Source organism: Hypanus sabinus, chromosome 22 (genome assembly GCF_030144855.1).
Source record: "Hypanus sabinus isolate sHypSab1 chromosome 22, sHypSab1.hap1, whole genome shotgun sequence".
Taxonomy (NCBI): domain Eukaryota; kingdom Metazoa; phylum Chordata; class Chondrichthyes; order Myliobatiformes; family Dasyatidae; genus Hypanus; species Hypanus sabinus.
Window position 1 is genome coordinate 35,681,669 of NC_082727.1, and position 144,179 is coordinate 35,825,847.

Sequence of the window (144,179 nt, forward strand, 5' to 3'; positions counted from 1 at the left end):
AGCCTGCGACAAGGGATGTGCGACTCAACAGTTTTATGTGACCCAGTTCATGATTCTTCATTTTTTTCCTGATTTTCGGTAGTCTGAACCAGCTCAGAAACATACGAGATCGGATTAGACTGTAAGTTTCAACCTGTATTTCCCAATGAAATGAGTTTCAGTAAGCAAGTAGAGGCAGGTTTGATATTGTCATTTAAAAAATAGTTGGATCGGTATATGGACAGGAAGGAATAGAGCGGTATGGGCTGAGTGCAGGTATGTGGGAGTAAGTGAGAGTAAGCCTTCGGCACGGACTGGAAGGGCTGAGATGGCCTGTTTCCGTGCTATAATTGTTATACAGTTATATGGTTATAAGCAACTAAACAGATAATTTTCAGAACACTATTCCCAGTTGGTTGTTGAGTGCATGTCATCCACACGCGCTCATAGCCACAAGAGTCACATAAATTGGTTGTTGTTCACTAGCCTTTGTTGATACCACTACTTAGCTTTTGTAACAAACTATTTGTTTTTAGATGCATATTTCATTAATTTTTTCCCCATTGCAGATAGGAATGAGCAATACAGCCAGAGATATTGGACGTCATTATGCTTCTGGAAGTGCAAAACATAAAGCAAAGGAAGAAAAAGAAAGAAGAGACCAACTTGTGATATCGAAAACATGTACGTTGGCAGAATATTTTAAAAATGAACTAAGGATCAGCATGGGCCAAAACAGATTGAACAATCTCACTCTAATGAGCATTGAACATGAACTTCTGCATGAAATAGATATTTCCAGTATCATCAACAGATTTGATCATGCTAAATCTAGAAAATGTAACTTTTAAGTTGTAGTTTTGTTACTTTTGACATTTGAAATTGATACCTACATGTAAGTAATACTATTACTGAAGTGTCAGACATTTGTCGTATTATCTGGCTGTATAGCAAATGAAAAAATTGAATTATTTTACTATGCAAGTAAATAATTTGTTTTAATACTTACGTGCATTCTTTTAAATTTAGGGCCCCCTTATAACATATGCTACAGGCCCCGCACTAGCTTAATCCAGCCCTGGGTGGGGGTACGAGTGGGGAGGAGAGAGAGAAAGACAAGGTGATAGGTGGGACCGGGAGGGGGAGGGGGGAAGTAAAGAGCTGGGAAGTTGATTGGTGAAAGAGATACAGGGTTGGAGAAGGGGGAATCTATTAGGAGAAGACAGAGGGCCTTGGAAGAAAGAAAAGGGGGGAGGAGAACCAGAGGAAGGTGATATGTAGATAGGGAGATGAGGCAAGAGAGGGAAATGGGGATGGGGAACAGTGAAGGAGAGGATAAAGAGAGGCCAATACTGGATCTCCTGTTAGGGAACAAGAGACAACAGAGAAGGAGTGTGTAGGGGAAAACTTTGGATTTTGTGATCATAATTCCATTTGTTTTAATATTAATTATGGAGAGGATGGGACTGCTCCTTTAAGAAAGGAGGGAGTAAAAAGACAGGAAATATGACTTCAGGGGTTGGCAAGATATTAGAGTCCATTATTAAGGATGAGGTTTTGGGATTCTTGGAGGCACTGTATAAAACAGCCTTGAGTCAGCGTGGAGAAATTTTGCTCGACAAGTCTGTGGGAATTCGCTGTGGAAATAAAAGGAGAGTCAGTGGATGTTGTTTACTTGAATTTTCAGAAGGTTTTTGGAAAGGTGCCACACATGAGGCTGCTAAGCAAGATAAGTACCCATGGTATAACAGGAAAGATACTTGCATGGGGTGGCTGAGTGGCAGAAGGTAAAGAATGGGAATACTGGGGGCCTTTTTTGGCTGGTTGCTGCTGACAAATGGAGGCCAGTGCTTCTTGTCACGTTATATTTCAATGATTTGCATGATGGAAATGATAGCCTTGTGGCTAAAATTGTGGATGATACAAAGAAAGGTGGAGGTCCAAGTAGTTTTGAGGATGCAGGGAGTCTACAGAAGGTTTTGGACAGATTAGAAGAATGGGTAAAGAAATGACCAATGAACTGCAGTGTAGGGAAGTGCGTGGCCATGCTCATTTAAAGGTGTAGGTTCCTTTCTAAATGGAGAGGAAATTCAGAAATCAGAAGTGCAAAAGATCTTGAGATTCCTCGTGCAGGATTCCCCATTGGTCAACTTGCAGGTTATATCGGTGGTGAGGAAGGCTAATTTCAAGAGGAAAAGAATAAAAAAGTGTCAAAGAATTTACCCTGATTTATCGTATTTTACTGTAAAAGAATGTTGTTGCCAATTTACTGTGAGAGACTGTACTCTGTTAGGAAACAGAAATAAAGACATGGGTCTTGGTATAAGGTTAACGCTTTAATGTGTGATCACGGGGAGCCATTGTTTTACGACTCCGCCAATATCAGGTTACATCTTAAATTTATACAGTGAATTTTGGGCAATAGCCAATAGCTAAACAAACTTGGCAGTGATTTCAAGAAGCACTTGTTAGGTATCAGCAGGTCTACCAATGTTCCCATGCAAAACACAAAATTGGAAACGAAAGTCAACAGTTAGTTCTTTTATTTGCTAGACAATCTCAGGAAAAGGTTAACAATACCTCTTTGCTAGCATGATCTATATCTAGCTATTGTTAGCTAGCACAAGCAAGGGATTGTCTGCCTCTTATTCTGGCACCCTCATGGCCCAAGTCTTGAGCAATACTTAGCCAGTTAAGCTTGACAACAAAACTTAATTCAACATTTAATTTTCTTCCACAAAAAGCAAGGTTATGCATTGCACAAACTTTGTAAATAATCAGTCAGACTGCATTCGGTGTATTGTGAACGGTTTTGGGTGTGTTATCTAAGAAAGGATGTGTTAGCATTGGAGAGGCTTGAGGGGAGGTTCACTAGAATGATCCCACAAGTGAAAGGGTTAATATATGAGGAAAATTTGTTGACTCTGGGCCTATGCTCGCAGGACTTTAGAAGAATGGGGGTGGGGCAGAATCTCTTGGCAATCTAGAGTGGACCAGGAGAGAATGTTTCCAGAAATGAGGGAATCTAGGACCAGAAGGCACAGCCCCAGAATACAAGGATATCCCTTCAAAACAGATGAGGAAGAATTTCTTTCACTAGAAGGTGGAGAATCTATGGAATTTATTGCTACAGACAGTTATGGAGGCCAGGTCATTGGGTATATTTAAATTGGAGGTTGATAGGCTTTTGATTAATAAGGTGATGCACCATCAATAACTCTCAGAGATTGGAAGTGAACGATAGGCTTTTATTAACAGCAAAAGGGAGCACAACATCTCGAAGACTGAGGAAGGAGCAGTGCCCCAATCACCTTTATACAGGGGTCTGTGGGAGGAGCCACAGGAGCAGTCAGCAGGGGGGCTTGTCCAGATAGGTACACATAGTTTACCACATAAGGGCACCAAAGGGTATGGGGACAAGGAAAGAAAATGGGGTTGAGAGGGATTATAAACCAGCCATAATTGTATGCCAGAGCAGACAAGATGGGCTGACAGGACAAATTCTGCTCCAGTGGCTTATGGTCTTATGGTCTTCTAGTCGGTATCTGAGATGATTGCCTTTGTTGATGTTGCCTCTAATTTTGATATAATTTTAACCTGCACAGAATTTTAGTGTAACCGTGACACAGAGTAACGGTGGGAGCTTCAAGAGCAGATATATCTCCGGAGAGTACTGTCAATACAAAATGTGTGTCTGATGGGAAATTCTGTTCCCATGACAATGTGAATCATTCAGCAAAAGTGTTTTAGTTCAGCACTGCAGGGTGTTTCAGCTGGACAAAGACCATTTATTTTTGCAAGCTGAGGCTCTATGCACTAAAAAGCAGTCAAGCAGCACCCTGGAGGGATGGAAATACTCAGAGTGGAAACCACAGAAGGCAGCTTTACAGGACATGGTGGCAGATGAGCAATGTAAGCAGCATGTTTTAAATTGTATGTGCACTATGGGAAGTGATTAAAATGATTTCAGACTTACAAATTTGTAATGAAAATGCCAATATAAATATTGAAATTACTATTGACTGTTTCTGGGTAGTCATCTTCCAAAATTATTCATAGACTGACTTCAGACTTCATGATGGTGGCAAATGTAAATCCACTATTTAATAAAAAGGTAGGGTAAGATAGGGAATTACAGGCGAATGGGGCTGTCATTAGTGATGAAGAAACTGCTAGACTATGTTATACAAGATTATACATAATCTAATAGAAAAGACAAAAAGGATAAAGGATAATTTAAGAAGTATTAATGGTTGAAAAAAGTCAGCATGAGAGGGAAACTATGCATAACAAGGCCACTGGAGTTTTTATTTTGAGGATTTAACGATTAGAATGGTTAAGGAAGAGTCTGTTGAGATGTACATTTGGTCTTTCAGAAGTCTCTTGATAAGGTCTCACATACAAAGTCAGTAGGTAAAATTAAAACACAAGAGAATGGTGATAATATGCCAGTATGTATTGAGAAGTGTTTGATTGACAGGGAATAGTTTGGATAAATATGGCTTTTTTCCAGCTGGCAGACGTGAGTGGTGGGGTGCCCTAGGGACAAGTGCTTGGGCCCTAGTCATTCACAAAATATGAGAAGATAGGTGATAGATGAGGGAACTAAATGTAAAATGTGTGAGTTTCCAGATGACACAAAGCTTGCGGATAATCTGGCTGTGAGGAGACCCCAGTATGATTTAGACAAGTTGGCCGAGTGAGTAAACACAAGTGCAGATTCACACAGATAATTGTGAGATTATCTGCTTTGGTTCAATGAACAGAAAGATAATTTTATGGATAGTGATACAATGGTAAAAGAGAAAGTGCAAGAAGATCCGAGGATGAAATTTCTTGTCATGAGAGAAGTGCAACAGAAATTTAATTATACTAATCTCTGAGATGAAAAGACTTGTGTTAGAGGAAAGATTGTGTTAGTTATGCCTTTTTCAGTGAGAATATAGAGTGAGAGGGCATCTCCAACATTAATGAGAGGTGAATAAATTTGAGAACAAGTTCTGCTGAGACTCTAAAAATGTTAGGCCAAATGGAATATGACACAGGAATATGAAACAGTCACAGTTCGCACGGTAAGCAGCAGGGTCATCGATAGGTATGAGGGGTCGGGCCTGAGGTATCACCAAACACTTATTTGTCTAGTAACATATTAGGAAATTGGTTTTTAGGAAAAAAAAGTGGAGGATACGTTAGTTTTCATATTTTTATTTGGACATGTGTCCTTGGATGTCAGCTATGAATGCGCTGGATTAAAAGGTAGAGTGTGTAGTCTATGTATGCTGACGTAATGTTCGATGGGAGACTAACCCATTAGGAGGACACAGAGTATCTTCAGAGTGATACAGAGAAATTAAGTGAGAAGGAAGAATGGGGCAATGGAGTATAATGTCAAAAATTGTGAGATTGTAACCTTTGGTTAAAAGAATATAAATTTGAATACTTTTTAAATGGAGATAAACTAGTTTGTTCTTGTTTGGAGGGACGTGCATTTGCTGGTTTATGAGAGGTAGAAAGAAAAGCAAAACGTTCAGCAAGTAATTACGAAAGGAAGTTTTATGTTGACAGTTACTAAAAAGGTGTTAAAATGTAAAGTTGAGGAAGCTTGCTAAGAGAATTAATGGTTTAGTGAGAACTACAGCACAGTACATGCACCTTGGCCCAGGATGTTGTTCCAACCTTTTATCCTAGTCTAAGATCAATCAAACATTTCCCTCCCACATAGCCTTCCATTCTTCTATCAGCCAAGTGCCTTTCTAAGAGTCTCTGCAATGTCCCTAATGTATCTGCCTCCACCACTACCCCAGCAGTGTGTTCCACACACCCAACACAAAACTTAACCTCTGACTTCCTGCCTATACTTTCCTCCAATCACTTTGAAATTATGCCCCTCATATTAGCTACTTTGGCTTTTGTTAAAAGGTACTGGGTGTCCACTTGATCTTTGTCTTTTATTTCTCCCTGCAGCCCCCTCTGAGGCTTTGATCTCCATCCCTAGGGAGATCTATATTCGTCTCAGATCTGGTGCAGAGAGGATCCATTAGTTTGATCCATGAGATGAATGGCTGTTTCTATCAGAAAGATTGGCCTATTCCCACTGGAGCTTAAAAGAATAAGAGAATATCTTATTGGGGTACATAGAACATAAGACAGTACAGCATAGCATGGGCACTTTGGCCCATGATGTTGTGCTAATCTTTTCAAGATTCTGCATGTGATTAGTAAGTGAAAAACTGAGAGACTGTTTCCTCTGAAAAGTGAAACTTCATCTGGTGGAGCAGGGCCTTAAAATAGGTGTCAGCCATTAGGATTGTTGTGAGGATAACTTTCATCATAAAGAAGATTGGAATTCTTTAATTCTGTAGGTTAAAAAGGTTGTGGGTGTTCAGGTATTGAAATAGGTTGAAATAGATAGATTTTTGGGCACTCGTGAAAACAGGACTTGGAAATAAGGTGGGAAGTTACAAGATTGCCCCACATCATTCTGCAGGTGGCAATTTTGTGCAATCACTTGGATGTTAACTTATCTGTACTGACTCTCTGTGTTAAAATTCTCTCCAGAATTTCTGAGTGTTGGATTGAAATGACCCTTCAAGGTCTTTAGACATCTGCATGTATTGTTTCATTATTTCATTATTGTTTCATTGTTTCATATAGTTTTGAACCCATTGTCAGCAACAACCTTGCCTCCCAGTCCTTCATTATTGTACTCCGTCCCTGGGAAATCACGGACATTGTTACCTTTAAGAAACAACTCCACATGATCTATACACTATGTGCTATTTGACATAAATGTTTCCTTCTATGCTCTCTACGTGTCCTCCTTTGCAAACTAAAATGGCTTTTTAGCTTCATTATGCTGAATCTCTGACTCTGCTTTGTACACATTCAATAACGTTCTAGACTTGACACCAATATGGAGACATTATCGTTGGTACAAGCACTAGCACTCACACCAGACAGAGCTATCAACAGTTATTTTGTGGACAATCATTACTAATCAGCTATGTGTGGTATAAGAGTGCATCAAAGTCACACTATGGGACATAGCTCCTAAAGGTGTACTTACAGTACATTTTTCAATCCTACTTCTACTAAAATATAATAATATTATTATACTATTTATTTCTACTATGCAGAAGTGAAATGTGGTGTATTTAGCATACTCCTGAATATCATGAACTTCAGTGGTAACATCTCATCACTGCTCCAGGCATGAGGGCACACTATTCATTGTCTGGACAGGGATTGGAAGGGGAGAGTTGCCAATCCAAAAGCTCCAGTGATGGGAGAAAAGCTCACAATCCCTTCGGGATGTTAACTAAAATCGTCAGTGAAAATGTCACTTTGAAACCAGCAAGTTCTTAATGAAAGTGACCTTGCCGAAGGGTTGATTCTCAAAGTTCAAGATAACTTACTTTTGCTCCTGCTGCTGGCTTCTTGCTTCTACCAATAGTTACTTAAACCAGTGAAGCATAAAGGAGCTCTGAATTTCAGTACCTGCTGAGTTCCTCCAGCATTTTATCTTTTTATTTTACTTAAAGATACAGCACAGAACTGGCTCTCCCAGTATTTTGAGCTGCAGTGCCTAGCAAACCCCAACAAGCTTGATTTAGCCCTAAACTAATCATGGGACAATTTACAACGACTGATTAACCTACCCAGTAGGTCTTTGGACTGTGGGAGGAAACTGGAGCACCTGGAGAAAACTCAGATGTTCCATAGGGATGATGTACAGAGACTCCTTACAGAGGATGCTGGGATTGAACTCTGAACTCTGACACCCTGAGTTGTAATGGTGTCGCACTGACAACTATGCTAATGTGTGTGTTGAACTAGGCTTCAGTTTACACTTGAAATCAATGGATAGTAAATGCCTGGTGTTAGTTATACTGTATTACAAAGGAACAAACTGACTCAGAACCATGAAGACAAGACAGGAAATCTATACTCACCTATGCAAATTTTTAAAATTAATAATGCATGGCTTGTCCTGCAGTAGTACAATCACCAGTCAAAGTGCCATCAATAACATTTACTTGTAAACGGCTTGATGCAGAAGGAAAATTGAGATGGACTAAATAGATTGATCACACTACATTACACACAAGGTCCGAATCATCTTAATATTATAACATTAGATGCTTGCAACATGCAGCATTTGCACAAGTTATTTGTCTTTCTGAAGGCAGCTGTGTTGAAATTCTCTAAAGTTGCCCGGTTAAATATAGAAGTGCTTTGTCACTTAGAGAGTCCATCTGTTGCGGGGGACTGAAGTTATCTACTTTGGGTCTAGACTCTGATGGTTGAGGGGTAATAACTGTTCCTGAACCTGGTGGTGTGGGTCCTGAGGCTCCTGTACCTTCTTCCTGATGGCAGTAGCAAGGAGAGAGCACGATCTGGACAACGGTAGTCCTTGATAATGGATGCTGCTTTTCTGTGACAGGTATCCATGTAGATGTGCTCAATGGAGGGGAGGGGGGCTTTACATGTGATGGACAGGGCTGTATCATTACTTATTGAACTATGTTCAAAGGCATTAGTATTTCTATTTCTATACCAGGCCGTGATGCACCAGTCAATATAGTCTCCACCATACATTCATAGAAGTTCGTCAACGTTTTAGATGACATGCTGAATCTTTGCAAACTCTTAAGGAAATAGAGGCATTGCTGTGCTTTCTTCATAATTGCAATTATGTGCTGGGCCCAGGACAGGTCCTTTGCAATGATAACACCAAGGAGTTTAATGTTGCTAACCCTCTCCACCTCGGATCCTCAGAAGAGAACTGCTTATGGACCTCTGGTTTTCTCCTCCTGCAGTTAATAATCATCTCCTTGGTCTTACTGACATTGAGTGAGAGGTTGTTGTGACACCGCTCACACAGATTTTCAATCTCCTTTCTGTTTGCAGATTCGTCACCACCTTTGATTCGGTTGATAACAGTGTGGTCAATACATTTATTTAAGGTATTAGAGCTGTCGTTAGCCTCACAGTCATAAGTGAAAGTGACTAGGGCAGGTGACAAAGCACACAGCCTTGTGCTGTATCTGAGCTGATTGGAATTTATGGAGGAGATGTTGTTGCCAATCCGATCCAACGGGAGTCTGCAAGTGAGGAAATCAAGGAACCAGTTGCATAAGGAAGTATTGAGGCCGAGGACTTGAAGCTTATTGATTAGTTTTGAAAGGATGATAATATTGAATGCCAAGCTGTAGTCATTAAAGAGCATCCTGATGTATGCATCTTCACTGTCCAGATGGTCTTGTGTTGAGTGAAGAGCCAGTGAAATGTTATCTGCTGTTGAGCTGTTGTGACAAATGGCAAATTGAAGCAGATCAAAGTTGCTTCTCAAGCAAGAGTTGATCTATTTCATCACCAACCTCTCAGAACATTTAATCGCTGTGGATGTAGGTGCCACTGGACAGTAGTCATTAATGCAGGTTACCATGTTTTTCTTAGGCACTGGTATAATTGAAGCCTGGGTGAAGCAGGTGGGTACCTCAGACTGCACAAGTGAGAGGTTAATGATATCCGTGAGCTCTTCAGCCAATTGATTGACATTGATTAGCCAATTAGCCAATCTGGCCCTGTCTGGGCCAGATAATTTCTTGACTTCATCCTCCTGAAGGATGCTCTCACATTGATCTTGGAAATCACAGGGTAATCGGGAGCTGTGGGAGTTCATGAATGTTCCTCCATGTTTTGGTAGTCAAAGTGAGCGTAAGAGACTCAAATCTCATCTGGACATGAATTCTTGCTGTCACCTATGTTGCTTGGTTTCACTTTCTAAGAGGTAATAACATTCAACCCCTGACGCAGCTGTTGAGCATCCTTTAGTAGTTCATGTCAGAATCAGAATCAAGTTTATTATCGCTGACATGTGATGTGAAATTTGTTAACTTAGCAGCAGCAGTTCAGTGCAATACATAATAGAGAATAAAAAAATAAATAATAATAAATAAATAAATCTTATTCCGTATAGTTTATACAGTATATGTATATTAAATAGGTTAAAAATCCTGCAAAAAACAGAAATACTATATATTTTAAAAAGTGAAGTAGTGCCCAAGGGTTCAAATGTCCATTTATGAATTGGATGGCAGAGGGGAAGAATCTGTTTCTGAATTACTGAGTGTGTGCCTTCAGGCTTCTGTACCTCCTGTCTGATGGTAACAGTGAGAAAAGGGTGCTGGAGGTCCTTAATGGACACTGCCTTTCTGAGACACCACTCCTTGAAGATGTCCTGAATACTTTGTAGGCTATTACCCAAGATGGAGCTGACTAAATTTACAACCCTCTGTAGCTTCTTTCGGTCCTGTGCAGTAGCCTCCCCCCCAATACCAGACAGTGATGCAGTCTGTTAGGATGCTCTCCACGCTACATCTACAGAAGTATTTGTTGACATACCAAATCTCTTCAAACTCCTAATAAAGAATAGCCACTGTCTTGGCTTCTTTATAACCGCAACAATATGTTGCAATGAGGTTAGATCCTCAGAGATCTTGAGACCCAGGAACTTGAAATTACTCACTCTCGCCACTTCTGATCCCTCTATGAGGATTTGTATGTGTGCCTTTGTCTTACTCTTCTGGAAGTCCACAGTTAGCTCTTTCGTTTTGCTGATGTTGAATGCCAGGTTGTTGCTACAGCACCACTCTACTAGTTGGCATAGCTCATTCCTGTAAGCCCTCTTGTCAGCACCTGAGTTTCTGTGGTTGTATTGTCAGCAAATTTATAGATGGTATCAAATTACCAGTTTGCACACTAGTTGGCTTTCCAGAGATCGTATCTAGTACTCTTGTGTTTTACTTGGTTGCCAGACCTGTTTGGCAGTGTTCTGGCCCTCAGTAGATTGTAGATCTCAGGTTCATCCAGGGTTTCTGGTTGGAGAAGACTCTGAATGATATTGTGGGGACATACTCATCCATAACTGTTCCTATAAATGTCCAGGACAACCATTGTGTATCGGTTCACATCCTCTGATGAGTCCTTGAACATGGCCCACTGACTCAAAGCAATCTCTTAGCTGCTCCTCTGCAACCACCTCTTTGTTGTCCTTACACCTGCAACGTTGCTCTTCAGCCCCTGCCTGTATGCAGAGAGGAGGAGGACAGCCAAGCAGTCAGCTTCTGCACAGTGCATGGAATGGCAGCCATCCCTCATTACTGTGTAGCAGTGCTGGAGTGCGTTGGGACCACTGGTGCTGTAGGTGATATGTTGGTGATAACTGGGCAGAGATTTCTTCAAACAAGCTTGACTGAAATCCCCAAAATGATTTAAAAGGCAGCTGGGCAGGCTGTTCCCTGTTTGCTGATGGCAACACTCAATACATCTAGTACCTGCTTAACATCAGCCTTTGGCAGTGTGTAAACTGCAGTCAGGATCACGGAGGAGAACCCTTTCAGTAAGAAGATTGGTTGCTACTTAACCTTTTGATCAGGGTTGGGGAACAAAAGTGTGACAAGACTGCTGCGTCAGCGCACCACAAAGAACTTATCAAGAAAAACAGATCCCCACCTTTTACCTTCTTCAAATCAGCAGTTTGTTCTATCCTGTGTGTATCACAAAGCCCTCAGGTCTTACTGCCATATCTGGCGTGTCAAGAGCAAGCCATGTCTCTGTTAAACAATGAATGCAGCAATTCCTCATTTCCATCTGATATAGTAATCTTGCCCCTAGGTCCTCAGTCTTGTTTTCCAGCGACTGTAAATTTGCTAACAAGAGTAAGTTTCATGCTTCTTCATTTTAACCTGGGTTGGAGTCCTCTCCTCCTCCCTTCCTTTTGGCCATGGCATTGTACATACCTTTGTCTGCCCTGAGTATGCCTGACCGTCAAATCTGCTGTGTCCTTCAGAGGATTGTGAAATTGCTAGCTTGTTGAGATGGTTCAAATATAAATTACTTAAAGGGAAATCCCAGACTGCAGTTTGCAGTGAGTGTAGTTCAAAAGAAGTATTTTTAGAAATTTTGTAAGTTCCTGCAACATGTCACTGTGGTTCACCAGCACCATCTTGTTAAACAGACTAATCCTGTTGGGATTAGGCCTACTTAATGCTAGTCTGCATTAAGATTGGTCTGATTTTGGACCTATTGTTTAAGATGTAATCTTGCAAGATGAAGATGAATTTCTGTAGGAAGGCAAATTTAAGGAGATGCTCCATATTCCCTCTGAATTGAAAAAGATGAAGCCTTTAGTGAGTTCAAAAAAGCCATCTCATATTTGGTACTGTTCAGTTGGTACTGCATTTCCTTTGCAGTTGAAATATAGCGAGTATCATAACTACACTTTTGTAGATTTGTACATGCTGCTGAAGAGATTTACCGGGATGCTGCATGGATTGGAGAACATGTTTTATGAGGAAAGTTTGTGGGAGATTGGTCTTTTTTTCTTTGGACCAAAGGAGGATGAGAGGCAAGTTGATAGAGATGTATAATATCATAAGAGGCATAGACTGAGGGACTGGCCAGTGCTGGTTCCCAGGTGGCAATGGGCAATACCAAAGGACAACCTTTTAAGATGAGGGGAGGGAAGTTTAGGGGAGATGTCAGAGGTTGGATTTTTATACAGAAAGCGGTAGATGCCTGGAACGCACTACTGATTGTAGTGGTGGTGGAGGCTGATACATTAGGGATATGCATGTGAATATATGAAAAATGGAGGGTTATTGTCTGTGTGGGAGAGAAGGATTAGACTGATTATGGAATCAGTTAAAAGTTGGTACAAAGCCATGATGCAAATGGCCTGTGCTATGCTGTATTGTTCTATGTTCTATGTGCTTTGCATATGTAATCCCCATTGTGATTCAGAAAGCAATCATGTTGCCAATGGAAGGAAATAACTTGTTGGGATTCCTGACAAAGTTGTTCTCAGTGGCAGAGAGCAGGGAGACCCTCTGTACTTAATGCAGATCAGAATTACCTCCAGTCTTGAAGATCATTGTGATTATAGCATATCCAGACATGGGAATAGGTTGTGAATCTGTGAATGAAGCTGATTGTCACCAACTTTTAGAACTTCAGGAAATACATAGTTGGTTTTTCCAGTTAAGTATGGCCTTAATAAATTTTTGTCAGTCAGGAATGGTGATGAGGCTGCAGTTCATGTTTTTCTGCGTGATGGAGACAAGGACAGAATCACAGCTGGCGAATTCTTTGACATCTTTCTTCCAGTGAACTTGGGCCACTTATCCTTAATAGGATCACCTGTTTCCCCATGCTCTTACTGAGGTGAGGCCTTGGATGTTTAAAAATTGTAGATTACCTTGAACAGCCCTAAAAAGCCCATTGCTTGTCACATTACCAATGTTTTAGTTGACTTCTTAAACTCTTTTTTGCATGCACCTGTTCTTGACCCAACACTGCTTCCACATTTGCATAATGTATGATGTCACTGCGTCAGTACTCAATAGAATTCAATAGGATGGAGGGTGGGTATCTCATTGAAATCCACTAAATACTGAAAGACCTGGATCGAATCAACACGGAGAGGACATTTCCTTTAGTAAGAGAGTCTATAACCCGAGGGCACAGCCCCCGAGTAAAAGGACATCCCTTTAAAAGTGAGGAGGAGGAATTTCTTCATCCACAGGGTGGTAAATCGTTGCCACAGAGGACTGTGACGGCCAAGACATTGCGTCCAATTAAGGCAGAGATTGATATGTTCTTCATTGATAAGTAGATTTAGGGTTTATGGGTAAAATAGCATAGGATTGAAAAAAATAATCAGCTAGGATTGAACGACAGAGCAGACTTAACGGGCTGAATGGCCTAATTCTGCTCCAATATCTTATGACCCTCAGTGTTATTAATCCCATTTCCTATTGTTCACAAATTACTACTTCCTCTCCCAGATTCTACCTCTCAACATCAGGGAAAACTTTTAGTGGTCAATTAATCCTATCAATCTACGTCTTTAGGAACATGCAAACACCATACAGGCACACCGAAGGTCAGAAATAAACCCTTGTGCTGTGAAGGTTAGGCTCTTGGGACAGCTTTTCCAACCCTCTTATGCCACAGACCACTAACGGACCCCAGGCTGGGAATACTTGCTCCATGGTGCATTTTTTATTTAGCTTTCAATGGGTTTAGTTATGATTTTTGTAGGCATCACGCAGCATTGTCGTATATTCCCCAGTGAATCTGGTAAGGCTTCAATGTTATTGACTATCTGTCCTCTCCATTCCTGTCATAATTTATATAACCCTCTATCAGTGTATCCCCCTCAGCCTCCTCCATTCCAGGGACAACAAGCCGATCCACTCTCTCCCTCAAACTGAAACTACCTCATTAAGGCAAATCTCCCTTTCACTCTGTCCAGAGTAACACGTCCTTCCTGGGGTGTAACGACTAGAACTGCACACGTTTCTCCGGGGCTGGCTTAGACAACTTTTAAAATGACACCACCTGTTATCCCACTCCTACCGAGAGAAAGCCGGAACCTTGTAATCATTCATCCCGAAGGAACGCTTGTCGGGTTAAAGGAAACAGTTCTCCCTCTGTCTGAACACGGAAGCAACAGTTGTGCTTCTGTGCTTTGATCTTTGAAGCTGAACTTGAACCGAGACCTGCCATCTGTGACCCATAAACCCAGTTTGGGCGCGGTGAGGGGGGTATGTAGCAAGTGTTATGTACTGGTGAGGGAAAGGCTGGCGTCTTGCGTGCGCGCCGACGGGTCTTTCCTGGAGTCATTTTCAGAGCTGGATGCGATACGGTAGCTCGTTTCACTTTTTGTTCTGTCGTTTTTGCTCTGGAGGCGCAGGGACTTCAGTCCGTTCGACTGCTTTGGGAAAATGAAGCCGCTGTATCTGACCGTCCTGTTGCTGGTACTGCAGGTAAGCGCACAAAAACTGCGGCTGGTAAGGCTCAGAGAGCTTTCAGTGAACCCCCCCCCAGATCTCCAGCAGTCGGGAGAAATAGCTGAGTCACTCCCAACGATGGCTGGCCGTAGCCGTAGTCGGGCTGACTTGTTTCCGCCAGTTAGGTCGTATGGTGAACATTGCCAATTTAAGTGGCTCATTGCGTCAGCCACTTAGTCCCGGGTGCGTTGTTCGGACTTGTTTCTCCGCCACGGGAAGTACTGTACTCCCGGAGCTGACCGGCCGGGACTTATCTTGGGATGGTGATCCACACTTGTGTTGCCGCGTCGCGGAGAAGTCTCGCTGTGTTTTCCTTCCTTCCTGACTGCAGCCTTTATTGCAATCGGCATTAAAATCCAGAATTCATGACAAATGAACACGTCGCTGCGGGGTTTACAATCGTTCACCCAAGTTTAGAATGGGGTAATGAAGTGCCGGGAGGCCCAAATTATTGGTGACAGTAATCGAAATATAAAAAAAAACTTTTAACCCATTCTTGGGAAGTCGACATCTGTTTATAAGAGTAACGTTAGCCATATCCTTCTGAGGGGTGAATGAGAATCAGAATTCAAATTCAGGTTTATTATCTCTGTCTTATAGGACCTGAAATTTATTGTTTTGCGGCAGCAATACAGTGTAAACATAAAATTGCTGTGAATTACAAAATAAACAGTGCAAAAAAATATAATGTGGTAGTAGTGTTAATGGGTTCATGGACTGTTCAGAAATTAAATTGTGGCGGGGAAGAAGCTGTTCCTGAGTCGTTGGGTGTGGCTATTTCAATGTTTCATGGCGCCTCCAGGGACTGTCTCTTGAAGATGCCAGCTGCCTATGTTGTAACGGGGTGGCGTGCTCCTCGATTTCACAGGCAGGAGACATGACACCAGATTTTCTACCGTAAAAAATTAATAATGAAGGGAGTCGTGAAGTGGAAAGTTATGGGTGACCTCAGTCCAGAGGAAGGATCTCGCCCAGAAGCACTTTTCCGTGGATGCTGCCTGCCGTGCTGTCTTCCAGCATTTACTGTGCGTTGTTCTGGGTGTTCAGCAGCTGAAGAGTGTTTGTGGTGAACTAGGTTGACCGTGGCAGTGTGGTGAATTCAGTGAATTCCCCCCATCATTGCTTTTAAGGGATTTCCCCACCTCCCTGAGAATTTGAACATACACAGCCAAATTGCGAGTAAAGGGCTCTTGTTTAGCAGAAGGCATATCCAATATAAATTTGTTTAGCTGCTACTTGGGCATTTCTATGACTTAGTGCCAGGGCAAAATATGTTGCTAAAGGTTTCTTCATTTTTGGGATGAAATTTAGCAATAGTTTTGGATTAATTAAAAAATCTGCATTCAAACTTATTTAAATATCTACTACTTCCTGTGCTAAATGCACACAAGAACTTTTCCAAGAAAGAGATTTTAATAAATTTAAGAATTTGTGAAGGCATTAATGAAATGAGAATATTTCAGTTTCTAGTTAATTTTGTTTTTTAAAATAGAAGTACAGTGGATTTTAGTTAATTGGGAAACAACAGGACCAGTACATTTTGGCCCAGTTAAGCCACTGCCCCAGTTAACTGAAGTTTCATGGAAATAAAAGATTATAAAAAAGACAAACTACTTTTTAACTGAGTAACAAATTATATATTTAAATGAAAAACTAAACAAATTGGAACACTCAATACTGCTGCTGAACTATAAAACTATGTATTAGTTCCCAATAGTTAACGGAGTAATTTGTTCCCTGTACACTGCGGTTTTCTTTTGATTAACTGTAAATTAACAAGATCAGTGCAGGTAATGGAACTGGCTTCATACAATGCTTTTGATATTTGCATCCTCAAATCTTCATTTCCATTGTAACATTCAAGATGATTGTTGATATCTTCAAATTGAAGTAGTGAAATTGTTTTATTTTCATTTTCGGCAATTTCTGGCATTTCCTAACCCGAGTGTTTGAAACTGCAATGGGCAAAACAGTTCCAAATGGTCTTACTGCTTATTTTTCACCACTGCGCTTTCAACACAAAACTAATGCAAGTTAAAAACAGCTTGCTCAAGCAGCGTGGTTTCTAATGGTCACACAAGTGCACATGACTGGCACTAGCTGGAAGCTATTCGGCAGCAGTCTTCTTTCCAAATTAATTGGCATAGTGTCCCAAATAAATGAAGGGAATTCCAGCAATTTTTCTCAATTTAGCTTTTGTTCTGTAAGAGTTGTCCCAAATAAATATTGTAATTTGTGGATTTTTTAAAGTACTGTACTGCACTGCTGCAGAACAACAACAAAGCAACAAATTTAATGAGATTGCTAATGATATTTAACATGATTCTAGTTTTGATTTTTGATAAATTACACTCACTGAAATCTTAAGTACCAAAAATGTCAGTTGCTGCAACAAATACAGTCTATTAGTAGCTTTCAGGTTCAAGTTTAAGTTTAATCTCTTAGAGGCTCGGCTTCTGGTTTGGAAGGGGGGAAAGCAGAATGATGGTGAGGAGACGGTGAGGGCAGTGTAGGGGAAGCGGTTTGTGTGAGTATGTCTGGTTAAGCTTATATCAAGAGAGCAGTATTGCGAGTGGTGTGAAGGTCACCACATACCAGGCAAGATCTTGAAATTTCCTGCATTATTGCTTTGTTCTGTGGGACATCACGCTTCCCAAGGCTCTAGTAACTGTGTCACTGGTGGGGGCAGGGTGGGGTGGTAGGATAGGGGTCGCCTGTCCCTTCATCCTCTTCCTACTGCTGTATAAAATCTCCCTCCTGGAATATTTCCCACACTGGAACAACAATGATTCTTTTGCTGAAGTTACATTTTCTCCTTCTCCCTTGCATCGACAAAGGTTGTTGCTGCTGTGGTATGTGGCCTCTTTGAAGAAGGAATGGCAATATGGATGCCCCTGGTGATTATCCCTCTGCTGTGCTTAGCCGAGCATGGCCCTACTGGGGTCCATACAGATCTTATTTTAGCTCCTCCTTCTGGGTGTAAGTCACTTTAAATTGCGTTCAATGTCTTTTTGGGAGAGAAGTTTTAGTCAAGTACACTGTTGACATTGGAATACATACATAGGGTATGTACCACGAAAATGAGCCTTCTATAGTAGCTGCACAGAACATTTGAAGATGATCACAAACTAACATTAACATAAACTTAAATTATATATAATTTACATGTGCAAAATAAACAGCAAAATATATTTACAATACTGCGAGAGAGAGAGAGAGAGAGAGAGAGAGAGCGAGAAAGCGGAGAAAAGTGTATAATGCGGTAGTTTTAAGGTTGTCCAGGTTGGTTAAAGAACTTGGTGGCATTGGGGAAGAAGCTGTTGTTGAACCTTGAAGTGTGGGTCTTCAAGCTCCTTTACCTCTCTGGCAACATTGAGAAGAGAGGATGGCCTGGAGAGTAGTGTCCCATACGATGAATGCTATCTCCCTCAGATGTTACATGTCCTAGATGGTGAGAACGATGGCAATGACTGAGACCTCCATCCTGGTGATCCTGAGCATTGGAGTTTCCATGCCAGGCTATGATGCAACTTGTCAGAATGCTTTACAACTTAGATGTGTAGAAATTTGTCAGCATCCTCACTAAATTGCCAAATTTGTTTGAACTTCTAAGAAAGCAGAGATGCTGGTGTGCCTTCTTTGTGGTTGCCCTATGCTAAATAATTCTATAATGCTAAAAGCAATAGTGCACTATTGCTACAAAAACTTAAAAAATCTGATTTTTCTTTTTTAAAAAAAAGCTTTATTTGTCGCATGCACATAATTGAAGCAAACAGTGGAATGCATCGTTTTGCGTCAAATTAAATTGGTGAGGTTTGTGTTGGCTAGCTTGAAAGTATTGCCATACTTCTGGCACCAAAAGAGCATGCTCACAACTCACTAAACCTAACCTCTGCCTTGGGTATGTGAGAGGAAGCTGGAGCACCCTGAGGAAACCCAGGTGGTCATGGGGAGAACTCTTTACAAACAGCAGCAGGAATTGTACTGCTGTCAATCTTACAGCTAGCCACTGTAAAGCAATATGCTAGCCACTACACTGCCGTGCTGGCCATGTGAATGTTTCAACAATTAACTGGCTTACCGTGTATATTTTTGCACATGAATTGTTGATCTATAAGTACATAAGTATTTTTGAAAATACTGAAATAACCCTAAGAACTAGGTCAAAACTCTATTAAGAAGGTAATATTATTTTAAACAGCTTGGTGTTATTTCAAAATTTACTTTTTTTTAATATAAAATCCAATTTTGTCAAAGCATATTTTGTGGAAATTTTGCTCATCACTAATGTTTTACAGAGTACAAAAAGGGCCCACCTAACAACTTCAACAGCTTCTGAACGTGATTCCTCGATTGCCTACACCTACAGTTCATCTCATTTCATTTTGAGGCGGTTGAAAAGGCAGAGTGGCTGTCGGCCTGATCAGTATCCGTTAGATTCAGGGAAGTGTTGCAAAAAGTGTGAGCCAGGTGAGTGTGATTTCTGAACGAGTACAATGCAATGATTTGCAAGAACATGTTTGATTGATGTGCAGACTTTTCAGACGAGCTTGTTAAGAGTAGCCTGGGCCATCTTAGACCTGCAGTTGCCCTTCTCAACTGCACAGCCCCACCCCCAAGACAAATGCAGCCCTTCTCCATAGTAGAGGGATTCATAAGCGGCAAGTGAGCCGCAGTGGTGGACTTGATGGCTCCACCATTGGACTCCTTAATGGGCATCTTAATTAAATCCAAAATATTAGAGACGGGGATGGTGCCGGAGCATTGGCGTATTGCTCATGCAGTTCCATTGTTTAAAAAGGGTTCTAAGAGTAAACCTAGCAACTTTAGGCCTGTAAGTTTGACGTCAGTGGTGGGTAAATTAATGGAAAGTATTTTTAGAGATGGTATATATAATTATCTGGATAGATGGGGTCTGATGAGGAGCAGTCAACATGGATTTGTGCGTGGAAGGTCATGTTTGACAAATCTTATTGAATTTTTTGAAGAGGTTACTAGGAAAGTTGATGAGGGTAAAGCAGTTGTCTATATGGACTTCAGTAAGGCCTTTGACAAGGTTCCACATGGAAGGTTAGTTAGGAAGGCTCAATCTTCAGGTATTAATATTAAAGTAGTGAAATGGATTCAACAGTGGCTGGATGGGAGATGCCAGAGAGTAGTGGTGGATAACTGTTTGTCAGGTTGGAGGCCAGTGACTAATGGTGTGCCTCAGGGATCTGTACTAGGTCCAATGATGTTTGTTATATACGCTAATGATCTGGATGATGGGGTGGTAAATTGGATTAGTAAGTATACAGATGATACTAAGATAGGGGGCGTTGTGGATAATGATGTAGGTTTTCAAAGCTTGCAGAGAGGTTTAGGCCAGTTAGAAGAGTGGGCTGAAAGATGGCAGATTGGGTTTAATGTTGACAAGTGTGAGGTGCTACATTTTGGTAGGAATAATCAAAATAGGACTGACATGGTAAATGGTAGGACATTGAGGAATGCAGTAGAACAGAGTGATCCAGGAATAATGGTGCATAGTTCCCTGAAGGTGGAATCTCATGTGGATAGGGTGGTGAAAAAAGCTTTTGGTTTGCTGGCCTTTATAAGTCAGAGCATTGACTATAGTAGTTGGGATGTAATGTTAAAATTGTACAAGGCATTGGTGAGGCCCAATTTGGAGTATTGTGTACAGTTCTGGTCACCAAATTATAGGAGGGATGTCAACAAAATAGAGCGTACAGAGGAGATTTACTAGAATGTTACCTGGGTTTCAGCACCTAAGTTACAGAGAAGGTTTGAACAAGTTAGGTCTTTATTCTTTGGAGCGTAGAAGATTGAGGGGGGACGATAGAGGTATTTAAAATTATGTGGGGGATAGATAGAGTTGATGTGGATAGGCTTTTTCCATTGAGAGTAGGGGAGATTCAAACAAGAGGACATGAGTTGAGAGTTAAGGGGCAAAAGTTTAGGGGTAACATGAAGGGGAACTTCTTTACTCAGAGTGGTAGCTGTGTGGAACGAGCTTCCACTGGAAGTGGTAGAGGCAGGTTCGATTTTGTCATTCAAAAAAAATTTGATAGGTATAAGGACAGGAAAGGAATGGAGGGTTATGGGCTGAGTGCAGGTCGGTGGGACTAGGTGAAAGTAAGCATTCGGCACAGACTACAAGGGCTGAGCTGGACGGTTTCCGTGCTGTAATTGTTATATGGTTATATGTTATAAGACCAAAAATAGAAGAAACAAAGATCCTGCCTTCATTTACATGATACACCAAGTCCTCTTCTCATTACTACCATAGGGAAGAGGTACACGAGACTGAAGATGCATGTTTTAGGAATAGGTTCTTCTCCTTTGCCATCAGAAGATTCCTGAAGTCTATGAACCCATGAACATTACCTGTATTTTCTTCTTTTGCACTATTTTAAAAATTATTTTTCTTGCAATTTTACTAATTTTCAATATCTTGCACTGTATTGTCTCCACAAACTCCATTAGAAGTTTGAGGAGTATTGGAATGAAACCAAAGACACTCACAAACTTCTACAGATATACTGTGGAGAGCTTTCTAACTGGTTGCATCATGATCTGGTGTGGAGGGGCCACTGCACAGGATCAGAAAAATCTGCAGAAAGTTGTAAACTCAGTCAACTCCATTATGACCACCAACCTCCCTAGCGTCGAGGACACTTTCAAAAGGTGATGACTCACTAAGGTGGCATCCATCATTCAGGACCCCCGTCGCCCAGGACATGCTCTCTTCTCATTGCTACTGTAACACCCTGGTGAAGGTTTCACTGTTAACGTTGTAGGGTATTTCATGTAATCCTGTTTAAGCAATGTTTGGTTTATTGTTGGAGATGACGGGTGCTTAGGAATGTGGGCCATTCAATCAGGAGAGAAGGCTGGGGAGCGGTTTTTTTTTTGTGCCTGACACCGGTGTAAGCCTTGGTCTTTGTTCGGTGGGTGTTGAAGAGAGAAGACGCTGGAGAGAACTGTTTGTAGGATTCGATCCAGTGAGGACCATGATTTGATGGAGTAGGTACAGGAGTCAACTGAAGATTGGTGAATATGACTTTTAGAAAATTTGAGTTCCAACCTGTGTACGTTTGACTTTAATTATAATGGGGCCCTTCTTGTTTTCTTCTTTCTTTTCTTTACTAACTCTTAAGTTAATATTCAGAAATATTCTTCCTTTAATTATATGTAGTGTGCGGTCTGTTATTTCCTGCCGACGAGCTGTAACAGGGCAGCAAATCACACAAACCAGGGCTTCGGTGGGAGAGACGTGTATGCCCTAGACATACGAGGCCAGAGAACGGTAGATATCTCAGTGCTGAGTTGCGTGACTGCCAGTGAGGGCTAGCGAGCCATTTCCTGAGATGTCCGGGAAGAAAGCGGGTTTACTACCATCAATGAGCAGCCTGAAGACACATATTCAACATTTCAGGAACATCTTCCCCCTCCACCATCAGATTTCTGTATGGAGAATGAACCCATGAACACTTGCTCATTACTTTTTCCCCCTCTATTTTGCATGACTTATGTAACTTACTTTTTATATATACTTCTTATTGTAACTTATAGTTGCGTATTGTAATGTACTGCTGTCACAAAACAAATTTCACAACATGTGCCAGTGATTTTAAACCTGATTCTGATTCAAACAACAAATTTCATGACATACCCTCTGGCCACTTTATTAGGTACCTCTAGTATCTAATAAAGCGGCCACTGGGTGTATGTTTATGGTCTTCTGCGACTGTAGCCCATCTACTTCAAAGTCTAATTGAACTTTCAGAGCTGCTCTTCTGCACACAAGGTTATTTGACTTACTGACTCCTTCCTGTCGGCTTGAACTGGTCTGGCCATTCTCCTCTGACCTCACTCATTAACTAGGCATTTTCACTGACAGAACTGCAGCTCACTGGATTTCTTTTTATTGTTTCTTGCACCATTCTCTGTAAATTCACAGGAGATCAGTAGTGTCTGAGATACTCAAACCACCTTGTCTGGCATTAACAATCATTCTATTGTCAAAGAAACTCAGATCACATTTCTTCCTCATTTTGAAGTTTCACCTTGGGTATGCAAAGCAAGTCAATGTCATCACTCTTCTCGGATGATGAATTTTACTGATTTACCACTCTTTGGGTGAAGTAATTCCTTCTCGTTTCAGACCCGAATGGCCAGTCATTTATATAGAGGTTCTGATGTACCCAACTGCTTCAGACAGGCTTCTATAATACCAGTACCTAAGAAGAATGTGCTAACAGCTTCAATAACTATCGTCCAGTAGCACTTGCATCTGCTGTGATGAAGTGTTTTGAGAAGTTGGTGATGAAACATATCAACCACCTGAGAAGCAACTTGAATCCACGCCAATTTGCCTACCAGCCTCACAGGTCCACAGCAAAATGCAAACATAAGGATGTCCTGTATTGAATAAGCTCTACATTCAATACTATCATCCCCTCAAAGCAAATCAATGAGCTTCAAAACCGTGGCCTCAAACCCTCCGTGCGCAACTGGATCCTCGATTTCCTCACTTGCAGACCTCAGAGAGTTTACATCAGCAACAACATCACCTCCACAATCTTCATCAGCACCCCAAGACTGTGTGCATGGCCCCCGGTTGCACTTGCATTCCACTTGGAACTGTGAGGCCAAGAACAGCTCCAATGCCATACTTAATTTTGCTGATGACACCACCATTGCTGGCTGAACCAAAGGTGGCTATGAATGAGCATATAGGAGGGAGACTGAAGATCTCTGAGAGGTGCCATGCCAACAGCTTCTCACTCAATGTCAGCAAGACCAAGGAGCTGATTATTGACTGCAGGAGGATGAAACCAGACGTCCATGAGTAGAGAGATTGGGAGATCGGATATGGAGAGGGTCAGCAACTTAAAATTCCTCTGTGCTACCATTTTACAGGATCTGTCCTGGGCCCAGGATGTAAGTGCAATTACGAAGAAAGCATGGCAGCTCCTCTGCTTCCTCAGAAGTTTGAGAAGACTCAGGATGAGATCTAAAACTTTGACAAACTTCTGTAGATGTGTGGTGACAGTATATTGACTGGCTGCATCTTGGCCTGGTCTGGAAACAACAAAGCCCTTGAACAGAAAATCTTACAAAAAAACAGCCCACTCCATCATGGGTAAAGCTCTCCTCACCATTAAGCACATAGAAACATAGAAAGCCTACAGCACAATACAGACCTTTTGACTTACAAAGCTGTGCCAAACCTGTCATTACTTCTGAAATTATCTAGGCTAACCCATAGCCCTCTATTTTTCTAAGCTCCATGTACCTATCCAGGAGTCTCTTAAAAGATCCTATCATATCTGCCTCCACCATTCTCGCTGGCAGTCCATTCCATGCACTCACCACTCTCTGCATTTAATAAAAAAACTTACCCCTGATATCCCCTCTGTACCTACTTCCAAGCATCTTAAAACTATGCCCTCTTGTGATAGTCATTTCAGCACTGTGGAAAAAGCCTCTGACTATACACATGATCAATGCCTTTCATCATATACACCTCTATCGGGTCACCTCTCATCCTCCGTCAGTCCAACCAGAAAAGGCCAAGTTCACACAACCTATTCTCATAAGGCATGCTCCCCGATCCAGGTAACATCCTTGTAAATTTCCCCTGAACCCTTTCTATCTTTTTATGGTTTCTACATCCTTCCTGTAGTGAGGCGACCAGAACTGAGCACAATACTCCAAGTGGGGTCTGACCAGGGTCCTATATAGCTGCAACATTACTTTTCAGCTCCTAAGCTCAATCCCACGATTGATGAAGGCCAATGCACTATATGTCTTCTTAACCACAGAGTCAACCTACGTAGCAGCTTTGAGTGTCCTATGGACTCTGACCTCAAGATCCCTCTGATGCTCTGCACTGCCAGGAGTTTTACCATTAATACTATATTCTGCCATCATATTTGACCTACCAAAATGAACTACTTCACACTGCATTGAGTACAGAAGTTGGGATGTAATGTTAAAATTGTACAAGGCATTGGTAAGGCCAAATTTGGAATATTGTGTGCAGTTCTGGTCACCGAATTATAGGAAAGATATCAATAAATTAGAGAGAGTGCAGAGACGATTTACTAGGATGTTACCTGGGTTTCAGCACTTAAGTTACAGAGAAAGGTTGAACAAGTTAGGTCTCTATTCATTGGAGCATAGAAGGTTGAGGGGGGATTTGATCGAGGTATTTAAAATTTTGAGAGGGATAGATAGAGTTGACATGAATAGGCTGTTTCCATTGAGAGTAGGGGAGATTCAAACGAGAGGACATGATTTGAGAGTTAGGGGGCAGAAGTTTAAGGGAAACACGAGGGGGTATTTCTTTACTCAGAGAGTGATAGCTGTGTGGAATGAGCTTCCTGTAAAAGTAGTAGAGGCCAGTTCAGTTGTGTCATTTAAGGTAAAATTGGATAGGTATATGGACAGGAAAGGAGTGGAGGGTTATGGGCTGAATGCGGGTAGGTGGGACTAGGTGAGATTAAGAGTTCGGCACGGACTAGGAGGGCCGAGATGGCCTGTTTCCGTGCTGTGATTGTTATATGGTTATATGGTTATCTGGGTTGAACTCTTATCTGCCACTTCTCAGCCCAGTATTGCAACTGTAACCTCTGACAGTCCTCCACACTATCCACAACACCCCTAACCTTTGTGTCATCAGAAAGTTTACTAACCCATCCCTCCACTTTCTCACCTAGGTCATTTATAATCATCACAAAGAGTAATGGTCCCAGAACAGATCCCTGAGTCACCGACCTTCATGCAGAATATGACCTGTCTACAACCATTCTTTGCCTTCTGTGGGCAAGCCAGTTCTGGATCCACAAAGCAATGCTCCCTAAGATCCCATGCCTCCTTACTTTCTCAATAAGCCTTGCATTGGGTACCTTATCAAATGCCTTGTTGAAACCTATATACAGTACATCGACTGCTTTACCTTCAATGTGTTTAGTCACATTCTCAAAAAATTTGATCAGGCTCATAAGGCACGACCTGCCTTTGACAAAGCCATGCTGACTATTCCTAATCATATTATATTTCTCCAAATGTTCATAAATCCTGTCTCTCAGGATCTTTTCAATCAACTTACCAACCACTGAAGTAAGACTCTATAATTTCCTGGGCTATCTCTACTCTCTTTCTTGAATAAGGGAACAACATCTGTTACCCTCCAATCCTCCAGAATCTCTCCTGTCCCCATTGATGATTCAAAGAACATTGCCAGAGGCTCAGAAATCTCCTCCCTCGCCTCCCACAGTAGCCTGGGGTACTCATCCAGTCCCAGTAGACTTATCCAACTTGCTGCTTTCCAAAAGCTCCACCACATCGTCTTTCTTAATATCTACATGCTCAAGCTTTTCAGTCTGCTGCCAGTCATCACTACAATCACCAAGATCCTTTTCTGTAGTGAATACTGAAGCAAAGTATTCATTAAGTACCTCTGCTATCTCCTCTGGTTCCAGACACACTTTTCCACTGTCACACTTGATTAGTCCTATTCTCTCACGTCTTATCCTCTTGCTTTTCGCATACTTGTAGAATGCCTTGTGGTTTTCCTTAATCCTGTCCACCAAAGCTTTCTCATGGTCCCTTCTGGCACTCCTAATTTCTTTCTTAAGCTCCTTCCTACTAGCATAATCTTCTAGATCTCTATCATTACCTAGTTTTCTGAACCTTTCGTAAGCTCTTCTTTTCTTAACTAGAGTTACTACAATCTTTGTACACCATAGTTCCTGTAGCCTACCATCATTTCCCTGTCTCATTGGAACATACCTATGCAGAACTCCATGCAAATATCCCCTGAACATTTGCCACATTTCTGCCGTACATTTCCCTGAGAACATCTGTTCTCAATTTATGCTTCCAAGTTTCTGCCTGATAGCTTCATATTTCCCCTTACTCCAATTAAACATTTTCTTATCTTGTCTGTTCCTGCTCCAATGCTGTGGTAAAGGAGATAGAATTGTGATCACTATCTCCAAAATGCTCTCCCACTGAGAGATCTGACACCTGACCAGGTTCATTTCCCAATACCAAATCAAGTACAGCCTCTCCTCTTGTAGGCTTATCTACATATTGTGTCCGGAAACCTTTCTGAACACATTTAACAAACTCCACCCCATCTAAACCCCTGGCTCTAGGGAGATGCCAATCAATATTTGGGTAATTAAAATCTCCCAGCACAACAGCCCTGTTACTATTACACCTTTCCAGAATCTGACTACCTATCTGCTCCTTGATGTCCCTATTACTATTGGGTTGTCTATAATAAACACTTAGTAAAGTTATTGAACCCTTCCTGTTCCTAACTTCCACCCACAGAGACTGCAGACACTCCCTCCATGACTTCCCCCATTTCTGCAGCTGTGACACTATCTCTGATCAACAGTGCCCTGCCCCCACTTCTTTTGCCTCCCTCCCTGTCCTTCCTGAAACATCTAAAGCCTGGCACTCTAAGTAATCATTCCTACTGCTGAGCCATCCAAATCTCTGTAATGGCCACATCATAGCTCCAAGTACTGATCCACACTCTAAGCTCATTCACTTTGTTCATAATACTCCTTGCATTAAAATAGATACATCTCAAACCTTCAGTCTGAGCGCATCCCTTCTCTATCACCTGCCTATCCTCCCTCTTGCACTGTCTCCAAGCTTTCTCTATTTATGAGCCAACCGCCTCTTCCTCCGTCTCTTCATTTTGGTCCTCCCCACCCCCCAGCAATCCTAGTTGAAACTCGCCCTAACAGCTGTAGTAAACCTCCCCTCCAGGATATTGGTTCCTTTCGGATTCAAGTGCAGCCCTTTTTTTATGTACAGGTTACACCTGCCCCAAGAGAGCTGTCCCCTGCTCCAATCCCTCAGCCACGCATTTATCCTCCACCTCATTCTATTCCTATACTCACATCTACAAGGAATGCTGTTATAGGAAAGCAGCATCCATCATCAAAGAACCAGACCACCCAGGCCATGATCCTTTCTTGCTTCTGCCATCAGAAAGAAGATACAGGAGCCTCAGGATTCTCATCACCAGGGTCAGGAACAGTTATTAGCCCCCTGGAGCCTTTGGGGATATCTTCACTCAACTTTACTTGCCCTATCACTGAACTGTTCCCATAACCTATGGACTCAAAATCGAGAACTTTTCATTTCATGTTCTTGATATTTATTGCTTACTTATTTATTATTATTTTTCTTTTGTATTTGAACAGTTTGTCGTCTTTTGCAGCTTGTTGTTTTTGTCCTGTTGTGTGCAGTCTCTCAGATTCTATTGTGTTTATTGGATTTACTGTGTCCCTGAAAGAAAATGATATATGGTGACATACAGTGTATGTACTTTGATAATTAATTGACTTTGAACTTTGACCACTGGTTCTAGACAGGGACATATTAACCCTATGTTTATCTTGTCAATCCATGTAATAATTTTATACCTTTCAAAGAGAGCCACTTGTATTCTAAACTCAAGAAAGTACAGACCTAATCTGCTGATCTCTATTTATATGACATGGGTGTGATCCATCCAGTCAATCTGCCAAACCTTTGCTGCCTATATTGCAAATGCATCTTAGAATAGATTTATACAAAATACAGCAGCTATGGTCCTAATTGGTTTTAGACCATGCACTTAGAAACATAGAAACATAGAAAACCTACAGCACAATACAGGCCCTTCAGCCCACAAAGCTGTGCCGAACATGTCCTTAGCTTAGAACTAACTAGGCTTATCCATAACCCTCTATTTTTCTAAGTTCCATGTACCCATCCAGGAGTCTCTTAAAAGACCCTATTGTTTCCGCCTCCACCACCGGCAGCCCATTCCATGCACTCACCACTCTCTGTGCAAAAAAAAAGGAAAAAAAAATTACTCCGACATCTCCCCTGTACCTATTTTCAAACTATGCCCCCTTGTGCTAGCCATTTCAGCCCCAGGAAAAAAAAAACTCTGACTATGCACATGATCAATGCCTCTCATCATTTGATACACCTCAAAGAGGCCACCTCTCATCCTCTGTCACTCCAAGGAGAAAAGGCTGAGTTCACTCAACCTATTCTCATAAGGCATGTTCCCCAATCCAGGCAATATCCCTACCATGCTCTGTGAATGTTTAGTGCAACACACACTAAACACCAGAGGACCTCAGAAAGCCAGGATGCTTCTACAGAGGGAAATGAACAGTCAGCATTTCTGGCCGAAACTCTTTGTTAGGACCGGAAAGGAAGAGTAGATTGCAGAATAAATGGCTGGTGGGGAGGGGAGGAGGAGGAGCTGGCAAGTAATAGATGGATCCGGGTGGGTAAAAATATAAGAAGCTTGAAGAGGTTAGGTGATAGAGATAAAGGGGTGAAGAAGTAATCTCTGTTACTAGATCACCTACTAAATCTGCTTTAGCTATTCAGTCTTTTCTTTCTAATTTTGGTATCTCAGATATATGGTGTTTCCTTCATCCTACCGAGAGATTATTCTTTTTTTTCACAAGTTCACCATACCTTTACTAGAATTGACTATTTTTTACTTGATAATCAACTTATTCCATTTGTCCATTCTTGTGACTATCAGAGTATACTGATTTCGGATCATGCCCCAATTACTTTGTCTTTAAATTTTCCTGGTCTCCCTCAGAGGAATAAACACTGGCGTTTCAACTCGGCTTTATTATTGGATGATGATTTTCTAAAGTTTATTAAGGATCAGATAACTTTTTATTTTAACACCAATACATCATCTGAAATGTCACCCCAGATTGTCTGGGATGCCATGAAAGCATATTTGAGGGGTCAAATAATCTCATATACAGCAAATCTTAATAGAAGGTCCCGTATAGATCGATTAGACCTAATTAATCAGACTAAAGAATTAGATCAATTGTATGCTCAAACTAAGAATCCTGAAATATACAAGAAGCGCGTAGAACTTCAAAGTAAATTTATTCTTCTGTCTACTAACCTGTTGAACGCCAACTTCTTGAAAGTAAGAGTCGCTTTTATATTCATGGTGATAAATCTGGTAAGTTTCTAGTTAATCAACTGAGGCATTCCAAAGCCAAACAACATATTACAAAGATCCGGAAGGAGAATGGGGATTTTAGATCGAATCACCTAGAAATCAGTGACGTATTTAAAAATTTTTACTCTCGGCTTTATTCCTCTGAATCTCTGAATGAGAATATTTCTGTTGATCTTTTCTTAAATAATCTGAATATTCCTTGGCTTTCATCTGATTTTAAAGCCAAACTTAATGAGCCTATATCATCAGAAGAAATATCTTTCGCTATTTCTGCATTGTCTTCAGGAAAATCTCCTGGACCTGATGGGTTCCCCGTAGAATTTTATAAACCATTTTCTTCACTTTCTCCTCAGTTACTCTCAGTACTATCTGACTCGTTTAATTATGGTAAATTGCCACCCTCTTTTAATGAGGCATCTATTATTCTTTTATTAAAAAAGGGTAAAGATCCAACAGAATGTTCCTCGTACAGGCCAATTTCTTTGCTTAATGTTGATGTTAAAATCTTGGCTAAAGTTTTAGCTCATAGATTGGAAACTGTTATTCCCTCTATTATGATCAAACTAGTTTTATTAAAAACTGTCTTCCTTTTTTTTAATATTCGGAGTTTATTTAACATTTTATATTCACCTTCAACTGGGATTACTGAATGCGTTATTTCCCTCGATGCGGAGAAAGCATTTGATTGTATAGAATGGAATTACCTCTTTGCAGTTTTAGAAAAATTTGACTTTGGTCGAAGTTTTATCTCTTGGATCAGATTGCTGTATCTGTGTCCCACTGCCTCTGTTTTGACTAATTTTCAGCAATCCCAGTTATTTAACCTCAAATGTGGCACCCGTCAAGGAAAGTCCCTTTCTCTTTGATTTGGCTATAGAACCTCTGGCGATAGCATTTCGAAGCTGTCCTGAACTGACCGGGATCTGGAGGGGGGGTGTTGAGCATAAAGTTTCTCTTTATGCTGATGACTTACTACTTTTTCTTTCAAATCCGTCCACATCCTTGCCTCCAATGTTTTCACGTCTTGATCAGTTTAGCCAGTTTTCTGGCTATAAACAATTTACGTAAGAGTGAACTTTTCCCAATTAATAAAGAAACCCAAGAATTAGCATTTCGTGACCTCCCTTTTAAAGTAGTTCATAATCAATTTTATCTTGGGATTACAGTTGCAAGGAAGTTTAAAGATCTTCTTCGTGAAAATTTTGCCAATCTTTTATATACTACAAAACAGAGTCTGTCACAATGGTTAACTCTATCTTATGTCCTTGGTTCGCTGTATTAATGTTGTTAAAATGTATGTTCTCCCTAAATCCCAATTTTTGTTCCTAAAACCTTTTTTGATTCCTTAGACTCTATTATTTTGTCATATCTGTGGAAGAGTAAGCGTTCTAGAATTAATAAAGTTTATCTTCAAAAATCTAAAAAAGAGGATGGCATGGTCTTACCTAACTTTCGTTTATATTATTGGGCAGCTAACATACGTTGTACTACCTTTTGGTCTTTTTTTCATAGCCAACCTGAGTGCCCTAATTGGGTGACAATGGAGTTGAGTTCCACTAAAGATTTATCTATTTCTGCACCTCTTGGCTCTGTACTCCCTAGTAGTGTATATAGACTAATTGTTAATCCTCTTGTTAGACACACTTTGCGAATATGGGCTCAGTTTAGGAAATTTTATGGTTTTTATGGTTTTTCCCTTTCTAGTCCTATCTTACACAATCACCTTTTTTTTACCTACCATGTATGATTTATGATTCAACATTCTATGATTGGTATAGGAAGGGCAGTAGACGTTTTGAAGATCTTTTTATCGATAATTGCTTCGCATCTTTTCAACAGCTCTCTGCTAAATTCAATCTGCCTAATGCCAATTTTTTTGTTTTAGATATCTCCAAATTAGACATTTTATTAACCCTTTAATTCCTAACTTCCCTGAAATGCCTGAGAAAAATGTTATGGATTTCTTTCTTTCTGTTAATCCACTGGGTAAAGGTTTAATATCATTTATTTGTGATAAATTAGCATTCTTACGGTGTGCCCCTGTGGATAAAATTAGAATGGCTTGGGAGCATGATTTAAATATCTCTTTATCTGATGAGATTTGGGACTCGATTCTCAAATTGGTTAATTCAACCTCTCTTTGTGCTTGCCATTGCCTTTTACAGTTTATGATTGTTCATAGAGCCCAAATGTCTAAATCTAAATTATCTCGATTTTACCCTAATATTAGTCCTCTTTGTGATAAATGCAAAAAGGGTGAGGCTTCTCTTATTCATATGTATTGGTCCTGTCCTGGCTTAGAGAAATTTTGGAAAGACATTTTTATAACTTTATCCTGTATTCTGAATCACCACTTAAAACCTAACCCTTTAACTGCTCTGTTTGGTTTTTTGGGTGAGACATATACATTTGAGTTCGACTAAGTGTCGAATATTATCTTTTGCTTCTCTCCTGGCTAGACATTTAATCCTCCTTAGATGGAGAGATGTTGCCCCGCCCACGCATGCTCAATGGCTTAATGATATTATGTCCTGTTTAGACCTTGAAAAAATTCATTATTCAATTCTTAATTCGGATGTAAAGTTTCATAAGGTCTGGGGGCCTTTTATTGAGTACTTTCATAACCTTCCTCTTAATTAAGGTTTTTTTTTCAGTCCCATACTTTCAGCTCTTTTTTTTGGTAGTAGACATTATTATCTTCTGTTTTCAAGTGTATTTACAGTTTTGGGGGTTTGAATGTCCTGATCTATATTCTCTATATTGTGTTGTGGTTGGTCTGGAGTTTTTTTTTTTGCTGTGGGGCTTGGGGAGGATACTAACTTTACGTGACTTCAATTTGGGTGCTTTCTCAATTATCTTTTTTGTATTTTATTATTATTGTATGTCTATTTTTGCACTGTATTAATTTTTTTATTTTGGTTTGGGGTTTTTTCTTATCTGTCATGTTGTAGAAAATGCATAAAAAAACCAACAATAATAGTAATTAAAAAAAAGAAGTAATCTGATAGTAGATGACTCGGAATAAAGAAGGGAGATGGGGAACCGGGGATGACTTTTAGTGATTTATGTATGAGGACACACCTTGTTCCTTCTGATCTGTCACCATAGAACAATACAGCACAGTACAGGCCCTTTGGCCCACAATGTTGTGCCAACCCTTAAACCCTGCCTCCCATATAACCCTCCACCTTAAATTCCTCTCTGTACCAAATTTCACTAGTGTATCTGCCTCCACCACTGACTCAGGCAGTGTGTTCCACGCACCAGCCACTCTCTGAGTGAAAAACCTTCCACTAATATCCACCTTGAACTTCCCTCCCCTTACCTTAAAGCCATGTCCCCTTGTATTGAGCAATGGTGCCCTGGGGAAGAGGCTGTCCACTCTATTTATTCCTCTTAATATCTTGTATACCTCTATCATGTCCCCTCTCATCCTCCTCCCCAGAGAGTAAAGCCCTACCTCCCTTAATCTCTGATCATAGTGCATACTCTCTAAACCAGGCAGCATCCTGGTAAATATCCTCTGTACCCTTTCCAATGCTTCCACATCCTTCCTATAGTGAGGCGACCAGAATTGGACACAGTACTCCAAGTGTGAGTTTTATAGAGCTGCATCATTACCCTGTGACTCTTAAACTCTATCCCTCAACGTACGAAAGCTAACACTCCATAAGCTTTCTTAACTACCCTATCTAGCTGTGAGGCAACTTTCAGGGATCTGTGGACATGTACCTCCAGATCCCTCTGCTCCTCCACACTACCAAGTATCCTACCATTTACTTTGTACTCTGCCTTGGAGTTTGTCTTTCCAAAGTGTACCACCTCACACTTCTCTGGGTTGAACTCCATCTGCCACTTCTCAGCCCACTTCTGCATCCTATCAATGTCTCTCTGCAATCTTTGAAAATCCTATCCACAACACCACCAACCTTTGTGTCGTCTGCAAACTTGCCAACCCACCCTTCCACTTCCGCATTCAGGTCGTTAATAAAAATCATGAGAATTAGAAGTCCCAGAACAGATCCTTGTGGGACACCACTAGTCACAACCCTCCAATCTGAATGTACTCCCTCCACCACGACCCTCTGCCTTCTGCAGGCAGGCCAATTCTGAATCCACCTGGCCAAACTTCCCTGGATCCCATGCCTTCTGACTTTACGAATAAGCCTACCTTGTCAAATGCCTTACTAAACTCCATGTAGATCACATCCACTGCACTACCCTCATCTATATGCCTGGTCACCTCCTCAAAGAACTCTATCAGGCTTGTTAGACATGATCTGCCCTTCACAATGGACTGTCCCTGGTCAGACCATGATTCTCTAAATGCCCATAGATTATATCTCTAAGAATCTTTTTCAACAGCTTTCCCACCACAGACGTAAGGCTCACTGGCCTGTAATTACCTGGACTATCCCTACTACCTTTTTTGAACAAGGGGACAACATTCGCCTTACTCCAATCCTCTGGTACCATTCCCGTGGACAACATAAAGATCCTATCTCTTCCATCGCCTCGTGGAGCAGCCTGGGGAATATTCCGTCAGGCCCTGGGGACTTATCCATCCTAATGTATTTTAACAACTCCAGCACCTCTTCTCCCTTAATATCAACATACTCCAGTACGTCAACCTCACTCATATTGTCCTCACCGTCATCAAGTTCCCTCTCATTGGTGAATACCAAAGAGAAGTATTCATTGAGGACCTCGCTCACTTCCACAGCCTCCAGGCACATCTTCCCACCTTTATTTCTAATCAGTCCTTTCTTCACTCCTGTCAAACTTTTGTTGTTAACATAATTGAAGAATGCCTTGGGGTTTTCCTTTACCCTACTTGCCAAGGCCTTCTCATGCCCCCTTTTTGCTCTCCTTAGCCCCTTCTTATGCTCCTTTCTTGCTACCCTGTATTCCTCAATAGACTCATCTGATCCTTGCTTCCTAAACCTCACATATGCTGGCTTCTTCCATCTGACTAAATTCTCTTCCTCACTTGTCACCCATGGTTCCTTCACCCTACCATTCTTTATCTTCCTCACCGGGACAAATTTAACCCTAACATCCTGCAAGAGATCCCTAAACATTAACCACATGTCCATAGAACATTTCCCTACAAAAACATCATCCTAATTCACACCTGTAAGTTCTAGCCTTATAGCCTCACAATTTGCTCTTCCCCAATTAAAAGTTTTCCTCTCCTATAAAAGTCCACCAGTTTTCTATTTTGATTTTGAGAGACAGACCTATGCTAAATTTCTGAGGTCAGGCATGTTTGATGAATGAGAATTAGTGTGGGATGAGGTATAAAGCCTTGAATTTCCAGTGAGCTGAAGTTTATGGAAAGAAGGGGATGGGAATCTAGGGGCTACTGGAAAATTTGAGACTGAAAGTGAAACCAGCCCACTACTGGATTTGAGGCTGGGTGACATTTGTAACGGGGTAGCAGATAGAATAGATCAGCAGTGTCATTTAAAGGGCTTTAAACTGTTAAATGTTCATTTTCTTGTACAAGAATTGCAGCATGTAATTAAAAATGCAAATTCTTTAATGCTTAAGCAGGCTGGATTGTTAGCCAGAGGAGGTCTTGTTTGATAGTGGTATACAAGATGAAAACAGGCATAGATGGAGTGGACTGCCAGGGCAGAAACGGCTAATATAAGGAAGCATTATTTTAAGGTGACTAGAGAAAAATATGGAGGGGGGGGAGGATATGAGAGGTAAGTTCTTTACATAAGGAATGGGGGGTACATGGAACAAGCTGCCATGGATGGTGGTAGAAGCAGATAAGGTAGGGGCATCTAAGAATCTCAGGCAAATGGATGATAGAAAAACTGAGCGTTATTCAGGAGGGAAGGGTTAGTTTGATCTTCGAGTAGGTTAATAAGTCTGCACCACATCATCAACTAAAGGGCCTGTACTGTGTTATGTTTGATAACCACACTAAGCTTTGCTGAAACTGCATTGAGAAACTGTGGTGCATTGAGATTCTACTTGCTGCTTTGAATTTGTTATTTGGAGAATGACGCCCTGCAGTGAAGGTTTACTAGAATGAGATGGATTTGTCTTATGAAGAAAGATTGAACCAAATGGGCCTTTATGGAGTCTTGAAGAATGGGACAGAATGCATATTGGATCGTAAGGAACTTGACACTGTAGATGTCGTGAAGAAGTTTAACCTGATGGGGGTACTAAAACCGGTGGTCATGGTATAATGATAAGATGTCAACCATGTAGGCTGGATTGAGGAGGAATTTCTTCACTCAGAGTGTCGCAGATCTTAGAAATTCTTCAACGCAGAGATATGTTGAAGCTATGAAATCTATTGCAGCGTGAGGCAGATTTCTGGACCACAGAAGATTGAAGGGTAATACCAAAACAGTTGAGTCTGATGCATGCATCAACCATGACTATGGTGTTTGGGGGAGCAGGTCCAAGAGATTGATTGATATACCACTGCTTCTATTGTGATTATTCCTATGTTCTTATTAAATTAGAACATTTTAAGAAAGATTCCATTATTCGTAAAGGTTCAGAATTTGTAAATGTAGTGTTTCAAACATCTTATTCTGCACCTAGTTATTTGTAAGACAATTGGAGGTTTGTTTTGGTATTTCTGACTATCCATGCATTTCTTTTATTTGCAATTTAGGGACCCATTTGCGGGAACGCTGCAACAATACTTATGACACTCAATGCGTTCCATGTGAAGGTCAGGGATATATAGATTCTGTAAACTTGTTGGATTCCTGTTTCCGATGTCAGCCGTGCCAGGAAGGAAAAGGTGAGTAAACTTGAGCAAAAGTGTCCAATCAGATCACTTCTGAACAGATTGACAGTAAAATAGAATCGGGAGAATCCTACTCCACCATAGGTTCCTGAGCCCCTTTGGCCAGTGCCAACTCTTTAAAAGTGTCTTCAATTCTTGGGATGTGGCTGCCAGCATTCATTATCCTGCCCTAGGTACCCAGTGGTTGATAAAACTGGGCTGTTCCCTTTCCAGAGTCTTATGCCAATCTCAACGCTTCTTACATTTTACACAAGCACACAGGAATAACTCAGCAGATCTGGCACACACAAAACAATGGAATATAGAGTAAGTGCAATCTTTTTCCAGTGGCTCAGAAGGTTAGGGAAGGGAAGAGGAAGGAAGTAGTGATAGGGGACTCTATAGTCAGGGGGTCAGACAGGCGATTCTGTGGACGCAGGAAAGAAGCTCAGATGGTGGTTTGCCTCCCAGGTGGTAGGGTCCAGGATGTTTTGGATCGCATCCAAGATATCCTGTGTTGGGAGGGAGAACAGCCAGAGGTTGTGGTACATATTGGTACCAACGACATAGGCAGGAAAAGGGAGGAGGTTCTACAGGGAGTTAGGAAAGAAGTTGAGAAGCAGGATCATAAAGGTAGTAGTGTTGGGATTACTGCCTGTGCCATGCGACAGTGAGAATAGGAATAGGATGAGGTGGAGGATAAATGCGTGGCTGAGGTATTGGTGCGGGGGCAGGGTTTCAGATTTCTGGATCATTGGGACCTCTTTTGGGGCAGGTGTAACCTGTACAAAAAGGATGGGTTGCACTTGAGTCCCAGGGGGACCAATATCCTGGCGGGGAGGTTTGCTAAGGCTACTGGGGAGAATTTAAACTAGAATTGTTGGGGGGTGGGAACTGAACTGAAGAGACTGGGGAAGAGGAGGTTCCCCAGAGAAATAGAGAAAGCTTGTAGACAGTGTGAGAGGGAGAATAGGCAGGTGATAGAGAAGGGACGCGCTCAGATCGAAGACTTGAGATATATCTATTTTAATGCAAGGAGTGTTGTGAACAAAGCGGGTGAGCTTAAAGCGTGGATCAGAACTTGGAGATATGATGTAGTGGCCATTACAGAGACTTGGATGGCTCAGGGACAGGATTGGTTACTTCAAGTGCCGGCTTTTAGATGTTTCAGAAGAGACAGGGAGGGAAGCAAAAGAGTTGGGGGCATGGTACTGTTGATCAGAGATAGTGTCATGACTGCAGAAAAGGTGGACACCATGGAGGGATTGTCTACGGGATCACTGTGGAAGGGGTCAATAACTTTACTGGGTGTTTTTTTATAGGCCGCCTAATAGTAACGGGTATCGAGGAGCAGATAGGGAAACAGATCCTGGAAACACAGTTGTCGTGATGGGAGATTTTAATTTCCCAAATATCGATTGGCATCTTCCTAGAGCGAGGGGTTTAGATGGGGTGGAGTTTGTTAGGTATATTCAGGAAGGTTTCTTGACACAGTGTGTAGATAAGCCTACAAGAGGAGAGGCTGTACCTGATTTGGTATTGGGAAATTAACCTGGTCTGGAGTCAGATCACTCAGTGGGAGAGCATTTTGGAGATGGTGATCATAATTCTATCTCCTTTACAATAGCATTGGAGAGAGATAGGAACAGACAAGTTAGAAAAGCGTTTAATTGGAGTAAGGCGAACTACAAGGTTATCAGGCAGGAAATTGGAAGCTTAAATTGGAAACAGATGTTCTCAGGGAAAAGTACGGAAGAAATGTGGCAAATATTCACGAGATACTTGTGTAGAGTTCTGTATAGGTACGTTCCAATGAGACAGGGTAGTTATGGTAGAGTATAAGAACCATAGTGTACAAAGGCTGTAATAAATCTAGTCAAGAAGAAAAGAAAAGCTTACAAAAGGATCAGAGAGCTAGGTAATGTTAGAGATCTAGAAGATTGTAAAGCTACTAGGAAGGAGCTTAAGAAGGAAATTAGGAGAGCCAGAAGGGGCCATGAGAAAGCCTTGACGGGTAGAATTAAGGAAAACCCCAATGCATTCCACAAATATGTGAAGAGCAAGAGGATAAGACGTGAAAGAATAGGACCTGTCAAATATGACAGTGGGAAAGTGTGTATGGAACCGGAGGAAATAGCAGAGGTACTTAATGAATACTTCAGTATTCACTATGGAAAAGGATCTTAGTGATTCTAGTGATGACTTGCAGCAGACTGAAAAGTTTGAGCATGGGGATATTAACAAAGAGGATGTGCTGGAGCTTTTAGAAAGCATCAACTTGGATAAGTCGCCGGATGAAGTGGGAGGTGAGGGAGGAGATTGCTGAGCCTCTGGCAATGAGTTTTGCATCATCAATGGGGACGGGAGAGGTTCCGGAGGATTGGAGGTTTGCGGATGTTGTTCCTTTATTCAAGAAGGGGAGTAGAGATAGCCCAGGAAATTATAGACCAGTGAGTCTTACCTCAGTGGTTGGTAAGTTGATGGAGAAGATCCTGAGAGGCAGGATTTATGAACATTTGGAGAGGTATAATATGATTAGGAGTAGTCAGCATGGCTTTGTCAAGGGCAGGTCGTGCCTTATGAGCCTGATTGAATTTTTTGAGGATGTGACTACACACATTGATGAAGGAAGAGCAGTAGAAGTAGTGTATATGGATTTCAGCAAGGCATTTGATAAGATACCCCATGCAAGGCTTATTGAGAAAGTAAGGAGGCATGAGATCCAAGGGGGCGTTGCTTTGTGGATCCAGAATTGGCTTGCCCACAGAAGGCAAAGAATGGTTGTAGACGGGTCATATCCTACATGGAGATTGGTCACCAGTGGAGTACCTCAGCGATCTGTTCTGCGACCCTTACTCTTCATGATTTTTATAAATGATCTGGATGAGGAAGTGGAGGGATGGGTTAGTAAGTTTGCTAATGACACAAAGGTTGGAGGTGTTGTGGATAGCGTGGAGGGTTGTCAGTGGTTACAGCAGGGCATTGATAAGATGCAAAACTGGGCTGAGAAGTGGCAGATGGAATTCAACCCAGATAAGCATGAAGTGGTTCATTTTGATAGGTCAAATATGATGGCAGAATATAGAATTAATGGTAAGACTCTTGGCAGTATGGAGGATCAGAGGGATCTTGTGGTCTGAGTCCATAGGACGCTCAAAACAGCTGTGCAGGTTGACTCTGTGGTTAAGCAGGTGTATGGTGTGTTGGCCTTCATCAATCGTGGAATTGAATTTAGGAGCCGAGAGGTAATGTTGCAGCTACATAGGACCCTGGTCAGGCCCCACTTGGAGTACTGTGCTCAGTTCTGGTCACCTCACTACAGGAAGGATGTGGAAGCCATAGAAAGGGTGCAGAAGAGATTTACAAGGATGTTGCCTGGATTGGGGAACATGCCTTATGAGAATAGGTTGAGTGAACTTGACCTTTTCTCCTTGGAGCGAAGGAGGATGAGAGGTGACCTGATAGAGGTTTACAAGATGATGAGAGGCATTGATCGTGTGGATAGTCAGAGCCTTTTTCCCCAGGCTGAAATGGTTGCCACAAGAGGATACAGGTTTAAGGTGCTGGGGAGTAGGTACAGAGGAGATGTCAGGAGTAAGTTTTTTAGTCAGCGAGTGCTGAGGGCATGGAGTGGGCTGCTAGCAATGGTGCTGGAGGCGGATACAATAGGGTCTTTTAAGAGACTTTTAGTTAGGCACATGGAGCTTGGTAAAATAGAGGGCTATAGGTAAGCCTAGTAATTTCTAAGGTAAGGACGTGTTTGGCACAACTTTGCAGGCCGAAGGGCCTGTATTTGCTGTATGTTTCTGTGTTAAGTACCTAACAAGTAACGTGTAGACACAAGGGATTCTGCAGATGCTGGAAACTTTCCAGCATTTTGTTCAAGGTTTCCAACATCTACAGAATCTCTTGTGTCTACATTTTACTTGTTAGGTACTTAATTGGGTAAAGATTGCACTTGCTGTATATTCAGGACATACTCTGTTATAATTAAAACCAACAAGCACTTACATAGTTAAGGTTTCTCTTCAGGTTTCTGTCCACACCTCTTTTGACTATTACTGCTGCCTTTGCTTCCACCATATCTGAGATCCTAACAACTTTCCTTTCCTCTTTTATACTTCTTCTGTAATTATGTGATCTGTATCCTCTCTTTGCTAGATCTCCTACAGTGGGAGCAAATTCTCTTGTTTCCTCTATCCGAAACCCCAGGGCCCAGTGACACCATGTACAGCCTGTACTAGAAGCACCACTTGATTGTAGCAGGTGGACAGAGCATGCAAATGGCAAAGCTGGGTGAGGGCTGCATACCTGCATGAGGTGGAGATGTGAGGAGATTGTGCAGATGTGCATGTGTGCTTGCTTTGGTGTGTAAGATGTGCAGCTGGTTTTGAGATGGGAACCAGACACAGGTCTATGCAGTGTAAGTGGTGCAGTGGTAGATTTCTGGGTAAATGCATGCAGTCCAAAGTAGAGATGGCTGTTGCATGGAGCGTGAGAGCTGACAGCTTCTGTACCTTTGTACAACTGTACAGATATTCCCACCCAGAGGGGGCTCTGTAGCTGAACAAATGTGTACATGTTTGAAGATGGACTATGCGATGTGGGCAGTTTGGAGATATTTGTTCCTTGTGTGGGAAAACAGTGAATAGTGCTTGTCTGATTTGTATTGCTTTATCATTACTAAATCTGTGGAACCAGGAGCAGCAACAGAACATTATATAAGGGTTTTGTAAAATTTTTGGTGAGTATTTATGTTTGTAATTTAGCACTCATTCCTGTGTGTCTGCGTGTGTGTGTATCGCTGCGTTATTTGATTTGGTGAGGCTGTCTTAAGAGATTCTGATCCATCACTAATTGCTGGTGACTCGGTGATCTGTTTTCAATGACTGATGTTATCACTCACACAAAGAATACAGTTGCATCCCATTTACATTAAAAGAAATGTACAGTGGCATGCAAAATTTTGGGCATCCCTGGTCAAAATATCTGTTACTGTGAATAGATAAGCGAGTAAAAGATGACCTGATTTCCAAAAGACATAAAGTTAAAGATGACCCATTTCTTTATTATTTTAAGGAAGATTCCTTTTTTTATTTCTATCTTTAACAATTTCAAAATAACAAAAAAGGAAAAGGGCCCATAGGAAAAGTTTGGGCACCCTGCATGGTCAGTACTTAGTAACACCCCCTTTGGCAAGTGTCACAGCTTGTAAACGCTTTCTGTAGCCAGCTAAGAGTCTTTCAATACTTGTTTGGGGGATTTTCGCCGATACTTCCTTGCAAAAGGCTTCTAGTTCTGTGAGACTCTCGGGCCGTCTTGCATGCACTGCTGTTTTGAGGTCTATCCACAGATTTCTGATGATGTTTAGGTTGGGGGACTGTGAGACCCATGGCAAAACCATGGTTGAGGTAGTCCATTGTGGATTTTGAGGTGTGTTTAGGATCATTATCCTGTTGCAGAAGCCATCCTGTTTTCATCTTCAGCTTTTTTTTTACAGATGGTGTGATGTTTGCTTCAAGAGTTTGCTGGTATTTAATTGAATTCATTCTTCCCTCCACCAGTGAAATGTTCCCCGTGCCACTGGCTGCAGCACAAGCCCAAAGCATGATTGATCCACCCCCAGAGCTTAGCAGTTAGAGAGGTGTTCTTTTCATGAAATTCTGCACCCTTTTTTCTCCAAACATATCTTTGCTCACTGCGGCCAAAAAGTTCTATTTTAACTTCATCAGCCCACAGGACTTGTTTCCAAAATGCATCAGGCTTGTTTAGATGTTCCTTTGCAAACTTCTGACACTGAATTTTGTGGTGGGGATGCAGGAAAGGTAATCTTTTGATGACTCTTCCATGAAGGTCATATTTGTGCATGTGTCGCTGCACAGTAGAACAGTGCACCACCACTCCAGAGTCTGCTAAATCTTCCTGAAGGTCTTTTACAGTCAAACGGGGGTTTTGATTTGTCTTTCTAGCAATCCTACGAGCAGTTCTGTCGAAAAGTTTTCTTGGTCTTCTAGACCTCAACTTGGCCTCCACTGTTCCTGTTAACTGCCATCTCTTAATTACATTACGAACTGAGGAAACGGCTACCTGAAAACGCTTTGCTATCTTCTTATAGCCTTCTTTTGCTTTGTGGGCATCATTTTTTAATTTTCAGAGTGCTAGGCAGCTGCTTAGAGGAGCACATGGCTGCTGATTGTTGGGACAAGGTTTGAGGAGTCAGGGTATTTATAAAGCTTTGAAATTTGCATCACCTGGCCTTTTCTAATGATGACTGTGAACAAGCCATAGCCCTAACAAGCTAATTAAGGTCTGAGACCTTGGTAAAAGTTATCTGAGAGCTCAAATCTCTTGGGGTGCCCAAACTTTTGCATGGTGCTCCTTTCCTTTTTCTCACTCTGAAATTGTACAAAACAAAAATAATACATGAATCTTGCTTAAAATGTTGAAAAGAATGTTTCATCTTTAACTTTATGACTTTTGGAGATCAGGTCATCTTCTACTTACTTAACTATTCACAGTAACAGAAATTTTGACTGGGGTGCCCAAACTTTTGCATGCCACTGTAATTGTAAGTCTGAGATATTTATGGAATTCAGATTCAAGATTAAATCACTTTGCAGGGCATCTTTGATTTTTTTTATAAAAGAAAAGATTCATCAGTGGCATAAGATGACCATTAATATTGAAACTGAAAGATGTGACAAAGCATGTGTTTTTACCAGCACTGGATTAGCTATTACTGTAACTTGCATCCATTGAATTGGATTTTAGAGTTTGGTGGAAAATTATCAGATAATTCTTTCAAAGAGCTAATGTGGTTATAGTTTTAGACTAGTTCAGAAACTCACTTGGCCACCAACTTACTCTAAGATTTTGGCAATGGAACTTCAAAGTTCAAAGTAACCTTATGTATACGTCACTATATACTATCCTGAGATTCACTTTCTTGCAGGCGTTAACAGTAGAACAAAGGATTATCACAAAATCAATGAAAAATTACACAGTGGCAATCAAAGTACAAAAGAAGACAGACTGTGCAAATGCAAAAATAAATGAATAGTACTGAGATCATGAGTCACAGAGTCCTTGAAAGTGAGCTGGTAGGTTGTGGAGTTAGCTCAGTGTTGAGTGAAGTTATTCACGTTGGTTCAGGAGCATGATGGGTAATAAAGGGTACCAACTGTTCCTGAATCTGGTGGTGTGGGACCTAAGGCTCCTGTACCTCCTTCCTGATGGCAGCGTGAGAAGAGAGCATGGCTTGGCTGGTGGGGGTCCTTTTTAATGGATACTGCTTTCCTGTGTCAGTGCTCTGGGTAGACGTGCTCAGTGGTGGGGAGGGCTGTTTCTGTAACAGACTGAGCTTTATCCACTGCTTTATGTAGACTTTAGGAATTGCTGTTTTCATACCAGGTCATGATGTAGCCGCCAAGTTGCATCGTGAAGTTCCATCCATTAAGTTTGTCTTGATTTTAGGTGACATGCACAAACTTCTAAGAGAGTACAGGTGTTGCAATGATTTCTTTATAATGGCACTTATTTGTTGGTTCCAGGGCAGGACCTCTGAACTGATGACACCAGGGCATTTAGAGTTACTGATCTTTTCTACCTCCAGTCCATGGATAAAGACTGGCTCATGGACTTCTAGTTCCTTCCTCCTGTAGTCCACAATCAGCTCTTTGGTTTTGATGACGTCGAGTGAGAGGTTGTTGTTGTGCAACTTTCAACCAGATTTTCAGTCCATCTCCCACGTGGCCATTAGTCACCACATCAGATTTGGCCAGTATCGGTGTCACCAATGTAGTATTGGAGCTGTGCTTAGCCTCACAGTCATAAGTAGAGCAGGGGGTAAGCACACTGTCTTATGGTGCACTTGCGCTGGTGATTGTGAAGGAGGTTTTGCTAAACTGACTGAGGTCTACCACTGAGAAAATCAAGAACCCAGTTGCACAAGGAGTTGTCGAGGCCTAGGTCTTGGAGCTTATTCATTAGTTTCAAGGGAATGATAATATTAGATGCTGAGCTGTAGCGAATAAAGAGCATCTTGATATATGCACTTTCACTGTCCAGTTATTCCGAAGCTGAAGAGCCAATAGAAGGGTACCTGCTGTTGACCTTTTGTGACATTAGGCAAATTGGAGTGGAGCCAAATCACTGCAGCCAGGGGTTGATAGGTTTTGTGACCAATCTCTTAAAGCACTTGATCACAGTTGATGCAAGTGCTACTGGACAATAGTCATTGAGGCAGGTTGCCCCTGTCTTCTTGGACACTGGTAGAATTGAATCCTACTTGAAGCAGGTGGGTACCTCACACTGCTGATCTGAGAGTTAAAGATGTCAACAAACACTCAAGCCAGTTAATTATTATCTGTACCTGGCTGAGTACTGAACTTGCAGTGACAGAAAGCTGATGCATTGTGGGAGGGTTTTTTAGGGTTCTGGGCCCAGAGTCAACAGGGAATGTAAAGACGTGTCAGTTTAACCAAATTCAAAATTCCTTACTGAAATCTGCAGTTAATGCATATAATTCAGGACCTTGTTATGAACAGAAAGCCAAGTGGAGGAAGATCTTTTTAAAAAAAATATCCAGCAATATTTAGAGTTTGACAACAGCAGATTTGATATTAGTAAATTTTAATTATACTGTAGGTGTAGAGAGTTGCTTGTGAAAATGTTAAATATTCTTGCTGAATAACAAGTCCGAATCTTTCCTTATATTTTTAATTTCACCATATTTGCTTATAACTGATCAAATTTATCCTGGCTCTCAAAGCATCTATGTCAGCCCTATTTCGCCACCTACCTTTCTGTACCTTGTTTTCAGGGCCGTCAAATCTCCCTGCTTCTCCCGTCAGCAGGGAACATACCATTACTTTTCTAAGTTTCTGGTTTAGTCATCTTTTTTGAATTGCCTTTGATTGAGCTTAATGTTAAAAATGTGATATGATTGTGGATTTTTAAAAATAAAACCAGAAAATGCTACAAATACTCAACATCTGTGAAAAGGAAAACAGAGTTAGCATCTTGTATCACCTATAAAGAATCTTCAACTTGAAATGTTAACTCATTTTCTATTGCTGCAAATACTGCCTAACTTGCAAAGGGTTTCTTCCATTTCCCAGTTTTCTTAACTTTTTAAGTTTTCACTTAACTTATTTTCTGTTTTTGCTGTATTGCTTTAAAAAGTTATCTTTATCCCTGCAAAGAACTACCCTAATCAGAAGCCATGTGGTCAATGATATTTTCTGTCATCCTCCAATATTTAATCCAACTTTCTTGTGCAAGGTAGTCATGTAGAGAATTAGTCACATCTTTTCTGCATCTATCCATGCTCTTTGACTATTTCAAGACTATGATCTCTTTTACCTCCACAGGTCAAGAAGTAGAAACCAATTGTACGAAAACCAGCAACACAAAGTGTCGTTGCATGAGCAACCACTTCTGCAAGACTCCTGAAAAATGTGAGATGTGTCTTCCTTGCAAACAGTAAGTGAAATGCATCAAGACAATGATTTGTATATTTAGCTACCATGCCTTGCTTGGCTTCACGATGGCACCTTACCTCTTGAGTCAAAAGATTGCAAAATTAAGTATTTTTTCCAGGGCTGAAGCAGGATGAAGTTGAAGAGAATATGGACTGATGATTCAGAATTGGGAGGGGTGGGGGGGGGGCGGGGAAGAATGATGCGCTGTTGGTGACGGAATCTTTCAAATGAACTATTAATCCAAGGTTTCTTGAGCATTCATGCCTGCCTTTATTTCCTGTCTGGCATTGTCAGACACCCATCTGAATCATGACTAAGTGCTTGAACATTGGCTAACAAGAGTACAAGAACACACAAAAATAGGCTTTGGCTTATCTAAGCCTGCCTCACCATTCAATATGATCATGACTGATTTATGCACGCTTCTGTGCCATCTCCCCCAAAACCTGCAATTCAAAGTTCGAAGTGTGTATACTATACACAACCTTTGGATTTGTCTCCCTATAGGCAGCCACAAAACAAAGAAACCCAATAGAACTCACTAAAAAACGGCGGTCAAACACCCAAAGTGCAGAAAAGAATCCAAATCATGTGAACAAATCAGGCCCGAAATTCATAAAAATGAGTCCACAGCCACGAGGCCTGTCATCACTGCAGCCAATCCAGGGACCTGTTAGTTGCAGGCCAACAACCTCAGTTCAGCACAGAGACTGTAAGCCTAGCTGAGCAGTGAACTGAACACTGGCCCATCCTTCACCTCTGACCTTTTCAATCTTGCCTGGCACTTAAATCAGCCAATCAGTGGGTCGTTCCTCGCTCTGCCTCGTTTTGAATTGCCTCCAAGTTTGTTCCAGCAGCCAAACATCGGCTCATACCTCGCTCACAAGCCTGAGTCCAGCTGCATCGATTTGCCTCATATACGTCACACTGTAACTGTCCTGTGCCTTCGAGATTTCAGTGCACTCCGCAAGAATACCAGGTTGTACAACCGGTTCGAAAGCTCAGTTCTGAAAGGGAAGTTACAGGCTGTTGATCATTTTTGAGAAAAAGGCGTGATTATTAAAATAATTAACAGTTGTTTTTGGTGCACAGCAAGTCATTACTGTGCTTTAGCAGCACCTTAACCTGAAAGTTTTTCCTTAATCTTTCAAATGAGTGTCTATCTCCACCTTTAATATATACCTAGTCATTTGCCCTCCACAATTCTGAGCATTGGAGAAATTGAAAAGTTCACTACCTTGTAAGAGAGAGTATTTTAACAGTCATTCTTTCTTTCCAATTTGATAGTTTATGACCTTTGCTAAGTGTCTACTCAACAACATTGGTATCCCATTCATACTCTTTTCCCATTATTGGATACAGACTATCATTTTGATTAGTTTGCTTTTTGAATGTAATTTAAATGCAATGGAAAACGATTCTGCATTCTCATTCCATTTAATGAAGCTATAGCCCAATCCCTTACTCTTTGGCAAGATGTCCGATTGCATTTTGCTGGCAGTGCATAAACCCGAAAATACAGCTTCATTTTCCATCGAGCTTGGATGGCTTCAATTTGCTTTACCTGTGAGTGTTAGGTGCAGGTTGAGGCTAGCTGTAGTTTAACAAATGCAATCCAGAGCTAACTGCAGATGAAGGAAAAATGAAATAAAAACAAAATGTTAGAAATATTCAGCAGGTTGTGCATTATTTTGTGGGTAGAAAGAGATCCTTCAACAGAATCAAGAGTCTATGAGCCTCCACTTCAGATACTGTATACCCAATGACTTGGCTTCCACAGCTGTCTGTGGGAATTTATTGCCATGGAGGCCAAGTCATTGGGTATATTTAAAGTGGAGGTGGATAGGCTCTTGAAAGGTTATGGGGAGAAGGCAGGATAACAGGGCTGAAAGGGATAATAAATCAGTCATGATGGAATAGTGAGGCAGACTCAATGGGCTGAATAGCCTCATTCTACCCCTATGTCTCTTCATCTCTGACCTGAATTATGAATGTTTTTTCTCTTTCCACAGATGCCACATGGCCTGCTGAGTGTTTACTGCATTTTCTGTTTTTGTTGTATTTTAACAAAGCTTGGTGCAAAATTTCCAGTTTTCTGCTCGGGGGTTTAAAGAGTAGTGGAAATGCATATCCCTGAGTTGGGGGTCCTGTGGAATCAAGAAGGTGGGATATTGCTTTGGTTACCTCTGACCAAGGGGGCTTCAAAGTGTTGTAGAGTTTGCTGTCATCAGCTGGCTGCCCACAATTGGAAAATTATGAATGCAACAGCAGTGTTTAGCGGTGTCAGCTTGTGCCTGTTGATTTGCTTCTGCTCTGTGGTTGTCTGAAATTGTGGTGTAAGTACTCAATCTTAAATGTGCAGAGTTGTTAGTGAGTTGCGTAGCATTGTTAAAGAAAAATAAAAGCCGTCCATCTTTTAGGCACAGCTCTTCTATCAGAAGTAACTGACTGAAGATTTAATTTTTGTTTACTAAAACTGGTTATTTCCCTAAGCACTTTATTTCTCTCCCAAGATGCGACACTACAACTGAAGTGGTTGTACAGAGTTGTACAAAAACCAATGACACAGTCTGCAAAGCAAAAGGTATGTTTCTCTTTTTCTCTCCATTATCTGTAGTGCTAAATATGCCACTCAAGGCTACTGCAAACAGGTTGACAAATTACTCAGGTGGTACTACTATGGGATAATTTTCTGTGGAGAGAATTAAGCAATGGTTAAACATGCTGGTTAATATGCTGCTAAAATATTATAATCAGAATCAGGTTTATTATCACCGGTGTTACGGACTCAGCAACAATAAATATATAAGTGAGGCAGGGGTTTTTATAACAAACAAAACGTTTATTAAACACTGAAAACAAACCCCCAAAAGTAAACAAACAACTAATGTAACCGGAAGTCAGCTGCTGTGCGGCAGCTTAAACAGTTCTTAAAGCAATGAAGCTTAAACAGTTCTTCAAAGTAGTACTGCAAAAGTTCAAAATGCTTACATTTTTCAAAGCTTACGAAGTTCAAAAACCGCTCCATAAAAAAATTACATTCAACATCGAGATAGACAATCAGCAACCACATTATCTTTACCTTTAATATGAGTTATCACAATATTGTACTCTTGTAACTCAAACTCCAATTTAATAACCTTCTGTTTTTGTTTTTCATCTCACTCAGAAACACTAATGGGTTATGATCAGTGTAAACAATAAGTGATTTTTGAGTTGCACCAACATATACGTCAAAATATTCTAAAGCTAAAACAAGCGATAACAATTCCTTCTCTATTGTCAAATAGTTTCTTACATTTCTTAGAAAAGTAAGCTACTATGGATGATCAACCTCATCACCCTCATTCCTTTGCATCAATACTGCCCCTGCAGCCTCATCGCTAGCATCTACAGCCAATGAAAAAGGTTTTTCAAAGTCAGGTGCCTTAAGCACAGGTTGTTGACATATCATAGTTTTCAATTTTTCAAATGCTTCTTGACAAGGCACTGTCCACACAAATTTCACATTCTTCTGCAAAAGGTTAGTTAATGGAAGGGCAACATTAGCACAATTCTTACAAAATTTTCGATAATATCCTACCATTCCCAAGAATCTTTTGAGTGTTTTTTTTCCCATTTGGGTTGGAATCTCTAAAATTGCCCGAACTTTTGCCTGAACAGGAGCTACCTTACCTTGACCCACAACATAACCAAGGTAAGTCACAGTGGCATGTCCAAATTCACCCTTGGCTAAATTAGTAGTTAAGTTAGCTTTTGAAAGCCTTTCAAAGAATTTCTCCAATGCAATAATGTGTGCTTCCCGAGTATCATTTCCTGTCACTAGATCATCAATATAAGCATCTGTATCTTTCAATCCCTGAATCACAGAGTTAATCATCCTCTGGAAAGTACCTGGGGTATTCTTCATCCCAAATGGAAGAACATTATATTCATATAGCCCAGATGGAGTTACAAATGCAGAAATCTCTCTACCTCTGTCCATTAATGGAACACACCAATACCCTTTCAATAAATCAATCTTTGTAAGGAACTTTGCTTTTCCAACTTTATCTACACAATCATCTATTCTAGGAATTGGATATGCATCTGTTTTCGTTACAGCATTCACCTTCCTATAGTCCGTACAAAACCTAATACTATCATCTGGTTTTGGCACCATAACACAGAGTTATTCTAACTCCAATTCAAGTTAGAAGGTCTGATAATATTATTCTCTAACATATATTTAATTTCTTTCTCAGCAAGTTCACATTTTTCTATGTTCATCCCATATGGGTGTTGTTTAATAGGTTTGGCATCTCCAACATCTACATCAAGTGAAGCTATAGTAGTCCTTCTCGGAACATCTGGAAACAAATCCTTATATTTAAAAATTAATTTCTTCATCTGCTGTTTCTGCTCTGGCTGTAAATGTGCTAGTTTCTCATCAATATTTTCCAGAATGGTTGAGTTTGGTAACCGGACAGAAACAATGTTGGATTTAGAATGAAACTCAGATGAATCATCTATCATGTTCCTAGTTAAATCAAACTCATTATCATTAACCACAACAGTCACAGTATCAGATTGTTTCTCATAATATGGTTTTATCATATTTATATGACAAAGTTGTGTTGGCCTTCTACGATCTGGAGTTTTTATCACATAATCCACATCATTGATTTTAGACACAATTTCATAAGGACCATGACATTTAGTTTGTAGAGGATTCGCGTTTGCACTGGGAAAAGAACCAGCACCTTATCTCCAGGCTTAAACGCCCTCATTCTAGCTTCTTTATTGTACAAGGTTTTCACTTTCTCCTGAGCCAATTTTAAAATTCCCTAGCTAAGCTACAAGCTTTATGTAATCTGTCCTTAAATGAAAAAAAAACATAGTCCAACAAATTAGTGTGTACCTCTTTATTAATCCATTATTCTTTTAATAAAGCTGAAGGTCCTCTAACTCCATGTCCAAATACAAGTTCAAATGGACTGAAACCTAAAGATTCCTGGACCGACTCCCTTACCGCAAATAGAAGTAGATATATACCCTCATCCCAATCATTTTCATTTCCACACAATACATCCTAATCATAGTCTTGAGGGTAGAATGAAACCTCTCCAAGGCACCTTGTGATTCTGGATGGTATGCAAACGAAGTGATTTGCTTAGCTCCCAATTTATAAACTATCTGTTGAAACAATCCAGACATAAAATTACTGCCTTGATCAGTTTGTATTTCCTTAGGTAATCCAAAATAAGTAAAGAACTTTATAAGAGCCTTTGTCACAGTTCTAGCTGTTATATTCCTAAGTGGTACTGCCTCTGGAAACCTAGACGAAGTACACATGATAGTCAACAAGTACTGATAACCAGTTTTTGTCTTTGGTAATGGACCAACACAATCTATAATAACTTTAGAAAACGGTTCACCAAATGCTGGAATAGGTTGTAATGGAGCTACTGGTATAACTTGATTTGGTTTACCCACAATTTGACAAGTATGGCACATTTTATAAAACATCACCACATCTTTTCTTAGACCAGGCCAGTAAAAATGTTTTAAAATCTTGTCCACAGTTTTCCTTACCCCTTGATGTCCACCTAAAGGCACACTATGAGCTAAAGTCAAAATCTCATTTCGATAAACTTTAGGAACAACTACCTGGTAAACAATATTCCATTCATCACTTGCAGGAATTGTAGGTGATCTCCACTTCCTCATCAACACTCCTTTTTCCAAGTAATATCCTACTAGCACCTTCTCAATTTCACTATCTGGTAGAGCTTGTTCTCTTAATTTTATAATCTCAGGGTCTCTATTCTGCTCTGCTATCATCTCCTTCTGAGACAGAGACAAATCTTCATAGTCAGACTTACTCCAAGAATCTTGTTCAAACAATGAAAGTAAGAAAGTCTCTGACACATCCTCAAAACTCGAATCCTGAGTTGAACAATCATGAGTAACAACCTCATTCTGCGCATCAATCTTTTTAGCCATAGCTCTAGTCACAACACAGGAAAAATCTGTGTTAGAATTCATCTCTGGTTCCTCTGACTCCATTGTCAAATGCATTTCAGGAAAAACTTGTCCACCTGCCAAGTCATTACCTAACAATAAAGAAATATCCTTCACAGGTAAGCTAGGCTGTAATCCTACTTTAACAAATCCTGTAACTAACCCTGACTTTAAATTTACTTTATGCAAATATACAGGCATAAAATCACTCCCAACACCTCGTATATAATATACCTCACCAGTATCAGACTCTTCATTAAACTTACATACACTGTCTATCATCAGTGATTGAGAAGCTCCAGTATCCCTAAGGATTTTTATTGGCACTGGAGTAGATCCTTCTTTCAAGGATACAAACCCTTCAGTTATAAAATGATCATATCCTTTTTTAACTTGGTCAGACTCTTAACAAAACCTCATTTGTGTTTATCGAACCCTGTAATTTTACAGGTGCTTCAATATGTTGCACACAAGCATCTGGAACTGCTTCCTTCTCTTTCTTTTTCAATCGGAAACAGTTAGCTATTACATGGCCAGGTTTCTTACAATAGTTACAAATAGGACCAAACTGTCTTTCCTTCACAGGTTCTCCTTCCTCCTTACCTTTCTCATTAACTTCTGATTTAATTTCTGATTTACCTTGAGTCTCTGTGTTATTTTTCCTCTTAAAAATTCTGCCCTGAGTAAATTTATTCTTATGGATTAAAACATACTAATCAGCTAATCTTGCAGAGTCCTGCAATGTATCAGTATCCCTCTCATTTAAGTAGGTCCTTACTTCAACAGGGATGCTTCTTTTAAATTCCTCCATTAAAATCAGCTCTTTTAATGTATTATAGTCCCCATTTACATTTTTAGAGGAAACCCATCTCTCAAAACACACAGCTTTATCATAGGCAAATTCCACATAAGTTTTTTTCACAGACTTCTTCAAACTTCTGAATCTTTCTCTTTATGCTTCTGGGACCAGTTCGTATGCTTTTAAAATATGCTGTTTCACAATATCATAATCTAGTGCTTGCGCAGCAGTTAAAGCTGTATAAACTTGTTGTGCTTTGCCTTTAATTACACTTTGTAACAACACTGACCGTTTATCTTTTGGCCACTCTGAAATCTGAGAAATTGTTTCAAAATGTTGGAAGTATCTTTCCACTTCTGTTTCACTAAATGGAGGGACCAATTTAATTTCTTGACTAGCAACAAACGGTTTTCTAGAACCAGAAGACTGATTCCCAGACCTTAATTCCACCATTGCATATTCAAATGCCCGTTTTTTATTATCAGCTTCTAACCTACAATGCTCCAATTCTGCTTTACGTTGTTCCAACTTCATTTGTTCGATTTGCAACTGCATCTCTATGTTACTTATTGGAAACGACGCTAAAATTGATTCCTCAAAATCACCCGAATTCACATAGTGTGACGTAATTTTTCTCTGTATTAGAGCCTTTGATGTAGACTTCAAAATACCTTTAAGTTGCAATCTACTAGCTATCTCAGACACCTCAGTTTTTTTCGCCTACGCTAACAACTCTGCGTCTGGCAAAGCCAGAAACTCATCAATATTCATTGTTGCCGAATACCACTCACAAGCCAATCAAACAAAAGAATCGAGTATTCCCCCTTTCCAAAACACCGATTCAAAATTTAACAAGCATTTAAACTCAAAAATGATTCATCCCGGATGCAGCCCCCATATTTATGTTACGGATTCAGCAACAATAAATATATAAGTGAGGCAGGGGTTTTTATAACAAATGAAACGTTTATTAAACGCTGAAAACAAACCCCCAAAAGTAAACAAACAACTAACGTAACCGGAAGTCAGCTGCTTTGCCGCAGCTTAAACAGTTCTTAAAGCAATGTTGCAAAAACAGTTCTTAAAGCGATGTTGCAAGAACAGTTCTTAAAGAGATGTTGCAAGAACAGTTCTTAAAGCGATGTTGCAAAAACAGTTCTTAAAGCGATGTTGCAAAAACAGTTCTTAAAGCGATGTTGCAAAAACAGTTCTTAAAGCGATGTTGCAAAAACAGTTCTTAAAGCGATGTTGCAAAAACAGTTCTTAAAGCGATGTTGCAAAAACAGTTCTTCAAAGTAGTACTGCAAAAACAGTTCTTAAAGCGATGTTGCAGAAACAGTTCTTAAAGCGATGTTGCAGAAACAGTTCTTAAAGCAATGTTGCAGAAACAGTTCTTAAAGCAATGTTGCAGAAACAGTTCTTAAAGCAATGTTGCAGAAACAGTTCTTAAAGCAATGTTGCAGAAACAGTTCTTAAAGCAATGTTGCAGAAACAGTTCTTAAAGCAATGTTGCAGAAACAGTTCTTAAAGCAATGTTGCAGAAACAGTTCTTAAAGCAATGTTGCAGAAACAGTTCTTAAAGCAATGTTGCAGAAACAGTTCTTAAAGCAATGTTGCAGAAACAGTTCTTCAAAGTAGTGTTGCAAAAACAGTTCTTAAAGCAATGTTGCAAAAACAGTTCTTAAAGCAATGTTGCAAAAACAGTTCTTCAAAGTAGTACTGCAAAAGTTCAAAATGCTTACAGTCCATTAAAGGAGAGACATTTTAGACGATTTAAATTCCCTTTCACGTCGTGTCGCTGCGGTTCCCAGTCGAACTATACTTTTCTCACGAAGAATTTACAAAGATGGAAATGAAACAGCTTAAAGGCACTGACCTTTCCTTTACAACACTGTTCCCAATCCTTTCTGCTATTCGCAGGGGTTAACATGAGCACAGCCAATGAATTCCTTCTGAATGAGGATCAAACAAGGTCGAACCTGTTTCACCGTCGAAATCGACTTTCCTCGATCTTTTAGCTCCCGATCTCCAATCTTCACTCTCCACTGATTTTTAACTGGCAATATTATAAAGTAACTGCCAGCAATGACCTTTTAAACTTTAGGCATTAAATAAAACTCCATCTTTCAACCAAACTGCATCATAATATTGGATCACGCAGTGGCATGAAGTCAAAATGGCAAATCCAGCCACGAACTGCCCCTCCTCACAGGGAGGGGTCTTCCTTTTATACCCTGTGAAAAAAAAAACCTGTCACATGACCTCTACTGGCGGCAAAATGACATCACTCCACCATCACAAAACCACTACCTTAAGTCCAGTATAGCTTCAACACCACTGTCACGTGACAAGTACACCACTGTCACCTGTCACGGGTACGTAACACTGGCATGTGACGTGAAATTTGTTAACTTAGTAGCAGTTCAATGTAATACATCTAGCAAAGAAAAAAAAAACAAGTAAATCAATTACGTATATTGAATAGATTTTAAAAATCATGCAAAAACAGAAATACTGTATATTTTTTTTAAAAAGTGAGGTAGTGTCCAAAGATTCAATATTCATCTAGGAATCGGATAACAGAGGGGAAGAAACTGTTCCTGAATTGCTGAGTGTGTGCCTTTAGGCTTCTGTACCTCCTACCTGATGATAACAGAGAGAAAAGGGCATGCCCTGGGTGCTGGAGGTCCTTAATAATGGACGTTGTCATTTTGAGACACCGCTCCCTGAAGATGTCCTGGGTACTTTGTACACTAGTCCCCAAGATGGAGCTGACTAGATTTACAACTGTCTACAGCTTCTTTCTGTCCTGTGCAGTAGCCCCTCCATACCAGACAGTGATGCAGCCTGTCAGAATGCTGTCCATGGTACAACTGTAGAAAATTTTCAGTGTATTTGTTGATATGCCAAATCTCTTCAAACTCCTAACAAAGTATAGCTGCTGTCTTGCCTTCTTTGTAACTGCATCGATATGTTGGGACCAGGTTAGATACTCAGAGATATTGACATTCAGGGACTTGAAGTTGCTCACTCTCTCTACTTCTGATCCCTCTATGAGGATTGGTATGTGTTCCTTCATCTTACCCTTCCTGAAGTCCACAATCAGCTCTTTCGTCTTACTGACATTGAGTGCCAGGTTGTTGCTGTAGCACCACTTCAGTAGTTGGCATATCTCGGTCCTGTACACCCTCTCGTCACCACCTGCGATTCTACCTACAATGGGTGTACCATCAACAAATTTGCAGATGGTATTTGAGTTGTGCCTAGCCACACAGTCATGTGTACACAGAGAATAGAGCAGTGAGCTAAGCACACACCCCTGAGGTGCACCACTGTTGATTGTCAGTGAGGAGGATATGTTATCACCAGTCTGCACAGACTGTGGTCTTCTGGTTAGGAAGTTGAGGATCCAGTTGCAGAGGGAGGTACAGAGGCCCAGGTTCTGCAACTTCTCAATCAGGATTGTGGGAATGATGGTATTAAATGCTGAGCTATAGTCAATGAACAACATCCTGACATCGGTGTTTGTGTTGTCCAGGTGATCTAAAGCCATATGGAGAGCCATTGAGATTGCATCTGCCTTTGACCTATTGTGGCGATAGGCTCCAATAATAGCTTTCTTTGCAAACATTTTTCATGAGGGCAAATATAGATTTAAAATAATTGCCGAACAGTCATATTTTTTTTAAATATGCTGTTTTCTCCTCTCTTCTAAGAAAGACGATTTCTTGATCAATTTCCCTGTTACTTTATTCTTGATTCTCTTCTTGCTTGATTTACTCTGTCAATCACATGAGTTCAGACAGTGGCTGTCGCTGGGATATTAAATTGCCTAACTGGTTCCATTGTCTGTTTCACTCCAAATCCCTGTCCATGCACCTCCTCTAGCGATCAGCGGTTACTGATCAGAACTGGACAACCTTTACAGTTATTTTTGCTTCTCCTCCCAAACTTTGGAGTTGAAGGTTCGATGCAGTCCCCGTTTGTGTGAAGAGTGAGATTGGCTGTCACTACAGATAAACTCTGGAATCTGAGATCCCTTTCATTTTAACCATGTTAATGTTGTCACCCAAACAAGTGTCCAATAACTGTTTGTTGATATGTTTTTTTTAATATCCTAATTGCTCTGCTTCTTCCCCTTTGCTCAGGAGATCAGACAAAGCTGGGAGGGTATTGATGAATGAGGCATCAAGACTGTATGAGTCTGATCAGATGGAATGCGTTGTCTTTTGCTTTGCCGTTTCATACATTTCTAGTCTGTGAGGTTCAGCCTCTCTTTGGCCAGAATGGTGTTTCAACAACTTCACACAGCTATATGTTTGCTGCATTGTACCGAATGAAATTTGTGGCAGTCACAAATTTTGTATAGAAAATGATAACTATAAGAAAATTAAAAATTGTAGATATGGGTAATCTGAATCAACGAACATGCTTTGGGCCAGTTGCAGACAAGAGAAAATCTGTAGATGCTGGAAATCCAAGCAACACACACAAGATGCTGGAGGAACTCAGCAAGCCAGCCAGCATTATGGAAAAGAGTACAGTCGACATTTGAGGCTGAGACGGTTCGGGACTGATGAAGGGTCTCGGCCTGACATTACTCTTTGATGCCCGTATTGAAAGGGAGAATATAACTACAACTGTGAAGATCTTTGCTGCACCTGGTGACCCTGTGATCTCTGTCTCAGAGGCCGATGTTAGGCTGTCTTTAAAGAGGGTGAACCCTCGCAAGGTGGAAGGTCTGGATGAAGTACTGGTAAGGCTCTGAAAACCTGCGTCAGCTAATTAGCGGGGGTATTCAAGGATGTTTTCAACCTCTCAGTGCTACAGGTGGAAGTTCCCACTTGCTTCAAAAAGGCAACAATTATACCAGTGCCTCTGAAGAATAATGTGAGCTGCCTTAATGACTATCGCCTGGTAGCACTCACATTGACAGTGATGAAATGCTTTGAGAGGTTTGTCATGACTAGATTGAACTCCTGCCTCAGCAAGGACCTGGACCCATTGCAATTTGCCTATGACCACAATAGGTCAATGGCAAATGCAATCTCAATGGCTCTTCACACGGCTTTAGACCACTTGGACAACACAAACACCCATGTCAGGATGCTGTTCATCGACCATAACTCAGCATTTAACACAATCATTCCCACAATCCTGATTGAGAAGTTATAGAACTTGGGCCACTGTACCTCCCTCGGCAACTGGATCCTCTATCTCCTAAATGGAAGACCACAATCTGTGTGGATTGGTGATAATATCTCCTCCTCGCTGACGATCAACACTGGTGCACGTCAGGAGTGTGTGCTTAGCCCACTGCTCTATTCTCTCTATATCCATGACTGTATGGCTAAGCATAGCTCAAGTACCATCTATAAATTTGCTGATGATACAACCATTGTTGGTAGAATCTCAGATGGTGACAAGAAAGCATACAGGAATGAGATATGCCAACTAGCAACAACCTGGTACTGAATGTCAGTAAGATGAAAGAGCTGATTGTGGACTTCAGGAAGGGTAAGACAAAGGTACACATACCAATCCTCATAGAGGGATCATAAGTGGAGAGAGTGAGCAGTTTTGTGTTCCTGGTGTGAAGATCTCTGAGGACCTAACCTGGTCCCAACATATTGATGCAGTTATAAAGAAGGCAAGACAGTGACTATACTTCATTGAAGAGATTTGGTATGTCAACAAATACACTGAAAAACTTCCATAGTTGTACTGTGGTAGCATTCTGACAGGCTTAATCACTGTCTGGTATGGGGGGCTACTGCACAGAACCGAAAGAAGCTGCAGAGGGCTGTAAATTTAGTCGGCTCCATCTTGGGTACTAGCCTACAAAGTACCCAAGATGTTTTCAAGGAGCAGTGCCTCAGAAAGGTAGTGTACATAATTAAGGACCTCCAGCACCCCAGGGCATGAACTTTTCTCACTGTTGCCATCAGGTAGGAAGCCTGAAGCCACAAACTCAGTGATTCAGGAACAGCTTTTTCCCCTCTGCCATCTGATTCCTAAATGGACATTGATCCCTTGAACACTACCTCACTCTTTTAGTATATATTATTTCTGTTTTTTGCATGATTTTTAATCAATTCAATATATGTATATTGTAATTGATTTACTTATTTTTTTTCTATATTGTGCATTGCATTGAACTGCTGCTAAGTTAACAAAATTTCATGACACATGCCGGTGATAATAAAGCTGATTCTGATTCGAGATCATCAGGATAGTGACTGTAATTATAATGGATGTTATATATTATTTTCTTTTGCTTGTAGGAAAAGGAAGCCACCCAGGGCTGTTTGCTTTGGTACTAATACCAATAGTAGTGATTGCAGTTCTACTATACTGGAAAATAAAAGGCCTACCATGTAAGTCCAAGCACATCCAGGCTGTTCTGCCCTTGTAAGGAGTAACAATCTGACCTATCCTGCATAATACTGGTTTAAATACCGAACATTAAGCAAAGTTGGACAAAGTTTGGTGAAGGATGCATATTAGATGTTGTTTACATGGAATTTAAAAGGTGTGTGACTGGTTAGCAACATTATATCTTAAAGGGTTAAGGGGTCAGGAACAAGAAATCGGATTAAAGGCAAACATTAGAGAACAATCAGAAATGCTTGATTTCCAGGTTAGAGTGTGACAGATGGTGGTGATCTCTAAGGGCCAGTATTGTGATTGAAAAGATTAGGAGAAGCCATGGAATCACCAGTCCACACTGAGAGCTGCTCTTATTTGTGCCTTTGTTTAGGATCATGGCTTACAAGCCATCACAAAACAAATGTAAGAGGCAGATCAACTTTTGTGGGCAGCTAAGTTTGAGAAAGGTGCTTCCTGGTCTCTCCTGATGGATGGGGTCAGAGGTTTCGGTGAGGTCAGATCCTCACGGTGTTTGGTGCTACTCGCTGTGTTTCTGTTGTTCAACCTGCATCATCTGCGTTCCAGCAATAAGATCTTAAACTTTACCCAGTGAGCTTTGGAATGCAGGTGGCACTTGTGTTTGAACAGGTACTGAGGCTGTGCTCCAAGTTACTGTAGGCTTGTTCGTTATAGGAAGGAGGTGGAAACTTTAGAGAGGGTTTAGAGGAGATGTGCCCGAATGCTGCCTGGATTAGAGAGCATGTCTTGAGCAATCTAGGGCTTTTCTCACTGGAGTGAAGAAGGATGAGAAGTATCTTGCCAGAGATGCACAAAATGATAAGAGACATACTGTAGATCGTCAGAGCTTTTTTTCCCAGGGCAGAAATGCTTAATATGAGGAGGCATAATTTTAAAGTGATTGGAGGAAAGGACAGGAGATGTCAGAGTTACGTTTTTTTTTTAGAGTGGTGAGTGTGTGGAACAACCTTCCAGGTAGATTAGAGGTGTTTACGAAACTCTTAGATAGTCACATGAATGATAGAAAAATGGGGGGTTACTTAGAAGAGAAGGGTTACATTGATTTTAGAGTAGGTTAAAAGGTCAGCACAATGTTGTGGGCCGAAGGGCCTGTACTGCTTTAATGTTCTATCTTTGCGGATGTATAAGAGAAAATAGGCTGTACCCTCAATGTTCATGAAAAAGATCTTCTACAACAGGTCCTACTGTGCAACACTGTACTGGCAATAAAAATCCACAGGCTGTACAACTGCTGCAAATAACAAACCTTGCCTTGAGCGGTGTCTCTCGTCAAAGGCAGATAATTTTGATGGAATTCAGCGCTACTTCCAACATGGCTGCACTGCCTTTGGCATCTGAGAATCTAGGTCTGTAACTAGACACATTTGTGGTGTACCAGCCAGTAGTGATCATTGTTCTCTTTTAGTTTCTGACACTGGTATGTTGATACCAATGCTCTCTGCAAAATCCCGTAACTCTACTAGCACGATAAGCAACCCAACCACAGAATCCTTTCTTAAACCAACACCCCTGCTACCAAAGCACTAATTACATTCAGTTGGCTCCTTTGGGCAGTACATCATTCACATACCTGGCACTAGATTCCCCAAATGCTTTTGTGAGCTCTGCCACAATACAAGGTTATCATGTACAGAGTGGAAAAGATTTGATATTCTCTAAGCCTCCTTGCAGAAGTGCAGTATCTCTTGCATACTTGCGGGGATCCCTGGCCAATGGTGATTCAAAGTGGAGAAGTAGCATTCAGGTTAGTACAGAAAACCTTGTTTCAAGAGCACGTATAAACCCTATGAGACCACATGAAAGATCCCACAGCTTGATTTGAGAAAAAGAGTAGCATTTTCTTCAGTGTTCTATATTTATTATTCAGCCAGTGTCATCTACACATTGTCTGGTCATTAACTCAGTATAAGTGAGTCAATATATTGTGCAAGATAGAATTTAAAACATAGAAATCTACAGCACATTACAGGCCCTACAGCCCACAATGTTGTGCCACATGTAACCTACTCTAGAAACTGCCTAGAATTTCCCTACTGCATAGCCCTCTAGTCTGCATAGATGCTATTTGTTATCTTAAAGGCAATACTTCAAAAGTTCTTCATTGAAGCCAAGTAAATTTTGATAAGTTGATGTTGTGAAAGGTATAGAAATGACAATATTTTTGACATTCAATAAGTCAAATACAGCACTCTTACATATATAAGAGGTTTTGTATTAATTGAAATTGCACATAAATGTACTGTGACAAGATAGACCATTTTAGTTGCTACTCTACCAGCACTGTAAGAATAACTAAAAGTAGTTTTGTTTGTTTGCCTTGTTAATATCTTAATATATAAAAGATTGTTCTGCCTGCGGGAACTGTGGTCAGCCATTGAGTTGTAATTGAAACCTGACAGGCCTGTGATACAATTGCAAAAATGACTGCAGTATTGTTCAGTTTAGTTGCCTGTTGTATTGCTCCTTCTACTGCTGCTTACTCTGAAATGCAAGAAGTTATGTAATGTTAACGGGTAAACAGAGTGTATTCCTGCCGGAGTCTTGCGAAATACTCAACTAGCAGTAAATGGAGTTTTATAAATTTGAGCATCAATTGAAATATTTGTGGATCCGTAACTAACATATGTTCCCATTTATTTGATTACAGGTAAGAGAAAGAAAAAGAGTGTTGATAATAAGGTAAATATTACCTCCAAAGAAATTGTGGAAAATTTTAAGTAATGTAATATTTAACTGGAAAAATCCCTATTGTACATAAGTTGGATTTTGAATTTCTAATTCATTTTGTGAAACTTTTCAATGCTACAATATTCCAAAAATTAAGTGATTTGTAAAATTTAAAAATCCGGAAGGAAGAAGCTTCAGCAATTTAAGCGTGTGCTATGGACATAGTTTCTTTTACAATTATTATTATGATCGAGACTTCCTCTGATGCTGGATGGCCTGGTGCACTCCATTTGTTACAGAATAATGTAGCCATGTAAATATTTCATGTGGAAAGCTTAGTAATTATAGCTTTTAGACTGTTTTTTATGTGGTAGTTCTTTCAAGATGGTTATATCACTCTCGCTTATTTTTGCAAGGGTAAATACTTGAATTTCCAAAGCATGTGCTGCATACTATGCATGGTGAAACCACATACTATGAACCACACACTAGCCAAAGTCTGTGGGTTGAAGTCACACTCTAGCAACCTTAAATGCAAATTCTAGTCCAGGGATTCGCAATAATTTTTATACCGTGGACCAATACCATTAAGCAGGATGTCCATGGACCCCAGGTTGGGAGCCCTTGTTCTAGACAAACTTTTCATTGCAGTACTTGTCATCCACTCCTGATATATTTGAAATGCCCTGGTTCATATTTTTACTGTTATGCTGTATGTATTTCATTTTGGCAGTTCTGTAAGAGCGGCTTGTTTTCAGCTTGTTTGGGTTATTGTTGAAGATAAGAGATGAGGAGAACTGTGTGCCATCCAGTTAGGATGGTTGAGTTAAGGAGAGGTTTCTCTGGTGAGGGATACTAACTTTGACCGAGGGCCCAGCACATGAGTGACAGAGAAGTTCAAGATGAACTCGAACTTGTGCACATTTGACTCTTCAATTAGAATGGGTCCTTTTTGTTATTCTTTACTAACCCTTTAGTTAAGATTCATAAATATAATTCTTTTAATTGTATGTAGTAGTATTGTCTGTTATTTTGTGCCATTAATTTGTAACGGGGTAGCAAAAACTTACACCGCATCCACACAAACCAGGGTTTAGGGTGGGATTGAGCCATCTCAATCTCTCAAGTTTTAGACTTATGCAGCCAAGGAAACCAGGGTGTTTCATATTTCTGAAATATTTTGTCTCCTTTCTTTCACAGGAATTTCCACCATTCATTGGTAATTATTTATTTATTCATATTTACTTACCAGAAAGTTGGGTGTGTAAATATAATTGTTGTTAACGGTCATAGGCTATCATTGTATATGGAATATATTTATTGTATCCCCAATCTTTCCCCAGACTGTGTCTGTTTTATCAGAGACCTCCTCCTCAATTACGGATCTGCCGTTGATGATCCACATTCAAAACCCCACTGTTAATGTAATTGGCACTGTTGTGTTTCACATTCCATCTATTCGTGCATGTCACTATCGTAATGTCCTTGTGTAGCCAGTTCAGGATAAACCATTCCATCCTTTGCTTTTGTAAATTTATGTATGTTTATTTAAAATAATTTTTGTGGAAATCCACATGGTGACAAGGAGAATGTACAAACTCCTTACATACAGTGGCAGAATTGAACCTAGGTTGTAATAACGTTACGCTACCATGCCACCCTTTTGCATAGGGCCGAAACTGACATGAATTTATAATGGAATACCTTGCAAATATTTTAATTATTTTTAATAAGTGGTCATTAATATTGAAGACTTAACTGGTTTTATTTATGTTCCAGAGAGCAATAACCCTAAACCGGAGGTAGGTAATCATTCAATGTTTCATGAGGGATGGAAATTATATATAAACGGACATTGTGTCAAATATCTGATGATTAGCCAACTCCCAAATGGTAGTCAAGAAGCAGTAACCTGAGGTAAAACACAAAGTGCTGGGGAAACTCGGCAGGTCAGGCAGCATCTATGAGAAGTGACTGATATGTTTGTGGCCTAAGGTAGAAGGAGATGAGTTATACCGCTCTTGTTACATGCACATGCAGGTGAGCTCTTTGAGTGATTATGCAGAAAGTTCGAAGTTAATAACTCATCTTCTTCTACCTTTGACCACAGACTTATCAATCACCCCTGATGAGTTATTAACTTAAAACTTTCTGCATAATCACTCAAGGAGTTGAACTGCACATGCATGTAAACAGAGCTGTGTAACTTATCTCCTTCTACCCTAGGCCACAAACTTATCAATCACCCCTGCTGTGGGCACTTTCTGGAGGTCCGAGATCCATATGCTCCACGACCGCTGGACTAAATGTGAAAATGTAGGTGGGGACTAAGTTGAAAAATAAATGTGCTAGGTTTTCTAAAATTGACGCCTTCTACCTTAGGCCGCAAACTTATCAATCACCCCTCATGTATAAATGAAAGAACGGGCCAATATTTCGGGCTGAAACCCTTCACCAGAACTGGAAAAAAAATGCTGGATTTACAGCACCTGCAGACTTTCTCGTGTTAGTAATCTGAGGGATTCTGTCTGAATGCAGGTTGAGCAGGGGCAGGTTTGAAGGAATCATCTTGATCTGAATTAATATCACACTGCTGGATGACCAGCTTTCTCAGGGAAACTTGCTGTGGACAATAAAACCATCCCTGTCAGCGATGCTCAGAAAACATCCTGCAAAGGAAAAAGAAATCCCATAATAAATATTATGTAAGCCGTGCAGAGCAGATTTCACAGTTGAGCATTCCTTATGAGGAATCAGATTCTGGTTTAACTTCACTGACATGTTGTGAAATTTGTTGTTTTGCAGGAGTACAATACATAAAAAGAAACCAAGAAGCTACAATAAGAAATATGTATGAAATAAATAGTGCAAAAAGGGAGATAAAATAGTGAGGTTATTGGGAATACTCCTCATTGGGGCAATAAATGCAAGCCCAACTGGTGACATCCATATTCCTTGGGGGTGGGGAACAGTGGAAAAAAACTGGTTTGGTAATTCTTGAGGTGAATTCATTTGATTCTGCTCTTGCAGATCAATTGATGCGGGATAATAGCAGCAGAGTCAGCCACTGCCACTTGTATCTATCCTAGCTGTGAGGGTTGTATAAGGAAAATTGGTCTTCATGTGAATATAATTAATAAACATATTGAGTCATAAACCCAAGAAATTTTGCAGATGTTGGAAATCCTGAGCAATATCCACAAAATGCTGGAGGAAATCAGTAGCTCAGCCAGCACCTGAGAGGGGAAGTCACAGCAGTAGAGGAGACTATGGACTAACGTGTTCGAAAGTGAATGGGGATTGGAATTGAAATGGCTGGCCACTGGGAAATCTGGCTTTTTGTCTGGCAAAAAATAAGAGTTATTTCTGTTGTGAAGAAAATGTTTTACCAAATCAATTGCTAAAGTAGTTATGATAAAATGATCCTGTATCTGTAGGGGATTCTCTATGGTTTAGGTTTCAATGGGTACATTGAGCTCATACTTGTCACTTCCAGGAAGAAAAGTGCAGAAGAAATGCTTTATCTGTAGTTTGTGGGCAGGGAGCTCACAGAGATTCTGAAAACCACAGCCAACTGAAATTTGCCCTCACATTTTCTCAACTTCACATTTTCATAATTTCTCAACACTTGGCAGTGTTTTGTAAAGTAAGCAAAATATAGCTGACGCTTGTTCAAGGGGGTAGAATTGAACCTGTGGTCTTCAGAGGACTGAGCTATTTCCTTCAGTTTGACATTTCAGAACTGTTTTTCTTTAATTATTTTCTAAAACATTATTTTCTTTTATTTTTCACAGGAACCAGTTGTACCAGGTATTGGTTACTACTGTATATGGCTCGTACACATTCTCCTTCCATAGCTCTGTTCAAGAACACAACTTCCTGTATTCTCTATATCCTTTTATGTAGTTACAAGAGAGACAGATTAGACTTGAAGGAACTTTTCTGAGACTTCAAACGTGAACTAAAATTAATTTAATTGTATAATGGTAATAGTGCAACACCTGACATATTTTGGGCCATTTTCACGTCGTACTGAGTTTATTGTCATAGGTACAAGTACTGTGAGGTCCAGATACAATGGAGCGTTGCAGGTGTGTAGATTCAAATAACACAGTGAGCATACATAATACAGTTTATGTCTGATTTATGTTCTGTACCAGACAGAGAGTTTCATTCATCAATGGTGTCCTTATTTCTGCTGGCTAGTTGGTTTATGGGGGAATGGGATTGCTGACTCAGTTGGCCTAAACTTGATGGACCCATGACTATCCTAGCAAGAGGTGATCTTCTCAGGCTGAAGAGTGAAACCAGAGTGTTGGTGACATTAGTTCTAACTGGTTATTGCTGTGCTACTCCACATATGATACCACTGTGAGGAATATACCAAGTGACACTGAATTTAGCTTGTCGCATCTAGCCAGTTCTCTGCGGGGACAGTTTTCATTGAATCCCTTGGCCTTCAATTATTTCCCTGATCTTTTCTGAGAAAAATACAACTACCCCACTCCTGACATTGAAGTATTTTATGTTCCAGACTCACCCATGTGGCTGATTGAGAATGGCCTTGAGATCTAGGACAATTAGCCAGCAAGTAATAATGAGAACCTAACAACAAAAATCTAAATGAAAATAATAATTTTCCTGTTATCCAGTTCTATACTTCAATGTACAATATACAGTTCTGTACTTCAATGCAAGAAGCATCAGGAACAAAGGTGATGAACTGAGAGCTTGGGTACATACATGGAATTATGATGTAGTGGCCATTACAGAGACTTGGCTAGCACAAGGGCATGAATGGATTCTCAATATTCCTGGATTTCAGTGCTTTAAAAGGGATAGAGAGGGGGGAAAAGGGGAGGAGAGGTAGCATTACTGGTCAGGGATACTATTACAGCTGCAGAAAGGGTGGGTAATACCTGTAGCAGGTTCCTCTTTTGAGTCAGTATGGGTGGAAGTCAGGAACAGGAAGGGAGCAGTTACTCTACTGGGGGTATTCTATAGGCCCCCTGGTAGCAGCAGAGATACGGAGGAGCAGATTGGGAGGCAGATTTTGCTAAAATAATAGGGTTGTTATCATGGGTGACTTTAAATTCCCTAATATTGATTGGCACTTGATTAGTTCCAAGGGTTTAGATAGGGCAGAGTTTGTTAAGTGTGCCCAGGATGGATTCCTGTCACAGTATGTTGACTAGGGGGAAAGCCATACTAGATCTAGTAATAGGTAACAAACTGGGTCAGGTCACAGATCTGTCAGTGGGTGAGCATCTGGGGGACAGTGATCACCGCTCCCTGACCTTTAGCATTATCATAGAAGAAGATAGAATCAGAGACAACAGGAACATTTTTAATTGGGGAAGGGCAAATTATGAAGCTATAAGGATAGAACTTGCGGGTGTGAACTGGGATGATGTTTTTTCAGGGAAGTGTACTATGGACATGTGGTTGATGTTGAAGGATCTCTTGCAGGATGTTAGGGATAAATTTGTCCCATTGAGGAAGATAAAGAATGGTAGGGTGAAGGAACCATGGGTGACAAGTGAAGTGGAAAATCTAGTCAGGTGGAAGAAGGCAGTATACGTGAGGTTCAGGAAGCAAGGATCAGATGGGTCTATTGAGGAATATAGGGTAGCAAGAAAGGAACTTAAGAAGGGGCTGAGAAGAGCAAGAAGGGGGCATGAGAAGGCCAGCGAGTAGGGTAAAGGAAAACCCCAAGGCACTCTTCAATTATGTGAAGAACAAAAGGATGACAGGAGTGTAGGTAGGACCGATTAGAGATAAAATTGGGAAGATGTGCCTGGAGGCTGTGGAAGTGAGCGAGGTCCTCAATGAATACTTCGGTATTCACCACTGAGAGGGAACTTGATGACGGTGAGGACAATATGAGTGAGGTTGATGTTCTGGAGCATGTTGATATTAAGGGAGAGGAGATGTTGGAGTTGTTAAAATACATTAGGACGGATAAGTCCCCGGGGTCTGATGGAATATTCCCCAGGCTGCTCCACGAGGCAAGGGAAGACATTTCTGAACCTCTGGCTAGGATCTTTATGTCCTTGTTGTCCACAGGAATGGTACTGGAGGATTGGAGGGAGGCGAATTGCTGTCCCCTTGTTCAAAAAAGGTAGTAGGGATAGTCCAGGTAATTACAGGCCAGTGAGCCTTACGTCTGTGGTGGGAAAACTGTTGGAAAAGATTCTTAGAGATAGGATCTGTGGGCATTTAGAGAGTCATGGTCTGATCAGGGACAGTCAGCATGGCTTTGTGAAGGGTAGATCGTGCCTAGCAAGCCTGATAGAGTTCTTTGAGGAGGTGACCAGGCATATAGATGAGGGTAGTGTAATGGATGTGATCTGCATGGATTTTAGTAAGGCATTTGACAAGATTCCACGTGGTAGGCTTATTCAGAAAGTCAGAAGATATGGGATCAGGGAAGTTTGGCCAGGTGGATTCAGAATTGGCTTGCCTGCAGAAGGCAGAGGGTTGTGGTGGAGGGAGTACATTCAGATTGGAGGGTTGTGACTAGTGGTGGCCCAGAAGGATCTGTTCTGGGACCTCTACTTTTCAAGATTTTTATTAACGACCTGGATGTGGGGGTAGAAGGGTGGTTTGGCAAGTTTGCAGACGACACAAAGGTTGGTGGTGTTGTAGATAGTGTAGAGGATTGTTGAAGATTGCAGAGAGACATTGATAGGATGCAGAAGTGGGCTGAGAAGTGGCAGATGGAGTTCAACCTGGAGAAGTGTGAGGTGGTACACTTTGGAAGGACAAACTCCAAGGCAGAGTACAAAGTAAATGGAAGGATACTTGGTAGTATGGAGGAGTAGAGGGATCTGGGGGTACATGTCCACAGATCCCTGAAAGTTGCCTCACAGGTAGATAGGGTAGTTAAGAAAGCTTATGGGGTGTTAGCTTTCATAAGTTGAGGGATAGCGTTTAAGAGACGTGATGTAGTGATGCAGCTCTATAAAACTCTGGTTAGGCCACACTTGGAGTACTGGGTCCAGTTCTGGTCGCCTCACTATAGGAAGGATGTGGAAGCATTGGAAAGGGTACAGAGGAGATTTACCAGGATGCTGCCTGGTTTGGAGTGTATGGATTATGGTCAGAGATTAAGGGAGCTAGGGCTTTACTCTTTGGAGAGAAGGAGGATGAGAGGAGACATGATAGAGGTGTACAAGATATTAAGAGGAATAGTTAGAGTGGACAGCCAGCGCCTCTTCCCCAGGGCACCACTGCTCAGTACAAGAGGACATGGCTTTAAGGTAAGGGGAGGGAAATTCAAGGGGGATATTAGAGGAAGGTTTCTCACTCAGAGAGTGGTCGGTGCGTGGAATGCACTGCCTGAGTCAGTGGTGGAGGCGGATACACGAGTGAAATTTAAGAGACTATGGAGGAACTATGGTATATGGAGGAATTTAAGGTGGGGGTTATATAGGAAACAGGGTTTGAGGGTTGGCACAACATTGTGGGCCGAAGGGCCTGTAATGTGCTGTACTATTCTATGTTCTTTTATGCACACAGTACTCAATGGGCTCATTCCGAGCTCTTGCCCATTTTTTTCTCCAGCCCGCAGGAATTAAGCCCCTTGTAGTGACAACTAGGCTGGCTTGAATGTGTTTCTGAGGTGATAGTAGTCTCTTGTCTTTAGTTCCTACATAAATCATTGAGTAATATAGCAGGGAAACTCGATCATGTCGATCAAATTGCCTGACTGAGCTATTCCTATTTGTTCACATTTGGCCCACGTCACTTAAAAACTTTTCCTATCCATGTACCTGGCCAGTGTGCCCGCCTCAGTTGTACCTGGAATTGCACCTGAAACCACAGGGCTCAGCTGAGGAGGTGAGGTAGTGGCAGGTGGACTCACAGCACCATTAGGGTCATCAGCAAGTGAGGTGTGTAATTAGAGAGGCAGATATAATGAGAGAGGCCATTTCCTGAGAGGTGGTGAGGTCAAATTGTGGGCTTTGACAAGGATGGTGCATAGTCATTGGGGGAAGTGTTTCTTTTCTCTTCCTTTGTAGAAGAGACTGGGGGTGAAGGATATGAAAGCTGGGTATGCAGGAGAACAGGGATGTTTCCATATACCCACTATGGAGTATCCAGGTTACCGAAAGTATTCCGAAAGGTATACTTATAGTAAGTTGCAGTAAGAAAGGAGGGTGGTGATCATCAGGAAAGGCAGTAGGTGTAGGCAGAAGGTGTGGGAGTCTCTACTGGTTGTGCAAGTGAGAGATAGAAATAGCAGAATAGAGTAGGTGAATGTGTGGCTAGAGCTGAAGCAGGAGGGGAAGAAAACTAGGTGGAGAGGGAAGAAAACAGGGAGGCATGGGTTACCTGAAATTGGGTTGTTACTTACCCACAAAGGTATGCATACAATTTGCAAGTCCTCAGGGCTGGATGGTATTTATCCTTGGTTGCTATGGGAAGCAAAAGAGGAGATAGTGAGGGCTCTGATAAAGAATTTTGCATTTTTGCTAGTTGTGGAAGAGGTGCCAGAAGCTAAGGATAGTTAATTTTGTTCCTTTATTAAAAATGGCAGCAGGGAAGAATGAAGTAGTCACAACCCTGTGGTAGGGAAATTATTGGAGAAAATTATAAGGGAGAGGATTGATGTTAACTTGGAAAGGGAGGAGCTACGTTGAGAAGATAGGGTGGTGATGAAGACATATGATGAGCTTGCCTTCATAGATTGCAACACTGAATATCAAAGTTAGAATATAATTTTTCAGTTTTACCAAACACTAATGTACAGTTCAGGGTACTACATTGTAAGAATATTGCAATAACACTGGAGAAAGTGCAAAGGAGTTTCATTGTGTTGCTGGCTGGATTGGAGGACTTTTGTTATTGGGAGAGTTTGGAAAATTTGGGCTACCTTTAACTGGAGTTTAGGAGGCTGAGAGATGACCTCATAGTGGCATATTAAATTATACTAGGTAGATATCAGAATCTTTTCCCCGAAGTATGAATATCACTAATAAAAGGGTATAATTTTTGGGTGAGATGAAGGAGTTTTAAAAGGTATCTCGAGTGCTAAGTGTCTTTACCCATGCAATTGCTATGGTTAGGAATTTAGATAGACGGTTGAATAGGCAATGCCTAGAAGGATATGTGAGCAAATGGGACTCACAGATGGACGAAAAGATCAGTATTAGGTATGAGTCACAGGACCTGTTCCTGTGCTGTACAATTCAATGACTTGTACCTTTCCTGCCTTCTGTACTCGTGACCTACAGATTTTCCTACCAAACCCATTTCCTTCTTGTATCCGAACAAATCTGCTTCAAATTTAAACTCTGCCTTCATACTGCTGGCAGTTCTGTACACTTGATTGAGCTGGTTACGTATATATATTTCACTTGGAAGTTTTTAAAATTTGCTAGCCAGTACTTAAATGACCGAGCAGTTCAATGAGAAGGATATGCAAGTTGTCAGGATTGTGGACTGGGGTGCAATCAACATCATGGAATTGAATAGTGAGAGTGTTTGGGGCCTACTTCTACTGTCATTTCTTGTCATTGCTTATATTTTGACGCAGTCTTCATTGGTATTGACTGTACTTGTAAATGATAAAACCAGATAAGATCCCTGAGCCCAGTACCTAGGTATACAACCTTGATCCTGATTGAACCACTTACCATCAAGGGCTAGAAAGATTAACAGTTCCTAATGTTCGTCTTCTGCTTTTTCTTGGTGTTTTAACCTTTGTTGTGGCCTTTGCAATAAGTCTTGATTGTTCACTGGGGAGGAGAAGAGAGGACCAGGTGGTGGGGAAGGTTGGAGAGGGATTGTTAGTTTCAACATTTTTACTGTGCAGAAATCATTCTGAATATTGAGAGGAACATATATACAGTATTTATTCACTATGTGCAGAGGACATTTACACATAAGCTTTCTCCCTGTCTAACTTGGTATTGATTACAATATCTTTGTTTTTTTCTTGAGCAGACATTGACCTTACAGAGGAGATTCTGCAGCGCATTGCAGGAGAGATTGAACCAAAATCCTACCACCAGCTTGGGATACGTTTAGGTCTGGGTGAAACTAAATTGCAACAACTTGAAACTGATTACAGAGATAATATAATGCGGCAGGGATATTATGTCCTGTATTCCTGGCTCCAAAGTCATGGGAAGAAAGGAGCTTTCCCTAAACTGATAGATGCACTCAGAAAGGAAGGTTCTAGTTACACAGCTGATAAAATTATGGAAGCATTGAAAAATAGAGAAGAAAATGATGTAACTGAGCTTGAGTGAAACTGGCCAAGAAATTGAGCTTGTGTATATATCTTTGATACTTTCTTTCTTGGGTGGCTCTACCAAAATGCCTGCATTGTTCAGGGACTCCAAGGTGTCATTACAAGTTTTGACTATGCTCTGAATTCAGCAAAAGCTTCATGGGTACAATAAGATAAAGTCAAATTTAAAATAAATTCAAATTTCAGCAAAGAATGACCAAAAATTTAAGAAGATGAACGAAGGAATCAATTGTCTAGAATTAAAACTCTGAAGTAGAGGTCACTCAGTATGATGGTTATTAATTGTTATTTCACCCAATGGAAAAACTGGAGAAGTAGATTTTTGTGGTCATCATCTAATCTTAGGTTGATGAACGAAAGTGTAATATAGAGGAATTCTCTCATTTTAAGCTCTGTCTCCTTTGTGTACAATGGGTTTCTGAGGTCCGGTAGCTCGAAGAGACCTTTTAAGATAGGAATGTATATATTTTTTATGTTATGCCTTGTATCAGTTGATTCTAGGACATCATTGGCGTAACACCTAGTGTTAAGAAAAGTCAATAAAAACTTGATGTTGAGAGGTTGCTAGTGGTATCATAAACCAGAATTGCTTCACTAGGGAGCCAGATATTTAACTTTTTATGTAGGCTAAATATGGCAGATTCTCTAGGGCCACTCTGATGCATTGTGGCTGATTGGATCCAATTCTATCGTGATGAGAGGCCTGCAATCTCCGTCTTTACTCCTTGCTTCTCACTTTGAATGTAATTGACCTAATTCTCTGGAACTGTGCCAAAAGAAAAATTCTTCAAAATTTATATGTTGAAGAAGGCATCTTTTTCCCACCTTATGGAATGTTTACATATCTATATGTTGTTTATATTATTAACTTTGTATGGATTAGGGTGACTCTTGCAGGTTTTGAGCACATTTTGGAATATGATGGTCCTTCAATAACTTTAAAGTTAAGGAAACAATGGTTGCATTTTGTAGCAACGAGAAATCTATTTTGTCCACTGAATCTCAAATCATGTTCATCAAATATGTGTGCCCAAGAGTTAAATTGGTGTCACTGTGTGACATAAATCTTGTGCTATTCAGCAATAAATGAGGAAGTGCATTGGGCCAAATATTCAGTGATATAGTGCTCATGAACCCAATGTAATGATTAGCAACTCTAGACTTTTCAGTAATGCATGTTTGGATTGAGTTAGAAGTCTTTAATGATTTGGCAGAAACGGGAGAGAGAAGAAATGGGGCCCATTATGCTGCCCTGTCTTTTTTTTTCTACATGCTTAACTATGTGAGTAGACTTCATGAACATATTATGTCCTGCTCAATATTTCTTTAGCATTCAGTCAAGTAAATATAGGGTCAAATATCTGTAAATAAAAACTGAATTCTAGAAACAATGTGAATGCTCATAATTAATTTTGTACATCCTCATGCATTGCACTGAAGTCTGCCTGTGGGTTTATTTGTACAATAGGGAGAATATAACAAAAGGGTTTAAAAACTTGATTCTCTCTTTATTCTTCTGTGATGTATCAATACCATAAAATTTATGTTCTTTTTTTGTGAATATCCTTGGGTTAGATCTGTGAAAAAAGTGAACTAGCATTGATTTTATTTGTTAGATCAACACAAGAAGGATCTTCCACATTGTATGACTGGAAGCTGTAAGCGCTTGTGTGCACAGTGACAATTTATTACTGAGATGAGATTACAATAGGTTACAGCTATATAATGAACAAAATGGTGCATAAGAACAATTTTCCTGGCCCAATGGGATTTTGAAACATTTATTTTTAAACATATATTCAATTGAGAATCTATTTTGTCCACTGGTTAATTAATTAGAACAATTTGCCAATTTTATTACATTTTTGTGAACAATGGAGAAATAAAAACAATGGTGAAATCAAACGTATTCTGCAGTATTGTGAGTCTTTACATAATTAGGGATATGGCTCATAAGATTATTTAATTTGATCATGGCTAATCAAAAATATTTTTATCAATAACCATCAATATTAGGATACAACAATTTCACAAATGCAAGTTTTGGAATTACTTTTGTAAAAAAATTTTCAAATCTTCATTATAATTCATTTTGAGAGACCCTTTCCTGACATCATCACTAAATTATCTGGCTCTGAAACACATGTCGGAAATATCCAGCAGAGTAATCAAAAACAGAATCACTGGGATATGCCGGGAAATTTGTTGTTTTGCAGTAGTAGTACATTGTAATACATCATTTTAAAAATCTATAAATCACAATAAGAGATATAGTCCCTATTCTGCAAAAGTCTTAGGCACACTTGTATAGCACAGCACTATAGCAATTTTAGGTATTACACTGAGAAGGGATTCATAGTTGGGATTCGTAGAGGGGAGGGAGCGGGAAGTATGAGAGACATTCTGTAATGATCAATAAACTAACTGTTTGGAATCAAATAGCCTTGCGTTGTGTCTCAGGGCTGGTTGTATCTGTATCTGTGCCACCCTTGCCCTGGCACTCTTTCTCTGTCACCTACCTCCCACCTCTCCTGCAGCACACCACACTCACCATTCCCAACTTCCTTTACTCTCACAGGATTTACAAACTCGTTCTCTGCTCCTGTACTGTGCTAAAGTCTCTCTCTCTCTCTCTCTCTCGCTCTCGCTCTCTCTCATAATGTCTAAGACTTTTGCTCAGTACTGTAGTGCAAAAAGAGAAACATATTGAAATACTGTTCCTGGGTTCATTGCCCATTCAGACATCTGATGACAGAGGGGAAGAAGTTGTTCCTGAAATATTGAGTGTGTGTGTTTGTACCTCCACATTGGTGGTAGCAATGAGAAGAGAGCATGTGCAGGGGACCCTTAGTCTTGGGTGCTGGCTTTTGAGAACCCGCCTTTTGAAGATGCTAGGGAGGCTTGTGCCTGTGATGGAGCTGGCTGAGTTTACAACTTTTTGCAGCGATCCTGTGCAGAAGTCCCTCCATTCCTGTCTGTGCTGCAACCAGTTAGAATGCTCTCTACGGTACATCTGCACATGGTATGTGGTTCTCCACAGGAAATCTGATCTGCTGAGTTTTCCTATATCTGATCAATTCCAACTTCTTTTTCAATATGTTGTGTAAGTACCTACTGTTCAAACCACTCTTCCTGTCACTATAATGCTTTGGTGTGTCATGGCACTGACTCATTGTGGGTCTTAAATAGTAATCTCAAAGTACACATTGAATCCATCTTGTTGGGTATAGAAATTTTTGATGAAATAGTTGACTCTGATGATTGGAATCCATGTTCCCTTTAGTTCAAACTATGCCTTGATATCTATCAGTTCAGGTTGAACTTTGTCATACAAATACGTACAAGGTATAAGTACCATGAAAATTAGCTTTTTGCAGCAGTGGCACAGTATGTCAGAGTCGGGTTTAGTATCACCAATATATGCCTTGAAATTTGTCATCTTTGCAGCAGCAGTACAATATAATTCATAATAGTAGAGAAAAAAACTGAATTACTGTGTGTGTGTGTTTATATATATATATATATATATATATATATAGTTTAATAGTTAAATTAGTGCAAAATATAAACAGAAAAATGTAGAGAGGTATATTATCAACAGGACAAATATACTGTAAGTTAACAGACTTCAATTAGCAGAAATTATACATAGGTCACATGCGCAAAAATAAACAATGGCACTAGTGCAAAATTGAGAGAGCGAAAAAGCAACATAATTCGATGTAGAGTGAGGGCTTTTCAGGTCAGTTGGAGAACCCGTTGGTAATGGGAAGGAAGCTGTTAGTGAACCTTGAGGTGTGGGTCTTCAGACTTCTGTACCCTCTGCTGATGGCAGTAATGAGAAGAGGGTGTGGCCCTGATGGGGAGGCTCCCTGAACTTGGATGTCACCTTCCTGAGGCATCACCTGTTGTAGCAGGGAGAGCTCTACCCGTGATGGAACTAGCCAGGTCTGCCACTCTGTAGCCTTTTGTGTTCTTTGCATTGCAACCGGTCAGAATGCTTTCCACTGTTCATTTGCTGAAGCTCATCAGGTCAAGCTACCTATTTCCTTAGTATAAACTTGGTTTTTGACCCTGAACCTACCATTGAAGAAAGCCAGCAAAAAGCAGGATTGAAAAGTAGGTGTGAAGGAAGAGCTTATCCTCTGGCTGAGCTTGTCATGAAACGGAAAGCCAGAATAAAACCACCTTAATTTTAATACCTCTGCCTCTTTTCCATCTCACTCCACAGGGCAATAAACTTGTTAGGTTCTGTGTTTTGATCCATCGCCAGCTGTTGAAAAGGAAATTAATTTCTCTTGATAGATACTTCTGTGAATTCTCAAATGCAAAATCATACTTCATAATACAGTCAAAGCATTCCCACTCAAAATTTCAGATACAATAAGGATGAAGTGTTTTGAGAGGTTGTTGATGAAACATAGCAACTCCTGCCTGAGAAGCAATTTTCAATCTTTTGATTGATTTTCCAGTAAAGAATATACAAATCAGAGGAGAAGTTTAGCAAACAGATAATACGAAAGATATATAAACAGCAGTAAAAAAAAGAAAATATATATCATCAAAATTAGATAGGTAAAATGTTACACTGTTCTATATACAATATAATCAAAAAAAAACCACAACTCCTCTTGACAATCTTAAAAAAATAAGATTGGAAATTTTAGTTAATAAAAGAAAAAACCCACTAACTAAACAGAACAAAAAAAAGAAAAGAAAGGTTGGGCAGTCCATTTGAGGATAAAATTAGAAAAAAGAGAAAGTGAAAAAAAAAGCATCCTTCCAGTCATCTCCGAACATTCATGGATAAGGATTTTCCTTAAAGAGAGTAAAGAAAAATAAATAAATAAATAATTATATTAAATCTTGTGAAAGTATTGAATAAAGGGTCACCAGACTTGTTCAAAATTAAAAGATGTATCAAATGTCCTGCAGATCGATTTCTTCTTTTCAACTAATTCCACAGATAATATCTCCTGCAGAACACTTTGGGACACTTTTAAAGCGTATATACATGGACAGATTATCTCTTACACCGTTGGTTTGAGAAAACGTACTAAGAAGGAAACTCTTTTATTGGTCAATAAAATTAAAGAGATTGATAAGAAATATTCGATTACTCCTAGGAAGGAGCTTTACAAACAAAGGGTTGAACTTCAAATGGAACATAGTTTATTACTTACATCCTCGATTGAAAATCAATTAATGAAAACCAGATCTGATTTTTATATACATAGTGATAAATCTGGTAAGCTGTTAGCTAGTCAATTGAAGAATGCTTTGGTTAAACGTCAAATCACTAAGATTCATCAGCAGAATGGGAATTTGATAGTTAATCATGATGAGATAAATAAGACATTTCAAGACTTTTATACCTCCCTGTATCAATCTGAATTCCCTCAGGATCGTATTACCATGTGTGATTTTCTTGGGAAATTAAATTTCCCAAGATTATCATCTGATGATCTTTCAATATTGGATACTCCTATTACGGATGTAGAAATTAAAGGGGCTATTTCCTCAATGAATTCTGGGAAAGCACCGTGTCCAGATGGTTATACAGTAGAATTTAAAAAAATTTTTTCCACTACTCTTTCCCCTTGATCATGTAAGGTTTTTGAGGAAGCAATTAGATTGGGGATTTGCCACAATCTTTTTATAGAGCTTCCATTTCTCTAATATTGAAGAAAGATAAAGACCCTACTGACTGTGCATCCTATAGACCAATATCTTTATTGAACGTAGACTCCAAGATTTTTTCCAAGTTACTGGCATCCAGATTGGAGAAGGTATTACCCAAAATTATTTCAGAAGATCAAACTGGTTTTATTAAAAATTGCCATTCTTTTTTCAACATTAGGAGATTACTGAATATTGTTTATACTCCCTCACATGACATTTCAGAATGTGTGATTTCATTAGATGCGGAGAAAGCATTTGATAGAGTTGAATGGCCTTACTTATTTAATGTGTTGGAGAAGTTTAATTTTAGTCCGACATTCATTTCTTGGATTAAATTGATTTATCACACTCCAGTAGCCTCAGTGTTTACCAATAATCAAAGATCTCCCTTTTTTCGCCTATTTCGGGGCACTAGACAAGGATGTCCTCTTAGTCCATTACTATTTAACATTGCCTTAGAACCTTTGGCAATTGCCATCAGACAATCACAGGATATTTTGGGTATTAATCGTGGGACAGGCATTCATAAGTTATCTTTGTATGCAGATGACTTATTACTATTCATTTCTAACCCTGGGAAATCTATTCCAGCAGTTTTATCATTGTTGGCTCAATTTAGTGAGTTTTCTGGGTATAAGTTAAATCTTAATAAAAGTGAATTGTTTCCTTTGAATAGACAGGTCCCAACATATGGAAATTTACCTTTTAAATTAGTTAATGATTCTTTTATTGATTTAGGGATCAAGATCACAAAAAACCATAAAGATTTATTTAGGTTTAATTTTTTACCCTTAATTGATCAGATTAAAGGCTTGTTTACTAAGTGGTCACCATAATCTTTATCTCTAATAGGTAGGATTAATGCTATTAAGATGGTTATTTTACCTAAGTTTTTATATATTTTTCAAGAGCTACCACTTTTTATTTCAAAATCTTTTTTTACTAATGTTGATTCAAAAATTTCCTCATATATATGGCAGAAAAAAATCCCAGGTTAGGTAAAATATATTTACAGAAGTCAAAGAAGGAAGGAGGGTTAGCATTTCAGATTTTATTATTGGGCAGTTAATATTAGATATTTGTCATGTTGGTTGAAAGATTGGGGTGGATCTTTCGGCCCTCATTGGGTGAGTTTAGAAATTAAATCTGTATCAGGTTGTGCTCTGGGTTCTATTTTAGGGACTTCTCTCCCTTTGGCTCTCTCTAAATTGCCAAAATGAATTGACAACCCTATAGTTAAACATACTTTACGTATATGGTTTCAATTCCGGAAATTTTTTGGGTTGACTCAATTCGTTTTAAATTGTCCTATTGTATTTCATTGCTTTTTCCACCCTTCCATTATAGATCAAGCTTATTTGGCTTGGAAAACTAAGGGATTGCTAAGATTTTCTGATCTACTTTTTGGACAATTGTGTTATGTCTTTTGAGCAATTATCCAACAAATATAACTTGCCTAGATTTCATTTTTTTAGATATTTACAGATTAGACATTTTTTAAGTACTGTACTCCCTACGTTTCCAAATTTTGTGCCTTCAGATATTTTGGAGAGTTTGTTTGAATTAGACCCTTTTCAAAAAGGGCTTATTTCAAAACTTTATAATATAATTATGAAGATATGTTCAGAGCCCCTTTATAAGACCAAAAAGGATTGGGAAAGAGAGCTTAACCTTATTATTCCTAGTGAGAATTGGGATAGAATTCTTCAATTAGTTAATACATCATCGATATGTGCCAAACATTCATTAATACAATTTAAGGTCGTACATAGGGCCCATATGTCCAAGGATAAATTAGCTCATTTTTACTCTTATATAAATCCTATTTGTGATAGATGTCAATCTGAAACAGCATCTTTAACTCATATGTTTTGGTCATGTTTGTTTTTGAAAAAATATTGGAAAGATATTTTCGATATTATTTCTGCGGTTTTGAATATTGATTTACAACCTCATCCTATTACCGCAATTTTTGGTTTACCAATGATGGACTCACTGCATTTATCTTCTTCCGCCCGTCGAATGATTGCATTTCTAACTCTGATGGCTGGAAGATCTATATTGTTGAATTGGAAGGAAATTAACCCTCCCACTGTATTTAATTGGTTCTCTCAAACTATGTTATGTTTAAATTTAGAAAAAATTAGAAGTGGTGTTTTTGATACTTCTATGAAATTTGAAAAGTTATGGAGACCATTTATTCAACATTTTCATATGATGTAATATGACCCCGTTCCAAGTTCATTTGACTTTCCAGCTTTTAGCTTATGTATGTTGAGAGGACCGGAAGTGACGGCATTGATGATTATTTATTCTTGTGAGATATTATAAACAGCCCTTTTTTTTTCTTTTCCCAAAGTTTCTTTTTTTTCTTCTTTTTTTGCTTCTTTTTTCTTCTTTATTAGTCATTAGATTAGTAGATTAGCTAATTTTGCATTATATATATTTTTTCTTTTTTCTTTTTTTTAATACCATATATTATGAAATATTTAGACTTACCATGTTCATACATATACTGTATGGTTTATGTCTTGGTAAACCCATTTATACTGTAACTATTGTTTATGTCTTTTTTCATCTGTAATGGAATTTGTATGTTTGTAATATCTTTTTTATTAATATATCATTTGTATTTTGTCCTTATTATTAATAATAGTAATAAAGATTGAGAAAGAAAGAACAAATGTCCGGCTTCTAATTTTCTCCAAGCTTAGACATGACATAATAGTGGAGAGTCAATAAAAAGCAGTAGGTGGGTTGGAGTCTTTCCAGTTTAGCAAGATAGCTCTCCCACCAGTAAAGTTGAAAAGGCTATCAAATGTTGAGCAGAAGCTGACACTCAGCCTGCTTCCTCCGGAATGATCCCAAAAATTGCTGTAAGTGAATTGGGTTGAACATCCACATCTATAACTTTAGATAGTATTCCAAACACATTGTTCCAAAAATTATTTAAGCTTACACATGACCAAAACATACGAGTTAGAGTAGCCACTGCTGCGTTACATCTGTCATAAATAGGGCTTATATTAGGAAAAATATGCACCAATTTATCTTTGGACATATGAGCCCTGTGTACTATCTTGAACTGAATTAAGGTATGGCGTGCACAGATAGATGAATTATTGACTAGATAATAAATTTTACTCCATTGATTATCTGAAAGTGAACGTTGAAGTTCTATTTCCCAAGCGTGTTGAATCCTATCGTTAGGCAACATGTGAGCATTCATTAACCGTTTATAAATGATAGCTATTAATCATTTTAGAAATGGTTTAAGCTGAAAAATAGCACAAGCCAAATTTAAAGAGCAGGCCAAGGGGTAATTCGGTAGAAAATCACGTAAAAAATTTCTAACCTGTAAGTATCTGAAAAAATGTGTATTAGAGATGTCATTTTTATCCATTAACTGTGAAAAGAACATTAAACAGTCCTGTAAAAACAAATCTAAAAAAGTTTTTATTCCCTTAATTTTCCATGTTAAAAAAGCCTTATCCAGACTTGATGGTTTAAAAAAGAAACAATGCCCTACAAGACATCTTTAAATGTGAAGTACCCTTAGAGAGTAAGACCATATATTTTGGATATATACCTCAAGAGTGGTTGAAAAGAGATAAATATTTAATGAATATACTGTTGGTGGCTGGTAAAAAGACTCTTACTAGGAAATGGTTATCACAGGAGAGCCCAACTTTAAATACATGGATGGAAATTACAATGGACATTTACAAAATGGAGAAGATTACAGCATCTGTTAACCATTAGCTGGAACAATTTGATTCATACTGGGAAAAATGGTTTAATGCCTCATAGGCCTGATTTTATTCTCACAAATCAATGAATCTGTTGTAAAAAAAAATCACTCCCTACTTGTACATAGTTCTTTCCTTTTGCTTGTTTTTTTCTTTCCACTCTTTTCTGTAAGTGTATACCTCAGATAAATACTTTGTGGAGATTTGTGATATATATGATTATATGATATATATGTACAATGTCTGAAATACATCATGTTTGTTTGATGATGAACATCAACAAAAAAATAAATTACAAAAAGGAATAAATATTACTAGAAAGTAGAAAATCATTTAATTCAAAAAGTCTACGAAACTGAAACCAGATTCTTAAAGTAAGTTTAACAATAGGGTTGAGAGCTTCTCTACCTATTCTGGAGAGCGAAAACGGAAGGGGAGCTCCTAATAAAGAAGCTAAAGAAAACCCCTTTACTGAACTTTCCTCCAACTGTAACCATGAAGGGCGATTCTGGTCATCTATATCATAAATCCAATAAGTAATATAATGAATATTAATTGCCCAATAATAAAATCTGAAGTTTGGTAAGACCAGTCCTCCATCTTTATTTGGTTTTTGCAATAAAAGTTTATTCACTCCAGAGCTTTTATTATTTCAAACATAAGACAAAATCATAGAATCTATTTTATCAAAAAATGTTTTTGGAACAAAAGAGGGAACTGCTTGAAATATATATAAAAATTTTGGTAGAATAACCATTTTTGTAGCATTTATCCCACCTATCAATGACATCGACATAGGCGACCATTTAGAAAGCACCTGTTGAGTACATTCAACTAAAGGGGAGAAATTATACCGATATAGGTCTTTGAAATTTTTGGTAATTTTGATACCAAGGTAAGTGAAATGGTTTTTAGCAATATTAAAAGGTATTTGATCATAATAATCAGAATAATTATTAATAGGAAATAATTCACTTTTATGTAAATTAAGTTTATATCCAGAGAAAATACCAAATTCCGTAAATATAGATAACATAAAAGGAATAGATTTCCTAGGGTTTGAAATGTAAACTAATAAATCATCTGCGTATAACAAAACCTTATGTAATTTATCCTCTCTCTTAATACCCTGCACAGAATTAGAATCCCTAAGAGCAATAGCAAGTGGTTCTAAAGCCAAATTAAATAATAAAGGACTAAGGGGACAACCTTGATGGGTTCCTCTATATAAACTAAAATAAAGAGACTTTTGATTATTAGTTACAAGCCCCAGTCAGTTTGGATTGGCAATAACATCTCCACAATCTCCATCAGCATAGGTGCACCACAAGACTGTGTGATTAACTCCCCACTTTACACTTATAACTGTGTGGCTAAGCAAAATTTCAAATTTACTAATGACACCACAGCCACAGGCCGAATCAGAGGTTTTGTCAAAGCAGGATACAGGAGGCAGATAGAAAATCTGGTTGAATTGTGCCCTAACAACAATCTCTTATTCAGCAAGACCAAGGAGCTGATAATTGAGTTCAGGAGGAGGAAACCAGAGGTCTATGAGCCAGTCCTCATTGAAGGATCAGAAATGGAGGGGGTCCACAACTTTAAATTCCTGGGAGCTATTATTGTTGAGGAACTGTCCTGGGCCTAGCACGCAGTGCAATTATGAAGAAAGCATGGCAAGGCCTCTGCTTCCCTAGGTGCTCGTGAAGATTTGTCATGACATCTAAAACTTTGATAAAATTCTATAGATGTGTTGTGGAGAGAATATTGACCGACTGCATTACAGCCTGGTATGGAAACACCAATGCTATTGAATGGAAAGTCCTACAAAAAGTAATGGATATGGTCCAGTCCATCATGGGGAAAGCCCTCCCCACCATTGAGCACATGTGCATGAGACATTATCTTAAGAAGCTGCATCCATCGTCAGAGACCCACACCACCCAGGACATGCTCTCTTTTCACTGTTTCCAAAAGGAAGAAGGTAAGGGAGCATTAGGGTTCACACCACCAGGTCAGGAACAGTTATTACCCCTTGACCATCAGGTTCTTGAACCATAGGGGGTAACATCACTCAACTTCACTTGCCCCATCACTGAAATGTTCCCACAACGTGATGGACTCACGTTCAAGGACTCTTCATCTTCTGTTCTTGCACTTATATTCTGGGCCCAGAACAGATCTTCCAAATGAAAACAATGAGAAGTTTAAAGTTGCTGACCCTCCCCACTTCTGATCCTCTGATGAGAACTGGCTCATGGACCTCTGGTTTCCTCCACCTGAAGTCAATAGTCAGCTCCCTGGTCTTGCTGACATTGAGTGAGAGGTTGTTGTTGTGGCACCACTCAGCCAGGTTTTCAGTGCCCCTCCTATATGCTGATTTGTCACCACGCTTGACTCAGCCTTTGACCCATACTGACTGCACTCCCCCACATGCACTGTGTAACTTTGACGCCCTAGCAATGCTGCCTCCTAGCAATTGCATCAAAACCCATCATTTTATGTTTTATATATGATGCACCATCAATAACTCACTCTGAGACGTGAAGGCAAGATATCGGCTTTTATTGACTGGACGAAGGAACAAGCAGTGAGTGACCACTATACTACATCCTGGAGACTGAGAGGCCGGGCTCAGGCCTTGGTCACCTTTATACAGGGGTCAGTGGGAGGAGCCACAGGAGCAATCAGCAGGGGGCGTGTCCAGACAGGCACATAGTTCACCACAGGTAGCACAAGGCAAAACAGTAACAGAATACAAAATAAAGTGCAACAGCTACAGAGAAAGTGTTCTGGGAATTTAATGCTCATAACTCTGTTAGATCCAGGAGAAACAGACAGCTTAGAAGAAGAGTTTTCAGTATTGACCAATAAATAAGTAGTTATTGCCCTTCTCTTTGTGGAGTTTGCATGTGTACATCTTTTCAGACAGAATAGGGAACACCCGATTATATAACTTGTTTCTTGATCACAAATGAGAATTTGGTTTGCTATGATTAAAGTCAACCTACCAACCAGTGTATGTTGAAACTCTGTAGGTTCGGTTTTACATCACAGGAGAAGAAAATCACCTGTTCCACTCACCATTCCAATCCATGTTAGGGATTAACTTTCGCAGATATGAATCTGAATTGCTTGTTATTACTTTAATGTATCCGATGTAGGGTGGAGATTTAAAGTGACCTTCTCAGTATTTACTGTGCTTTTTGCTACATTCATTGTTTTCTTTGACCAGGGTGTAATTGTCCAGAGGTCTGATGGATCTCAACCCACCCCTGGACAGATGGAACCTTTAAATTGCAGGTTCCTTTTCTGGTTTATCCAGAATCGGCTGGCAGCTGCTGAGAAGCCTAGTGGTGATCTTGTGCATTTTACTGAGCAGAACTGACCCTTCAGACTTCCTGGCCTCTGTCGCTCAATGTATCCCCTGTCCTCTCCTTTGACCTCCTTTCTTCCATCTCCTAATCAGTGTGGGCCTGCTGATGCTCCAACAGCTGGTGAACTGCTCTGGAGCACTTGGTTCAGATGAGAGCCCACTGTAAAGCATCCTGAAATAAACCTTTGATATTGCTGGGTTTCTGTCGGTTCTAATGAGTCACTTTGAACAAAGATACTTATTTTAAACCTGCAGTGAGAAATTCACTACCCATGGTGTGCGTACTTAAAATACATGTGATGATTCTCCCTATCCTCTGATCACACAACTTGTTTATAAATACGTATAAAGATCAAGGACCAACTTTTATTTGCCACATATAGTACATTTACATGTATTAGGAATATGATGTGGTGTGTCGGTTCAACATACGACCAAAAAAATTCAACAATTACAAGACTAAAGAATTATATATAAAGTATACCAAAAGGTTAAAAAAAGATTAGGAATAAAATGTGTATAAATGCATAAATACCAGCATGTATTTATATAAAATAGTTTAAAGTCTATAGTGCAGTAACAGTGGTAATAGATAGAGGGGGTAGGGGGCCTAACTAGATTGGTTGACCAGATTAACTGCTTGGGGGTAGAAACATTTAAAATGTTTATTAATAAGTTTTTGTTTTAATAGCCCTATAGCACTTTTCAGAGCAGAGATTTTAGAAAAGACATTTTTCTGGATGTGTAGTGTCCACAATTATTTTTTTCCCTGCCCGCTTCATTGTCCTGGACACATGTAAGCCCTAGAATGATAGTAGATCTTTTCTGCTGACCTGACAGTTCATTGTAGTTTTCATAAAAGTACCATACCATAAGCCAGCTGTTGGTTTTACTTTCTCCACTGCTGCCTGTCTCTGGTGTTACTCAACTTTTCAGATTATTGATCCATGGTTCATTTGATCATAATGGCTCATTTTTCTGATGACTCTGATGACGTTATGTCCAGGAACACTTTGTGTCAGTGACTATAATGCCATTAGTTTCAAGGTAATTATGGAAAAAGATAGGACTAGTCCACAAGTTGAGATTCTAATTTGGAGAAAAGCCAATGGAAACAAGAAGTAATCAGCCTTCAAAAATTGTTTAAATGTATGTTAAAATTAGTGATCAGTTTTTAAAATAATCCAGAACTATGCAAGTCTTTTATATATATATACAGAGAGAGAGAGAGAGAGAGAGAGAGAGAGAGAGAGAGAGAGAGAGAGAGAGCGCTACGGTGCCTAAGACTTCTGTAACATACTGTAGTAATTTTATGTATTGCACTGTGCTGCTGTTGCAAAAAAAAAAGATTTCATGACATATGTGAGTGATGATAAACTTGATTCTGATATGGGTCTCGACCGTGGACTGAGAGTGGGAAGGGGGCAGGGGGAAGGGAATCATGTTTGGGAGAAAAGGAGAAAAGAGGGGAGGGAGTGTGAAGCATTAGAAGGATATTCCCAATTGGTTGGCATCAAATGACTGTAATTAAGTCACTGGATAAACTAGTAGATATGAAAGTCTTTATTCATCACAACAAGCAGACATTCTCTTGGAGACCCTCTCCCAAACTCAACATACATCAACTTATATTCTTCAGAACAATAGTCATAGTAATGTGATTCCATGCAATTTCAGAAACTGCACTGACACAGTTAACTTCAATATCTTGCGTATGATGAAAATTCAGTTGAGGTATGTTTACAGTGGGAGCACTTTGTAACAAACAGAACAGTTCTAAAAGTTCAAACACCTTTGCTGGGACAAGCAAATGTACACAGATGGTCTAAAAGCCTTAGAGGACAGAGAACGAGACAACCAAGATTAATGTTATGAGGGCTGACTCTCTGAGTACATAAATATTGCACCTATGCACCTTTTGAAAAGGGGAACAATATTAGCTATCTTTGAGTCTTCTGGTACCTCATTCCTGCCCCTTAAGAATTTTGAAAATGTTAAAATATCTCAATTTAAAGTGGATATTTGAAGTAAGAAAACTTCTTTGTCATTGATTTAATATACTATTTATAGTCAATCATTTTTTAAACTCTTCATTACCGGGGCTTGTCTTTCTTGTGTGTCATTCACATTCCGAGCAGCTAACCAGTCAGCTGAGACTTTTTCAATGCTAATTATAGATTAATTCCTCATCTTGTTAGAAAGTGCAAATAGCATTTTACTGCATAACATACATGCTCCCATGTTCCTGGATTTATTTTTAAATAGCTTAAATATTTTTAAAGTGTCTTTACTGTAATACAATATCCAAAGACAGGAATGCTGCCTAACACAATTCAATGCTGAAATCAGAGCAGGGCAAGCTTCATTAAAAGGTTCAGTTTTAAGGAGGGATTTTAAATGATTACTTATAATTGGGCAGTCAATTCGAGATCTTATGCCATGGCAGCTAGAGGTATGGCCAGCAGGGTCAGAATTGGAAGAGGAGATACATCTGGGAAGGTTGAAAGGGATCACAGGGTCAGGTGCTGGTCAGGCAAGATTCTCCGCCAGTGGTCTTTCGCTCTGATCCTCACATCAGGATAATAAGAAATGCATTACACTTCACAGGGAAGAGGAGAATTGAAAAATATTAGACAGATTAGTGTAAGCCACACTCAGATCCTGGTAGCCTGGTTTGTTTTTACATGGAGATCATTGTACAAATTTAACTTGTGAATGGTTAGTGAAGGGTTACTGAATGACTGGATGAGGAGGCCTCAGCTGTAGGTGGGGCACCGCACTGACGTGAGCTAGAAGTATTTTGGTCAATAATTTCCTTTGTCAACTTCTTCTTCCAGCATATTCTATTTTAGAGCGAAGCTGCCTTGAGTACGAAATGGCTCCAACTTCCTCATTACCAATTTGTGCTTCAGGGAAAATAACTCGATTTAATAGTAGAAACCAGCGACAAAAATATGGTAACGTCAGAGATGCATCAGATCACTATAGGTTGTGGAATCAGTTCGGAGTGAGGTGAATGAAGTCAACCACACTGGTTCAGGAACCTAATGAATTTAGACCATAAGATCTTAAGACACAGGAACAGAATTAAGCCATTTGGCCCATTGAGTCTGCTCTGTCATTTAATCATGGCTAATCCTTTCTTCCTCTCCTCAGCCCCACTCCTCAGCCTTCTTCCCGTAACCTTTGATGCCGTGTCCAATCAAGAATGTATCAGTCTCTGCCTAAAATACACCCAGCAACCTGGCCTTCACAGCTGCCTGAGGTAACAAATTCCACAAATTGACCACTTTCTGGGTAAAGAAATTTCTCCGCATCTCTGTTTTAAATGGACCGTCCTTTATCCTAAGGCTGTGCCCTCTTGTCCTAGACTCCCCTACCATGGGAAACATCCTTTCCACATCCATCTGCTTAGGCCTTTCAACATTCGAAAGGTTTCAATGAGATCCCCCCTCATCCTTTTAAATTCCAGTGAGTACAGGCCCAGAGCCATCAAACAATAACCCTTTCATACTCAGAATCAATCCTTGTCAGCCTCCTCTGAACCCCCTTCAACAACAGCATATCTTTTCTTAGATGAGGAGCCCAAAACTGTTCACGATACTCAAGGTGAGGTCTTACCCCAGTGATGTATAAAGCTTCAGCATTACATCCTGCTCTTTTATTCTGGACCTCTTGAAATGAATGCTAAAATTGCATTTACTTTCCTCACCACTGACTCAACCTGCAAGTTAACCTTTACAGTGTTCTGCACAATGACTCCCTAGTTCCTTTGCATTTCAGATTTTTGGATTTTCTTCACATTTGGAAAACAGTCTGCACTTCTATTTCTTCTACCAAAGTGCATGACTCTGCATTTTCCAACATTTTATTTCAATTGCCACTTTCTAGCCCATTCTTGTAATCTGTTTAAGTCCTTCTGTAGCCTACCTGTTTCCTCAACACTACCTGCCCCTCCACCAATCTTGGTACCATCTGCAAACTCGCCAGCAGAACCATCTATTCCACCATCAAAATCATTGATACACAGCATAAAAAGAAGTGGTCATAACACTGACCCCCACGGAGCACCACCAGTCACAGGCAGCCAACCAGAAAAGGATCCTCATATTCTCACTCATCACCTCTTACCCATCAGCCAATGCTCTAACAATGCCAGTAACTTCCCTGTAATACTATGAGCTCTTAACTCAGTAAGCAGCCTCATGTGAGGCACCTTGTCAAAGGCCTTCTGAAAGTCCAAATATACAACAGCCACTGCATCCCCTTTATCTATGCTATGTGCAATCTCCTCAAAGAATTTCAACAGGTTTTTCAGGCGAGAATTTCCTTTAAGGAAACCCTGCTGACTTTGTCCTATCTTGTCCTGTGTCATGAAGTACTCCATATCCTCATCCTTATCAACTGACACCAAAACCTTCCCAGCCACTGAGGTCAGGCTGACAGGAGTGACATTTGCAATTTTCCAGTCCTCTGGCACCATGCCAGAGTCCAATGATTTTTGAAAGATCATTACTAATACCTCCACAGTCTCCACAGCTACCTCTTTCAGAACCCTAAGGTGGAGTTCATCTGGTCTGGGTGACTTCTGTATTTTTAGGAGTTTCAGCTTTCTGAATCCCTCCTCCCTTGTAATCGTAACTGCACTCACTTCTCTTCCCTCACACCCTTCAACATCCGGCACACTGTTAGTTATCTTCCACAGTGGAGATTGATGTAAAATATTCATTTAGTTCATCTGCCATCTCCTTGTCCTCATTATTATGTTTCTGGTCTCATTTTCCAGCAGTCCTATATCCACTCACATCTCTCTTTTATTTTTTACATATTTGAAAAAGTTTTTACTATCCACTTTGATATTTTTGCTAGCTTGCTTTCATATTTCAATTTTTTCCCCTTAATGATTCTTTCAGTTGTTCTCTGTAGGTTTTTAAAAGCTTCCCAATCCTTTGTCTTACCATTAATTTTTGCTTTGTTGTTTGTTTTTACATTAACTTTGACTTCCCTTGTCAGTCACAGTTGTACTATTTTGCCATTTGAGTATTGCTTTGTTTTTGGAATACATCTATCCTGCACCTGCCTCATTTTTCCCAGAGGCTCATGCCATTGTTGCTGTGCTGTCATCCCTGCCAGCATGTCCTTCCAATTTACTTTGACCAACTCCTCTCTCAAACCACTGTAATTTCCCTTACTCCACTAAAATACTGCTACATCAGACTTTACTTTCCCCCTATCAAGTTTCAAGTTGAATTCGATCATATTGTGATCACTGCCTCCTCAGGGTTCTTTTACCTTAAGCTCCCTAATCAGTTCCGGTTTATTACACAACACCCAATCCAGTACAGCTGATCCCCTAGTAGGCTCAATGACAAATTGCTCTAAAAAGCCATCTCATAGGATTCAACAAATTCACTCCCTTGGGATCCACTTCCAATCTGATTTTCCCAATCGACCTGCATGTTGAAATCTCCCATGACTATCATAACTTTGCCCTTTTCTATTTCCTGTTGCAATCTGTGGTCCACATCCTACCTACTGTTGACAGGCCTGTATATAACTGTCATCCAGGTCATTTTACCTTTGCGGTTTTTTAACTCAACCTAAAAAGGTTCAACATCTTCTGATCCTATGGCACATCTTTCTACTGATTTGATGCCATACTTTACCAGCAGAGCCACACCACCATGTCTGCCTACCTTCCTATCCCTCCGATACACCATCTAACTGTTGACATTCAGCTCACAACTACAACTATCTTTCAGTCAAAATTCGGTGACGACCACAACATCATACCCAAAATCTGCAAAAGTGCAACAGGATCATCCACCTTGTTTCTTATACTCCGTGCATTGAGATATAACAGATTGAGAGCTGTATTGCAACCCTTTTTGATTCTGCATCTCTAATGCACTGATATTCACTCTGTTGGCTGCAATTTTGTCCTATCTTATACCTGTCCTTCCTGACAGTCAGACTGCATGCTGTTGTTGCTTTTTTACCATCTGAGTCCCTTCAGTCCAGTTTCCACCCTCTGCTAACAAATTAGTTTATAGCCTCCGCAACAGCTCGAACAAACCTGCCTACAAGAATATTGGTTCCCCTTAGTTTCACGTGCAAACCGTCACTTTTAAACAGGTCATACCTCCCTCAGAAAAGATCCCAGTGGTCCCAGAACCCGAAACCCTACTCCCTGCACCAGCTTTTCATCTACGCATTAATTTGCCAAATCATCCTTTTTCTATCCTGCCTGGAGTGTGGCATTTGCAGCAATCCAGAAATTACTAGATGGAAGGTCCAGCTTCTCCACTTCCTACTGAGCTCTATAAATTCTCTTTTCAGGACCTCTTTGCTTTTCCCTCCTATGTCATTGGTACCATTATGTACAGAGACATTTGGCTCCTCTCCAAAATGTTCTGGACGCGATCTGAGACTGGCACCTGGGAGGCAACATACCGGCCAGGTGTCTCGTTCACAACTACAGAGTCTCCCGTCTGTTCTCCTGACTACTCAGTCCCTTCTTTTCCTTCTTTCCCTTCTGCACCATGGATTTATGCTCAGTGTCAGTAACACGGTCTCTGCGGCATTCCCCTGGGAGGTCATTCCCCCATAACAGTATCCAAAGCGGTATACTTATTATTCAGGGGAATGGCCACAGCGGTGTTCTGTGGTAACCACCTATTCACATTTCCATTTCTCCTGGTAGTCACCCAGCTACTCGCTTCCTGCAGTTTCAGGGTGACTACTTCCCCGTAACTCTGATTGATTATTCTCACTGCTGCCATCAGGTAGGAGATACAGAAGCCTGAAGGCACTCACTCAGTGATTCAGGAACAGCTTCTTCCCCTCTGCCATCCGATTCCTTAGTGGACATTGAATCTTTGGACACCACTTTTTTTTTTAATATACAGTATTTCTGCTTTTGCACATTTTTATTAACCTTTTCAATATGTATACAGTAATTGATTTACTTGTTTATTTATTATTATCATTTTATTTATTATTATTATTTTTGCTATGCTAGATTATGTATTTCATTGACCTGCTACTGCTAAGTTAACAAATTTCATGTCACGTCCTGGTGATAATAAACCTGAATCTGATTCTGATTATCTCCTCACTCTCTTGTATAAGCCAAAGGTCATCCAGCTGCTGCTCCAGATCCCTAACACAGTTTTCAAGGAGCTGCAGCCAGATGCACTTCACACAGATGTAGTTCCCTGGGAGACTCAGGGTCTCCCATGACTCCAACATCCGGCATCAAGAACACACAACAGACATGTACTTCACCAAATGCAGCAAGAGGGAGAATAAAAAGGAACCTTAACAGATGCTTACCCAAAGCCAACGCCTCTTTCGAGCCAAGTCCTCCTTTGAGCCAAAGCCTGACCCTCCTACTCTCACCACTGGTCTACTCCCAACAATGGCCACCCTGCTTGTCCCTTCTATACTTTTAAACAAGCATCGCTGACCTGCGAGAAACTCATTGCTGTGGCCTGCTGTTGCTGCTGATTGGACCGTCAGAATAAGGTTGAATACCTGTGAAGCTCTACCTTTGACAAGCACTGCCAACCTGCGAGAAACCTCGTCGCTATGGCCTGCTCCTGCTGCTGATTGGATCATCGGAAAAAGCCTGACACCCATGCAGCTCCTCTGTTAAACAAGAAACGCTGACCTGCAAGAAATCTCAAAGTCAAATAAGAAACACTTATTTAGGTAATAAGTTTCCCTTGGGTCCCACATCACCAGGTTCATTAAAAAGTTATCACCCTACAATCATCAGGCCCCTGATCCAGCTTGGATAACTTCACTCACCCCAACTCTGAACTAATTCTTGAAACTACAGATCCAATTTCAAGGACTTTTCGAGAAATCAATCACAATCCATGTTCTCAGTATTATTTATTTATTTTGCACAGTTTGTCTTCTTTTGCACATTGGTTGTTTCTTAATCATTGTTTATGTATATTTTTCATAAATTATATTGTATTTCTTTATTTTCCTGTAAATGCTTGCAAGAAAAATGAGTATCAAGGTTGTATACATATGTTAAAGTAGTGACGTATATTGTACATACTTTGATAATAAATTTACTTTGACTTTGATAGCAATGTAAGAAATAGCATCTGGAACAGGCCGGTCAGCCTGCTTTGGCATTTAATGACACTATGGCTGATTCTTTGCCTCTGCACTTCATTCCTACACTAATCCAAATTCATTTTTATCCAAAGTTATATCAATCTCTGCCTTGAAAGTACAAGGAGATTTCACAGTCTATTTCACATGCCATCTCCCATTCACTTAATCTGTTCAAAAGCCATATATAAACCCAGCTTTGTAAAAGGTGCAAACTTCAGTATATTATACTTCAAAGATTCAAAGTACATTTATTATCGAAGTATGTACGCAGTATACAACCCTGAGTTTCATCTTCCCACAGACAGCCATGAAACAAAGAAAACTGTGGGACCACTTCAAAATAAGAAGCTATCAACTCCCCAATGCACAAAAACAATAAGCAAAAAAACAAGCAAAAGGACAGCATGTGAAATACCAACCCACAAGGTCATCGAAAGAGTCCAGGTATACTCAGATCAGCTCAGTGCAGTTCAATCTAGCACTTGATCACTTGATGAAAGTCATTGACATAGATTGTGAGCATTTTGGTCCAGAACACCAATCCTTGTGGTACCCTACTGGTCATCACCTTCCAAAATTAAATAACCTGTTTTTTCCATTTTCTGACCATTAACCAGTTCTGAATCCACACCGGAATATCACATCCAATCCTAATTAGTCCAGATTTATTCTATAACCTCTTACATGGCATCTTACCTAAGTCCTTTTGAAAGTGCAAATATATTGCATCCAATTTTTTCTTTGTCATTTCATTAGTTAAAACCTCAAAACATCCATCAGATTTGTCGTACAAAAATTCACTTTCACAAATGCACTTTCTCACTTGAATTTGCTGTTGCATTCCCATTGTTCTCATCTTATTTCCTTGATGATAGTTTATAACATTTTCCCACCCACTTAGCTCAGACTAACTCAATTTTTATTTCTTTGTAAATATTGGTGTTACATTTTCTACTTTCTACTCTGTTTAAATGGCTCGAGAGTTTATGGAATTTTAGAAGATAACTTCTAGTGCTTTCAGTCCCAGTAATTTCCTCAGTATTATCCCAATGGAAATGTTAATTGAATTTAGCTTTTCTTTCACTCTTGACCTCACTCTTGACCACTACTTTCAAAAGGTTTTCTGCAGCTTCTGGTATGAAGAGTACGTACACAAAATATTTAGTTCTTTTGCAATTCCATAATTCCCCAATATGATTTGTCCAATTTGAATTCTATAAGAGAATTCAGTGTTTGCTCAGCTTTTCTGGGTATCTTTTGAAGTTTACATAATTACTACGGCTTTGAATATCTTTAGAAGTGCACATATTTATTACGACATGGAAGGAAACTGAATCCATGCCATAAGCTAATTTTCCATGTCTGAAATATTTGATTCATAGCTACCAAATGGTTTCATTCTGCATACACTTGCTGTAGTTCCTTCTTTTCATCAAATAATTGCTCCAACACTACACATAACTAATGTAATCATATATATGCAGGACTCATACATTAATGAATACCCTAAAACATTTTACTATCTTTATTACTAGCAGGAAAATATGCTGTGAACTTGAATTAGAGAACTTGCATGAAGTTGTACTTCATGGCATCACGTCATCTGTAATCCAAGGATCCCTTGTTTGATAGAACCATGCATAGTCCAACCACAGGAGATCAGCTGCATTTTGCACAAGGTGTTCGTGTATGTACGCATTCAGGGCTTGGTTCCAAAGCCATTGCTGGCTTGTTCACAAATGCCTGTGGGAGAGTAGACCACCTTACAGTCAACATCTACAAAACAAAGGCTCATCTATAAACCTGCCCCCCTCATACAACACCGTCAACCTACAATAAAGATTCCTGGTGAAATGTGAAAACTTGTGTTCTTTGCTCAAGAGGGGCTTAAGGTCCACACAGATATGATGGGGTCTAAGCAGTTCAAACCAGAGGAGTAGTGCTACAGAGATGGAAGACAAATCAGTGAAGAGCATTTCACTTCAAGAAATCCATTCTGTTAATTTCATCCCACCAAATGTGAATGCACTGCAAACAATGATCTGTAAGTTGTTATTTTTATAAAATTATTGAACTGTCCACTAACAAAAGGAGGCTCACTTTGTAGTGAGTAGGAAATGATAAATGATCTATAGAAAGCATGCTTAAGAATTTGTCCTTCCACTTGTATATAATTGCAAAGGCTTTTGAGTGATTATAACAGATCAGACTGGAGAAAATGCCTTTCTTCGAAGGGACATTTGATCCTATTGTAGGAAAGGGCCAGTGGAGAAATAAGGATTGTTCTGTGGGTCAAGTACATTCCGGATATGCGTTTTCTTCACATGATCAGGAACTGATGTGGAAAACTCTCTGTTGAGGTTTCGTCATGTTCCATGATGTGATAGTTTTACATCAGGTTCCTGTTGATGGTTGAGCCAAGCAGAAGTTGACGGTGCACCGCTGGCGTGAGATGTCAGCTTTTGAGCTTCCATCAAAAACAAGAGGAAACACTTATTTACAATTTTTTAAAAAAGCAAATCTTCCAACTGAAGCTCTAAATATTTGGGTGCATTTAAAAACTTGAGTAAGTACTAGCTTCATAACCTACTCTTCCTGCGGGGGCAGGGTCTTCACTCCCACTACATTGCAGTGTCTCCATTCTCCCTTCAGTATAGATTCTTCACTTGCATTCTAGGGAAAAGTCCCTCCATGTACCCAGAGGAAGGGGGTTCTATTCTCATTCTAGCGAAAGTGTCAGCCCTCATGTTTCAGAGTCAGGGTCTCCAGTCTCACTGACGCTGGGTTATCTCCATACTCCTCTGCATTAGGATTCTGGCTTCCCTGTGTATGAGGTAGACTCCACTTTTGCTCGTTCTGTAAGATCTTTCTTTCTTTATCAGAGCAAGGTCACCATTGAACTTTAGTCCCATCTGTCCTGCTGATTCTCAGTTGGACATTGTCATCTCATATTACTTGCAGGTTAGTGTGCTGGGATTGCGAAGGGGGTGTCTAAGCCTCACCCACCCATATTATCAATGTCAGTGTGGACATCCCCCCTCATTTCCACAAGTCTATCCACTGGGGGAGAAAACCAAAACTATTCAGGATGTGATACTTCCACACCGGAGCCATACGTGGTCCAAATACAGCCATCCTGCTGCTGTGCATGTGTGACACATGCATACGTACACCAGGAAGCTGACTTCTTGATATTGCTGGTTCATTGATTCAAATATACTGCCTTTTACTCAACAATGGCTTTCTATCAATCTACCCCAACTGCAAATCCCTACACTCTGACAATCAAGTTGCTCAACATCCTGAGAAATATGAAGCATTTCCCATGCTGTGGGAGTTACATTTCAACCAAAACAAGTGTTGATGTCAAAATTACAGGATTGCCCTGGGTACATTGCACAGCAGTTAACTACGATAGGGAAATAAGGTTGAATCAAGGTTCAAGATTCAAATTTATTTGTAATGTGTATATCGAAACACACAGTGAAATGATCATTTGCATTAACAACCAACACACCCAAGGATGTGCTTGGGGCAGCCTGCAAGAGTTGCCACACATTCAGCACCAAACCCAGTCTACATCTCACTGTCTCTATCAGTCTATACAGTCACTATCAGTAAAATGTTTATTAAAATTTTTTTGTTTTAATAGCCCTATAGCACTTTCCAGAACAGAGATTTTAGAAAGGGCATTTTTCTGGTTGTGTAGTGTCCGCAATTATTTTTTTCCCTACCTGCTTCATTGTCCTGTACACATGTAAGTCCTAGAGTGATAGTAGATCCAGTCAATGATCTTTTCTGCTGACCTGACAGTTCATTGTAGTTTTCATAAAAACACTATACCATAAGCCTGCTGTTGGTTTTACTTCCTCCGCTGCTGCCTGTCTCTGGTGTTACTCAACTTTTCAGATTATTGATCCAGAATACCACGATGGTTCGTTTGTCTGATGACTGTGATGACTTTATGTCGGGGCACACTTTGCATCGGTGACCATAATGCCATTAGTTTCAAGGTAATTATGGAAAATAATAGGCCTAGTACACAAGTTGAGATACTAATTTGGAGAAAAGCCAATTTTGATGATATCAGAAAAGATCTGGCAAGTGTGGAGTAGGATAAGCTGCTTTCTGACAAAGTTGTACTTGGTAAGTGGGAGGCCTTTAAAATTGAAATTTTGAGAGTACGTATGGTAATTTGTATGTTCTTACCAACATAAAAGGCAAGGATAACAGTCTTATGGGGCCTTGGCTTTAGAGAGATACGGAGGCCCTGGTTAAGAAAAAGGTGGTGTTTAGCAGGTGTAGGCAGTTGGGAACAAATGAGTTACTTGAAGGGTATAAGAAATAAGAGAACACTTAAGAAGGAAATCAGGAAGCTAAAGGAAGACATGAGGTTGCTCTCGCAGATAAATTGAAGCAGAAATATAGCAAGGGACAAAAATGATCCCCTGGAAGATCAGAATGGTAATCTGTGCATGGAGCTGAAAGAGATGGGGGGAGATTAAATTAATTTTTTGCATTTGTTTTTTCTCAGGAGATGGACACAGTGTATAAATATGAGGCAATGCCACAGTGAGGTCATGGACTCTACAGATTACAGAAGAGGAGGTGTTTGCTGTCTTTAGGGTAAATTAGGATGGATAAATTCACAGTGTCTGACAAGGTGTTCCCTCAGACCCTGTGGGAGGCCAGTGCAGAAATTGCAGGAGCCCGAGCAGAGATGAAGTGCCGGAGGATTGCAGGATAGCCAATGTTCCATTGTTTAAGAAGGGCTCTAAGAATAAGCCAGGAAGTTATAGGCCAGTGAGCTTGACATCAGTAGTGGGAAAACTATAGAAAGGTATTCCCAGGGACTGAATATGTATGTATTTGGATAGGCTGGGACAGATTAGGGATCATCAGCATGGCTTTGTATATGGTAAATCATGTTTAACCAATCTTACAGAGTTTTTTGAGGGAATCACCAGGAAAGATAATAAAGGCAAGGCAGTGGATGTTGTCTATATAGACTTTAACAAGGCCTCTGTCAAGGCTGGTCAAGAAAGGTCAGTCGCTTCACATTCAAGATGAGTAGTAAATTGGATTAGACATTGGCTTCAAGAAGAATGGTTCCAGATGGTTGCCTCTCTGACTGGAGGCCTGTGGCTAGTGGTGTGCTACAGGGGTCATTGCTCAGTTTGTCATCTACATTAATGATCTGGATGATAATGTGGTAAATTTGATCAGCAGATTTGTAGATGACACCAAGATTGTGCGTGTGGGGGACAGTGAAGAAGACTATCAAAGCTTGCAGTGGGATCAGTATGAGTTGGAAAAATGGATTGTAAAATGGCAGATAGAATTTAATGCAGACAAGTGTGAGGCGTTGCACTTTGGGAGAACCAACCAGGACAGGTCTTACATGGTGAATGGTATCACTGAAGAGTGCAGTAAAACAGAGAGATCTGGGATTACAGATCCATAGTTCCTTGAAACTGGTGTTACTGGTAGATAAGGTCTTAAAGAAAGATCTTGGTTTTCAAAAAAACAAAGTATTGAGTACAGGAGTTGAGATGTTATGTTGAAGTTGTATAAGATGTTGGTGAAGCCTAATATGGAGTATTGTGTCCAGTCTTACAGAAAAGTGTAGAGAAAATTTAAAGGATTTTGCAGTGAATAGATTAGGACTTCATTCCCCAGAATGTAGAAAATTGAGGGGAGATATGATAGAGGCATAAAAAAGTGGAGGTGTTTGGATAGGGTAAATGCAAGAAAGCTTTTTCCACTGAGGTTGGGTGGAGACTACAAGTGGAGATCAGGGGTTAAGTTGAATTGTTTAAGGGGAACTTCAGGGGAAACTTCGTCACTCAGAGGGTGGTGAGAGTTACCAGTGCAGGTGGTGGATGCAGGTTTGATTTCAACATTTAAGAGAAATTTAAATTGGTGCATGCATGAGAGGAGTACAGAGAGCCACAGTTCCAGTGCAGGTCATTGGGACCAGGCAGATTAATGGTTCAGTGCAGACTAGATGGGTTGATTGTGATGTAGTGTTTCATGATTCTATGACTCTACTGACTGACTCAGTCGTAGCGACTCAGAGCGTTGGCTTTTTCTTCAATTGTTTCCTCTCTTTGAGTTGGATTGTACCAAGTTCACCATGTAAGAAGACAGGACTGCATTAATAACTCTGTCAGTGCAGAACCAGTGAAATGTATTTTTAAGAAAGATATTATCTTACTGATGATTTGTTGTAAAATTAGAGTTACAAAGATGGATTTGCAAACTCCAGAACATAAAAATCTACAGCACATTACAGCCCTTCGGCCCACAGTGTTGTGCCGAGTATGTAACCTACTCTAGAAGCTGCCTAGCATTACCTTACCACATAGGCCTCTATTTTGCTAAGCTCCATGTGCCTTTCTAAGAGACACTTAGAAGACACTATTGTACCTGCCTCCAGCACCATCACCAGCAGTCCATTCAATGCACCTACCACTCTCTGTGTGAAAAACTTACCCTTGACATGTCCTCTGTACCTACTTCCAAGAACCTTAAAACTATGTCCCCTTGTGTTAGCCATTTCAACTCTGGGAAAAAGTCTTTGGCTCTCCACACGATCAATGCCTCTCATCATCTTGTACACTTCTATTAGGTCACCACTCATCCTCCATCGCTCCAAGGAGAAAAGGCCAAGTTCACTCAACCTATTCTCATAAGGCACACTTTCCAATCCAGGCAACATCCTCGTAAATCTCCTCTGCACTCTCTCTATAGTATCCACATCCTTCCTGTAGCTCTAGTTAGAAGGGTCAGGGAAGAACAGTGATGAAAAGAGTGAGGCATGGAATTTTTCATTGTACTTGCTCAAAGTGCTTCTTAATCATCCCTGGCATCACACATTTCTGGCCAATTCCTGCTACTGATGCCTCTTCCAGGTTCCAGGTATCTTATTGTATTCCTGGCATAGGGAACAGCCCACTGCCTCGTCCCAGATCTTGAGACCAATATCTGTGAATCATGGATGTGGCTTGTTTATGGGGCCTGGTTCCTGGAACATAACACTTTTGATGGAGCAAAGTCAAGACAGGGATGACAGGCTGGTGAGTCTGACATCAACAGTGGGTAAGTTACAGGAGGGTATTTTGAGAAACAGGATCTATCAACTTTTAGATAGTCCACATGGCTTTTTGTGTAGAAAAGTAGCTGTGGCAGACACAATGACATCATTTAATAGCCAGGATAAGTACATGGATAGGAGAGGTAAAGAAAGATATGGGCCAATGGAGCAAGCTTAGGTGGGCACCTTGCAATGCCGAATCACTAAATGACTCTATAAATCTTCTAGAGATTTTTGAAGATGTAATCAAGAGGATAGATGATGGTGGAGCAGTGAACGTGGTTGGTATGGACATTAGCAAGCCTTTGACAAGGTCTGGATGGATTGCGAGTCTAGAAGGTAAGATAGTACGGGACCCCCATAGAGAGATAGCTAATTGGATTCGTCATTTGTTCAGTAGTAGAAGAGAGTGATTGATGAAAGTTGTCTGTCAGAATGCAGGCCCATGTCACAGGGGTCTGGGCTAAGTCTATTATTGTTCGGCATTTATGTATTCTGCAAAAGTCTTTGGCACATATACACTATATAGCTAGGGTGGCTAAGATGTTTGCACATCACTGTAGTAATTTCATGTATTGCAATTTACTGCTGCTGCAAAAGAGCAAATTTAATGAAGTATGTGAGTGATGACAAACCTGCTTCTGATATGGGTCTCTGTTGTGGAGTGAGAGTGAGAAGGGGGCAGGGAGAGGGGAAGTCATGGTTGGGTACAGGAGAAGGGAAAAGTGAGGGAGCAGGAAGCGTCAGTGAGAAATTCTGTAATGATCAATAAAGCAATTAGTTGGAATCAAATAACCTACTGGGTGTTTCAGGGCTCAGTGGATCTGCTCCAGCGCTATCCCCTGCCCCTGGCACTGCTTCTCTGCCACCTGTCCTACCTCCACCCCCAGCCCATGGCTCTCCACTCTTGCCAGTCCCAACTTGAGTTGTTCCCGCCAGACTTAAAAATCTTGTTCTCCGCTATACATTGACTAATACAGTACTGTGTGAAAGTCCTAGCTATATAGAGTATTTGTGCCCAAGACATTTGCACAGTTTTGTATATAAATGGTTTGAATGTGCATGTACACGATCAGAAAGTTTGCGAAGATAATAGGATAAGTGGCATCATAGATAGTGAAGGTGGACTTGGTCAGCTAGCTAAGTGAGCTGAGGACTGGCAATGAGCTTTCAATATAGTAAAATATTGCATTTTAGGAAGTCAAATTAAGGTAAGTCTTATACTGTTAATGACAATGCCCAGAGGGAACATAAGGGCCTGGGAATACAAGTACGTATGTTACAGGTTGACAGGATAGTGAAGCCTGACTTTCATGAGTCAGGGCAATGAGTATAGTAGGAGTTGGGACATTATCTTGCAGCTATATAGCACATTAGCAAGGCTGCACTTGGAATATTGTGTCCAGTTTTGGTCACCCAGTTGGAGGAAAGACACCACTAAGCTGGAAAGAGAGCAGAGGAGACTTATAAGGGATTTAGGAGCTGAGTTGTAGGGAGAGGTTAGGTAGGCTGGGACTTTATGCAAAGAGCAGAGGAGATTGAAAGGCGACCTTATAGAGGTGTATTAAATGATGAGGAACACAGGTAGTATAAAAGCATAGAGTCTTTTTCCTAGGGTAGGGAAACAATAATTTAGAGGGTATAGGTTTAAGTTTTGATTGGCGGAGGTATACCTCAATTATAGGAGGTATAAGGTGCTCCTTCCCTCTGCTAACTTGGACGTCAACCTTGGGCACACGTTTAGCCCCCTGATCAGGGTCACGTGGAGCCACAGGAGCAGGTGGTGGATGGTCGTATGAACATCTGGTGCGTATCACAAATCCTGGTCAAGTGACTACTGGCGCCAGGCCGACAAACTCTGAAGAGTATTGGTAATGGCAAGGGTCACCCATCTTGTAGAGACACTGCACAGAAAAAGGCAACGGCAAACTACTTCTGTAGAAAAAAAATCACCAAGAACAGTTATGGTCACGGATAAGATATGATCGCCCACGTCGCATGACACGGCACATAATGATGATGATGAGGTTTAAGGTAAAAGGTAAAATGTTGAAAGGAACCTATGGGGCAAATTCTTTATACAGACGGTGATGTACATATGAGATAAGCTCTCAGAGAACACAGATGGGGGCAGTTGCAATAAGAACTTCCAGAACACTTTTGATTAACTACATGGACAAGAGGGGTTTAGGGACCAAATATGGGCCAAATGAGACTAACTTGGAGGGCACTATGATTAGCCTGGTCTGGTTGCGTTGAAGGGCCTGTTCCCCAGCTATAAGAATTTATGGCTCTCACTGTATCACTTAACCACAGGCCAAACACTCTCAGCAGTTCTGTGGTTTAGGAGTTCCTTTAAAAAGCTGAAATCCTGATATCAAGTATCAATGGAATGAGTCAGCAGCACAAATCTAAATTTGTGTTGGCTGAAAGTACATATACATTCCTGCATTAGAATTTATGTATATAAACCACTTTAACCATATGGGATTCTTGTGGAGTTTGAGGTTTGTAGATTTCAACAGCATGGCAATGAGCCCTTCAGGCTACCATGTCATTGGCTATATTTTTGCCCGTCTACATGAATTCTATTTGCTTGCATTATGATCGGATCCTTCTCTGCCTTTCTTACTTTAGTGGCTGTTTAAATGGTTCCTAAATGAGGGAATTTTATCTGATTTCACCCCCTTCACTGTAGTGTGTTCCAATATCACCCTCTCTTTGTCAAAGTTTACTCCTTAGGACCCTCTTGAACTCCTTCCTCTTCCTTATGCTCTCGTGTTTTAGATGTCCCTTTCATGGGATATAGATTTTAACTATTTATCCTATATATGGGTCTCAAAGTTTATATACTTCTACCAGGTCACCTTCTGCTCTCCACAAGTCTCCTTTGCCACAGGGTAAAGAAGCCCAGCCTATTTCTTTATTAATTGAGATACAGCGTGAGTTGGCTCACCCGGCCCTTTGAGCTGTGCTGGCCAGGAACTCTCGATTTAACCCGGGCCTGATCATCGTACACTTTACACTGACCAATTAACCTACAACCGGTGAAGTCCTCGGACTGCAGGAAGGAAACCTGAACCCTGGGAGGAAACCCACGTACTCACGGGGAGAAAATTACAAGCACCTTACAGACGGCGGTGGGAATTGAAACCGGGTTGCTCGTAATGTAGCACGTAGTGCTATTGTGCCACCCTATCTGATCTCTCCTCGCGACTACTATCTTTCAATCCAGATAACGTCCTGATAAATCTCCTCTGCACCCTCTCCAGTGAAATCACATCCTCCCCATTGACTAAATTCAACAATTTATGTTTAGCTAGTCTTGCAGCAAAGGAACAACTGCAAAAATTCATGCTAATATTTTTAGTGGAAGTACTTAAAATCTGAATAGATTTATTGGTAACAGATCCCATTTAATGTACCTCTCTGCATTTTTCCAAACAGATACTGGTTTGGTCACCCCAATCTAAAAAAAAAGACATGTTGAAACATTAGAAGGAGTATCTGGGTAGATTCCTTGTAATGTTCATAACTGGAGTCTATTACTTTAATGAGAAGATTAATATTCATCAGTTGGGTGATATTGGCTATTTTAAGGATCAAGATGGCTGCCAGGATCCTTTCCTTATACATTGGAGACTGGGGTGAAAGGTGTTGCATAGAGCAGTGCTGTGCAATAAATGTTTGAGCCTATTAACTGACTCTAACTCTAATCCTAACCCAGCTACCTGTCCTTTCTGTGACTGGGAGGAGTCAGTGCACCATGTGTACGTGGTACTTGAAAGGTTGCATCCTCCGTTCGAACATCTGAAGAGTCTGCTCCTAAGACCACACTTCAGCCACTATGGTCACCTAGTACAGAGGGGAGTGGATTACTTGGGCAAGCTCCTGGTTCGCTTGTTCCTGGGCTTGGCCAGGCTGGTCATTCACAGGTCATAGGTCCTGGTAATGGGCAGTAAGGGGCTCAGTCTGAGCTGATTGCATACTCCTCTTCTGGGGTTACATCGGTGCCCCGGTAAGGAGCACGTTGTCTCAGTAGGCACTATGGGCAATTTCTGAGAACGGTAGGCCCTCAAGGGCTTGCGTGCTTTGCAGATAATAACAATCAGATTTTAATTTGGTTGTAAACAGTTATAATGGCCTGTGTATTGCACAGTGTTTTTGTTAGTAAATAAACTATTATAAATAAGAAAGGGAATGTCTTACCAGTATGACAATCCTGCTTCATTCACATGGGGAAATGACTCTGTAATTCTTCCTCTCTGGGGAGATGGGGAAGTGGCTGAGTTAAAACCAAGATGTCCAATATGTTTCTCTTCCAGTACCAGTTAGACCCAGACCTGTGAGTGTGTGTGCCACGTTTGTGGCACAAGCCCCCCTACTTTAAGCAAACAGCCAGAGGGCTTCATGTTTCTGTTCCTTCTGTCCAATGGTAGTTTGAGCTCAATATGTCCAGTTTTACATGTGTCCAAACATATTGTAGCCTCCTGCAAGGCGGTATGGTCCTTCTGCCCAGGTTGAATAACAGCATCATTTTTTTTCTTTACCCCAGGTTCCATAATGGTACCATGTACTAGCTCATAAATTACATGAAGTTGGTTTCAAAATGTAGGACTTTCATGGGGATCTTGCTGGTCTGATTTACTCTTCTGTCTCAAGTCTGCACCATCTATCCTCAAAGCAGTTTGTATAGCAACTTTCCTATCATGTAGGCTTGCATATTGATTAATGCCAATAACATAGAGGTTACTTCATGACTTTTGGGAAAGCAGAATAATATGTAATACTGTATATTATTATTGTCACAACCATGGATTCAGCAGTGCATCAGATTCAGCAATTGCGCTCGTGAATATGCACGTGTCAGCTAATTATTATTTCATTGTGATACTGTTTAACTCCACTCATTCCGTCGTAGATTTGTCAAGACTTGGACATAGCTAGGCTTCATTATCTGCATTCAGCCTTGCCTGAGGAATTGGACTGTCGAGTCAACTGTCTCTGAAGACTAGTGGTATTCGTTTTATTCTTCATTGTTCTTTTCAGCTGCAGTGTAGGTTTCATTTTCCATTTGAGAGTTTTAGTTAACGGTCCTGTTTGGCCTAGGGTTTATTGTTTTCTTTTTCCCTTTAACATTGCTTGCACTAAATTCTGTGAAATATCGACCAGCTTCAGTGTCTCTCACTCTGCACTTAGGCCATGTCCGAACCGTGCTGACAATTATATGTTCTTATATAATACTTCATAACAGTATCTTCCAAACTGAGGTGACAGTGCTCAAAATATATTTTAACGTAACTACGTTAACCAAGCTGACTAGCTCTGATTTATCCATAACTTTCTGGGTAATTGGATAAGTTATTGAAGTCAGAAAAGTTACTGCATTGTGCAGGATGATCTGGGAGATGAGATAAGTTAATTGTTCCACCAAAGGAGAGGCATAGACATTGTTTGATTCTAGGTTTCTGAGGTGCTGCTCACAATGTAATATCCATTTTTGTCTGAACTGAACAGGGTGATTCATTTCCATGCTTAATAATTATAATCACTTCACCAAAGTGATCGAGCCTTCTGTTGCCCTAGCTTCAAGGCTCTGAAATTCCCTTCCACAAGGCTTGCATCTTTCTCTCTTTTTAAAGATTAGTTTTATTTGTCACACGTACATTGAAACCTGCAGTGAAATGTGTCGTTGGTATCAATGCCCAACATAGTCCCTGGATTTGTTGGAAGCAGCCTACAAGTGTCACTATGATTCCAGCACCCACATAGCATGCCCTCAACTCACTATCACGAACACCTTAGTTCGCTGGTTCGCTGGCACTGTGAAGTGTAACAACATCCGTTACACAGCCACGCCACCCTTTACAACATGTACATTTACAGAATTAGCAGTATGTACACTGCTGTTTAAACTTTATCTCCTGATTTGGTCTGGCATCAAATGTTGTTTTAAAATGCCCTCTCTGGCACTGGTTAGAATTTTTTGAAGACACAAAATGATTAGTGTAGGCAGGAAATGCTTGCTGTAGACAGTAGGTGGAGATATTCTCCCGGATTAACAACCTAAGTAAATTCTTTGCAGACATCCACATCAGCATTAAATCCACAAGGTGGCCCCATAGTGTTAAGTCTCAGTTCTATTCACCACACATAAAGGAGAAGGCCAAAGAATTTGTGAACTGATTCACAGGAACCCTGTGGGTCATAGAGTCATCAGAACCAGAATCAGAATCAGGTTTATTATCATTGACAAAGAGGGTAAAGTTTTAAACACAGGAGATTCTGCAGATACTGGAAACTCAGAGAGGCACACACAAAATGCTGGACTAACTCAGAAGACCAGGCAGCATCTATGGAGAAGAATAAAGAGTTGATGTTTCAGGCCAGGACGCTTCATCAAGACTATGAAATTTGTTGCTTTGTGGCAGCATTCTTGTGCAAGACAAAAAAAATAAAGAAATAAAGAAATAATGTAAAAGAGACATAGTTCAAGGATTCATTGAGCATTCAGCAATCTGATGGCAGAGAGGAAGATGCTATCCCTAAAACATTGAGGGTAGGTCTTCAGATTTTTGTACCTCCTCCTGAAAGGTAGGAAAGGGCCTGTTTGAGATAGTCCTCAAAGACGAATGCTACCTTTGTGAGGCATGCCTCTTGAAGATGTCATTGACGCCACAGAAACTGGCCATTTGACTCACAATCCTGTGCTGACCAGTGGGCAACCATGTGCATTTGTTCCATCTTGCAGCACTTGGCCCATAATCTTTAATGTTGGGGCAGCTCAAATGCTCCTCTACACACTTCTCCTCTAGACAATTCTTAAATGCTGTCACTACCTCTGCTTTCACCACTCTCTCAGGCAGCGTCTTCCATGTACTCACCACATTCTGATTGGAAAAAGACCCCTTCAGATCACATCTAAATCCAGCATCCCCAAATCTATTCTTCCAGTTTTATCTACCACTGGTATGGGGAAATATTTCCTGCAGTCTACTGTACCTATAGCCCTCATAACTGAATTTACCTCAAGTCTTAAATTCCTATGCTCCAGGGAAAACAGATTCTTCTCTTCAGACTCTCATCATGACTGACTCACTCCAGCCCAACCAACATCCCATGTATCTCCTCTGTACCCTCTCCAGTGCTATCACATCCTTCCCGCGCCTTGGTGACCAGAATAGTACGCAGTACTCCAACTGAGATCTGACCATCATTTTATGAAGCTGTAGCATAGCCTCTCTGCTCCTGATCTGGTATCTTCCTTCAAAACCATGTTATCCGGCATCTCTGCTACCTTGAAGGGTGTTTGATATGATGTCCCTTTGATCCTCAATATTCCCTAGGACTCACCCTTTCCTGGTATATGTCCTAGCCTCACTGGTAAGACAAAAATCCATCACCTCATATTTACCGTAATGAAACTGCATTCACCATTTCTCAGCCCATTTCACCATTGCATCAATATCATTCTGTAGTCAAAGACCAGCTTCCACACTATCAACTCCACCAATCTTTGTGTTATCTGCAAGGTTACTGATCCTGTCTCCTGCTTCTACTTCTAAATCACACATACATGTATATATATATATATATATATATATATAAATCACACACAAGTGGCAAAAGTCCCAGTACCAGTCTCTACGGAACATCACTAGTCACAGGCTTCCACTCTCAGAGGAAACCCACATGGTCACGGAGAATCAAACCTCAGTCCTCCAGCTGATGCTGTAAAGCGTTGTGCTAACTGCTATATTACCGTTTTACCCCAAATCAAACCTCAGTCCTACAACTCATGCTGTAAAGCGTTGTACTAACTGTTGTGCTACTGTGCCACCTCATCTTGAATTGAGATACTATTCAATCACCTGGTACCTCAATACCGGCCAGTGAAGATATACAAGTATCTGTCAGAGTTTTCCTTTCCTTCCCCAGCAGCCTGGGATAAATCTCACCAGTCCCTGGGGATTTATTCATCTTTAAGCCCTTAAGGCAAAAGTACCTTCTCTTTATTTATAGAGACTTGTGCAATCATTTGCCTTTTAGTGAATCCTCTAGAGGCAGAGCTGGTTTCCTTTGTGAACACTGATGAGAAGTTAATTCATTTAAGACTGCATTTTGGTCCTAATAGAGCCCCACTCCTCGTATTCACAGGAAAAGAATGTGCTTTTAGAGATAGTGACTGAGAAAAGAGCAGTTTTAACCCCAAGCATGTTTAGGGGGATGAGTGTAAAATGAGGTCAGATTCTCAGAATATTTATTCATCAGTCCAAATGGAAGCTTTAGCTGCTCTCTGAGGAGGCGCTGTTTAACTTCGCTTACTAACACCAATAAAAGAAGGGCTAGCGTTTACATTGGGGGTCTGGTTTTGCTGTTTCCACAATTTTGCTTCAACTGCAGTACCTTCCTTCATCAGGGCATACTTACAACGAGGTGGGTATCTATGGAAGTCCTACTGCCCTAACTGACATAAATCCATGAAACAACTGCCCCTCCACTATCTCAGAGTCATCAGCCGCTACAGCAAAAATGGAGAATGACCAGAAAAGCCCCTAATCTAACCGAGTATGTAACTTCTGGCAGGTACTCAGAGGAGAAGTGCACTCAGCCCACACATCCCCACATTCAGGTAGCTGGGCATCATCATTTTCACAATACCTCAGGAGGGTGAGCCATATCTCCTTTATTAACAAAAAGGCCGGGTAGAATATGCACTTCTGGTGGCAGTTAGTAAAATTCCATCTTCCCTAGAACATACTGGTGCAATTCATGCCATCATGCAGAGTGTCTTCTCCTCGCACAATGTGCAAAATCTATGGTGAACTGCCAGACTTTCTGAAAGGCTCATTGGCTGCTGTCTCCCACAACCTCAGGACTTGTATGAGCCCAGGGCAAAGGAGCAGGCAGGAAAATCCCACCCTACAAACTGCGTTTTCCAAGCTCTCTTTTATGGACAACTCCGTAGGGATATCAAAACAAAAGAATTCGTGCTATCTTAAAAGTTTCTTCCCTCAGGTAGTTAATCTGATCAACCATTCTAGTTAGTCACTGCCACTCACCTCTATCTCTTACTTCAGTCACTGCACTGTAAACACCTTAGCACATTTTATAATATTATTAGCATTGTAAATATCAGAATGTATGTGTTTGTGCGTCTTTATTCTGTCTGTACTTTAACCTCTAAATGTTTTAATTCAATTCTTTATTTTTCTCTATATGTGTAGGCTTCCATTAGTCTCGATAAATCATCGATTTGTAACTTGGAAAGTTTCTGGGGTGCAAGCAAGCCTGGGTAAGGTTTTTTTTTAATGGAGGACTGGCAGTTGCCCAAGCTGCAAGTCTCCCTTTTCCATGCCACCAATGTTGTCCAAGGGAAGGGCATTAGAACCCATACAGCTTGGCACCAGTGTCATCGCAGAGCAGTGTGTGGTTAGGTGCCTTGCTCAAGGACACACATGCAAGCCTCAGCCAAGGTTCGAACTAGCAACCTTCAGATAACCAGACAAACGCCTTAACCACTTGGCCATGCGCCAGAAGGATGAGAGGGGATCTGATTGAAACATATAAGATTATTAAGGGATTGGACATGCTGGAGGCAGGAAACATGTCCCCGATGTTGGGGGAGTCCAGAACCAGAGGCCACAGTTTAAGAATAAGGGGTTAAGCCAGTTAGAATGGAGTTGAGAAAAAACTTTTTCACCCAGAGAGTTGTGGATCTGTGGAATGTTCTGCCTCAGAAGGCAGTGGAGGCCAATTCTCTGAATACTTTCAAGAAAGAGATAGATAGAGCTCAAAGATAGCAAAGTCAAGGGATATGGGGAGAAGGCAGGAACAGGGTACTGATTGTGGATGATCAGCCATGAGCATATTTAATGGCAGGGCTGACTTGAAGGTCTGAATGGACTACTCCTGCACCTATTGTCTATAACACTTCCTAATTGTTTACTGTTGTTGACGTTTTGGGCCCAGAACCTTCATCAGGACTGGAGGAAAAAGGATGAGGAGTGAGGGGTGAGGTTTATGGGCAGGTGAAGCACTTGTTCCGCTTGCAAGGGTAAGTGTCAGGAGGGAGATCGGTGGGGAGGGACAAATAAGAGAGACGCATTGGGACTGATCCCTGCGGAAAACAGAAAGTGGGGGGGAGGGGGGGTTGGAAAGACGTGCTTGGTGGTGGGATCCAGTTGGAGATGGTGGAAGTTACGGAGAATTACAACTGGAATCCGAGACCATTCAGGACCCCAATCTGTCCTTCCAGGTGAGGCAACACTTCACCTGTGAGTCTGTAGGGGGTCATACACTGAGTCCGATGCTCCTGGTGTGGCCTCCTGTATATTGGTGAGACCCGACATAGATTGGGAGACTGCTTCACCAAGCACTTACACCGCATCAGCCAGAACAAGTGAGATCTCCCAGCGGTCACCCATTTTAATTCCACCTCCCATTCCCATTCTGTCACGATGAGGTCACAGTCAAGTTGGAGGAGCAACACCTTATTTCCTGTTTGGGTAGCTTCCAACCTGATGGTATGAACATCGATTTCTGGAACTTCTGGTAATGCCCTTCCCTTTCACCGTTCTCCATTCCCTTTTTCCTCTCCCCCCTCATCTCCTGGTGTGGCCTCCTGTATATCAGTGAGACCATTGTCTCCCTCTGGTGCTCCTCCGCCTTTTCTTTCTTCCGTGGCCTTCTGCCCTCTCGCATCAGATTCCCCCTTCTGCTGCCCTGTATCTCTTTCACCACTTGACATCCCAGCTCTTTACTTCATCACTTCCCCCCACCGCAACCACGGTTTCGCCTATCATCTTGCGTATCTTCCTCCCCTCCCTCCACCTTCTAACTCTGACTCCTCATCTTTTTTTCTCCAGTCCCGATGAAAGTCTCGGCCCGAAACATTAACTGTACTGTTTTCCATAGATGCTGCCTGGCCTGCTGAGTTCCTCCAGCATTTTGTGTGTGTTGCTTAGATTTCCAGCATCCGCAGATCATCTCTTGTTTGCTGTTGAATGTTGTTGTCTTTGTTGCATGTCGCACCAATCCACCACTGTAAATTTATAGTTCATTTGAATGCGTGCATATGGCCAATGCAGTTGATCCTTGATTGTCAAAGGAAAAAGGCATTTAGATGAGCAATTTGGAAAAAAAGCCATAAAGTGACAGTTGAACAGATCACGTTTGTTGGATTGGGATGAGTGTTTTAGTAGAAGGCCACAACAGGGAAAGGGTGAGTTAAAAGATTTCTGAACTCTGTAACTATCAGATACTTACACACTTAATCTCTTGTTGCAGATTGGTGCAATGAAATAAAATGAAGTTGCTTTCTGATAGTGTAAGTGTTTTCTGCCATTAACAATGGGATCACATGTGTTAAAACTTTCCAAATATTCACACCATGAACAATTTCTGTAGAATTCATATGACTCACAGATCATTGTCTGTGTTACAGTCTATCAAAATGTCCTAGTTGTAAATTCAAGATTTAACATGTTCTGTGGTATGTGGGCTTGCTGTGTCATGTAATGAAAGACACGTCTGGGCTGCCGCAGAACTGGGCCGATGCAGACAATTTGCAAAAAAGAGATTAGAGGATTTCCACTAACTCACCACATACTTGTAAACGGTCAAGTATACACTGTGTAGAACTTCTGCCTTATTAATATCCTTAGCTAGCCAAAGAAAGTAAATGGAACTGTAGCCAGCTCAGCTTGTGCTGTGGACTTCTGAAATAAAAGCAGAGTTTGGTGGAATTATTCAGTTTGTTGTCGCTTCATGTGGCATGGCTCAGGAGGGGCAGACGTGAGTCTGTCTGTTCAGGAGCTGGGATTGGATTAATCTTCATTGGGCATCTCATCCACAGCCGTTCCAACTTGGTTGGCCCTGAGTTGACTCCTTGCCTGATGGAGTCCATGGAGCATGCAGGCTTCCTCGTGACGGCAACAGTAAGACAGGGAGAGTGAAGTATGTGAGTTAATGTTTCCAGTTTGTGGGCCTTTCATCCAAACTGGGAATAGTCAGAGATATACAGGAATAAACACAAACTCAGCAAGTCAGGCAGCATTTATGGCAAGGACTGAACAGTTGATGTCTTGGGCCGAGACCTTTCTTCAAGACTGAGTGAAGGGCCTTGGCTCAAAACTTTGACTGTTTATTCCTCTCTATAGATCTTGCCTGACCTGCTGATTTCCTCGAACATGTTATCTTTGTTCCTCTGGATATCCAATATTTGCAGAATCTCTTGTGTTTAAGAGATGCACAGGAATTAGGTTGTGTTGAGGGTGGGGGCGGTTAGAATGCAAACAGGAGGATGTGTGATGGGGTGGAGAACAGGAGAGGTTACATGACAGAAGTGATAATCGTGAAAAGTATCAAAAGCCCAGAGGATGTGAAATTATGCGAAATTTGGGAAAATACCAAAAGAATCAGCTTTTGCCTCAAGGTCAAAAACTTCCAGATTTACACTGACTATTCATCTTCACCCTGCCTACAATCTACACACCATATTCTGTTTCGTTTAACCCCTCTACAACCTGGTTCCACCTGCCATCATCTTTCCCTTACCTGATACCACCTACCTGTCAGGTTCCAGCATCTGTAGCCACCTGTGTTCCACAGGCCACCTTCCAGACTCTGCTTTTCCCTGCAGCCCCGAATCCATCAGGACCCCTTCTCTTCTCTTTCCTTCTGGTTCCATTGGAGGGAGATCAGTGGGGAGGGATGAATGGACAAAGGAGCTGCGTAGGGAGTGATCCCTGTGGAAAGCAGAAAGTGGGGGCCAGGGAGAGGGAAAGATGTACTTGGTGGTGGGATCTCGTTAAAGATGGTGGAAGTTACAGAAAATTTCACGCTGGACACCTGGAACATTCAGGGCCCCAAACAGACCTTCCAGGTGAGGCAGCTATTCGCCTGTGAGTCTTTTGAGGACATCTACTGTATCCGGTGCTCTCGGTGTGACCTCCTGTAAATTGGTGAGACCCGACATAGATTGGGAGAGTGTTTTGTCTCCTCTACTGTCACAATGAGGCCACACTCAGGCTGGAGAAGCAACGCCTGAGATTCCGTCTGGGTAGCCTTCAACCCAATGGCATGAATATTGATTTCTTGAACTTCTGGTAATGCTCTCCTCCTTCACCATTCGCCTTTCCCTTTTCCCTCTCACCTTATCTCGTTACCTGCCCATCACCTTCCTCTAGTGCTCCTCCTCCTTTTCTTTCTTCCATGGCCTTCTGTCCACTCCTATCAGGTTCCCCCTTCTCCTGCCAGCTTCTGTTTTTCCCTACAACCCCTCTGTTCACCTGACTCCAACAGCCCCCTTTGCTTCTCCTTCCTTCTGGTTCCACTGCCCACCAGTCAGTGTCTCCTGACTTCACCCCTCGCTCTCCCGCTTCCCAACCTGGCTACATCTGCCGATCATCTCCCCCCCCCCCCCCACTGATCAGTCCCTGCCTGACTCCTTCCCCTCATCTCTTTGTACAGAGAAGGTCAGGTGGCATGAGAGAGGGTAGAATTAAAATTTCAGATGAGAGCTGTGAATCGCACTGGGGAATGTTGCAGAGGCCCTGACTCAAAACATTGACTGTCTTTCTGCCTCCACCCATGCTGAGTTCCTCCATCAGCTTGTAATTTTCTGCTCCAGAGTCCTGATGAGCTGATATTGTGTGGCTTGTAGATATGTGGTTCTTTATTTTTATACAGAGATACAGCACAGTGACAGGCCCTTCTGGCCCAGCGAGTCTGTGTGTTGAGCATTTTTACAGATTTCTAGCAATCCTTCCAAATTATTTTGGTAAATTCAGGTAAACGTTCTGTGTCTTAATGAAAGCCAGTCTTTGTAATCTTGCTCAAGTATCTATGTTTGCTATATAAATAGCTTTATCCTCCAAGTTTATAACATGTTTCTATGTGTGTTTGTCTTCCCCTCCCCATCCCTCTCCCCATTCTCTGTATTTTGGAGCTTCTTCCATTTCCAAAGTTCTCCAGTGGAATTCAGAGCACTGGTTTGAAATGTCAACTTTTCTCTACTTTAACCTATTTATCTACTGTACCATATTTCTTTGTTCTACAGCAAATGCCTGCAAGAAAACTAATCTCAGGGTTATTATACAGTGATGCATACATGCTTTAGTAATAAATTACCAAACTTTGGACTTTGACCTTTCAACTACTGCTCCCTGATCTACTGTCTATTTCCATCATTTATAATATTTGCTAATTATTGCTGAAGTTGTTATTTTCTCTTCCACTTTCATAGAATCATAGAAAGGTACAATACAGAAAAGGGCTCTATGGCTCACATTCTCAATGATGAACATGATACCTATCTTCTCTGTATTGGGAGAAATTAGCTTTTTGCAGCAGTGGCACAGTATATCAGAGTCGGGTTTAATATCACCGATATATGCCTTGAAATTTGTCGTCTTTGCAGCAGCAGTACAATATAATTCATAATAGTAGAGAAAAAAACTGAATTACTATATATATAGTATAATAAATAGTTAAATTAAGTAGAGCAAAAATATAAACAGAAAAATGTAGTGAGGTATATTACAAACATGACAAATGTACTGTAAGTTAACAGACTCCAATTAACAGAAATTACACATAAATCACATGTACAAAAATAAACGATAGCACCAGTGCAAAATTGAGAGAGCGAAAAAGCAACATAATTCGATGTAGCGTGAGGGCTGTTTAGGTCAGTTGGAGAACCCGTTGGTAATGGGAAGGAAGCTGTTAGTGAACCTTGAGGTGTGGGTCTTCAGACTTCTGTACCCTCTGCTGATGGCAGTAATGAGAAGAGGGTGTGGCCCTGATGGGGAGGCTCCCTGAACTTGGATGTCACCTTCCTGAGGCATCACCTGTTGTAGCAGGGAGAGCTCTACCCGTGATGGAACTAGCCAGGTCTGCCACTCTGTAGCCTTTTGTGTTCTTTGCATTGCAACCGGTCAGAATGCTTTCCACTGTTCATTTGCTGAAGCTCATCAGGTCAAGCTACCTATTTCCTTAGTATAAACTTGGTTTTTGACCCTGAACCTACCATTGAAGAAAGCCAGCAAAAAGCAGGATTGAAAAGTAGGTGTGAAGGAAGAGCTTATCCTCTGGCTGAGCTTGTCATGAAACGGAAAGCCAGGATAAAACCACCTTAATTTTAATACCTCTGCCTCTTTTCCATCTCACTCCACAGGGCAATAAACTTGTTAGGTTCTGTGTTTTGATCCATCGCCAGCTGTTGAAAAGGAAATTAATTTCTCTTGATAGATACTTTTGTGAATTCTCAAATGCAAAATCATACTTCATAATACAGTCAAAGCATTCCCACTCAAAATTTCAGATACAATAAGGATGAAGTGTTTTGAGAGGTTGTTGATGAAACATAGCAACTCCTGCCCGAGAAGCAACTTGGATCCACTCCACTTTGATGACTGGTGCAACAGCTCCATGGCAGATGCCATCTCATTGGCTCTTCGCTCAACATGGGACATCTGGACAGCAAAGATGCATACAACAGAATGTTCTTTATCAACCACAGCTCGGCATTCAATATCATCCCCACTCTCAAAACTACTCAATATTCTTCAAAACCTTGATCTCAATGCCTCATTGTGCAATTGGGTCCTTGATTTCCTCACTTACAAACCCCAGTCAGTTTGGATTGGCAACAACATCTCCTCCAATATCTCCGTCAGCATAGGTGCACCATAAGACTGTGTGATTAGCTCACTGCTCTATTCGCTTTACAATTATAACTCTGTGGCTAAGCACAATTTCAAGATTGCTGATGACGCCACAGCCACAGGCTGAATCAGAGCTTAAAGCAGGATAAAGGAAGCAGATTGAAAATCTGGTTGAATTGTGCCCGAACAACAATCTCTTATTCAGCAAGACCAAGGAGCTGATAATTGAGTTCAGGAGGAGGAAACCAGAGGTCTATGAGCCAGTCCTCACTCAAGGATCAGAAGTGAAGAGAGTCTGCAATTTTAAATTCCTGGGAGTTATTAATTTTGAGGAACAGTCCTGGGCCTAGCACGCACGTGCAATTATGAAGAAAGCACGGCAAGGCCTCTGCTTCCCTAGGCGCTCGTGAAGATTTGGCATGACATCTAAAACTTTGATAAACTTCCATATAGGTGGTCTGTCTCACTCCATACAAGAAGAAAAGAATTAACATTACAGAGGAACAGCAAACCACAGGCTGGGATGGAGTGATCAAACATTCAGCAAGGTCGTACGCAATGTACTTGTTATCAAGGATGGAATTCTACTCTTAAGAGTACAATTTGGAAATGGAATTGGAATTGCTTTGTACCAAAACAGAATGAAAAACTCTTCGTGCATTCTGTTCGTACAGATCAAATCATTGCATGGTGCAATAAGGTAGCACAAGGCAAAACAGTAACAGAATACAAAATAAAGTGCAACAGCTACAGAGAAAGTGTTCTGGGAATTTAATGCTCATAACTCTGTTAGATCCAGGAGAAACAGACAGCTTTGAGGAAGGGTTTTCAGTATTCTTTCTTTTTCAATCTTTTTATTATTATTAATAATATGAACAAAATACAATTGCTATATTGGTAAAGGGATTACAAACATACACATTCCCATTGCACATGAGAGAATACATAAGCAACGATTACAGTATAAATGAGTATTCCTAAAACATGAATGATACAGTATATATATGAACAAGGTAAATCTAGGTATATCATAATATATAATATAAAAAAAAACAGAAAGAAGAAAAAAATGTTATGCAAAAAAGCTAACCTAATAATCTAATAGCTAACAAAGAAGAAAAAAAAGCAAAAAAAGAACAAGAAAGAAAGAAAAACTGGAAAAAGAAAAAAAGGGCTGTTTATAATATCTCACAAGAATACATAATCATCAGTGTCGTTAACTCCGATCCTCACAACATAAATAAGATTAAAGCTGGAAAATCAAATAGGCTTGAAACAGGGTCATATTACATCATATGAAAATATTGAATAAATGGTCTCCATATCTTTTCAAATTTAATAGAAGTATCAAATACACCACTTCTAATTTTTTCTAAATTTAAACATAACATAGTTTGAGAAAACCAATGAAATACAGTGGGAGGATTAATTTCCTTCCAATTCAGCAAAATAGATCTTCTAGCCATTAGAGTAAGAAATGCAATCATTCGACAGGCGGAAGAAGATAAATGCAGTGAGTCCATCATTGGTAAACCAAAAATTGCGGTAATATGATGGGGTTGTAAATCAATGATCACAGATGACCACAGAGATAATATCAAAAATATCTTTCCAATATTTTTTCAAAAGCGGACATGACCAGAACATACGAGTTAAAGATGCTGTTTCAGATTGACATCTATCACAAATAGGATTTATATAAGAATAAAAATGAGCTGATTTATCCTTGGACATATGGGCCCTATGTACGACCTTAAATTGTATTAATAAATGTTTGGCACATATAGATGATGTATTAACTAATTGAAGAATTCTATCCCAATTCTCAATAGGAATAATAAGATTAAGTTCTCTTTCCCAATCATTTTTTGTCTTATAAAGGGGCTCTGAAAGTATCTTCATAATTATATTATAAAGTTTTGATATAAGCCTTTTTTGAAAAGGGTTTAATTCAAACAAACTCTCCAAAATATCTGAAGACACAAAATTTGGAAAAGTAGGAAGTACAGTACTTAAAAAATGCCTAATCTGTAAATATCTAAAAAAATGAAATCTAGGCAAATTATATTTATTAGATAACTGCTCAAAAGACATAAAACAATTGTCCAAAAATAAATCAGAAAATCGTAGTAATCCCTTAGTTTTCCAAGCCGAATAAGCTTGATCTATAATTGAAGGGTGGAAAAAACAATTAGATACAATAGGAATATTTAAAACAAACTGAGTCAACCCGAAAAATTTCCGAAATTTAAGCCATATACGTAAAGTATGTTTAACTATCCGGTTGTCAATTCATTTCGGCAATTTAGAAAGAGCAAAAGGGAGAGAATTCCCTAAAATAGAACCCAGAGCATAACCTGGTACCGATTTAATTTCCAAACTCACCCAATGAGGGCTAAAAGATCCATTCCAGTCTTTCAACCAACATAACAAATATCTAATATTAACTGCCCAATAATAAAATCTGAAATTAGGTAATGCTACCCCACCTTCCTTCTTTGCCTTCTGTAAGTATATTTTACCTAACCTGGGATTTTTATTCTGTCATATATATGAGGAAATTTTTGAATCAACATTAGTAAAAAAAGATTTCGGAATAAAAACTGGTACCGCTTGAAAAATATATAAAAACTTAGGTAAAATAACCATCTTAATAGCATTAATCCTACCTATCAGACATAAAGATAATGGTGACCACTTAGTAAACAAGCATTTAATCTGATCAATTAAGGGTAGAAAATTAACCTTAAATAAGTCTTTATGGTTTTTTGTGATTTTAATCCCTAAGTAAATAAAAGAGTCATTAACTAATTTAAAAGGTAAATTTCCATAAATTGGGACCTGTCTATTCAAAGGAAACAATTCACTCTTATTAAGATTTAACTTATAACCAGAAAAATCACTAAATTGAGCCAACAATGATAGAACTGCTGGAATAGATTTCTCAGGGTTAGAAATGAATAATAATAAATCATCTGCATACAAAGATAACTTATGAATATCTGTCCCACAATTAATACCCGAAATATCCTGTGATTCTCTGATGGCAATTGCCAAAGGTTCTAAAGCAATATTAAATAATAACGGGCTAAGAGGACAGCCCTGTCTAGTGCCCCGAAATAAACGAAAAAAGGGAGATCTTTGATTATTAGTAAACACCGAGGCTACTGGAGTGTGATAAATCAGTTTAATCTAGGAAATAAATGTTGGACTAAAATGAAACTTCTCCAACACATTAAATAAGTAAGGCCAATCAACTCTATCAAATGCTTTCTCCGCATCTAATGAAATAACACATTCTGAAGTGGTAGGTGAAGGAGTATAAACAATATTCAATAATCTCCTAACATTGAAAAAAGAATAGCGATTTTTAATAAAACTGGTTTGATCTTCCGAAATAATTTGGGGTAATACCTTCTCCAACCTGGATGCCAGTCACTTGGAAAAGATCTTAGAGTCTACATTCAATAAAGATATTGGTCTATAGGATGCACAGTCAGTAGGGTCTTTATCTTTCTTCAGTATTGAAGAAATGGAAGCTCTATAAAAAGATTGTGGCAAATTCCCCAATCTAATTACTTCTTCAAAAACCCTGCATAACCAAGGAGAAAGAGTAGCGGAAAAACATTTAAAAAATTCTACTGTATACCCATCTGGACCTGGTACTTTCCCAGAATTCATCGAGGAACTAACCCCTTTAATTTCTGCATCCGTAATAGGAGTATCTAATATTGAAAGATCATCTGATGATAATTTTGGAAAATTCAATTTCCCAAGAAAATCACACATGGTATTACGATCCTGAGGGAATTCAGAATGATACAGGGAGGTATAAAAATCTTGAAATGAATTATTTATCTCATCATAGTTCACTGTCAAATCCCCATTCTGCTGACGAATCTTAGTGACTTGACGTTTAACCAAAGCATTCTTCAACTGACTAGCTAACAGTTTAGCTGATTTATCACTATGTATATAAAAATCAGATCTGGTTTTCATTAATTGATTTTCAATCAGAGATGTAAGTAATAAACTATGTTCCGTTTGAAGTTCAACCCTTTGTTTGTAAAGCTCCTTACTAAGAGTGATCAAATATTTCTTGTCAATCTCTTTAATTTTATCAACCAATAAAAGAGTTTCCTTCTTAATGCGTTTTCTCAGACCAACAGAGTAAGAGATAATTTGTCCACGTATATACGCTTTAAAAGTGTCCCAAAGTGTTCCGCAAGAAATATCATCCGTGGAATTAGTTGAAAAGAAGAAATCGATCTGTTCCTTCATAAATTTAATAAAATCCGGATCTTGCAGTAAGGGTTTTCAGTATTGAACAATAATTAAGTAGTTATTGCCCTTTTTGTGGAGTTTGCATGTGTACATCTTTTCAGACAGAATAGGGAAATTATTAAATAGTGATAGTAGGATTTATTTTTAAATAGCTTAAGTATTTTTAAAGTGTCTTTACTGTAATACAATATCCAAAGACAGGAATGCTGCCTAACACAATTCAATGCTGAAATCAGAGCAGGACAATCTTCATTAAAAGGCTTGGTTTTAAGGAGGGATTTTAAATGATTACTTATGATTGGGCAGTCAATTCGAGATCTTATGCCATGGCAGCTAGAGGTATGGCCAGCAGTGGTCAGAATTGGAAGAGGAGATACATCTGGGAAGGTTGAAGGGGATCACAGGGTCAGGTGCTGGTCAGGCAAGATTCTCCGCCAGTGGTCTTTCGCTCTGACCCTCACATCAGGATAATAAGAAATGCATTACATTTCACAGGGAAGAGGAGAACTGAAAAATATTAGACAGATTAGTGTAAGCCACACTCAGATCCTGGTAGCCTGGTTTGTTTTTACATGGTGATCATTGTACAAATTTAACTTGTGAATGGTTAGTGAAGGGTTACTGAATGACTGGATGAGGAGGCCTCAGCTGTAGGTGGGGCACCGCACTGACGTGAGCTAGAAGTATTTTGGTCAATAATTTCCTTTGTCAACTTCTTCTTCCAGCATATTCTATTTTAGAGCGAAGCTGCCTTGAGTACGAAATGGCTCCAACTTCCTCATTACCAATTTGTGCTTCAGGGAAAATAACACGATTTAATAGTAGAAACCAGCGACAAAAATATGGTAACGTCAGAGATGCATCAGGTTGTGGAATCAGTTCGGAGTGAGGTGAATGAAGTCAACCATACTGGTTCAGGAACCTAATGAATTTAGATCATAAGATCTTAAGACATAGGAACAGAAGTAAGCCATTTGGCCCATTGAGTCTGCTCTGTCATTTAATCATGGCTAATCCTTTCTTCCTCTCCTCAGCCCCACTCCTCAGCCTTCTTCCCGTAACCTTTGATGCCGTGTCCAATCAAGAATGCATCAGTCTCTGCCTAAAATACACCCAGCAACCTGGCCTTCACAGCTGCCTGAGGTAACAAATTCCACAAATTGACCACTTTCTGGGTAAAGAAATTTCTCCGCATCTCTGTTTTAAATGGACCGTCCTTTATCCTAAGGCTGTGCCCTCTTGTCCTAGACTCCCCTACCATGGGAAACATCCTTTCCACATCCATCTGCTTAGGCCTTTCAACATTCGACAGGTTTCAATGAGATCCCCCCTCATCCTTTTAAATTCCAGTGAGTACAGGCCCAGAGCCATCAAACAATAACCCTTTCATACCCAGAATCAATCCTTGTCAGCCTCCTCTGAACCCCCTTCAACAACAGCATATCTTTTCTTAGATGAGGAGCCCAAAACTGTTCACGATACTCAAGGTGAGGTCTCACCCCAGTGATGTATAAAGCTTCAGCATCACATCCTGCTCTTTTATTCTGGACCTCTTGAAATGAATGCTAAAATTGCATTTACTTTCCTCACCACTGACTCAACCTGCAAGTTAACCTTTACAGTGTTCTGCACAATGACTCCCTAGTTCCTTTGCATCTCAGATTTTTGGATTTTCTTCACATTTGGAAAACAGTCTGCACTTCTATTTCTTCTACCAAAGTGTATGACTCTGCATTTTCCAACATTTTATTTCAATTGCCACTTTCTAGCCCATTCTTGTAATCTGTTTAAGTCCTTCTGTAGCCTACCTGTTTCCTCAACACTACCTGCCCCTCCACCAATCTTGGTACCATCTGCAAACTCGCCAGCAGAACCATCTATTCCACCATCAAAATCATTGATACACAGCATAAAAAGAAGTGGTCATAACACTGACCCCCACGGAGCACCACCAGTCACAGGCAGCCAACCAGAAAAGGATCCTCTTATTCTCACTCATCACCTCTTACCCATCAGCCAATGCTCTAACAATGCCAGTAACTTCCCTGTAATACTATGAGCTCTTAACTCGGTAAGCAGCCTCATGTGAGGCACCTTGTCAAAGGCCTTCTGAAAGTCCAAATATACAACAGCCACTGCATCCCCTTTATCTATGCTATGTGCAATCTCCTCAAAGAATTTCAACAGGTTTATCAGGCGAGAATTTCCTTTAAGGAAACCCTGCTGACTTTGTCCTATCTTGTCCTGTGTCATTAAGTACTCCATATCCTCATCCTTATCAACTGACACCAAAACCTTCCCAGCCACTGAGGTCAGGCTGACAGGAGTGACATTTGCAATTTTCCAGTCCTCTGGCGCCATGCCAGAGTCCAATGATTTTTGAAAGATCATTACTAATACCTCCACAATCTCCACAGCTACCTCTTTCAGAACCCTAAGGTGGAGTTCATCTGGTCTGGGTGACTTCTGTATTTTTAGGTCTTTCAGCTTTCTGAATCCCTCCTCCCTTGTAATCGTAACTGCACTCACTTCTCTTCCCTCACACCCTTCAACATCCGGCACACTGTTAGTTATCTTCCACAGTGGAGATTGATGTAAAATATTCATTTAGTTCATCTGCCATCTCCTTGTCCTCATTATTATGTTTCTGGTCTCATTTTCCAGCAGTCCTATATCCACTCACATCTCTCTTTTATTTCTTATACTCCGTGCATTGAGATATAACAGATTGAGTGCTGTATTGCTACCCTTTTTGATTCCGCATCTCTAATGCACTGATATTCACTCTGTTGGCTGCAATTTTGTCCTATCTTATACCTGTCCTTCCTGACAGTCAGACTGCATGTTGTTGTTGCTTTTTTACCATCTGAGTCCCTTCAGTCCAGTTTCCACCCTCTGCTAACAAATTAGTTTATACCCTCTGCAACAGCTCGAACAAACCTGCCTACAAGAATATTGGTTCCCCTTAGTTTCACGTGCAAACCGTCACTTTTAAACAGGTCATACCTCCCTCAGAAAAGATCCCAATGGTCCCAGAACCCGAAACCCTGCTCCCTGCACCAGCTTTTCATCTACGCATTAATTTGCCAAATCATCCTTTTTCTATCCTGCCTGGAGTGTGGCATTTGCAGCAATCCAGAAATTACTAGATGGAAGGTCCAGCTTCTCCACTTTCTACTGAGCTCTCTAAATTCTCTTTTCAGGACCTCTTTGCTTTTCCCTCCTATGTCATTGGTACCATTATGTACAGAGACATTTGGCTCCTCTCCAAAATGTTCTGGACGCGATCTGAGACTGGCACCTGGGAGGCAACATAACAGCCAGGTGTCTCGTTCACAACTACAGAGTCTCCCGTCTGTTCTCCTGACTACTCAGTCCCTTCTTTTCCTTCTTTCCCTTCTGCACCATGGATTTATGCTCAGTGCCAGTAACCCGGTCTCTGCGGCATTCCCCTGGGAGGTCATTCCCCCATAACAGTATCCAAAGCGGTATACTTATTATTCAGGGGAATGGCCACAGCGGTGTTCTGTGGTAACCGCCTATTCACATTTCCATTTCTCTTGGTAGTCACTCAGCTACTCACTTCCTGCAGCTTCAGGGTGACTACTTCCCCGTAACTCTGATTGATTATTCTCACTGCTGCCATCAGGTAGGAGATACAGAAGCCTGAAGGCACTCACTCAGTGATTCAGGAACAGCTTCTTCCCCTCTGCCATCCGATTCCTTAGTGGACATTGAATCTTTGGACACCACTTTTTTTTTAATATACAATATTTCTGCTTTTGCACATTTTAATTTACCTTTTCAATATGTATACAGTAATTGATTTACTTGTATATTTATTATTATCATTTTATTTATTATTATTATTTTTGCTATGCTAGATTATGTATTTCATTGACCTGCTACTGCTAAGTTAACAAATTTCATGTCACGTCCTGGTGATAATAAACCTGAATCTGATTCTGATTATCTCCTCACTCTCTTGTATAAGCCAAAGGTCATCCAGCTGCTGCTCCAGATCCCTAACACAGTTTTCAAGGAGCTGCAGCCAGATGCACTTCACACAGATGTAGTTCCCTGGGAGACTCAGGGTCTCCCATGACTCCAACATCCACCATCAAGAGCACACAACAGACATGTACTTCACCAAATGCAGGAAGAGGGAGAATAAAAAGGAACCTTAACAGAAGCTTACCCAAAGCCAACGCCTCTTTCGAGCCAAATCCTCCTTTGAGCCAAAGCCTGACCCTCCTACTCTCACCACTGGTCTACTCCCAACAATGGCCACCCTGCTTGTCCCTTCTATACTTTTAAATAAGCATCGCTGACCTGCGAGAAACTCATTGCTGTGGCCTGCTGTTGCTGCTGATTGGACCGTCAGAATAAGGTTGAATATCTGTGAAGCTCTACCTTTGAACAAGCACTGCCAACCTGCGAGAAACCTCGTCGCTATGGCCTGCTCCTGCTGCTGATTGGATCATCGGAAAAAGCCTGACACCCATGCAGCTCCTCTGTTAAACAAGAACCGCTGACCTGCAAGAAATCTCAAAGTCAAATAAGAAACACTTATTTAGGTAATAAGTTTTCCTTGGGTCCCACATCACCAGGTTCATTAAACAGTTATCACCCTACAATCATCAGGCCCCTGATCCAGCTTGGATAACTTCACTCACCCCAACTCTGAACTAATTCTTGAAACTACAGATCCAATTTCAAGGACTTTTCGAGAAATCAATCACAATCCATGTTCTCAGTATTATTTATTTATTTTCCACTATTTGTCTTCTTTTGCACATTGGTTGTTTCTTAATCATTGTTTATGTATAGTTTTCATAAATTCTATTGCATTTCTTTATTTTCCTGTAAATGCTTGCAAGAAAATGAGTATCAAGGTCGTATACATAGGTTAAAGTAGTGCGTATATTGTACATACTTTGATAATAAATTTACTTTGACTTTGATAGCAATGTAAGAAATAGCATCTGGAACAGGCCAGTCAGCCTGCTTTGGCATTTAATGACACTATGGCTGATTCTTTGCCTCTGCACTTCATTCCTACACTAATCCAAATTCATTTTTATCCAAAGTTATATCAATCTCTGCCTTGAAAGTACAAGGTGACTTCACAGTCTATTTCACATGCCATCTTCCATTCACTTAATCTGTTCAAAAGCCATATATAAACCCAGCTTTGTATAAGGTGCAAGCTTCAGTATATTATACTTCAAAGATTCAAAGTACATTTATTATCAAAGTATGTACGCAGTATACAACCCTGAGATTCATCTTCCCACAGACAGCCATGAAACAAAGAAAACTGTGGGACCACTTCAAAAAAAAGCTATCAACTACCCAATGCACAAAAACAATAAGCAAAAAAACAAGCAAAAGGACAGTGTGTGAAATACCAACCCACAAGGTCATCGAAAGAGTCCAGGTATACTTAGTTCAGCTCAGTGCAGTTCAATCTAGCACTTGATCACTTGATGAAAGCCATTGACATAGATTGTGAGCATTTTGGTCCAGTACACCAATCCTCGTGGTACCCGACTGGTCATCACCTTCTAAAATTAAATAACCTGTTTTTTCCATTTTCTGACCATTAACCAGTTCTGAATCCACACCGGAATATCACATCCAATCCTAATTAGTCCAGATTTATTCTATAACCTCTTACATGGCATCTTACCTAAGTCCTTTTGAAAGTGCAAATATATTGCATCCAATTTTTTCTTTGTCATTTCATTAGTTAAAACCTCAAAACATCCATCAGATTTGTCGTACAAAAATTCACTTTCACAAATGCACTTTCTCACTTGAATTTGCTGTTGCATTCCCATTGTTCTCATCTTATTTCCTTGATGATAGTTTATAACATTTTCCCACCCACTTAGCTCAGACTAACTCAATTTTTTTTTCTTTGTAAATATTGGTGTTACATTTTCTACTTTCTACTCTGTTTAAATGGCTCGAGAGTTTATTGAATTTTAGAAGATAACTTCTAGTGCTTTCAGTCCCAGTAATTTCCTCAGTATTATCCCAATGGAAATGTTAATTGAATTTAACTTTTCTTTCACTCTTGACCTCACTCACCACTACTTTCAAAAGGTTTTCTGCAGCTTCTGGTATGAAGAGTACGTACACAAAATATTTAATTCTTTTGCAATTCTATAAGTCCCCAATATGATTTGTCCAATTTGAATTCTATAAGAGAATTCAGTGTTTGCTCAGCTTTTCTGGGTATCTTTTGAAGTTTACATAATTACTACAACATTGAATATCTTTAGAAGTGCACATATTTATTACGACATGGAAGGAAACTGAATCCATGCCATAAGCTAATTTTCCATGTCTGAAATATTTGATTCATAGCTACCAAATGGTTTCATTCTGCATACACTTGCTGTAGTTCCTTCTTTTCATCAAATAATTGCTCCAACACTACACATAACTAATGTAATCATATATATGCAGGACTCATACATTAATGAATACCCTAAAACATTTTACTATCTTTATTACTAGCAGGAAAATATGCTGTGAACTTGAATTAGAGAACTTGCATGAAGTTGTACTTCATGGCATCACGTCATCTGTAATCCAAGGATCCCTTGTTTGATAGAACCATGCATAGTCCAACCACAGGAGATCAGCTGCATTTTGCACAAGGTGGTCGTGTATGTACGCATTCAGGGCTTGGTTCCAAAGCCATTGCTGGCTTGTTCACAAATGCCTGTGGGAGAGTAGACCACCTTACAGTCAACATCTACAAAACAAAGGCTTATCTATAAACCTGCCCCCCTCATACAACACCGTCAACCTACAATAAAGATTCCTGGTGAAATGTGGAAACTTGTGTTCTTTGCTCAAGAGGGGCTTAAGGTCCACACAGATATGATGGGGTCTAAGCAGTTCAAACCAGAGGAGTGGTGCTACAGAGATGGAAGACAAATCAGTGAAGAGCATTTCACTTCAAGAAATCCATTCTGTTAATTTCATCCCACCAAATGTGAATGCACTGCAAACAATGATCTGTAAGTTGTTATTTTTATAAAATTATTGAACTGTCCACTAACCAAAGGAGGCTCACTTTGTAGTGAGTAGGAAATGATAAATGATCTATAGAAAGCATGCTTAAGAATTTGTCCTTCCACTTGTATATAATTGCAAAGGCATTTGAGTGATTATAACAGATCAGACTGGAGAAAATGTCTTTCTTCGAAGGGACGTTTGATCCTATTGTAGGAAAGGGCCAGTGGAGAAATAAGGATTGTTCTGTGGGTCAAGTACATTCCGGATATGCGTTTTCTTCACATGATCAGGAACTGATGTGGAAAACTCTCTGTTGAGGTTTCGTCATGTTCCATGATGTGATAGTTTTACATCAGGTTCCTGTTGATGGTTGAGCCAAGCAGAAGTTGACGGTGCACCGCTGGCGTGAGATGTCAGCTTTTGAGCTTCCATCAAAAACAAGAGGAAACACTTATTTACAATTTTTTAAAAAAGCAAATCTTCCAATTGAAGCTCTAAATATTTGGGTGCATTTAAAAACTTGAGTAAGTACTAGCTTCATAACCTACTCTTCCTGTGGGGGCAGGGTCTTCACTCCCACTACATTGCAGTGTCTCCATTCTCCCTTCAGTATAGATTCTTCACTTGCATTCTAGGGAAAAGTCCCTCCATGTACCCAGAGGAAGGGGGTTCCATTCTCATTCTAGCGAAAGTGTCAGCCCTCATGTTTCAGAGTCAGGGTCTCCAGTCTCACTGACGCTGGGTTATCTCCATACTCCTCTGCATTAGGATTCTGGCTTCCCTGTGTATGAGGTAGACTCCACTTTTGCTCGTTCTGTAAGATCCTTCTTTCTTTATCAGAGCAAGGTCACCATTGAACTTTAGTCCCATCTGTCCTGCTGATTCTCAGTTGGACATTGTCATCTCATATTACTTGCAGGTTAGTGTGCTGGGATTGCGAAGGGGGTGTCTAAGCCTCACCCACCCATATTATCAATGTCAGTGTGGACATCCCCCCTCATTTCCACAAGTCTATCCACTGGTGTGAGTGGACCAGTGCACAGAGGAGTAATGAGGGATCCCAAACCAAGAGGACTTTGGACATGCACAGCTGACTGTTCAGAGGAGGGAAGTGAGGAGCTTGTCTCTGTTTACTTCTCTGCTGATACCACAGTGATTGCACCACAGGGAGCGAATAAAGGCTTGTGATTGCAAAAGCATTTTCTCATGAGAGTGAAGCAATGACATCAGCTTGGAGTTAACTTATGGGGGAGAAAACCAAAACTATTCAGGATGTGATACTTCCACACCGGAGCCATACGTGGTCCAAATACAGCCATCCTGCTGCTGTGCATGTGTGACACATGCATACGTACACCAGGAAGCTGACTTCTTGATATTGCTGGTTCATTGATTCAAATATACTGCCTTTTACTCAACAATGGCTTTCTATCAATCTACCCCAACTGCAAATCCCTACACTCTGACAATCAAGTTGCTCAACATCCTGAGAAATATGAAGCATTTCCCATGCTGTGGGAGTTACATTTCAACCAAAACAAGTGTTGATGTCAAAATTACAGGATTGCCCTGGGTACATTGCACAGCAGTTAACCATGATAGGGAAATAAGGTTGAATCAAGGTTCAAGATTCAAATTTGTTTATCATGTGTATATTGAAACACACAGTGAAATGATCATTTGCATTAACAACCAACACACCCGAGGATGTGCTGGGGGCAGCCTGCAAGAGTTGCCACACATTCAGCACCAAAGCCAGTATACATCTCACTGTCTCTATCTCTGGAGACAGCTTATCTACTGATGTCTATTATGAACCCCCAGACTCCCACAGCTACCTGGACTATACCTGTTCCTATCCTGCTACTTGTAAAAATGCCATCCCCTTCTCTCAATTCCTCTGTTTCCACCGCATCTGCTCTCAGGCTGAGGCTTTTCATTCTAAAATGATGGCGATGTCCTTCTTTTTCAAAGAAAGGGGCTTCCCTTCCTCCACCATCAATGCTGCCCTCAACCACATCTCTTCCATTTCACACATCTCCACTCTGACCCCGTCCTCCTGCCACCCTACCAGGGATAGGGTTCCTCTTGTCCTCACCTCCCATCTGACCAGCATCCTCAGCCGGCACATAAGTCTCTGGAACTTCAGCCATCTCTAACAGGATCCCACCTCCAAGCATATTGTTCCCTCCCCTGCTTTTTGCTTTCCACAAGGATCGCTCTGTACGTGCCTCCCTTATCCATTTGTCCGTCCCCACTGATTTCCCTCTGGCTTTTATCCTTGCAAGTGGAACAGGTGCTGCTCCTCAAACTTCTAGTAATGCCCCCCCACCCATTTCCTTCAACATTCCTCATCCCCTTTTCCCTCTCTCACCTTATCTCCTTGCCTGCCCTTCACTTCCCTCTGGCGCTCCTTCCCCCTTTTCTTTCTTCTCCTATTGTCTTTCTGTCCTCTCCTATTAGATTCACCCTTCCCCAGCCCTGTATCCTCTTCACCGATCAACTTCCCACCTCTTTACTTCACCTCTCCCTCTTCTGGTTTTACCTATCACCTTGTGTTTCTCTCTCCCCGCCCAACCTTTTAAATCTACTCCTCATCTTTTTTTCTCCAGTTCTGCCAAAGGGTCTCAAACCAAAACATCAGCTGTACTTTTTTCCATCGATGCTGCCGGGCCTGCTGAGTTCCTCCAGAATTTTGTGTGTGTTGCTTGGATTTCCAGCATCTGCAGGCTTTCTCTTGCTTGTGTTTCCAGTATAAATCTTAGAGTTTACTGGAACCAGAAGGTTATAGAGCTGTGAATCATGGTCTAGTCACAGTGGATCTCTCGAAGCACTGGGGAGATACCACTGCTCTGTTTCTGCAAAGTCCTCATGGGATAAGTAAAGCAATGCCAGTGTCCTTTCCTCAGCCAACATCCCCAGTGCTGAGACTTCAATTACATTCAACTAGCTCTGCATGACTGCCCATATAATGTGCTTGCATGACCCTTGATAACAGCAGCAGGATGGGGACCAGAATAATAGGGTAGAGGACAGCATAGCTGGTGTACAAATGGATGCGGTGTGGTGAGACTGTGAGGAAGGACAGACAGATGATAGGGCAAAATTGCAGTTAGTGGGATGTCGAAGAATAACGTGGGAGCGAACATATGACTGAAGGCGTTATATTAGAATGCATGTAGAATACAGAAAAGGTAGATGATCTTCTAGCACGGTTAGAGATTTGCAGGTACGCTGTCTTGGGCGTCACAGTCATAGCTGAAAGAAGATCATAGCTGGTAGCTTAACATTGGAGGATAGAAAATGTATCGAAAGAACAGGCAGATAGGTGGAGGGAGGCGGCTCTGTTGGTTAAAAGAAAATGTATTCACGTCCTTAGAAAGAAATGAATAATGATTGGAATTCTTGTGGGTAGAGTTAAGAAACTGCAAGGGTAAAAATAAACTGATGGGAGTTCTATACAGGCTTCTGAACAGTAGCCAGGATATGGGAAACAAATTACAACGGGAAAAAGAAAAGGATGTAAAAAGGCCAATGTAATAATAGTGATATGGCATTTTATCAAGTAGATTGGAAACTCAGGTTGGTGCTTGATTCCAAGAGAGGGAATTTATAGAATGCCTACAAGATGGGTTGTTTTTAGAACAGAAAGGCAATTCTGGATTGGGTGTTGTGCAATGAAAAATATTTGATTAATGAGCTTAAAGTAAAGGAGCCCTTATAGTGTAGTGATCATAATATGATTGACTTCACCCTGAAATTTGAGAGGGAGGAAACAAGGTCAGGTGTATCAGTGCTACAGAGCAGAGAAGGGAACTACTGAGGCATGAGAAAGGAGGCAGGCAAAGTTGATAGGAAGGGGATATTAGCAGGACTGATGTCAGAACAGCAATTGGTAGAGTTTCTGGAGCAATTTGGAAGGTACAGGATAGATACATCCCAAAGATGAAGAAATATACTAAAGGTAGGGTGAGGCAAACCTGGTTGACAAGAGAAGTCAAAGACAGCATAAAAGGTAAAGAAAGGGCATATAATATAACAGAACCTAGTGGGATGTTAGAGGATTGGGAAGCTTTTACCAACAGAGGGCAACTGAAATAACCATAAGGAGAGAAATGATGAAATATGCCGGTAAGCTAACTCATAATTTAAAAAAAGGATACCAGAAGTTTTTCTGATATATAAAGAGTAAAGGGGAGTCAAGACTGGATATTGGACCGCTGGAAAATGATGCTGGAGAGGTAGTAATGGGGACAAATAAATGATGGACGAACTTAATAAACTTTGCATCGGTCTTCAATGCGGAAGACCCAGCCGTTTGCCAGAAATACGAGAGAGCTGGGGGCTGAAGTGAGTGTAGTTGCTATTACTAAGAAGAAGGTGCTTGGGAAGCTGAAAGGTCAGAAGGTGGATAAGTCACCTGGACCAGATGGACTACACCCAAGCATTCTGAAAGAGGTAACTAAAGAGATTGAGTAATGATTAGTAATGATCTTTCAAGAATCACTAGATTCTGGAATGGTTCTGGAGGAGTGACAAAGTGCAAATATCACTCTACTCTTTAAGAAGAGAGACAGGCAGAAGAAAGGGTAGTTTGGCCAGTTAGCCTGATTTCAGTGGTTGGGGAGATGTTGGAGTCCATTATTAATGTGAGTTTTTGGGGTACCTTAAGGCACATGGCAAAATAGGCCAATTTCACTATGGTTTCCTTAAAGGGAGATCTTGCCTGACAGATATTTTAGCATTCTTTGAGGAAATAACAGGCAGAATAGATAAAGGAGAGTGAGTGGATGTTGTTTACTTGAATGTTCAGAAGGCCTTTGACAAGATGCCACACCTGAGGCTGCTAAACAAGATTAGAGCACATGGTATTACAAGAAACATACTAGCATGGATAAAAATTTGGCTGACTGGCAGAAGGCAAAGAACGGGAATTTAGGAGGCCTTTTCTGGTTGGTTGCTGATGACTAGAGGTGTTCTGCAGGGGTTGGTATTGGTACCAGTTTTTTAATGTTATGTTAATAATTTTGATGATGGAATTGATAGTTTTGTGGGCAAGTTTGTGGATGATACCAAGATAGGTTGATGGGCATATTGTGTTGAGGAAGCAGGAAGTCTGCAGATGGTCTTGAACCAATTGGGACAATGAGCAAAGTAGTGGCAGATGGAATATAGTGCAGGAATGTGTATGGTCATGCATTTTGGCAGAAGGAATAAAAGCATAGACAATTTTCTAAATGGGGAGAAAGTTCAAAAATCAGAGAATCAAAGGGATTTGGGAGTGCTTGTATAGGACTCCCTAAAGTTTAATTTGCAGGCTGAGTGGGTGGTAAGGAAGACAAATACAATGTTAGCATTTGTTTTGAGAGGGCAAGAGTATAAGAGCAATGATGTAATGCTGAGTCATTGTAAGTGATAGGTCAGACTGCACTTGGCATACCCAAGTCACCCTTCTCTCTCCTTTCCTCCAAAGAGTAAAGCCCTAAGTTTCTTAACCTATCCTCAGAAAGCATGATCTCTAATCCAGGCAACATTCTGGTAACTCCCTTCTGCATCCTCTTTAAAGTTTCCACATCCTTACTTTAATGTAACAATGAAAATTGAAGAAAATACTCCCAAGTGTGGTCTAACCAGAGTTTTACATAGCTGCAACATTACCTCGTAGCTATTGAATTCAGTCTCCGTACTAATGAAGGCCAAGTCACAGCTCTCTTTCTTATCTATCAACTTGAAGGGATCTGTGGAGGTGGAACTGAAGATTCTCATGTTCCTCCACATTGCTAAGAATCTTGCTATTAACCTTGTACTCTGACATCAAGTTCAACCTTCTAAAGTTCATCACGTCACACTTCTCTGGATTGATTTCCACATACCATTTTGTAGCTCACTCTATATCATACCAATGTTCCATCATAAGCTACGACAACGCTCTATATTATCTGCAACACCATCAATCTTTGTATCATCTAAAAACTTACTAACCCACTGTGGTGAACTACATATACCTCCCTGGACACGCCCCCCCCCCCCCCCCCCCGCTGACTGCTCCTGTGGCCCCTCCCACTGACCGTGGCTCCTCCCACAGACGATTGAGGCCTGAGCCCGGCCCTCAGTCTCCAGGATGTAGTATGGTGGTCAACCACTGCTTGTTCTTTCTTCCAGTCAATAAAAGTCAATATCTCGCCTTCACATCTCAGAGAGAGTTATTGATGGTGCATCACCCACCCTTCCACTTCCTCATCTCAGTCATTTATAAAAATCACAAAGAGCAAGGGCCCTAGAACAGATCCCTACAGAGCACCACCGGCCACCATCCTCCAGACAGAATATGCTCCATCTACAAACACATTATACCTTCTATGAGCAATCCAATTCTGAATCCATGCAGTCATGTTGCCCTGGATTCCATGTCTCCTGACTTTCTCAATGAGTCTACCATGGGGAACCTCATCAAACACTTTAATTCCATATCCTCCCCGTGTACCACTTTGCCTTCATCATTTGTCACTTCCTCAAAGAAGTTAGTCAGGCTCGTGAGGCATGCCCGACCCTCACAAAGCTGTGCTGACCAACCCTAATCAGACTGCTTCTCCAAATACTCATAATTCCTGTCTCAAAGCACACTTTTCAATACTTTGCCTACCACTGATGTAAGACTCATTGGCCTATAATTCCCAGGATTATCCCTATTAACTTCCTGGAGCAAAGAAATAGCATCTGCCACCCTCAATACTTCTGATGCTACTCCTGTGGCTAGTGAAATTGCAAAGGTTTTGGCTAAATGCACAGCAATCTCTTCCCTCATTTCCCGTAGTAACCTGGGGAATATCATGTCCAGCTCTGGAGACTTGTCCGCCCTAAAGTTTTTCAGAAATTCCAGTACATCTTCTATCTTAATCTTGACATGATCTAGCACATGTTCTATGTTGACCTCACATTCGCCAACGTCCCTCTCACTGGTAGAACCTGCATCAATGTATTCAGTAAGGACCTTCCCTATCTCCTCTGGCTCCAGGCACATGTTTCCGCTTTTATCCCTGATCAACCCTACCCTCAAATCCATTCGTCCTCCGGAAGGTGGCAGTATTCCCATGCCACGGCTGTCCTTGCCCTAGATGGGAGGGGCTGCAGGCTGCTGATAATACTCTGATGCTCCTGATCTTTTTGCTCTGTGCTGATGTCACTGCACATGTTGTTTATCATATCAGGTCTAACACAGGCAATCTCAATCATCTGTTATCGCCAAAACTTCATGTCAGACCACAAATTTTCTCTGACAACTTCACCTCTACTGCGTTTTTGATAGCACCAAAATAGTATAACGTAGCACTTCTCTGTAGAATAACCACAAAGTACAAATCATGTGAGTTGACCATATCCTCCAAAGAGCAGATTACGTAATATTAGCTTGCTTTCTTTGAAGAGCTGCAACATTTTTCTTCACTGGCTGGTGTTTCCAAGAAAAGAGCCTCTCCTGAGTGTGACTACTGCATTCACGTGTAGAAGCCTTATGATTTGGATCAAGATTGTCTTCTAGAATATTCAAAAATTGGATCATTAATTTTAACTTTGCTTTGAATAACATAATAACTTGCCTTTTCTAAGAACCTTGAATTACTGGCATCCTTTGAATGACAAGAAGTCCACAAGGGTTGGGAAATGGGGCGAGCAACTTCATCTTGTAAAAACGTAGAACTCCAGAAAGGCCAACAGAAGCTCTAACAACCTCATCTCTGGGAGAGGAAGGATCTGCTGTTGGCAGCCTGTGCTCCAGCAAGGGTTCTGGGCCAGGTAAGTATGCTTGAAGTACTAGCCATGGCTTTTGAATTCAGACATAACATCAAGGCATGAATTATGGTTGATAAGTCAATTTCAAAGTCAAATTTACTGTCATATGTGCAAGTGCATGTACGTATAGACCTTATAAGTATGATGAAAAACTTGCAGCAACATCACAGGCACAAGCAAGACCCCAGCATGGACTGAAGATTAGTTGACTGGCAAAAGGCAAAAAGTGGGAATAAAGGGGCCTCCGCTGGTTGACTGCTAGAGATGAGCTGTGTGTTGCAGAGGTCAGTGTTGGGGCTGCTAGCTTTTCTGTTATATGTTAGCAATCTGGATGGTGGAACTGATGTTTATGTGGCCAGGTTTTGCGTATGATATGAAGATAGATGGAGGAGCAGGTAACGTTTAGGAAGCAGAGAGTCTGCAGAAGGACTAGGACAGGTAGGGAGAATGGGCAAAGAAGTAGCAGATGGAATACAGCATAAGGAGTGCATGGTCATACACTTTGATAGAAGGAATAAAGGCATAGATTATTTTTTAAATGGAGGTAGAATTCCAAATTTGGATTTGCAATGGGAATTAGGAGATCTAGTGCAGGTTTCCTTAAAGGTTCACTTGAGATTGAGAGGAAGACAACTGCAGTCTTAACATCCTTTTCAAGAGGATCAGAATATAAAAACAAGAATATAATAGACAGTCTTTGTAAAACATGGGTTAAACCACTTTTGGAGTATCGTGAGTAGTTTTGGGCCCCATATCTAAGAAAAGATATGCTGCTTTTGAAAAGTGTCTGGAGGATGTTTACAAAAATTATTCTGGAAACGAAAGAGTTAATGTATGAGAAGCATTTGATGCCTCTGGGCCTGTATTCACTGGAATTCAGAAGAATGAGGGAGAATTTCAATAAAAACCTATCGAATATTGGAAGGCCTAGACAGAGAGGCTGTTTCCAACAGTGGGAGAGGAGTGCACTGAATCGGAATAGGAGAACATCCCTTTAGAACAGAGATGAGGAGGAATTTCCTTAGTCAGAGGGTGGTGAATTTGTGGAAGTATTTGCCACAGACAGCTGTGGTGCCCAAGTCATTTGGTATATTTAAAGCAAAAGCTAATAGGTTCTTGATTAGTAATTGTGTCAAATGTTATGGGGAGAAGACAGAAGAATGAGGTTGAGAGGGAAAATAAATCAGTAATGATAGATTGGTGGAGCAGACTTGTTTGGCCAAATGGCCATTTCTGCTCCTATGTCTTACCTCTTATGGCACCGAGCATCGTATAAGCAGCATTCACAAGAAAAACGTAAACAAAGCCGAAAATATACACAACACACACAAAATGCTGGAGGAACTCAGCAGGCCAGGCAACATCTATGGGAAAAAGTACAAATGACATTTCGGGCCGAGACCCTTCAGCAGGACTGGAGAGAAAAAAAGCTGAGGAGTAGATTTAAAAGGTTGGGTAGGGGTGAGTAAAACACCAGGTTGTAGGAGAGATCTGGAGGGGGAAGGATGCAGTAAAGAGTTAGGAAGTTGATTGGTGAAAGAGACAGAAGACCATGGAAGAAAGAAAGGGAGGTGATGGTTGGGCAAGGAGATAAAGTGAGACTGGGAAAATGGGGTGGGAAATGGTGAAGGAAGGGAGGGTGGGGGGCATTGCCAGAAGTTTGAGGAATCAATGTTCATGCCATCAGGTTGGAGGCTACAGAATATAAGGTGTTGTTCTTCCAACCTAAGTGTGGGCTCATCACGACAATGGAGGAGGTCATGGATTTAGCTGGAAATGTCAACTGTACTTTTTCCATAGATGCTGCCTGACCTGCTGAGTTCCTCCAGCATTTTGTGTGTGTTCCTTGGATTTCCAGCGTCTGCAGATTTTCTCCTGTTTGTGATTAAATTATACACAATCTTCTTACCATAAAACACAATTAGAACAAAAAAAAAGTCAATTTTATTGTAAAGTGGTCAGGTGTTCATAGTGTTGCTAGCTATAGTAACTTGTGTTTTGCCAGTTGATTCAAGAAGTGAATGGCTGGGGGGAAGTAGCTGTTCTTCAGTCTGGTGGTGTGGGACTTTAGGCTTTTGTGTGATCTGCCTGACCATAGTTGTGAGAAGGTGGCATGCCCCAGATGGTGAGGATCTTTGATGACAGATGTTGCCTTTTTGAGGTCATTCCTGCTGTAGATACTACCAGTAGAGAGGATGGGTGTGCCCATGATGTACTGGATAGACTCCACTACTCTCCACAGCTTTGAATTGACATACCAGTAAGGATACTTCCAATCGTTCATCTCTTGAAGTCTGTTAGAGCATTTGGCAATAGGTGGAACCTTATACCATTGTCTAAGAAGAATAATGTGGGCTGCCTTAATGACTATTGTCCAGTGGCACTCACATCAACAGTGATGAAATGCTTTGAGAGGTTGGTCATGATTAGACAGAATTCCTACCTCAGCAAGGACATGGACCCACTGCAATTTGCTTATCGCTACAATAGGTCAACAGCAGACGCAATTTCAATGGCTCTTCACTCGGCCTTAGACCAGCTGGCCAACAAATACCTGTGTCAGGATGCTATTCATTGACTAAAGCTAAGCATTTAACACCATCATTTCCACAATCGTGATTGAGAAGTTGCAGAACCTGGGCCTCTGTACCTTCCCTCTGTAATTGGATCGTCAAATTCCTAACCAGAAAACCACAATCTGTGCGGATTGGTGATAACATATCCTCCTCTACTATTAAATGGACTTTGAACCTCTGAACACTACCTCACTTTTTAAATATCTATTATTTCTGTTTTTGCACGATTTAAAATCTATTCATTATGCATATACTGTAATTGATTTACTTATTTATGTTTTTCCTTCTATTTTATGTATTGTATGAACTGCTGCTGCTAAGTTAACAAATTAAACAAAACATGCTGGTGATAATAAACCTGATTCTGATTCACAACCTCCTAAAATATTAGTCACTGGCATGTTTTCCTTATGATTGCATCTGTTTGATGGGACCAAAACAGGTTATCAGGTATGTGAACATCCTGGAAGTTAAAGCTACTGACTTTCTCCACCACCAATTTGCCAATGTATACTGGCATATTTTCATCCTCCTTCCCCTTCCTGAAGTAAAAATTACACTCTGTGGTTTTGCTAATGTTGAGCAAGAGGTTCTTTCAGTAGTACCAAACAACCAGCACTATCTCATGAAAGTAATGCACCATCATTTAGTGTCACATTGTCCTTCCTTTGAAAGCTAAACAAAAAAAAGTCCCTTTCTGAACATTTTAATGTTTAATAGGTCAAAGAATTCTCTCAATATCTGGGTTAATACTACTTTCTCAGCTGTCATTATCAGCCAGAAGACCTAGTCAACCCATTGACATGGTGCATGTTGTACCTTGATCCACAGAACTAAAATGAGATCTAATTATTCTTTTATTTATAAGTGAAACAAAAATTAACATCTTTTATATATTTAATGTTCAGTTGTGACATTTTTAATACTTAAATCAAAAAAATCTTACCCTGGAACTTCCCTACCATTGATTTAAAAAACAATGATTTAGAAAATGCACTCTTTGGATGAACAATTAACTTCCACTCATTTGAAAGTGGATGGATAACTGAAAGTCATAGCTAAATGTTGCTAGTCATATTAGCTGACTAGCTCAGTCAAATAAAAGTCAAAGTGAAGTGTTAAGTTAATTGAGGTCTGGAGGTGGGTTTGGGGAATTAAATAAACTGAGAGAGAAGAACGGTTAGTGATAGCACATCTTTGGCAACTTATTTTCCATAACAGAATGAAGAGTAAAATGAAGGAACTTTGGATATATGAAACAGCTCACTAGCATGTCCAACATCTCTCTCTGATACCTTGCAAGTTCAGAAAATTGTCAGAGCGTTTCTGCTTCTAGATCAGAAGCTGATGTGTTTTTCTGATTAGAAAGGCTGTATCAGAAGGCTGTGGTTTCTAACTATGTTTCTGAGAACAAGGTGGGGATCTGGAGGTGGTGAACAAGGTGTTGACCTCCAGGTGAGACTTCAAAACAAATTCTTATCTATCCACACAAGTGGGTTGGAATTTGTGTGGGGGAAGCATCTGTCATCTTTTCAGCTCAAATTCCTGTATCGGGACTGGGATTTGTGGGTGATGAGGAATGTTGAGGCTCTGACCTGATGCCGGGCTTCAACCAGAAGTGTTGGCAGTTCTTTCCTCCCACAGATGCTGCTCAACCCATTGAAATCCTCAGATGGTTGTTTCTCACTCTGGAGTCCACCATCTGCTATTTACCGTTTCTCTAGAAATAGCCCAGAATCGTCAGTAATTCTTATTCCTCATTCATTACCAGCAGTCATTATTTATGTTATTTGTTCTGATTTGAACAAGGTGAGTGGCATATTTCCTCCATGGCTACTCCATGCTATGGGGATGGGGGCGGAGGCAACTGCACAGAGCTGAAAGAAGCTGCAGAGGATTGTAAATTAGTCAGCTCCATCTTGGGTACTAGTCTACAAAGTACCCAGGACATCTTCAGGGAGCAGTGTCTCAGAAAGGCAGCGTCCATTATTAAGGACCTCCAGCACCCAGTGCATGCCCTTTTCTCACTGTTACCATTAGGTAGGAGATACAAAAGCCTGAAGGCACACACGCAGCGATTCAGGAATAGCTTCTTCCCCTCTGCCATCCAATTCCTAAATGGACATTGAACCCTTTATTTTAATATACAGTATTTCCACTTTTTGCACATTTTTTAATCTGTTCAATATACATATACTCTAATTGATTTATTTATTTGTTATTAAAAATATTTATCATTTTTTTTCTCTTCTATATTATGTATTGCATTGAACTGCTGCTGCTAGGTTAACAAATTTCACGTCACATGCCAGTGATAATAAACCTGATTCTGATTAGTAGCTTGCTTCTTCGGATTAACTTCATACACATCTGAGTTCGCACCCTGTACTGCAGTTATTACCTTATTATTATTATCATTATTACTGCCTGTTACATCACCGGCATTTAGGTCAGCAATGAAAGTCCTCCATCTCTGGCGGTGGTTCTTCCTCGTGTCTGTACCTTCCCCTTGGTTTTCACTGCTGTTAGTCATGCAGGTCCTGGGTGGAGACTCAGGAATACCGTCACACTCAGATGTAGAAAGATACTTCATTGCCTTTTCTGTAACAATTTTATTTTACCAGTCAGGGATGTTAGCCCTGGGCTGAACTTGGAGGACTGGTGGACCACTCTTATTCTGGCCTCTACCCCTTGTCCTGTTTGGCAAGGGGTGACCTTACCAAGAGCATTAATTGCCTTCAAATTGTGCATGGCTATGAAATCATTATATCATTTGTTTTCTAAACATTCAGTATTAGCTTTAAATTAAATACAAGTTCATAATTCTAATAAACTATAACAGTTACAATTTATGAATTGGACTTGGTACATTACTGGACAGCGTGAGTCTAAATGACAGTACTTCTTCATTTGCTTAATACTCTCCATCCTGTGCTCTGCTTTCACAAAATAACTTCCACCTTGCCTCCTTTCATATGCCAGAGATTTGTTCCTTTTGAATCACCTTCTTTGATGGTGCCTCTCTGAGCTGTCTCCAGGAGCCCCAATTTTGCCTTGAATGTTCCGCACTTGTCACATTTGACTAGTTTTAGGAACTCCATGTTCACTTTGGCAGTCTCATCAGAGCTTTGGGAAGATTGTACTTCACTACTCTTTTAAAGATGAATTTCAATTTCATATGATAAGTATGTCATTTAGACATCCTCAGAACACTCCCATCAGACCCATATCTCCACGTATTCCCCTATAACTTGTGCCCCTATCAAATGTCCATTATTTCTCCACTCACCTACACTGGGCAGTATTTAGAGTGACCAACTTAATTTATCCATCAACAAGTCTTTGGGATATGTGAGGAAAATGGAGCACTCGGGCAAACCCATGCACAAAACTCCGCTCGTTTCTGTCCATTTGGGGAATCTGCAAGCAACAGAAGTCTTCAAGAAGCAAACTAAACTGTAGGTACTGGAAATCTGAATCAAAGGGTGACATACTGAGCTGCTGCCTGATAGATAGAGTTGGTTGTTTGTTGCTATGTATATACAGGTGCAATAAAACACTTTGTCCGTCAGCCCGGGTACAATCCTAATCTCTGGTGCTGTGTGTGTGTGTGTGTGTGTGTGTGTGTGTGTGTGTGTGTGTGTGTGTGTGTGTGTGTGTGTGTGTGTGTGTGTGTGTGTGTGTGTAATTTCCACATGGCTGTTCTCTGAGTGTTCAAATTTACTTCCACATCCCAAAGACATGCAGGATTTGTGGGCTAACTCGGCACTGCAAAGTGCCCCTAGTGAGCAGGCCACAATAGAATCTCGGTAGAGCTGACGAGAATGTGGGGAGAGGTAAAACAGAGTCCTTGGATCTGCATAAGTGGAACTTAACCGGTCAAATATTTCCAGAATTCTCAAGGCCACTAAATTTTTCCTAAAAGTCATTCAGTCTTATCTTCTGTGCCACCACTTCATGAACTGTGTTACTTGAAAATATCTTGTCACATGGTGGGCAGCATTGGGAATGGACCCAAAAGCAAGACACAGACACTGAACTACCAGGAACAGGACTAGGCATGAGAAGGAAGCAAGGGAAGTGAGGAAGAAAGGATGCTGGACATAACAAAGGATGAGACAAGAATTCCGGGCCTGGGCTAGGACTTGACGAGGATAGCAGAACCAGGACATGGAACTGGTAACTAGGAGCCTGGGCTTGGACTCCGAGCCAGAGACTGGACAAGGACCCAGAAACTGGGTCTGGACTCGGGCTCGGACCCCGGAACCAGGCGAGGACAAGACCTGGCTACAGGACGAGGAGAGGCAACAGAACTGAACATGAGACTCATGGACAGGACAAGAAAACCCCAGCATCGGGCTGGGCAAGGAACTCCTGGGCTGGGCGAGGCACATGACAAAACTGTGGCTTGGACAGGACAAGGACCTTGGACGTGACTGGGACTGGACGAGACCCCGAAGCCTTGACTTGGTCAAGGAAGAGACAGAAACGCAGAGTCTTGATCCAGGAAGAGACAGGAACGCAGAGTCTTGATCCAGGAAGAGACAGAAATGCAGAACACAAAGTTGAGGGAGAGACAGGAACATGGAACACCGAGCTGGGACCCTTCCTTGGGTACAGGATGTAGGGCCGGGAGTCATTACACAGAACGCTGAACACGACGAGACTTCCTAACACTAGGTAGCGGCAAAATGGCCAGACCTACCTACTGGAGGTCTGGACATGGAGAAGCAGTTCCAAACAGGGCAAGGCTCCAGGTAGAGGTTGCAGGGCAGGGCTTTGGGCATAGGGAAGGAAGGGAACAGTCCAGCCTCAGGGTAACAGTAATGACAGCCTGACTCCCCCAACAGAGGCAAGGACAGGATACCGACGGGACAAACCCCACAGAGGCAAGGACAGGATACTGACTAGATGAACCACCAACCAGACTCAAACCCAGGGCCACTTATACTTCCGGCCCCAAGACGAGAATCAGGTGCCTATGAATAAGCCCAAATGAGACAAGGGAACGCCAGAGGACCCGGAGTCTGGAGTCCATGGACCGGATCGTGAGCCAGAATGAGGATTTTGCGGACCATGACATACCTGGCTAATGCCTTCCACTTCACATGTTAATTTTTATAATGGCACAACTAGTGTCCTAACACTAGGATAAACCAACATACTCATCAAGTCAAAGTCTGACTTGTCATACGCTTAAGAACATGAAAGCCGCCCCCCCCCCACCAGTTTACTTGGCTTCGTAAGTTGAGGGAAGACACCCTCCGGTCCTGCCAAACCTGCGAGATTGAGACGGCTTCTCCCATCCCAAACCCCAGTTTGTGAGGATGCTGTGTAATTTGCCACCCTGTTACAACTCAGTTCCAAGAAATAACAGACAGCACAAAGAATTATATTTATGAATCTTAACTAAAGGGTAAGTAAAGAAAAGAAAGAGAAAAGCAAAAAGGGCCCATTATAATTAGACAGTCAAATGTGCACAAGCTGGAGCTCAATTCATCCAAAAGTCATATTCGCCAATCCTCAGTCAACCTCAGTACCTTGCTCCGCCGAGTCCCTGTCCCCCACCTGGTCAAGTCCTCCGAATGGTTCTCTCCAGTGTCTTCTCTCTTCCTCTCCCACTGAACAAAGGACACCAGCTCATACCAGTGTCAGGCACACAACACAAAAACCTGCTCCCCTGATTGGACGGCTCACATTCCAAAGCACACATTATCTCTAACCATAACCCAAACACTGCTTCTACAGAAAGGCCATTACATTTGCCGTGAAACCTGTTCCAGGGATTATATATGTGTATCTGTAAAGCTTATTTGTAGCTTTATTACAGGCACATAACACAGCATAAGCAGCCTTCACAAAAAAACCCATAAGCACAATTATACACAATTAAAACAAAATAAAGTCCACTTTAGTTAATAAGTGATCAAACTGATTGGAGACCAAACAAATTATGATTCTTTCTTTGAATTGTTTGCTGTCAAGGATTATGAATATTGGAAACATTAAATAATTGACCTATCGAGCTCAGTCACCAGGTGTTGAGAGTGTGAATAGAGCCCATATTTCGCTACTTGCTGCTGAGATTTCACCAGGCAATCAAGCATTAGCCATGACCTTGAATAGTTAACAGTGCATCATCTCCAATTCTTCTACCAACAACAGGGAAGAATACATAATTATGAAGGGCATAGATAGGTAAGTGCAAGCAGGCTTTTTCAGCTCGGGCTGGTTGAGTCTAGAATTAGAGGTCATAGGATAAGGGTGAAAGGTGAAATATTTAAGGTGGAATTACCTCACTCAGAGGATGATGCAAGTGTGGAGCAAACTGCCAACAGACATGGTGGATTCAATTTTGATTGCAATATTTAAGAGAAATTTGGATGGCACATGGATGAGATGGTATGGAGGGCGGTGGCCCAGGTGGGATTAGGCAGAATAACAGTTTGACATGAACATGGTGAACCAAGGAGGATGCTTCTGTGCTGCCGTGTCTCAGCGACACGTAGGGTGATCGAGGTCCGGATTGAAGCCT

The 144,179-nt window shown here is 40.6% G+C and overlaps 1 protein-coding gene across 2 annotated transcripts; it reads left to right on the forward strand.

Annotated features, from left to right (window-relative positions):
- The first annotated feature begins 14,403 nt into the window (after positions 1-14,403).
- Positions 14,404-75,330, forward strand: LOC132379511 (tumor necrosis factor receptor superfamily member 6-like). 2 transcript variants are annotated; one of them, XM_059947479.1, is made up of 12 exons: positions 14,404-14,813; positions 19,136-19,307; positions 36,515-36,646; positions 46,003-46,114; positions 48,627-48,697; positions 59,200-59,292; positions 61,971-62,002; positions 63,191-63,209; positions 63,770-63,792; positions 64,217-64,306; positions 65,785-65,800; positions 71,942-75,330. In XM_059947479.1, exons 1-12 carry the CDS (start codon positions 14,772-14,774, stop codon positions 72,247-72,249), a joined length of 1,110 nt encoding a protein of 369 aa, XP_059803462.1. In that variant the 5' UTR covers positions 14,404-14,771; the 3' UTR covers positions 72,250-75,330. The 2 variants fall into 2 exon arrangements, with proteins under 2 accessions (XP_059803462.1, XP_059803463.1); XM_059947480.1 differs by lacking the exon at positions 64,217-64,306 and having other exon boundaries at positions 14,412-14,813.
- The last annotated feature ends 68,849 nt before the right edge of the window (positions 75,331-144,179 follow it).

Bases quoted from the DNA above. Each gene is read 5' to 3' on its own strand.
- LOC132379511 (XM_059947479.1), top strand. From the start codon at position 14,772: ATGAAGCCGCTGTATCTGACCGTCCTGTTGCTGGTACTGCAG. The intron at 19,308-36,514 runs GTGAGTGTGATT...TTTGCAATTTAG, and splicing joins TTGCAAAAAGTGTGAGCCAG to GGACCCATTTGCGGGAACGC. The intron at 46,115-48,626 runs GTAAGTGAAATG...TTCTCTCCCAAG, and splicing joins ATGTGTCTTCCTTGCAAACA to ATGCGACACTACAACTGAAG.